Source organism: Eucyclogobius newberryi, unplaced genomic scaffold, assembly GCF_026437365.1.
Source record: "Eucyclogobius newberryi isolate DKJ021-1_F unplaced genomic scaffold, fEucNew1.0.hap1 SCAF_17, whole genome shotgun sequence".
In the NCBI taxonomy this organism is placed as follows: Eukaryota; Metazoa; Chordata; class Actinopteri; order Gobiiformes; family Gobiidae; genus Eucyclogobius; species Eucyclogobius newberryi.
The window spans coordinates 7902089-8044049 of NW_027315801.1; the positions used below are offsets into that span (position 1 = coordinate 7902089).

Below are 141961 nucleotides of genomic sequence, written 5' to 3' on the forward strand. Positions count from 1 at the left end.
ACAAGAAAGTTCCCAGAATAAAGGCTTTGGGGTATGTTGAAACCAGCACCAACCCCCTTGTACAGGTCAGTCAGATGAAAAAAAGGAGGAAAGCTGAACAGAAAGTAGACTTAAATACAGCTGGAGTCCAGACTGCTCAGATTGTACCACAGCTCGTATATACACTCTCAAGCACGCCTCAAAGCTCCTGCTTCAACAAAGTGCCGCCCCCTCTAGGCCAGCCAGGATCAGAGAGGGAAGCTGAGTTAAGTCCCACACAGGCTGACCAAAGAAGAGTATCTGATGAGTACCTTGTGAAGATGGAGAGAAAAATGCTCTTGGGAACAAGGCCTGCCTATAAGGCATACAACTTGAAAGATTACAGACAGTTGAAGCCTGTTGTCACTCTTCAAGGCCATGGACCAGATTACACTGCTGCTGAGAAAGCAGCTGAAAAAATGAAACGACAGAAGCTGTATTCAAATCTGATCCGCGAGCAGAACAAAAAGACAAGTAGGATTCCCTTTCTATCAGCCAAGGATTCAGATACCAACAAAAATAATGATCACAGAATAAGTTCTTTGGATTACGCTAAAACCATTGCCAAACCCCTTGTACAGATCAGTCAGACAAAAAGAGGGAGGAAAACTGAACAGAAAGAAAACTTAAATCCAGCTGGAGTCCAGACTGCTCAGATTGTACCACAGCTCTCAGAAACACCCTCCTACACACCTCAAAGCTCCAGCTCCTACAAATTACTGCCCCTTACAGACAAGCCGGGATCAGAGATGGAAGCTGAGTTAAGTCCCACACAGGCTGACCAAAGAAGAGTATCTGATGAGTACCTTGTGCAGATGAAGAGAAAGACGCTCTTGGGAACAAAGCCTGCCTATAAGGAATACAACTTGAAAGATTACAGACAGTTGAAGCCTGTCATCCTTAAAGGCCTTGGACCAGATTACACTGCTGCTGAGAAAGTAGCTGAGAAAATTGAACGACAGAAGCTGTATTCAAATCTGATCCGCGAGCAGAACAAAAAGAGAAGTAGGATTCCCCGTCTATCAGCCGAGGATTTGGATACAAACAACAAGAATGTTCGCAGAATAAACTCTTTGGAGTATACTAAAACCAGCGCCAACCCCCTTGTACAGGTCAGTCAGATAAAAAAAGGGACAGTAGCTGAGCAAAATGAAGACTTAAATCCATCTGAAGTCCAGACTGCTCAGATTGTACCACAGCTCTTAGATACACCCTCCAGCACACCTCAAAGCACCAGCTCCAACAAAGTGCCACCCCCTATAGGCCAGCTGGGATCACAGAGCGAAGCTGAATTAAGTTCAATACAGGCTGGCCAAAGAACAGTATCTGATGAGTACCTTGTGCAAATGGAGATAAAGACGTCCTTGAGAACAAGGCCTGCCCATGAGACAAATATGATCCGCGAGCAGGACAAAAAGAAAAGTAGGATTCCCTGTCTATCAGCCAAGGATCTGGATACCAGCAACAAGAAAGTTCCCAGAATAAATTATTTGGAGTATACTAAAACCAGCACCAACCCCCTTGTACAGGTCAGTCATATAAAAAAAGGGAGGAAAGCTGAACAGAAAGAAGATTTAAATCCAGCTGGAATCCAGACTGCTCAGATTGTACCACAGCTCTCAGAAACACCCTCCTGCACACCTCAAAGCTCCAAGTCCTTCAAAGTGCTGCCCCCTATAGGCCAGCCAGAATCAGAGCGGGAAGCTGAGTTAAGTCCCACACAGGCTGACCAAGGAAGAGTATCTGATGATTATCTTGTGCAGATGGAGATAAAGACGCTCTTGGGAACAAAGCCTGCCTATAAGGAATACAACTTGAAAGATTACAGACAGTTGAAGCCTGTCATCCTTAAAGGCCTTGGACCAGATTACACTGCTGCTGAGAAAGTAGCTGAGAAAATTGAACGACAGAAGCTGTATTCAAATCTGATCCGCGAGCAGAACAAAAAGACATGTAGGATTCCCCGTCCATCAGGCAAAGATTCAGATACCAACAAAAAGAATGTTCCCAGAATAAAGGCTTTGGAGTACGCTAAAACCATTGCCAAACCCATTGTACCAGTCCAGTCCAAAATGAGAAACAAAGAAGAGGTGAATCAAACTAAAGTTGTTACTAAGCATGCTCCCTGTTTGTTGGGACTGGACCTTTCCCACCGGACCACTCTGCAATTCCTCAGGAAAAGACGAGAAGCAGAAAAACAGACCAATGCAGTGGCAATGATACGCAAAAGTATTGGTTCATCATTCCATTCATCTTCTTCCACTTATCCGGGGCCGAGTTGCGGGGGCAGCAGTCTAAGCAGGGACTCCCAGACTTCCCTCCAGCACCTCCGGGGGGATCCTGAGGCTTTCCCAGGCCAGCCGAGAGACATAGTCTCTCCAGTGTGTCCTGGGTCTTCTCTGGGACCTTTTCCCGGAGGGACATGCCCGGAACACCTCCGCAAAGAGGCGTCCAGACAGCATCTGAAACAGATGCCCAAGCCACCTCAGCAGGCTCCTCTCAACGTGAAGAATCATTGGCTCTTCTTCGAGCTCTAAGGGAGCACCCAGCCACCCTGCGGAGGAAACTCATTTCAACCTTGTCCTTGTTCTCAATCTGGTCCTTTCGGTTATTACCCAAAGCTCATGACCATACGTGCGAGTAGGACATATTGACCGGTAAATTGAGAGCTTTGTCTTTCGACTCCTTCACCACACCAGTCTGATACCACATTACTGCAGATGCTGTACTGATCCACCTGTTAAACTCACGCTACATCCCTCACTTGTGAACAAGACCCCGAGATACTTGAACTCCTTCACTTGGGGAAAGGACACCCCACCCACCTGGAGAGGGCAAGCCACCTTTCCCCGATTGAGAACCATGGCCTCAGATTTGTAGGTGCTGATCCTCTTCCCAGACGCGTCACACTTGGCTGCAAACCGTCCCAGTGCACGTTGCAGGTCCAGGTTTGATGGAGCCATCAGGACAACATCGTCTGCAAACAGCAGAGATGAGATCCTGTGGTCCCCAAACCAGACTGCGCTAGAAATTCTGTCCATAAAAACATTGAGGAGGTCCTCAAAGTATTCCTTCCACTGTCCGAAGACATCCCCAGTCGAGGTCAACAAGTCTCCACCCGCACTATAAATGGTGATGGTGAAGCCCCTCAAATGGTCGAATGGTTCGTCAAATGAATTTCTTTGAGACCGTTTGATAGTCCTTTTTTAAGATTGGTTTCTCCAATGAGCACATCTGGTTTAATTATCAACCAGATTCTTGATTTCTTTGACCTCGCGCCTTGATTCTTCTGACATCAAGTGTACAGCGGGTATAAAACGCCTACGAACCTCTGTTAAAATGCCAGGTTTTGTGATGTAAAAAAATTAGACCAAGATAAAACCCATTTCAGAACTTTTTCCACCTTTAATGTGACCTATAACCTGTTTGATTCAGTCAAAACATTTTTTTTAATCCTTTATGGAGGGGGCGGAATAAAAATAAAAAACGGAACTGTGTGCACACTCTTGCACTCAGTGCTACCACTCCCATTACGCACATAACCCTGATGTGCCGCCATATTGTAGGTTGTATTTTATGTAAATAGGTTCAAGTGTTAAACTTCAGCCTGAACGCTGCTTTCTGTACATGTCCTTTTCCTAATGACTGAAGAAAACAAACAAACAAACAAACATGCAGCGCTCCGAGGGGCACCAACCTGACTAGGTCAGGGTCTTAGTGTTTACCAAGTAAACTATCGTCAAATTGGTCAATTTGCTTGTAATTCTATTGGAAAACTCCTCCCCCAAAATGCTTGCCGTTAACTATGAATTTCATGAATATCCAACTCGTGGCGGTCATCTCATTAGAGCACTTTACTCATAATACAACTCAGTGCCAGTTCAGTGTTCTGGAGGATCTAAAATCTGGAACAACCTTCCCTCCTCCAGCATCAGTTTTCAAAACACTTTCAAATCTACAAATCTACTTTTGGATTGTGCTTTTCCACACCTCATGTCTATTTCAACTTGATGTGCATCTTTGATTATCTTATATTTGATTATCTTGGTTGATGTATTGGTTCATTTCTTTGTGTTGTGCTGGTTTTACAGGAGTTTTTCATGTGAAGGTGACCATTCATCAGTGTAAATTAATAAACCTAACGTAACCAGTTTGGACATATGTCTGTGTCACGGGTTAAACGGACACGGGTTAAACGGACACGGGTTAAACATACACGGGTTAAACGGGTTGAAGGGATACGGGTTAAACGTGTTAAAGAGAGACGGGTTAAACGGACACGGGTTAAACGGGTTAAAGAGTGCACAGTCTATAATGAAAACAAGCTCAAAAAGACAGAAATGTGAGAATATGTTCGTTCATGTTTTGTGCAACATTTAAACATCAACCGAGAGAAATTTTGCACAGCTCGGGCCTCGGTCAGGACACAGAGCGGTCAGCAGCTCGGGCCTCGGTCAGCAGCTCGGGCCTCGGTCAGGACACAGATCGGTCAGCAGCTCGGTCCTCGGTCAGCAGCTCGGGCCTCGGTCAGGGCACGGAGCGGCCAGCAGCTCGGGCCTCGGTCAGCAGCTCGGGCCTCGGTCAGGACACAGATCGGTCAGCAGCTCGGTCCTCGGTCAGCAGCTCGGGCCTCGGTCAGGGCACGGAGCGGCCAGCAGCTCGGGCCTCGGTCAGCAGCTCGGGCCTCGGTCAGGACACAGATCGGTCAGCAGCTCGGTCCTTGGTCAGCAGCTTGGGCCTCGGTCAGGGCACGGAGCGGCCAGCAGCTCGGGCCTCGGTCAGCAGCTCGGGCCTCGGTCAGGGCACGGAGCGGCCAGCAGCTCGGGCCTCGGTCAGGACACGGAGCGGTCAGCAGCTCGGCCTCGGTCAGCAGCTCGGGCCTCGGTCAGGACACGGAGCGGTCAGCAGCTCGGCCTCGGTCAGCAGCTCGGGCCTCGGTCAGAGCCTCGGTCAGGACACGGAGCGGTCAGGTTTGTTTTGGCCCTGGTTCTTGGTGATAAACGAGCGTCAGCGTTTTGCGCCTCGTCCCGGGTCATCCTGCCCCAAACGCTGCGTCCGTGCGGCTCTTTGCGGAGGAACCGGTCAGCAGATTCTCCACGATGTGAAACAGGAAGGACAGTCAGCACAAAGCCACGATGTCCAGAAAGAAACACAAAGGGAAATGACAAGGAGCGAACACGAGTCTGGAGTTCAGCCGACAGCGATATTTGACCAGAGGTTTGTTATGGACGATAAACAAGAACAGCACTGGACACGACGACCATGACCACTTGGACGTAATAACAATCATAACAATCATAATCATCATAATCGTCATAACAACCATCATAATCATCATAACAATCATCATAATCATCATCATAATCATAATAACAACAACAACAACCATAACAATCATCATAACAATCATAATCATCATAACAACCGTCATAATCATCATAAAAATCATCATAATCATCATAACAATCATCAACAATCATCATAAAAACCATAGTAATCATCATAACAACATCATAATCATCATAACAATCATCATAACCATCATAACAACCATCATAATCATCATAAAAATCATCATAACCATCATAACAACCATCATAATCATCATAAAAATCATCATAACCATCATAACAATCATCATAACCATCATAACAACCATCATAAAAAACATCATAATCATCATAAAAAAATCATGATAATCATCATAACAATCATCATAAAAATCATGATAACCATCATAACAATCATCATAATCATCATAATCATCTTATCATAATCATACTACTACTACTAATATAATCATAATTTCAGTAATTTTAGCTTTAAATGTAAAAGATTTCACACGTTTCCAAACATTTCTCACTTTTGTTTTTTAACATGAAGTAAAATAATTTGGCTTGAAATAATAATAATAATAATAATCATGATTTAACGAGTCAAAAACACGTTCCACATGCAGCTCATTAACACCAGGGGCCGTAAGCGCTCTGAAGTTAAACGGGGCGGGGCCTGGTTATGACGAGGAAACTGTAGAAATACACTGTAAAAATAATGACTTTAATGCAGCACATTAATCTCAAATCATCTATAATGAAGAGTTAATGTGCATAAAACATGTCTTTAGTAAGTACAAGAGTAAAAATACTGTTCTAAATAACATAACGGCCAGAAATGTTTATAATAACATGGACAGCACTGTAAAACCATTTTTATCTCTAACCATATTTAAAACACTTTTGAAACAGAAATAGTTTCATTTTACTAATTTGTAACTTTAAGGCTGTTTGAAGTACAAAAACACAAATACACGTTTTGTGAGAATTTGATATTTTGTATTTCTGTGAAATGTGCAAATGATGTGTAAACAAAAGAACCGCAGGGTGTAAAGAAATGAAAGAAAATAATAAGTAAAATAAAATAAGTAAAAATAAAGATACAATAAATAAAATACGTAAAATAAAATAAGTATAAATAAGTGAAATAAATACAATAAAAAATACAATAAATAAAAATAAAATAAGTATAAATAAATGAAAATACAATAAATAAAAATAAAATAAGTAAAATAAAATAAAAATGATAAAATCAGTAAAATAAAGTAAGTATAAATAAGTAAAATAAATACAATAAAAATACAATAAATAAAATAAGAAAGATAAAGTATAAATAAATAAAATAAGTAAAAATAAATACATAAAAAAATACAATAAATGAAAATATGTAAAATAGGTATAAATAAATAAGGGTAAATAAAATAAAATAAGTAAAAATAAATATAAAGTAAAAATAAATACAATACAAAATAGCATAAATAAATAAAATGTAATTATTGACTCAAGCCCAGATTGAAAGTGTCTTTGACTGAAATGATTCTGAAGATGTTACCGTGGGTTCTCTCCGGGTTCTCCGGCTTCCTCCCACCGTCCAAAGACATGCATGTGTTAGGTTAAATTGGTGACTCTAAATTGGCCCTAGTGAATGAATGTGAGTGAATGGCTGTCAGTAATGTGTTGGCCCTGCGACGAGTTGGCCACTGTCCCAAGGCCCGAAGTCACTGGGATAGGCTCCAGTCACCCGCAACCCCGAAAGGGAGCAAGTGGTAGAAAATGGATGGATGGATGGATGGATTCTAAAGATTTAGTTTTTAGTGACTGTCAAAAAAAGGGATTCTAATATCGATACTGAAAGTGTGAAGCGTCTCAAAAATCACCTTTAGAAACACATTTACTGAGAATATATGAAACTAGATAATGATAATGAGTGTCTGCATTCTTGCGTAAAAGTACTACATGTGTGTAGTAAAGACTTTTTTCTTGTTAGGCTCGAGCCATGGAATGGAATGTTCATTCCATGGAATGCTCAGGTCTATTGTTCAAAAGTTAATGTCAAAAGCAATAGCCCTCCTAAGACGGTGCAAGCGATCGTAAAGAGGTATAACTTGTTGAAATCGGTGAAAGTGATAAGGAGCTGAAACGCGTCAAATATCAGGAAAATCCTGATATAATAAAAAAAAATACAAGAACATATAGTCTGCTTTATGACAAAGCAGACACTCAATAAAAACTCAGAGTTCAGTCTACGAGCGACGAGAAACTGCTGCGACGTGGGAATGTCAGAGAAACAAAAGAACAAAAACATAAAAATTAAATAAAATGTCAATGACTCAAGCCCGATATGAAATAAAAACAAACACGGTTCATAGTGTCACTGTAAAATATATTTTGGTCCAAAAGCTTTGCAAAAATACAACATGTGCAATCGTGTTCTAGTTTTACAGTGAATCACATTAGTTTGCCTTGATTTTACAAACAGGAGTGTTTTTTACACCGGAACCTTCTCTTTATGTGGTAAAAATGCACCGTGGAACTAAATGTTCCACAATACGGCATTAGAATCTCATAATTCATGTTTGATGCTCTTTAGTGGAACGTTCCAAAGTTACACAGTGCACCTTTATCTTCTGACTCATCTCTGTTTATCACACGTTTAACATTTATTATCGTGAAATGGACGTCATTTATGATCAAATATAATAAACATATTTAATCCAGACAGATTAGTGCATTTCAACAGTAACAGAACAAGACAAAGGCCTTTATTTACATGAATGATCCTTCATCACAAAGCGGGTCTAAAGCGGGACTAAAACGGGTCTGAACCAGGCCTAATCCAGGGCTAAACCAGGTTTAAACCTGGTCTAGTGAGTGAGTGTTTTTAGGCGCAGCTTTACACCGGATGGCCCTTCTGTTGTCATTTTAACCCTCTTTAAACCAAAGCTCAAACTGGAGTCGGGTTGTTTTGAGTCATGGATAAGAAAATACATGTACGTCAAACTTAAACTTCCTCTGCAACTTCTTCTCACAAAAACGTAAGAAAGAACATGTTTCTCACAACAATATAAACATAAATGCATGTTTAAAACGGCCAAAATAAATGTGACAAATGAAAACAATAAAAGCAAAATAGTTGCGGCCTTGTTTAGTACTAGTTGAGGCCTGGTTTAGTACATTTTTGGCACTGAACACATTCAAACGACCTGCCGCCGTGGTTAAGGGTTGCCGCGGACAACGACACGGAGGCGGGGCGTCGTCGACACACGTTTGCAAAGACTACACTGCAAAAACATCCTTCCTTTTGACGTGAGCGTGGACATTATGCGCTCTTGTGGCTTTAAACATGCTTCAAGTCACTTGTGAGGTATTGTGGGTGTCGGAGCGCCCCCTGCTGTCATGGAACTGAACTATGAAAAGATAAATAAAAGAAGGCCTTGGGCAACTTGACCACAGAAGACGAAGAAATCAATATTACGGTCTATTTTAGTCTAAATTAGCTATTATCTTGCCTGTAGGGGGCAGAAGTCCAGTTACATGCGTTTTCTATGATAGACTCAGTGTCAGAAGCCTGTTTCCATAGAGACAGAAGAGTTTAACGCCATATTGCGGAACATTTCAGGCAAAGCAAGAACATCTCCATGGAGACAACCAGAAGAGGTTACAGAGTATATCTTTAACTAGGCTTAATAAGAACATAAATGACTCTAAAGATGAATATTCTCAGTTTAAATCAGTTTTCTTTCTTGGCAGTGGAAAGACTAATATCTCTATGTTCCTTATTGCGAGTGCTTCGTAGTACAAATATCTAAAATAAATACAGGAAATGCATCAGAAGTTCACACTTAAAGTAGTCTAGGCTCAGGCCACGGCTCATGATGGCTCATTTGTGCAGACGTCGAGAAGATTCTGGCAGCGTCGACCGCTTTTAGGCAAAGATGTTTGAAATGAAGTCTCGGAAGCGCTTGGCGTACTGCTCCGGGTGAACCGTGGAGATCTCCGCCCCGGCCTGAGGGAGGAAAGCACAGCATGAGCAAAGCATGAGCAAAGCATGAGCAAAGCATGATCACAGCATGAGCACAGCATGAGCACAGCATGAGCACAGCATGAGCACAGCATGAGCACAACATGAGCACAACATGAGCACAACATGAGCACAACATGAGCACAACATGAGCAAAGCATGAGCACAACATGAGCAAAGCATGAGCATAACATGAGCACAGCATGAGCACAGCATGAGCACAACATGAGCACAACATGAGCAAAGCATGAGCACAACATGAGCACAACATGAGCACAACATGAGCACAACATGAGCAAAGCATGAGCACAACATGAGCAAAGCATGAGCAAAGCATGATCACAGGAGGGAAACAAAGCATGAGCTTTGACAGTGCCCTTCACAGTTGATTTCTCTGGAGTGAAACTTCAGGGTTCATCATGCTCTCCTCAGGGTTCATCATGCTCTCCTCAGGGTTCATCATGCTCTCCTCAGGGTTCATCATGCTCTCTCATGCTCTCCTCAGGGTTCATCATGCTCTCCTCAGGGTTCATCATGCTCTCATCATAATCTCCTCAAGAGCTTCAGAACTCACCCCGTGTTTGACGGTTTTGGCTGCGTGCGCCGCTTTCTTCTTTGTGTCGTATTGAGTGAGAACGTCGATGAGGCCCATGAAGTAGACCTCCCTCTGAGGGGCCCCTGCAACAACATGTTACTGCGTGACATAAATGCTCATCTAAATACACGGGAGTCATGAGATAATGTGAGTTAAACATGGAGTGAAAATGCTCAAACTGTGTATTATATGTTTTTTTCTGTGGTGCAGATGCTTTTTATGCTGTACAGGACGTGACTTTACTGTTGTTCACTGACCATCAGAGTTATAAAGTGATTTATAAAACAGATTTATAAACGGTGAGGATTTACACCCGCTTAATGTTTTATTTTCGTAAAGAACACTTCAAACTGGATTAATGATTGTGGACTGGGCTTCATTGAATTGGGAGGAAAATACAAGAAGAACTTCGAACGTTGTAGTTTAACAGTAGCTTCATGTGAGGTTTATTTGTCCGGTTTGCTGTTCTCTCCTTCCTCTGTCCCCAACTCTGCTTTAATGGAGGTCGCTCATGTTTTATAGTGACCATATCAAAGTGTGGTTGAGCAGATCGCTTTTTTTGCCCTGCCTCGTTCACCTGCGCAGCTCTTGACTCCGTACACGTCCACGTACGGGTCGTACTCGCCGGGGCCCAGCGGCTTGTACGAGGACATGTACCCGGCGATTCCCTCCGGAGAGTTCCCGTATGAGCCCACCACAGCAGCGGGCGGCGCCACACCGTTCTCTGTCTCCTGCTCCTCCTCGTTCTGCACCTCCTCGCCCTCCTCTTCCTCCCGCTCAGCCCGGCCCACGTCATGGATGCCCAGCAGCAAACTATAGTCCATGATCTTTAACTTCACCAGGAACTGAGAGAACACGAGAAGATAAATTAATAAATAAATACATCTAAAATACACATTAATTTACTGTAGTAAAGATAAATACCAATTAACAATCATTTTATTTACAAGGACAGTGACAGACTGCCTTCAGAAAGACACGTCAGATGTGTATTTCTATTGTATATTAGTCACAACAGGCTTTTATTTTGTAAGCGTCGCAGGAAGTGTGCAGAACTTCCACAAACAGCAGAGGAACTTTCTGGTTCAGATCCACCACGGCCTTCGATTGTTCTTTGTTAATTGTATAAACGAGAGCACTTTTGCCCGTGGCACGTGTGGTGGCGCCGCCCTCGTGTGGTGGAGGCGCGAACCTGCGGGCCTGACACTGCGGGCCTGACACTGCGGGCACACTGCGGGCCTGACACTGCGGGCCTGGCACTGTGGGCGTTACCTCCACGTCTCGGTTGAGTTTCTCCATGAACTTCTCCTTCTCCTCCTCCGTCACATACACCTTCTGCATGTTGTTCCTGAAGTCCATGTCTTTGAACGTGGGCAGCTCCTTCACCTGCATCAGACCACAGGGGATCTCAGCTTAGAGTTGGGCAATAAATTTAAATTTAGAAGTATATACAAAGTTTCAATATCAAGTATAGCGTTCATAGTTTAAAAAAAGCAACAAAAAGAGCAGATTTATAATGAAAAACACATTTGCACTGGTTCATTTCACATCCATCTGATTAGTAAACCTCAACAAACACATTTCAAGACATTTTTGTCAAGATCGAGTAAATAAAGTGCTTTTGTATTGCACTTTGTCCATTTATTGACAAATGTGTTCATACAATCATTAAAAACATATATGTCTAAAGTCTTACCCTTTCTTTGTCACTTGCCTCTCGAGACACCAGAGAGCCCTGAAACATAAATATGACAGCGTTATAACCCTAACCCAAGATCTGTGTGAGGAACAATGACACGCTGAAGATCTGTGTGAGGAACAACGACACACTGAAGATCTGTGTGAGGAACAATGACACGCTGAAGATCTGTGTGAGGAACAACGACACACTGAAGATCTGTGTGAGGAACAATGACACACTGAAGACCTGTGTGAGGAACAATGACACGCTGAAGATCTGTGTGAGGAACAATGACACGCTGAAGATCTGTGTGAGGAACAATGACACGCTGAAGATCTGTGTGAGGAACAACGACACGCTGAAGATCTGTGTGAGGAACAACGACACACTGAAGATCTGTGTGAGGAATAATGACACACTGAAGATCTGTGTGAGGAACAACGACACACTGAAGATCTGTGTGAGGAACAATGACACACTGAAGACCTGTGTGAGGAACAATGACACGCTGAAGATCTGTGTGAGGAACGATGACACGCTGAAGATCTGTGTGAGGAATAATGACACGCTGAAGATCTGTGTGAGGAACAATGACACACTGAAGATCTGTGTGATGAACAATGACACACTGAAGATCTGTGTGAGGAACGATGACACGCTGAAGATCTGTGCGAGGAATAATGACAGTGTAGTGTCCTCATTAGAACGATATCTGGAGTTGCGTTTGTCGTTTCATACCTGGAGGTCGTTTCGTTTCATACCTTGAGGTCGTTCCATACCTGGAGGTCGTTCCATACCTTGAGGTCGTTCCATACCTCGAAGTCGTTCCATACCCTCGAGGTCGTTCCATACCCTCGAGGTCGTTCCATACCTCGAGGTCGTTCCATACCTCGAGGTCGTTTCATACCTAGAGGTCGTTTCATACCTCGAGGTCGTTTCATACCTCGAGGTCGTTTCATACCTCGAGGTCGTTTCATACCTCGAGGTCGTTTCATACCTCGAGGTCGTTTCATACCTAGAGGTCGTTTCATACCTCGAGGTCGTTTCATACCTAGAGGTCGTTTCATACCTCGAGGTCGTTTCATACCTCGAGGTCGTTTCATACCTCGAGGTCGTTTCATACCTCGAGGTCGTTTCATACCTAGAGGTCGTTTCATACCTAGAGGTCGTTTCATACCTCGAGGTCGTTTCATACCTCGAGGTCGTTTCATACCTCGAGGTCGTTTCATACCTTGAGGTCGTACTTGCGGTGCACGATGAGTCTGTGGCTGAACATGTTCCTCATGACGATCAGGTACGTCTCCTCGCTGTCCACGCTCACTCTGTACATACCCAGGAACTGAGGCAGCAGCGTGTTTCCATGGCACTTCACGATGTGCTGCAACAACACACGTTACCTTATTATATGTGATACATTTACAATGCTACATGAGTCCAGTGTGGTTATTATACGTGATACATTTACAGTGCTACACAAGTCCAGTGTAGTTATTATACGAGATACATTTACAGTGCTACATGAGTCCAGTGTAGTTATTATACGTGATACATTTACAGTGCTACACAAGTCCAGTGTAGTTATTATACGAGATACATTTACAGTGCTACATGAGTCCAGTGTAGTTATTATACGTGATACATTTACAGTGCTACATGAGTCCAGTGTAGTTATTATACGTGATACATTTACAGTGCTACACAAGTCCAGTGTAGTTATTATACAAGATACATTTACAGTGCTACATGAGTCCAGTGTAGTTATTATACGTGATACATTTACAGTGCTACATGAGTCCAGTGTAGTTATTATACGTGATACATTTACAGTGCTACACAAGTCCAGTGTAGTTATTATACAAGATACATTTACAGTGCTACATGAGTCCAGTGTAGTTATTATACGCGATACATTTAGAGTGCCGAGCTTACAGGCTCCTTCCCCAACCACTTCATACTCACAGCATAACAATATTACTGATTATTATTGATATGTTAAAAACATGAGGTTCATCAAATAAATAGCAGGATTAAAACTCTATAGGAGTTATATATTCAGCCCTCTCAACACCAAAAACTAACAAAATTCCCAATAGTTCATATAAAAAATTTATTAAAATGATAAGTCGAGCCTAGAAACAAAACAAAGCCTCATTCATGGATGTTTCTTAGAGAAGTTATGAGTTCTCCAAACAAACATTTAACATCCAGCTCAGACCACCAAGTCTCTCATTTACATTTTTTAAATGTATTTGCTCAGAAACGGCCCCTAATCACCAAACACACACATGCTTCTACAGACTCTCACTGTTTTACAACTTTAGTGGAGAATAAAACTGTCCAAACACACATTTCCACCGTCAGACGTGTGGGACCTGGGACACATTTAAAACAGTCTGGACTAAATGGGACACATATTTGGACACATTTATGCCTTAGCCTTTCTTTTCATGTTATGTTTTGTTCTTTTTCTCTGGGCCAGCTTTTATACGTTTTTGTTAATATAGAGTATCAAGTCGTCCAGACACTGATCTCCCCTTGACGAAGTGCACTGGCCTCTCAAGGACACTTCCTCTTTCAAGCGCTCTTTGTTTAATCCGGCCTTCTAAACGGCCCCATCGAGACTTTAGCCTGATTCAGCAGGAGCACATGGAGGAAAGGTGTAACTAAAACTGTTAATGTTTGCACGGTGAACAAACAAAAGAGGAACACCTCGGATACGGTTCCTGTCTGGACACGAGACGGCACAGACTGTGAACAGACCGCCTGAAACGAGCATCTGAAGAGTAAATGTACCTGGTGATACTCTGACAGGATGTTGTGCATGTCGGCCACGTCTTCGCTGGAGATCTGTTTAATGACCAGGGTCTTGTCGTAGGAGTTGAGCAGAAGGCCTTCGCCCTGGGCTTCCACGGTCAGAGGAGGGCTGCGCGTCAGCGACACCTGCGCCAGAGGAAAAGTGTTGACCCACGGCTCTGCCACCGACGGCGAGGGCAAACGTTCAAGACAAACACACACCATCAATGTTTTTTGTCATGTAAATGTATTAAAAGGTGCACTATATATAACTTTTCTAGTGGTGTGAAACAAATGGTGATCTGCGTTTTATTCCATATCATCCAGTCGTATTTCAAAGTGTGAGTGTCAATACTTAGCTCTGATGTGGGCACGAGCAGATAAACGAGAAGTGGCAGAACGGTTCTCGACTCACCTGATAGTCCAGATCCTCGATGCCGAAGCGCTCCCGCAGGTTCCTGAACACCTGTGGACAGTACTCCTTGAACTTGAAATGCCCCGGGAGATTCTCTCTGCGAAAACATGCCACGGAAAAGAAGCTTTTGATCATTTCTGCGCCTCAACACAGGGGTCCCCAACCAGCGGGCCGCGGGCCATCTACTCCCGGTCCCCAGAGGATGTAGAGAATGTATTATCATTATATGGAGCCAGGTAATCTAATAAATGGCAAAGATAAGTAATAAAGGTATTTTAAAAAGGTATATGAACACATTGTACACAGTTGTTGCTGGCCCTGCAGTGGGAGATACAGTTATAGTACATATACATTACATATACAATAGATATTTCAAAAACGCTGCATCAAATCTGTCTAAAAATGTGTACTATGAAGTTTTTGTGCTTCTTCTGTCCATTCGTGTTTTGTGCATCAACGTTTACGGGCAGGATTTTGGCGAGGTTGGTTGGTTTGAGCGCTACACCATTGGCTCTACCAAAACCACGATGCTGCGCCGTGATTGGTCCAGGCTACAGACCGCATTTTACTTATCGAGTGCCGTCGCCTCCTACTTTCTCCTGTTGAGTCTTACTCGTACTACATAGTGCAGGTGAAGTGAGCATACTTGTTAAAAAGATGGTTGTTGACCTTGATCTTGGTGTTTGCCTTGAAGTCGTCTGGCAGCAGCATCACGGGCACCGGCACCTGGCTCAAGTCGTTTATCTGTTCAGATAAATGCACCGTTAGACGTAAAAGAACGCTGAAATAAACTGCTATGTTCAAAAGTGTGCGCGCCCGGAGTGAGCTCGAAATAAGATGCATCAATCATCAGGCGACACATGCAAACGAAGACATTCGGCGAGAGCGGGGACATTCGGCGAGCGAGGGGACATTCGGCGAGCGCTGGGACATTCGGCGAGCGCGGGGACATTCTGCGAGCACAGGCACATTCGGCGAGCACAGGGCTCCTTTCCATACGGTTTTGTGTTAAATTTACATTAAGCCGGACACACGACACTGCAGCCCGTTAGCATTAGCCTCATTGGATTTGTCAGTAAAATGAGCAAAACCAAATGAGCTAAACCAGGACTTCACCATGATACCACCAGAAAGGGCAGAAAACTGACACTTATCATTCTAGATTATTGTTGTTTTCACTTATAAATAGATTATAGTTGTTTAAACACAGAATGTATTAATTATTAACTCAAGTACGTGATGTGTATGGAGTATATTTCCACAAACCAACAGAAATGTTACAGAGTATTGCAATACTATCATCGATCGAAATGATTCTCACCACGATAATTGTGCCGAGTGGGTCTACACCAGAATCAGAAAGGGTTTATTGCCATGCTTTGGTGATTCGATGCAACATAAAACGATGAGCAATAATAAAACAAGATGTATAAAATAAAAAAGGGCATGCATTAAAGAAAAACTATTTAAATGTACTATATCTAAACCAGGACTAAATCAAGACAGAGTGAAAAGCACAAAACCAGGACTATAGAGTGTGTATTGTCCTATTATTTTACGTATTTTAACCTTTTCTTGCATGAAATAAAATGGTCCTTTACTTTACTTTTCTATTACAAAGGATGGAAAAGTATAATTGTGAGACTTTAAGTTGTATTTGAGCTTCGCAGCAAGAATAATTCGTGGTAAAACATGTAATATATCTGTAAGCAAAATTAAAAAAAAACATTGTGGGCTCAAAATGTCTGTGATTATTTGTCCAGTAAAAACTCGATTATCAAAGTCCATTATAATCTCTTTTAAAATACACAAATTATGTATGTATATCACTCAGGAACCACCTTGATTTTTTTCATATTCTGCATTCACTCCAGTCTCCTCATTGAAATAACTTTATGCTCCACGTCACTTTGGCGTCACTTTATTCTTATATAACTTAGCCAAGTATAACTTTAAAAGATGTTACAAACTGGGAATATACATATAAACCAGGTCTAAATCAAGATAACATGATAAAAACGGGTCTAAACCATGAATATAATCAACTACAGGTAAACATCAGAACTACTTTAGGTATAAACAGGACTAAAACAAGGCTTGACAATGAATAAACCATGTGTAAACTCGGACATTGGGGTCTAAACCAGGTCTAAATCAAGATAACATGATAAAAACAGGTATGAACCATGAATATAATCAACTACATGTAAACATCAGAACTACTTTAGGTATAAACAGGACTAAAACAAGGCTTGACAAGGAATAAAGCATGTGTAAACTCGGACATTGGGGTCTAAACCAGGTCTAAATCAAGATAACATGATAAAAACAGATCTGAACCATGAATATAATCAACTACATGTAAACATCAGAACAACTTTAGGTATAAACAGGACTAAAACAAGGCTTGACAAGGAATAAAGCATGTGTAAACTCGGACATTGGGGTCTAAACCAGGTCTAAATCAAGATAACATGATAAAAACAGATCTGAACCATGAATATAATCAACTACATGTAAACATCAGAACAACTTTAGGTATAAACAGGACTAAAACAAGGCTTGACAAGGAATAAAGCATGTGTAAACTCGGACTTTGGGGTCTAAACATGATCTTAACCTTTATCTTCATTGCTTTGGCTCTAATACATTCCCAGTCCTGTAATAACTGTTGTGAAAAACTGTCCCTGTTGAATTTCCATATGTCCAGTTACACCACAGCATTAGCATTAGCATTAGCATTAGCATTAGCCTCCGCGCACTCACCGAATGATTCACGCCCCACATAAACACGCTGATCCCCGGGTCACTGGCGCGGAACACCTTCACTTTCTGCTGCACGAAATGCTTCTTTTTCGTCTTGGTTTTGGGCGCCAGGAGGACCATGGGGCTGCTGGAGCTGGCCCCGGAGGTGCCGAGGGACGCCATGGGCCGCGGAGGTGCGCTGGTCTGCGGCGGAGCACTTCCTGAAGTCCGCGGCGGACGTGGAGGCGGTGGTGGAGGCGGTTAGCACGCGGTTAGCACACGGAGCTAACGCGGACGGGAACTGTCATTGCCCCGTTTGGAACCTTGCCCGATTCGGCACCGTTCCCCTGGACTGCGCATGCCCGGAGGAGTTGCTATAGTAACCATACTTTGGACAAACCTCATTTTTGAGATTCGTTCGCTCAAATTGACTGGGGTATTTTGTTTCATTGACAAAAGCTCAAAGTCCGTAAACGTTTGATATTAAAGGTGAGACTAAAGGCAGACTAACAGCTCTGAGAGAGACAGAACTCTTGATGATTGACAGATGTTCAGATACTTATTTTCCTCACTGTATTTATCTGGGATATAAAATCACTTGTGGCATGATTGTGTAAATATATATTGATACCAAATATCTGCTACAATTTTAATATTGAGCTGATACTGACATCTGAGGATGACGATGTTATTTATATCTAAATGAGGCATTTTATGTGTAATATGGTCAATATTGAAACTATTTGGAATAAATAAACATGAGAAAAAATATGGATCCATGTTTAAACTGAATTTGTTATTAGATAATGACTTTAAAATGTATGTGTTTATTATGAATTAAGTCCTTTTTCATTCGTAATTAAGGCTATTAAAAGTGTCACATATTCATGGAACGGCAGTGGATTCTTATCTCTGAGATCAAGACAAATCCATCCAAGTTTGAGGCAGTTTATAATTCTTTACTAAACCAACACGAGCCTCATTAAATATTGGGAAAAACAGAAGAAATTAATGAAATAGAAATAAAACAAGAACTTAAAAACATCAATAAATATGTAAATTAGAGCACATTTGAAAAGCAAAGTAAGACTATAATAAACAAATCTGATTCTGGGCCTGATACGTTCTTATCAGTATTTTAAGCTGATAAACAGAGACGACTGAAACGTCTCGCTCAAGGACGCCTCGTGATTACTGTCGTGATCACATGCAATGGTATTTATGTATTTATTTATTTATTTGTCTATGGGAGTTTTTATTTATTTATAGGAGATCTTCTACTGAAAGTGTTTTTCAGACTTCCTATAAGTGATCTGTTCTTCTGTATCTACCTGCGTTGCACCAATGAAATTTCCCCATGTGGGACAATAAAGGAATATCTTATCTTATCTTATGACTAAACACATGTTCATGAACTTATTAAACGTGCTGGAATATTCTAATATCATCGTGTAAATGTTTTCACACGGCGTTGGATGAGCAGGTTTAAACTTTTATCATTCTCTTTCAATATTCAGACTTTGCAAATGAAACTCAGAAATATCAATATATGTTTTTATTTATTCTCCATTTTTAAACATTGTAACATCTTTTTGTGCTTCCACGTTGTTCACGGCACACACATTGGTACGACGAGATTGTTCTGAACGTTTTCCAAATCACTTCTTTCAAACACAATTAAATGACTTTGGGAAAGACGCACTACAGCGATAACGATCGAGACGTTCTTTGTGTAAATGAGACTTTATTATGATGAGACTAATACTGCACATCTGCGCTCGATGGGCAGTACTTAGACTTATGTTCTAAACTTTTCTTGAAACACGCGAGCGCCGTGTCACTCTCCTGGAGCAGAGCCCGCCCCCTGCCCGTCTCCATGGAGATCTTACAGCTTTGTCTGGAATGTTGCACAGTGCGGCATTAAACGTACATCTAGAGTTACAAGTCAGATCTGTGGAGAGGAGAGTCACAGTGAGAATGCAGGGTTTCCAGACAGTTACTTTAATGCCATACTGTGGAACATCTCCATGGTGACCAGCGGGTGACGGACCCTCCACCAGAAAAGTGACATAGTGCACCTTTAAGATGAAATAAAATAATCTGTACTTAAATAAGAAACAAACAAAACAAACATATTGACAATATAAAAATACATGGCACTGTATTGTAGCTTTTTAAATAAATCAACATTTCATATATAAAATATTATATATGTGTATAAAAATATGCCTTACAACTTTTTGAAAACAGTAACAGCCGTAAGCTTTTTGATCTGCCTCTTTACAACACGTGAAACGCAGGATTCAAACGTTTGTACAGACAATAACACGTTTAGGTTGAACACAAAATGACATTGTTTGAATTAAACCTGACAAATGAAACATCCCCAGGATAAAACAATTAGAGGAATTAACTATTAGGGCTGAATAAATAAAAGAAAAATGAAATTGCAATTTAGAATATGTCCAGATCTTGAGCCGGAGCTGCAGAGAGGCGTACAGTCGGAGCTGCAGCACAGTCGGAGCTGCAGCGAGGCGCGCAGTCAGAGCGGCAGCACAGTTGGAGCTGCAGCACAGTCGGAGCTGCAGCGCAGTCGGAGCTGCAGCGCAGTCAGAGCTGCAGCACAGTCGGAGCTGCAGCGAGGCGCGCAGTCAGAGCGGCAGCACAGTCGGAGCTGCAGCACAGTCGGAGCTGCAGCGAGGCGCGCAGTCAGAGCGGCAGCACAGTCAGAGCTGCAGCACAGTCGGAGCTGCAGCGAGGCGCGCAGTCAGAGCGGCAGCACAGTTGGAGCTGCAGCACAGTCGGAGCTGCAGCGAGGCGCACAGTCAGAGCTGCAGCACAGTCGGAGCTGCAGCGAGGCGCGCAGTCAGAGCGGCAGCACAGTTGGAGCTGCAGCACAGTCGGAGCTGCAGCGAGGCGCACAGTCAGAGCTGCAGCACAGTCGGAGCTGCAGCGAGGCGCGCAGTCAGAGCGGCAGCACAGTTGGAGCTGCAGCACAGTCAGAGCTGCAGCGAGGCGCACAGTCAGAGCTGCAGCACAGTCGGAGCTGCAGCGAGGCGCACAGTCAGAGCTGCAGCAGAGTCGGAGCTGCAGCGAGGCGCGCAGTCAGAGCGGCAGCACAGTCGGAGCTGCAGCAGAGTCGGAGCTGCAGCGAGGCGCACAGTCAGAGCTGCAGCACAGTCGGAGCTGCAGCGAGGCGCACAGTCAGAGCTGCAGCAGAGTCGGAGCTGCAGCGAGGCGCGCAGTCAGAGCGGCAGCACAGTCGGAGCTGCAGCGAGGCGCGCAGTCAGAGCGGCAGCACAGTTGGAGCTGCAGCACAGTCAGAGCTGCAGCGAGGCGCACAGTCAGAGCTGCAGCACAGTCGGAGCTGCAGCGAGGCGCACAGTCAGAGCTGCAGCAGAGTCGGAGCTGCAGCGAGGCGCGCAGTCAGAGCGGCAGCACAGTCGGAGCTGCAGCACAGTCGGAGCTGCAGCGAGGCGCGCAGTCAGAGCGGCAGCACAGTCAGAGCTGCAGCACAGTCGGAGCTGCAGCGAGGCGCGCAGTCAGAGCGGCAGCACAGTTGGAGCTGCAGCACAGTCGGAGCTGCAGCGAGGCGCACAGTCAGAGCTGCAGCACAGTCGGAGCTGCAGCGAGGCGCGCAGTCAGAGCGGCAGCACAGTTGGAGCTGCAGCACAGTCGGAGCTGCAGCGAGGCGCACAGTCAGAGCTGCAGCACAGTCGGAGCTGCAGCGAGGCGCGCAGTCAGAGCGGCAGCACAGTTGGAGCTGCAGCACAGTCAGAGCTGCAGCGAGGCGCACAGTCAGAGCTGCAGCACAGTCGGAGCTGCAGCGAGGCGCACAGTCAGAGCTGCAGCAGAGTCGGAGCTGCAGCGAGGCGCGCAGTCAGAGCGGCAGCACAGTAGGAGCTGCAGCACAGTCAGAGCTGCAGCGAGGCGCACAGTCAGAGCTGCAGCACAGTAGGAGCTGCAGCACAGTCAGAGCTGCAGCGAGGCGCACAGTCAGAGCTGCAGCACAGTTGGAGCTGCAGCACAGTCGGAGCTGCAGCGAGGCGCACAGTCAGAGCTGCAGCACAGTTGGAGCTGCAGCGAGGCGTACAGTGGGAGCTGCAGCACAGTGGGAGCTGCAGCACAGTGGAAGCTGCAGCACAGTGGGAGCTGCAGCACAGTGGAAGCTGCAGCACAGTGGGAGCTGCAGCAGGTGTACAGTTGGAGCTGCAGCGTATTGTACAGTCAGAGCTGCAACACAGTCAGAGCTGCAGCTCGGCGTACAGTCGGAGCTGCAGAACAGTCGGAGCTGCAGCTCGGCGTACAGTCGGAGCTGCAGCACAGTCGGAGCTGCAGCGTGGTGCACAGTCGGAGCTGCAGCGTGGTGCACAGTCAGAGCTGCAGTGTGGTGCACAGTCAGTGTGGAACCTTTCTGCGTCTGGTCCTTTTCAAACTGCATCTCATTTATTCATTCAGCCCCAATATCTGCACCGTAAATAAATACACAGCAAAGAAAAAGTTGGGTTTTTGTGGAGTCGAGTCAGTGTATCTTTGGAGAGAGGAAGAGAGGAGCAGTGAGGAGGAGCAGAGAGGAGCAGTGAGGAGAAGTGAGGAGCAGTGAGGAGGAGCAGTGAGGAGCAGTGAGGAGCAGTGAAGAGGAGCAGAGAGGAGCAGTGAGGAGGAGTGAGGAGGAGCAGTGAGAAGAAGAGGAGCAGCAGTAGTGAGGAGGAGGAGCAGTGAGGAGCAGGGAGGAGCAGCAGTGAGGGAGGAACAGTGAGGATGAGCAGTGAGCAGCAGTGCGGAGGAGCAGTGAGGGGAGGAGGAGCAGTGAGGAGGAGCACTGAGGAGGAGCAGTGAGGGGGGGAGGAGCAGTGAGGAGCAGTGAGGAGGACACAGAGGGTTAGTGTTCACCTGAATAACAGTATCCAGCCGCTGGGAGGAGCTCAGGCAGTGTCAGCTAAAGAACCAGAGCCAGGGAAATATCACCGAGGCAGTGCAATCATGTGACCAAGCAGCATGTCACCAGGAGGGGGCACTGTTACTGCGACTGTGGGACATTCAGCAGATCTGTGCAACTGTGTAAGAGGACGTAAGGGTGCTTCCAGACAGCAGAGAGCCCTCTCAGGTGGGGCAGGGGACAATATCCACGTGTCAAACATATTCAAAAGTGACTGACCGGTTTTGATATTCTAAGTTTGTTTACGATCAAAACAATATTTCTAAATGATCTTTTAGACAATTCACGGCCCAGCTCTCCTTGTGTCCAGTACTGTGCTACACTGATGACCACACTGGACACACTGGACCGTCCCTGCCCCTCTGAGCTCTGATGATGATGGTGTCTGAAAGTCCTGATGTGGTGGTGGTTCTGGACCCTGGTTCCTCGGTCCAGGCCTCTCCTCTCTCTCTCCTCTGTCTCAGCTCCGGAGCTTGGGGCCCGTTCACGGCTCACTCTGCGTCGCACGGCACAGCGCCCTCTTCAGGAGCACGCGAGGGCAGCGGTGTGCCCAGCTCGTCCACGCACCAGCAGTGCCCGCGCTGCATGCCCTTTGAGGAGCGACACTGAAGCAGAAGATCAGAGAGAGGATGGAGTTAGTTACAGTGAAGGAGTCGAGAGCGGGAGACGAGAGCAGGAGTTGATACCGTCGAGACCGCAGAGAGTCGAGACCGCAGAGAGTCAAGACCGCAGAGAGTCAAGACCGCAGAGAGTCGAGACCGCAGAGAGTCGAGACCGGGAGTCGAGACCGGGAGTCGAGACCGGGAGTCGAGACCGAGTGTCGAGACCAGGAGTCGAGACCGGGAGTCGAGACCGAGTGTCGAGACCGAGTGTCGAGACCGAGTGTCGAGACCGGGAGTCGAGACGAGTGTCGAGACCGGGAGTCGAGACCGAGTGTCGAGACCGGGAGTCGAGACCGGGAGTCGAGACCGAGTGTCGAGAACGAGTGTCGAGACCGAGTGTCGAGACCGAGTGTCGAGACCGGGAGTCGAGACCGGGAGTCGAGACCGAGTGTCGAGAACGAGTGTCGAGACCGAGTGTCGAGACCGAGTGTCGAGACCGGGAGTCGAGACCGGGAGTCGAGAACGAATGTCGAGACCGAGTGTCGAGACCGAGTGTCGAGACCGAGTGTCGGGACCGATAGTCGAGGGTCGAGACGGAGAGTCGAGACGGAGAGTCACACTCTCAAAGTCCGAGGTGTAAGAAACGAAGCCTTTAGAGACAGAGACGTCTGAACTGAACCTATCGTGTTTCTCTCAAACCTTCACCTGTTTTTTCCTGTAGAATCCGCGCGTGTCACAGTTTGGGATGTAGATGTCTCTGTCCGACTGAAAGAGGGTCAGCTCCAGACCCCTGAGGACACTGTTCAGGAGCCTGCGACACGGAGCCTGCAGCAAGAGGCGGACAGACAACACAACGTTAGAACTGTAGAACCTTTAAAAAGTAAGAACGTGGTATATCCTGGAGCAAAGATGAGGTGTCGAGTCGTCTTTGAAGGGCGTGTCTTCCCTGTATGCTAATGAGGGATCCACCCATACCCTTGTGAAGTCACGCCTCCTCCGCCTCACCTGCTGCATCTGATGGCGTTTAGGCTCCTGCACCGCTCACAGGAGGAGGCGTGACTTCAGAGGGGCCCCTGGCACCGGTGGTTACAGCCTTGTAGTTTAGTGCGACATCTAGTGGCGTAAATGTTGTCCTGGTCCAGAACTAAAAATAACATGTATGTCTTTATGAGCTTAAATTATCATGAGACACGTTTAAGAGTATTTAATGTACTTGATGTGTAGCAGAGTGTCCTCGTAATTACAGCGGGGCCCTTTAGTTATGCTCAAGAGCCCAAATGTCAGATTCAACATTTGTGGATTTTATTGGACATATTTCCATTATATGAATATCTTGAATGAATAGTTTTGATCATGCTCAGTTTGACAAGCTTCAGATGCTTGTGTTTATTCTCATGAGACAGATTTATGATCAGAGGATTATTATCTCAGAACCACCAGTGACATCGAGCCAAAGACAGTCTTACCTCCAACACTCGGGCTTATCGTGCATTATTGTGTCTTGTAGCATATGTTTTAGTTTTTATTACTCTTAAAAAGTCTATGTTTGGACACATTCACCCCTAAAGTGCTCTCTCTGTCTCACTCTGTATAAACCCTTCAAACGCTGTAGTTTAGTTCTGAAATACATGGAGTTCTGGCATTAGATGAACAGTACTTTTCTCTCCGCTTGAATGACAATATAATTCCAGTCTTTTTGAGAATTGTGACCAGTGAAATGATGATTCGATGGCGGTTAATCTCGCAGTCCTTTTGTACGACATTATATAACCCAATTGTTACACAATCTTGTGCTTTTCAGGTCAGCGGAGAGTGTGAAGTGACTGTGCGTTTTTAACCGTACGTGATTTTCTTCTGCATTTTGCCCCGTCATTCACGCCGACTCAAACCGTTTCTGAACTGAAAAGTACAAATCCTGTCTCTGCAACGCAAAACTTTCCTGATCCACATCAAGCTCAATTAGTTCTGCCGCATAGCAGCACACAGCCTCCACGGAAGAACATGCAACTGCAGCCACCACGCCGCCAGTGCAGTGGCTCCACGCAGGACCCGTGTCGTTTGTTACATGCAAAAAGCCACTTATATCTAGGTCAATGAAGGAAGAAACTTACTTTGTCCATTTCACCAGCGTGAGAAGGATGAGGGCCTGAGAGAAATGACACAGCAGTAAAAATAATGCATTTGAATCATGACATTCAGGTCCAATCAAGACTCTATGAAGAGACTTTTGAACACAGAGCCAGAACGGCGTGTACTAAATGAGCTTAAGGAGGATTTTATGAGTGGTTTTCGTGAGGAATTTAACTAGAACGCCGCAGTGTCAGAGTTTGAACAGCAGGTGGAGATCACGACAACAAAAAGCTGCAAGTTCAGGATTAGATTCTCCTCCATAAATGTTCTGCTCTGCCTTGTAGGACACACGGCCTGGAGAAGAACCACAGTCACTCCTGTAAAAATACTTAAGTGTGATGTTTCATGCTCTAAGTGAAGCTGATGTTTGTGCAGCTCTGGGCGCCGTGGCTCCAAGCCCCTCTGCAGTGTGGGGGTGTGCGCTGCATGGACACTATGTCGAGCACAGCGTGTAGAGCACAGCGTGTAGAGCACTCGTACAGACTTGTCTTACCTGCGGGGTGGGGTCTGTCGGTGGGCACAGTCCGGCTGCTCATGGCGCAGACCCCTCGTCCCTGGAGCAGAGCCTGCAGGGGGCTGTGGTCCCGGGGGGGAGGCACACAGCGCAGGCCCCGGGCACAGCTCAGAGTGTACACGCCGCACGGCTCTCCGGGGGCCAGCGCCGTGGTGCTGCCCGCAGACTGATGCTCCCGGACGGGCCGCCCGGGGCTCAGGGGGTCCCTGCACGAGGGGCACAGCTTGAACGGCCCCAAACGGCTGGCCCCGGTCCACGCTCCGCAGTGAGCGATCAGCAGCAGAACGGCAGCGGTGATGTGGGAGAGCGGCATCCTGGACCTGGGTCTCCTGTCACTGTCAGAGAGCCTGGTGCTATTTCTGGACCAGAACGTCTCTGTGGCTCCTCTCTGTGGCTCCTCTCTGTGGCTCCTCTCTGTGGCTCCTCTCTGTGGCTCCTCTCTGTGGCTCCTCTCTGTCGCTCCTCAGTCTTCCTCTGCCTCTGCTCCTTTGGTTTAGTGCCCTGCAGGTTCACAGCAGACGACCGGAGATGGAGAGAGACACAGCCAGCGCCGGCTTTTAAAGATGTGAATGAGAGAGGGAGCGAGGGAGACAGGGAGGAGAGAGAGAGAGAGAGAGAGAGAGGGAGAGAGGGAGGAGAGAGAGGGAGAGAGAGAGAGAGAGGGAGGAGAGAGAGCGAGGGAGAGAGAGCGAGGGAGAGAGGGAGCAGAGAGAGGGAGAGAGAGAGAGGGAGAGAGAGCGAGGGAGAGAGGGAGGAGAGAGAGAGCGAGGGAGACAGGGAGGAGAGAGAGGAAGAGAGAGCGAGGGAGAAGAGAGCGAGGAGAGGTGATAGGAGTATGGCAGAGGGAGCGAGAGGGAGGAGAGCTCAGTTCTGACACTTGAGGGGAGGTGGCACAGAGTCTGGAGATCACGTTCAAGCAGATGACACTACATGGAACAGAAGTCTGCAGTCGCTTCAGGATTTTACCATGGAAACCAACGCAAATGACATGAAACATCTCCCACAGCAGCGTTCGTCTGTGATCTGTGTCAGAAACTGTGAGGTCTGAAACACGGCAGAGGAAAAGCTCAAGCTGCAGCGCTAAATATACGGCGACAGCGCTCCAATTGCACTGTAATTAACCGCTCGTGTAAGACGTCGTCACATCACACAGACGAGAGGGTCAGAGGAAGCAGAGGAGAGGGTCAGAGGATGAAGAGAGGGTCAGAGGAAGCAGAGGAGAGGGTCAAAGGAAGCAGAGGGTCAGAGGAAGCAGATGAGAGAGTCAGAGGAAACAGAGGAGAGGGTCGGAGGAGGAATAGAGGGTCAGAGGAGGAATAGAGGGTCAGAGGAAGCAGAGAAAAGGGTCAGAGGAGGAAGAGAGGGTCAGAGGTAGCAGAGGAGAGGGTCAGAGGAGGAAGAGAGGGTCAGAGGAAGCAAGGAGAGGGTCAGAGAAAGCAGAGAGGGTCAGAGGAAGCAGATGAGAGAGTCAGAGGAAACAGAGGAGAGGGTCGGAGGAGGAAGAGAGGGTCAGAGGAAGCAGAGGAGAGGGTCAGAGGAGGAAGAGAGGGTCAAAGGAAGCAGAGGAGAGGATCAGAGGAAGCAGAGAGGGTCAGAGGAAGCAGAGGAGAGGGTCAGAGGAGGAAGAGAGGGTCAGAGGAAGCAGTTCGTCTGTGATCTGTGTCAGAAACTGTGAGGTCTGAAACACGGCAGAGGAAAAGCTCAAGCTGCAGCACTAAATATATGGCGACAGCGCTCCAGTTGCACTGTAATTAACCGCTCGTGTAAGACGTCGTCACATCACACAGACGAGAGGGTCAGAGGCGGAAGAGAGGGTCAGAAGAAGCAGAGGAGAGGGTCAGAGGAAGCAGAGAGGGTCAGAGGAAGCAGATGAGAGAGTCAGAGGAAGCAGAGGAGAGGGTCGGAGGAGGAAAAGAGGGTCAGAGGAAGCAGAGGAGAGGGTCAGAGGAAGCAGATGAGAGGGTCAGAGGAAGCAGAGAGGAAGCAGAGGAGCAGAGGAGAGGGTCGGAGGAAGCAGAGGAGAGGGTCAGAGGAAGCAGAGAGGGTCAGAGGAAGCAGAGAGGGTCAGAGGAAGCAGATAAGAGGGTCAGAGGGAGCAGAGGAGAGGGTCAGAGGAATCAGATAAGAGGGTCAGATCAGAGGAAGCAGTGTCAGAGAAAGCAGAGGAGAGGGTCAGAGGAAGCAGAGGAGAGGGTCAGAGGAGCAGAGAGGGTCAGAGGAGGAAGAGAGGGTCAGAGGAAGCAGAGAGGGTCAGAGGAAGCAGAGGAGAGGGTCAGAGGAAGCAGATAAGAGGGTCAGAGGAAGCAGAGGAGAGGGTCAGAGGAAGCAGATAAGAGGGTCAGATCAGAGGAAGCAGAGAGTGTCAGAGAAAGCAGAGGAGAGGGTCAGAGGAAGCAGAGGAAAGGGTCGGAGGAGCAGAGAGGGTCAGAGGAGGAAGAGAGGATCGGAGGAAGCAGAGGAGAGGGTCAGAGGAAGCAGAGGAGAGAGTCAGAGGAAGCAGAGAGGGTCAGATGAAACAGATAAGAGGGTCAGAGGAAGCAGAGAGGGTCAGAGGAGCAGAGAGGGTCAGAGGAGGAAGAGAGGGTCGGAGGAAGCAGAGGAGAGTCAGAGGAAGCAGAAGAGAGAGTCAGAGGAGCAGAGGAGAGGGTCAGAGGAGCAGAGAGGGTCAGAGGAAGCAGATGAGGTGGTCAGAGGAAGCAGAGGAGAGGGTCGGAGGAGGAAGAGAGGGTCAGAGGAAGCAGAGGAGAGGGTCAGAGGAGGAAGAGAGGGTCCGAGGAAGCAGATGAGAGGGTCAGAGGAAGCAGAGAGGAAGCAGAGGAGCAGAGGAGAGGGTCGGAGGAAGCAGAGGAGAGGGTCAGAGGAAGCAGAGAGGGTCAGAGGAAGCAGATAAGAGGGTCAGAGGAAGCAGAGGAGAGGGTCAGAGGAAGCAGATAAGAGGGTCAGATCAGAGGAAGCAGAGTGTCAGAGAAAGCAGAGGAGAGGGTCAGAGGAAGCAGAGGAGAGGGTCAGAGGAGCAGAGAGGGTCAGAGGAGGAAGAGAGGGTCAGAGGAAGCAGAGAGGGTCAGAGGAAGCAGAGGAGAGCGTCAGAGGAAGCAGAGAGTCAGAGGACTAAACGGTGCAGTTTTCCACATTATAAACTATAAATATAAAATATTGAATCATCACATTTTCTGAAACTGTCACTTTTGCAGCTGATCAATAATGTTTATCGAGTACGTTTATATTAAAAATCATCCAATTATTATTCCTTTCATTTATGTCTCGTTTTTGACAACTCCAGAAATCAGACAATCATCTGATTTTTGGTTTGTCACAAATAAATTAATAAATTACAGAGAATTTCAAGTACTAAACATCAGATATCACAGCTCCAAATATGACATAATTTTGATTAAACCCACATTATTTCAATACTTACATTTGTCAAACTGCTACATGTATGTTGTGTGTATGTTTTTGACGATCGGTTAACACGCTGTCTTGTGTCCACCGTCCCGTGTCCCACGTCCCAAATATCAAATGCATGTTTTATGTATGTTGTATGTATGTTTTTATGTATGTTTTAAAGTCGCATAAACCTTCACATATTTGAGTAATTCGATCATATTTGAGCTAAAATGAGATGATTCTTTTGACGCGCCGCCGCTGATTGGCTACTGTCTTGACACCAGTTCCCGTACTTGGCGCTTATTGGCTGTACACGGGGAAACTCGATGACGTCACTGTAAAGCGCCGAGCATCAGTTTGTGGAGTTTGTAAAGCAGATATGGAGCTAAGCTAATAATCCAAGCACAGGTGGATTTATCTCTCAAGTCCAATCACGCGTGTGGTGAGCGAACCGGCCACATGACGCGCGGGTTTAGAGCTTCCGGTATGACACGGAAGCGTTTGTAAACAGAGAAATGCGATGGTTAGAAGCTAACATGCGAACGCTTTAGCCACAAATATGGCTAGCATCTCTCCTCATGCGGCTGCGTCCCGCACTTTTATGCGTTTGTTTTACATTTATATAACTCCACGTTCTGCAGTTTAACTTATGTTTGTGAGAGAACGATGCGCTGCACGTAAACATGAGTCACGTGGAGCACATGTTTACTCTGATCAACTGATCGAACTGTCGCGTAAACAGAACAATCTGATCATCCAATAATTTGCTCTGATTTCAGCTCTAGATCAATGTGATGATCAGAAACACTGTCATTGGATTTTTAGAGGAACTGTTTTATTTGGAACTCGTCTGTTTTTGTCTTTGTTACTTTATTTTACTTCATTTCAACTTCAACTATAAGTTAACTATAAAACACAATTGTATTTTAATCATCGTAATCATCATCGTCAATCACCGTTGACTTTATTTGGTGTATTTACACCTGCTGTACATAAAGGGACAAAGGTTAAAGTTTATGCAGAATTTACACAAAGAATCAACTTTTTTGACTCTTAACATTAATTCAACAAAGTAAAGTCGCTCTCATATATTTTTATTTGTCAAATAAAAAAACTGTGACATTAGATGAGGTTTGGCCCAGTGTTGCTGGGATTTTTAGCCAATCAAATCACAATCAAAAGTGACTACGTCACTATGGCTTTCTCCATAGGAAAATAGCGACTTTGGGGCGCTCCAGAAAGCGCCCTTTGAACGTAGTAGTTACGCCACGGAGCTACGCTTTTTACGCTAGAGACTGAGGCATGTGCGTGTGCCGCGCGGAAGTGCCATACACGCTGTGTTTTCCGTGTTTACGTCTTAAAACTGCGTCTACAGACGTGTTACAAAAGGTACGTCCAAAACGACTCAGAATGAGCTGCTCAACTGTTTGCTGGCTTAATTCGTGTTGAAAGCGGCTGATTTCGAACCAATCCGAGCCGAGACGTGATCTGTCAAACCCCGTGCTACGTTACCATGACAAGACTAGTTTATTACATGCATGAGGCTGACTAGTTTATTACTTGCATGAGGCTAACGCTAAGCATTAAGTATCGCTTAACTTCTAACTTATCATTAACAAAAGTGGAAATAAAGTGTGTTTACTTAATTAATTCAGTTGTAAATGTGTATTTAAAATATGTATCCATACAGTCAATGTAAAAAAAATATATTTTGGAAATTTAAAAAAAAAAAAAACACGGTCATGTCAGGAAATAGCGCCCCTATAATTTGTACCACCAGCCGCCACTGGTAGGGGGTGAGCGTGGGGGGTCAGCGTGGGGGGTCAGCGTGGGGGGTGAGAGTAGAGGGTGAGTGGGGGGTGAGAGTAGGGGGTGAGAGTAGGGGGTGAGAGTAGGGGGTGAGAGTAGGGGGTGAGCGTGGGGGGTGAGTGTGGGGGTGAGCGTGAGTTCTCAGATCGGCGAAAAATCCTCTATTATTCCTTTAAGTGCACTGTCGTTCAGTGAGTCGCCCGACCTGTAGGAGGCGCTTTCATTTAAATAATAATCCCTTACGTTTACAATGATGCGTTCAAACACACACTTTCACTGTATTTTAGCGTTTAAGTTCACACATCTAAATGGGCTCGTGAATTAAGTGATTAAATACAATTTATTTGTATTAATGATCATTTTGTCCTGGTTTATCTCTTCTTCTCTGTCGTTTATTCAATGACCAGGAAAAAGTCAGCCGTTAAAACGCTCCCACGTTTTCTCTCTTTGTAGGTTTAAAAAACGCGTCTTCGTTCCCCACAGCGTTGCCCTGGGACACAGCTGCCCCCTGCCGTCGCTCCCGTCCCCCCACCTGCCGTTGCTCCCGTCCCCCCACCTGCCGTCGCTCCCGTCCCCCCACCTGCCGTCGCTCCCGTCCCCCCACCTGCCGTCGCTCCTGTCCCCCCACCTGCCGTCGCTCCCGTCCCCCCGCTGGCGTCCCCCCGCAGATGGACGATCTGGACGTCCTGCAGCAGAGGTGTCTCCTGAATCTGAGGCGAAGGATCCGTGAGGTGGAGGCGCGGCCACAGGAGATCTGCACCGGGCTGCTGAAGAATGGAGACACGCTCAGGTCCGGACACTTTCTCCTCATTAATACAGTATTTTCCTCACTATAAGTCGCACCTTTTATCATAGTTTGGCCGGGGTTTGACTTATGCTTATATTTATACTTATATACTTATACTCCGGAGCGACTTATATATGTTTTTTTCTTTTCTATTATGCATTTTTTGGCTGGTGCGACTTATTCTCCGGAAAATACTACTGTTGGTTTAAGCTTTCAGTGGTTTATAGGGACATCTTGACACGCTAAAGGGACGAAGGCTGCAGCGACAGCCTGAGTCAACTATTATCAGTGATAGTACCGTATTTTCTGCACTATAAGGCACACTGTCAATGAATGGTCCATTTTTGATAATTTTTCATGTATAAGGCGCATTAAGCGGAACAAAACGTGTACCGCAAAAAATGGCTTCGAGGTCAGTGAGCACAACCAGATTTAATCCATATATAAGGCGCACTTGGAGTCGTTTTTGGAGAAAATTAAAGGCTTTTAAGTGCGCCTTATAGTGCGGAAAGTATGGTAGTTGTACCTGTACAGACTCTAAAACGCACAGATTTTCAACAATAATGCACTTTATTTGTGAATATTCTCCACCCAGCAGCCTTTAGTTGCCACATTTCAACCTTTAAGTGGTTAATAATGTATTATAAGTGCAGTATAAATGATAGTTTGACTTGTCGACTGCTACAATAATCGTTAGCTCTTTTGTGACATGAAGTAACATTAAATTGGCACATAAAAAAGTTGTGTCGCGTTCCTTTGGCATGTTGAGTTTTATAAATTATGATTTAATTGTTTAAATTTTTTTTTTTTTTTAGTATTTTCTGGTCTTTTTTTATTTTTCTCTGTTGTGTCCGTTGAACAAATATCACATGTTTCTCACCAGTTACCAAGGGAACTCTGAAGAGGTCGGTTGCTATGTGGCTGGCGTCCCATTGTCCAAAGGGAATTGCTATTTTGAGGTGAGAATGTTAATGTTTTGACAGGTTCGTGTAAAGTATGTTTCAGTTTTTCTGTCACATCGAGTCAAATGTCCTGAAACTAAAACTCACTCCGATTGGTCAGTTTAAAATAATTCTTAAAGGTTTGAATTGGGGATCTAAAGGTTTGAATTGAATTGGGGATCTAAAGGTTTGAATTGGGTTTCTAGAGGTTTGAATTGGGTTTCTAAAGGTTTGAATTGGGTTTCTTAAGGTTTGAAGTGGGATCTAAAGGTTTGAATTGGGGATCTCAAGGTTTGAATTGGGGATTTAAAGGTTTGAATTGGGTTTCTAAAGGTTTGAAGTGGGATCTAAAGGTTTGAATTGGGATCTAAAGGTTTGAAGTGGGATCTAAAGGTTTGAATTGGGATCTAAAGGTTTGAATTGGGATCTAACTCCAGCCGTGTCAGGTTTTATGGCTTTAAAGACTGAAATGACACATTTAGTTGATGACATTATTTCCAATTACACTTCTGCGTCAGCTCTGAAAAGCTCCAGAGCAAAAGGATTTACCGTTCAATCATAATGACATGTAAGGGATACTTCATTAATCCCGCCCCTGCATTTGAACCAGAGTTTGACCAGAGCCCAGGTCAAACCTGTCGGGAGCAGAGAGCGTGTCCTGGTACACAGAGAACCTTTAAACCCGCGTTAAACGTTCATGGAAATATGTGTTTGAGTATGTTGAACACAACTGACCCGAAGAACACGACTGACCCGAAGAACGCGACCGACCCAAAGAACACGACCGACCCGAAGAACGCAACCGACCCAAAGAACGCGACTGACCCGCAGAACGCGACTGACCTGAAGAACCCGACTGACGCGAAGAACGCGACTGACCCGAAGAACGCGTCAGACCCGAAGAATGCGACTGACCCGAAGAATGCGACTGACCCGAAGAACGCGTCAGACCCGAAGAATGCGACTGACCCGAAGAACGTGTTTAAGGTCAGAACATGACTGACCTGAAGAACGTCTTTAAGGTCAGAACACGACTGACCCGAAGAACGCGACCGAAGAACCCGACTGACGCGCAGAACGCGACTGACCTGAAGAACGCGTCAGACCCGAAGAATGCGACTGACCCGAAGAATGCGACTGACCCGAAGAATGCGACTGACCCGAAGAACACGACTGACCCGAAGAACGCGACTGACCCGAAGAACGCGACTGACCCGAAGAACACGACTGACCCGAAGAACGCAACCGAAGAACCCGACTGACGCGCAGAACGCGACTGACCTGAAGAACGCGTCAGACCCGAAGAATGCGACTGACCCGAAGAACCCGACTGTCCTACAGATCGTGTTTAAGGTCAGAACACGACGAAGAAGAAACTGGAAAACGTTTAGTTCAATGACGACGATCAAATGCGTCTGATAAAAGTGTGAGTTGTTGAGTTGCTGGTCCTTCGCCTAAACTCACCCCGACGGCGCCGTTTCACATTTGTCTTTTAAAGTCATCCCGATCATTCCGATCTGACATTTTAAAGTGCGCAGCGGCACGATCGGAATCGCAGGTTTATGTTTGGTGATGACGCACGTGCTGTCACCCGCCGACATCGCTCTGAAAGTCTGCAAAGGTCGGGCCTGAGTGCGTCACCGCCGTCCCAAAGCGTCATACAACCGGCAGCTCTCATCCCAAAGCGTCATATAAACGGCAGCTCTCATCCCAAAGCGTCATATAAACGGCAGCTCTCATCCCAAAGCGTCATATAAACGGCAGCTCTCATCCCAAAGCGTCATATAAACGGCAGCTCTCATCCCAAAGCATCATATAAACTGCAGCTCTCATCCCAAAGCGTCATATAAACGGCAGCTCTCATCCCAAAGTGTCATATAAACCGCAAATCTCATTCCAAAATGTCATATAAACAGCAGCTCTCATCCCAAAGTGTCATATAAACGTCGTAACCGTGAGCGTAACCATGAGCGTAACCATGAGCGTAACTGTGAGCGTAACCATGAGCGTAACCATGAGAGTAACTGTGGTTGTGTTGTGGTGGTTCTCAGGTCACCATCGTGGACACAGGAGTGAGAGGAACCATAAGTGTAACTATGAGTGTAACCATGAGCGTAACCATAAGCGTAACCATGAGCGTAACCATGAGCGTAACCATGAGAGTAACCATGAGCTTAACCATGAGCTTAACCATGAGCTTAACCATGGGAGTAACCATGGGAGTAACCATGAGAGTAACCATGAGAGTAACCATGAGCGTAACCATGGGAGTAACCATGAGAGTAACCATGAGTGTAACCATGAGAGTAACTATGGGAGTAACCATGAGAGTAACCATGAGCGTAACCATAAGAGTAACTATGGGAGTAACCATGAGAGTAACCATGAGCGTAACCATGGGAGTAACCATGAGAGTAACTATGGGAGTAACTATGGGAGTAACCATGAGAGTAACCATAAGAGTAACTATGGGAGTAACTATGGGAGTAACCATGAGAGTAACCATGAGCGTAACCATGAGAGTAACCATGAGCGTAACCATGAGCGTAACCATGAGAGTAACTATGGGAGTAACCATGGGAGTAACCATGAGCGTAACCATGAGAGTAACCATGAGTGTTACCATGAGCGTAACCATGAGAGTAACCGTGGTCGTGTTGTGCTGGTTCTCAGGTCACCATCATGGACACAGGAGTGAGAGGAACCATCGCCGTGGGTTTGGTGCCTAAGTTTTACCGTCTGGACCATCAGCCCGGCTGGCTGCCTCACTCTGTGGCTTATCACGCCGACAACGGGAAGTGAGTGCATCCAGAACCCCACAATATCACTTATTATTATGGTTTATATATTTATGAAACGCGTATTATTCTCATTTTACAAGTTCATAATGTCAATGTATATTTATATTTATATGGAGCCTTTAAAATAATCCGAATCTTCACATTTTACGTGACATAAGGTGTAAATACTAATGAAAGTCAGTTACATTGTTTTTCTTTTACAAAGGACGGAAAAATACAAAGTTCTGACGTCAAAATGATAAGATAAGTTAAGATAACCTTTAATATCCACACAAGGGGAAATTTCGTTGTTACAACGCAGTAGAACAGGAGGAAAGGACAGATTATAGGAAGTTTCAAAACACACTCTTAATAGAACTCTTATGAACAAAACAAAAAACTCTTATTAACAAAACTCCTCTCCTATCTTAATAGGAAATGGAGGGGGGGAAATAAAATAAAATAAAATAGATAATAAAAATACAAAATAAAGATAAAAATCAGATAATTATAATAAAATAATGATAATAGAATAAAATAAAAATAAAATAAAGTAAAAATACCTAGCACAGGACTAGGTAATACTATTAGCAGGTAAGTAAACCGTATAAAAAAACAAAATAGAACACTCTTATTTACAGGTATTGCACATGGTTGATTCAGTATTGCACATGAATATGATGGTATTGCACATGGTTACATCAGTATTGCACATGTTCAGGGCTAGCAGTGTTTGTTGTAGAGTCTGACAGCAGCAGAAGGAAAGATCTGCGAAACCTTTCCTTCACACAGCGAGGGTGGATCAGTCTCTCACTGAAGCTGCTCTCCAGAGTGAACAGAGTGTCCTGCAGGGGGTGAAACTCATGGTCCAGCATAGATGTGAATTTAGCCAGTACCCTTCTGTCCCCCACCTTCTGCACCGAGTCCAGAGCACAGCCCAGGACAGAGCTGAGCTTCTTGATGACTTTGTCCAGCTTCCTTCTCTCCGTGATGCTGCTGCTCCAGCAGACCACACCGTACAGGAGGGCTGATGCCACCACAGAGTCGTAGAAGGTCTTCAGGAGTGGCCCTGTCACTCCAAAAGACCTGAGTCTCCTCAGGTGGTAGAGCCGACTCTGGCTCTTCCTGTACAGTGCGTCTGTGTTATGAGTCCAGTCCAGTTTGTGGTTCAGATGAACACCCAGGTACTTGTATGAGTCCACTCTCTCAATGTCCCTTCCCTGGATGTTCACTGGCGAGGGGGCAGTGGGGTGGCGTCTGCGGAAGTCCACCACCATCTCCTTGGTCTTCCCCGCGTTGATGAGGAGGTGGTTCCGCTGACACAAGTCCACAAAGTCCTGCGCCAGTCCTCTGTACACCGCGTCATCATCGTCCGTGATGAGTCCGATGATGGCAGAGTCATCAGAGAACTTCTGCAGGACACAGCTGTCCGTGTTGTGTCTGAGGTCTGCAGTGTAAAGGGTGAAGAGAAAGGGCGCTAGAACAGTGCCCTGGGGCGCCCCCACACTGCAGGTCAGAGTGTCAGACACACAGTCCCGGGCTCTCACAAACTGGGGTCGGTCCATGAGGTAGTCCAGGATCCACTCTGCCAGGTCATACTCCACACCAGCCGTCTCCAGCTTGTCCCTCAGGAGCAGCGGCTGATGGTGTTGAAGGCGCTGGAGAGATCGAAGAACAGAATCCTCACAGAGCTGCCAGGTTTCTCCAGGTGAGAGAGAGAGCGGTGCAGCAGGGAGATGACGGCGTCCTCCACTTCAATGCCAGGCCGGTATGCGAACTGCAACGGGTCCATGGCTGAGCGCACGGTGGAGCGGAGGTGGTCCAGGACCAGCCGCTCCAGTGTCTTCATCAGGTGGGACGTGAGAGCCACTGGCCTGAAGCTGTTGAGGTCTTTGGCGCGTGGTGTCTTGGGCACAGGTACCAGACAGGAGGTCTTCCAGACCTGTGGTACCACCCTCAGCTTCAGGCTCATGTTGAAGACATGCTCCATAACTCCACACAGTTCATCTGCGCAGGACTTAAGGAGCCTGGGGCTGATGCCGTCAGGTCCTGCTGCCTTCCTCTCTTTAATCCTCTTCAGCTCACTTCTCACCTGTGCTGCCGAGACAGTCAGTGGTTGGCAGGGGGACCGTGTGCTGGGGGGATGGGTGAGTCCAGGTGAAGTGGGTAGCTAATGGGCCAGAGCAGAGGTGTGAAGGGGAACGGGTGTGGGCCATTGTCCGGCTGTGGAAGAGAGGGCATGCAGCTGTGCAAGATCTTTGAGCTTCACAAAATGTACCTTGTGTAATATATCTTAAGATGAAATATAAAACTATTGTGAGCTCAACATTTTGCCCTGTAAAACCTAAGAGTTGGGAGTTTCCCTTCATCAAGAGTAAATTAAGTAAAATAGAACGTTAAATGTGTTTGAAGCAGCTCAGTCACATGCGTCCGAGGCTTTTGGCATATTTGGTCATATTCTGAGGTTCATTTACCGTATTTTCTGAACTATAAGGCACACCAGCCAAAAAATGCATAATAGAGAAGAAAAAAACACATACGTATTTTTCAATCACTAAATCCATTGAATTCTTCTTCCTCTGTATCACCTCTAAACAACTCCACAAACTAGAGGAAGTGCAGATTCTTCTTCTGCGTCGCTTAGAGCCTAGAGTGCCCTCTTGTGGTTGCCAGTGTGAAAATAACAAATAATATCACATATAAGTCACTCTCCCAAAACTATGAAAAAGGGTGCGACTTATAGTCCAGAAAATACGGTAAGTGTTTCCATTAAAATGACATTATGTTCCGCTTCAGCTTCTGGACTTCAGATTGTCTTTGTTTGAACATAACCGTGACATAATCGGCTCCGTGTTCACAGGCTGTACAATGGAAACCCCGTCGGGCAGCAGTTTGGCCCCAAATGTTCCCGCGGAGATCGCATCGGCTGCGGGATTCACTTCGACGACACCGAGACCGCCGTCGCCGCCGTCTTCTTCACCAAGAACGGCAAAGAGGTACAGAGCGATCATGGTGACGAGAACCGTGAACCGGTTCAACAAATTTGCGTTCTTACAGATTCACGCCGTTTCTCTGGACTTTTCCCTTCAAATACGTTTCTAATCAGTTTGTTTTAATGCTGCACAAAATAATATGTTGATATACAAGCCCCCTGTAGTTAAGACCTCCACAAACTCTAATAAACATGATTCTTATGTGAGTTTAGCAGCTCAGATCTCAGTCTTCGCTTTGGAATCGTGAACTATGACCTGAAATCTGATTGGAAAACGCTTGTTTGCCTCTCAAATACTTCCTGGATGCCTTGCCAAGTTTATTTTTTATTTTTACTCGTGTTATATATATTTTTTCAATCCAGCACTTAAACCTAAACCAAATCAAACCTAAAGCTAAGCTTAAACCTAAACCAATTTAAACCTAAACTGAAACCAAATCAAACCTAAACTGAAACCTAAACCAAATCAAACCTAAACTGAAACCTAAACCAAATCAAACCTAAAGCTAAGCTGAAACCTAAACCAAATCAAACCTAAACTGAAACCTAAACCAAATTAAACCTAAACTGAAACCTGAACCAAATTAAACCTAAACTGAAACCTAAACCAAATTAAACCTAAACTGAAGCCTAAACCATATCAAACCTAAACTGAAACCTAAACCAAATTAAACCTAAACTGAAACCAAATTAAACCTAAACTGAAACCTAAACTAAATTAAACCTAAACTGAAACCTAAACCATTTCAAACCTAAACTGAAACCTAAACCAAATTAAACCTAAACTGAAGCCTAAACCATATCAAACCTAAACTGAAACCTAAACCAAATTAAACCTAAACTGAAACCTAAACCAAATTAAACCTAAACTGAAGCCTAAACCATATCAAACCTAAACTGAAACCTAAACCAAATTAAACCTAAACTGAAACCAAATTAAACCTAAACTGAAACCTAAACCAAATTAAACCTAAACTGAAACCTAAACCATTTCAAACCTAAACTGAAACCTAAACCAAATTAAACCTAAACTGAAGCCTAAACCATATCAAACCTAAACTGAAACCTAAACCAAATTAAACCTAAACTGAAACCAAATTAAACCTAAACTGAAGCCTAAACCATATCAAACCTAAACTGAAACCTAAACCAAATCAAACCTAAACTGAAACCTAAACCAAATCAAACCTAAACTGAAACCCAAACCAAATCAAACCTAAACTAAAATCTAAACCTAAACTGAAACCTAAACCATATGAAACCTAAACTGAAACCTAAACCAAATCAAACCTAAACCCAAACCAAATCAAACCTAAACTAAAATCTAAACCAAATCAAACCTAAACTGAAACCTAAACCAAATTAAACTGAAACTGAAAACTAAACCAAATCAAACCTAAACTGAAACCTAATAAACCAAATTAAACCTAAACTGAAACCTAAACCAAATCAAACCTAAATCTAAACTGAAACCTAAACCAAATCAAAACTAAAACCTAAACCAAATCAAACCTAAACCTAAATTGAAACCTAAACCAAATCAAACCTAAACTGAAATTTAAACCATATCAAAAACTTAAACTGAAACCTAAACCAAATTAAACCTAAACTGAAACCTAAACCAAATTAAACCTAAACTGAAATTTAAACCATATCAAACCTAAACTGAAACCTAAACCAAATTAAACCTAGACTTAAACCTAAACCAAATTAAACCTAAACTGAAACCTAAACTAAATTAAACCGAAACGGAAACCTAAACCAAATCGAACCTAAACTGAATCCTAAACCAAATTAAACCCAGACTGAAACCTAAACCAAATCGAACCTAAACTGAAACCAAAACCAAATCGAACCTAAACCTAAACTAAAATCTAAACCAAATTAAACCTAAACTGAAACCTAAACCAAATTAAACCTAAACCTAACTGTGAAAGAAAATAGTGCCAAAAATGAACAAAGTACAACAGAGGAAACACTCTGGACACGTTAAATATGAAAATAAAGCTGTTATTTTCAGTCAAATCAGACGTTCTGGGATGAATCCAAAACTATGAATAAAGAAATCGGAAAAGATTCAGCCGATGGTTTTCAACTGTCGACCAAAACCTCTTCAGTTTTCAGAGATGAACTGCCACTGAGAACCACAAAGACTCATCAGAGTTCATAAGTCAAACTGAACCCTGAGAACCACAAAGCCCCGCAAGCTCCGAGGAGGCCCCTCGCGCGCTCTGAGGAGGCCCCGCGCGCGCTCTGAGGAGGCCCCGCGCGCGCTCTGAGGAGGCCCCGCGCGCGCTCTGAGGAGGCCCCGCGCGCGCTCTGAGGAGGCCCCGGCTGACGCGTTTGGCCTTCTCCTCTGCTCGCAGGTCGGGTCGGCGGAGGTGGCGCTGAGCGCCGGGGGCCTGTTCCCCGCCGTCGGGATGCACTCGCTGGGGGAGGAGGTGAGAGTGCACTTGGGGGCGGAGTGGAACCTGGAGGAGGACGACAGCGCCATGATGGTGGACGGCCACGAGGACGAGTGGGGCCGGCTGTATGACGTCAGAGCCGCGGGAACGGTGAGGAAGCGGCGCGGCGCCGCGTACATGAAAGGTCATGAGGGTCCTGAATGAAGAAGGGCGTTTAATTTGTCAAAGCGAAGATGCAATGAATTTGATTTGAATATTTACGTGTTTGTAGATTGTCCTGTCGGTAAAAAACATGTGGTTTGGAACCTCGGCCGACGAGATGAATTCTCGCGATATTTGAGCGTTTGCGCACTCTTGAGAATTCATTCGGCTTCTAATCGCTTTCAGCAAGAGCCTTTCCAGATTGATAAATGTGTGCTCTCCACGTGGCCTTAGAGTCTCGTGTGTGGTGTCTGGAGACATGTGGCGGGATAAAGGTGCTTGTCACAAATACGAATGATCGAGGGAAACATTTGTGGATTTTCCTTTTGGATATTTCTCCTGGAAATATGATATACTGGATCCAGAGCTCTAACTTCTACTGCAGGAGAGAGTGACACCAGGGAGGACTCTAAAGTGTAAAGAGAGGACTCTGAGGACTCTGAGGTGTAAAGAGAGGACTGAGGTGTATAGGAGGACTCTGAGGTGTAAAGGGAGGACTCTGAGGTGTAAAGAGAGGACTCTGAGGTGTAAAGAGAGGACTCTGAGGTGTAAAGAGAGGACTCTGAGGTGTAAAGGGAGGACTCTGAGGTGTAAAGAGAGAACTGAAGTGTAAAGGAGGACTCTTGAGGTGTAAAGAGAGGACTCTGAGGACTCTGAGGTGTAAAGAGAGGACTCTGAGGTGTAAAGAGAGGACTGAGAGGACTCTGAGGTGTAAAGAGAGGACTCTGAGGTGTAAAGGGAGGACTCTAAGGTGTAAAGAGAGGACTCTGAGGACTCTGAGGTGTAAAGGGAGGACTCTGGGGTGTAAAGGGAGGACTCTGAGGTGTAAAGAGAGGACTCTGAGGTGTAAAGAGAGGACTCTGAGGTGTAAAGGAAGGACTCTGAGGTTTAAAGGGAAGATTAGACTATTTTTTGTTGTATTCAGTCGACTGATTTCAATAATATTTAAGACATTTAACTCATAAAATTAGAGCCTGTTTTTAAGGAGTGATTTTCCCGATCCGATACCGATCTTGTAATGTTTGTTATTTGTTATACAGTGATCCCTCGTTTATCGCGGGGGTTACGTTCCAAGAAGAACCCGCGGGAGTCAAAATCCGCGTATTAGAAACCTTTATTTTTTTACAGTTATTATACAATGAAATACTCCATAAAACATTGAAAGCAAGGAACAAAACCTTTTTACAGGCCCAAGCATTTGTTTAACAAATAAAAGTACTGTATAAACGTTTGTACTGTACTCTCACCGCTCTCTCCCGCAGCTCACGCGCGCTGCTCTCACCGGCCTCGCAAACTTCAATTTGGCAAGCGGTTTTACGTACGTGTACATATGAATCCATAACGCTATTGACACACAGGTAGAGAAAACGCGGAGAGACTGTTTAGCCAATCAGAATGCAGAACACGATGCATGATGAAAATCCGCGACGCAGCGAGTCTGCGAAAAGTGAACCGCGATATAGCGAGGGATCACTGTGTACCAATCCATTCGTAACCGATCTTCTATTTTTTTTAATTATTTAGTCAGATCTTGTGCCTTTATAAATAATCATGCCGTGCTGAATTTGGCTCCAGTTGAATTAAATTATTACCAGTATAAAATAGACTTAAAAATAGCTCACTTATTTGTCATAATATTGCAAAAGTAATGGTTCAATCTCCTCCACAGCTTCAGAGCGTCCTCCTGACTGTGTCAGAGACATTATGGGACGTTTTAGACTTTGAGACATGTAAAAAGTGTTTTGATATTCACATAAACACGTGTTAGAACATTCAGTCCTGCTCCAACGCCGACGTGACCAAAGTCTGGATTTCACTCTTAAACCTTTTTGTAAAATTTTTTACCCTAAAATATATACAGTATTTTCTGGAGTATAAGTCGCACCGGCCAAAAAATTCAGAATAAAGAAGAAAAAGATAACTCTAGCACAAAGCACTAAATCCATTGAATTCTTCTTCCTCTGCATCACTTCTAAACGACTCCACAAACTCCGGAGGTAGAGGAAGTGCAGATTCTTCTTCTGCGTCGCTTAGAGCCTAGAGCGCCCTCTTGTGGTTGTCAGTGTGAAAATAACAAATAATATCACATAGTCGCTCTGGAGTATAAGTCGCACCCCGGCCAAAACTATGAAAAAAGGTGCGATTTATAATCTGGAAAATACGGTACTCAATATTCACATTTAACAAATAACTGGCTCCATAGTCCCTCAAATCTGACCCGACGTGAGCATCTAACGCTGGGTCAAATGCAGGGACAATACAGAGCACCTCGACCTAAGCATACGTCTGCGTTTAAAATGAACTCGTACAATACTAAAACGTTACTGAAATACTGCAAATGTGTTTTTTTCCAGCCCCTCCCCTCGCCCGGGTCTACTATATTTAGCGCGTGGTCCGTTCGCCAGGCTCACGGTGGTCTCGCTTAATCTCCGCCTCGGCTTTTGACAGGTGCTTTATTTCATTGTGTTCTTTTCCCCAAACTCGACCTGTCTCCAGTTTTTCCAAGTGGCCAATTTGAATATTTGAGCGTCCAAACTAAACGGGCCGGGGTCTGACTGAATCGGTGGAAACATTACTTTGTACGTGCGACAGATGGTTCCATTGTGAGGCTTTCCACGCGGCATGACTCCACGGGAGGTGAAACGGCCTCGAGTCAGGAGGATTTACTTCTTTTGGAAAGGTTAACGGCACCGTTCTCCTCCTGCTCGTCTGGAGATGTTACACAGTACGGCATTAAACGGAGCTTCTCCTGTATTTGATTCGATTTCCTCTTCTGTTGTTTTGGCATTTGAAAAGCTGTTAAAATATGATAGAAAGTAGATTGATTTGTGTAAAATGTTCATGTGACCAACACGTCAACGCTGCACCTTTTCTCTGCGTGGATTGAAAATGGATTTGTGTAGAATTTATTCACTCTGAACGGTCAGGGTCTGGGTCTGGGTCTGGGTCTGGGTCTGGATCTTGGTCTGCATCTTGGTCTAGGTCTGGGTCTGGGTTGGGTCTTGATCTGGGTCTGGGTCTGGGTCTGGGTCTGGGTCTGGGTCTGGATCTTGATCTGGGTCTGGGTCTGGGTCTGGATCAACCTGTCTGAGATGTGGTGCGTTAGGTCGGTGACACGCCCACAGCCCCCAGAAGAGGGCGCTGTGCGTAAAGCTCTGTGCGCTCCACCGCGTTAAGTTAATAAATACATGAATCATACCATTAAAATACTTTTAAATCATGAGGCCAATCACACAAAAAATATCTTTAGTAATTCCAAGTTAGTGTGTCTGAGGGGCGTGGCTAAAGCTAGCGTAAACGGAAACGGTTTTGCCTCATTTCTTTGACTTCTCTGCAAACCCTCTCTTTATGTCATGGGTTTTGACCGTGTTTGATGCATTCAGCGCTGGAAATATCATATTTTCTGTCTTAACGTGAGTGTCGTGCGTCGATGAACCGCTAACGCGCTTTGCTAGCTCTGTTTTGCTAACTACGTGCGCTCAGCCGTGGGATATTAAGATGACTGAACAGGTTATGGCTGCTCAGACCTGCGTCCAGCCTCAGAGAGTCAAGTGTTTGTGTGAAACTTTATCCTTAATACCTTTTCTCACGATGACGCCGCCTCTGCACCTGGAGCTCTGTTTGTCAGAGAAATGAGAGCATTTTAAAACCCACATGAAAGTCAGAAGCTGCTCATTTGGGTCCATCTTTGTGTCGGTGCTCGGTCGCCACGGCAGCAGCTCAACAAAACACTCCAAACCGCAGTCTGCACTTATCACAGTATCAGTGTAACAGCAGCAGGACTGTCAGAGGCAGAGCGCTGCAGGCAACGTTCTGTTTGTCTCTATACCTCTGCCTCTCTCTATACCTCTGCCTCTCTCTATACCTCTGCCTCTCTCTATACCTCTATTTGTCTCTCTCTATACCTCTGTTTGTCTCTACCTCTGTCTCTCTCTATACCTCTGCCTCTCTATACCTCTATTTGTCTCTCTCTATACCTCTGTTTGTCTCTACCTCTGTCTCTCTCTATACCTCTGTCTCTATACCTCTATACCCCTGTCTCTCTCTCTCTCTCTCTCTATACCTCTATTTGTCTCTCTCTATACCTCTGTCTCCCTATACCTCTGTCTCTCTGCCTCTGTCTCTCTCTATACCTCTGTCTCTCTGCCTCTGTCTCTCTCTATACCTCTGTCTCTCTGCCTCTGTCTTTCTCTATACCTCTGTCTCTCTATACCTCTGTTTGTCTCTCTCTTTCTCTACCTCTCTCTACCTCTGTCTCTCTCTATACCGCTGTTTGTCTCTATACCTCTGTTTGTCTCTCTATACCTCTGTTTGTCTCTCTCTGCTTCTCTTGTTTCTCTTCTCTTTTTTTTGCTTTTCTTCTTTTTTCACTTTCTCTTTCTCTCTCCATCACTCTCCATTTCTTTTCTTTGGGTCTCTCTCCCTCCCTCTCTCTCCCTCACTCCTTCCCTGTGCGTGTGGATCTCGCTCTTACCTCTCTCTCCCTCCCTCCCTCCCTCCCTCCCTCCCTCCCTCCCTCCTCCCTCACCCTCCCTCTCTCTCTCCTCCCTCTCTCCCTCACCCTCTCCCTCCCTCTCTCCCTCTCTCTCCCTCCCTCTCTCTCCCTCTCTCTCACTCTCTCTCTCTCTCTCTCTCTCTCCCTGTGCGTGTGGACCTCTCTCCCTCTCTCTCTCCCTCCCTCCCTCAAACTCTCTCTCTCTCTCTCCCTGTGCGTGTGGACCTCTCTCTCTCCCTCCCTACCTCCCTCCCTCCCGCAAACTCTCGCTCTCCCTGTGTGTGTGGACCTCTCTCTCTCCCTCCCCCTCTCTCTCTCTCTCTCTCTCTCTCTCTCACTCTCTATCTCTCTCTCTCTCCCTGTGCGTGTGGACCTCTCTCTCCCTCCCTCTCTCTCTCCCTCCCTCCCTCCCCTCCTCAAACTCTCTCGCTATCTCTCTCTCCCTGTGCGTGTGGACCTCTCTCTCCCTCAAACTCTCTCTCTCTCTCTCTCCCTCCCTCCCTTAAACTCCCTCTCTCTCTCTATCTCTCTCTCTCCCTCTCTCCCTGTGCGTGTGGACCTCTCTCTCCCTCACTGTCCAGACTTGAACGTGACATAAAACATTTGTGTTTAATTGTATTTGCTGAGTACTTCCATCACAGAGTTCATTTTTTTGCTGGCACACTGATGCATCATGGGAAGGTGTTAAATATTAGTCAAGACGGCTGCTGAAATTAAACGATTTCTGGCCCAAAGGCTTCGCAGCTGTAGCGAACTGTCGAGGAGGAGAATCAAACGCACAATGTCGCGATGGCAGCGTCCAGCACATGTGCAACGCCCCAAACCACTGCACCACCAGCACGCCTCTTTTACAGCGCTGTAATTGGACGAGCTCCAGCTTCTAAAGTCACGCACACGCCCCAAACTCAGACATGTGAGAGTTATGGACGGGCCAAAGGGTTTGAGATCCAGTTACTCATTAATTCACCCTTTGACTCTTTATTAAGGCTTATAAATCAGAACTCACGAGGGGAATAATGACTAAATGATATAAATTAAGTCATAATCTGGACTATGATACTTCTAAATATAAGAAAAATAATGGAAAGAAAAATATAAGAAAAATAAATCGGAAAGAGAATGTTTTTTGTTATGACAGACAAAGAATAGGAAAATATTTGTACATGGAACAAGAGACGAGCCAGTACACTTACTCCAAACGTGTACTGCAGTAGCCTGACATCTATAGTAATATAAAGTATATGTACATCTCAATGAAGGAGCTCAAAATCACTCAAACTGGACTGAGCTCGATCGTCTGACGTGCAGCAGACGTGGGACTCCAGCAATGGAGACGACTGATGGATACTTTAGACCAGGGGTGGGCAATTATTTTAATCCGAGGGCCATATTCTAATCCAGACAAAATTATAATATGAAATAAATATGAATATTATAAAATCTAAAAATATATTTAGAAATATCTGTTGAAGACATATTTTGTTATGGACAACCAAATAAATACATAATTCATTCATTTTTGACATGAACTGAGCCGATCTTTTACTTTTGTTTTGTTTGTACTATTGAACATTAAAACAAGAAAGGCACCCCAGCTTTAAAAAGTAAACTCATAAACAAGACGGACTGTCAATCACTAAAATATATTAATTTATTCCTCTAAAGTCTGAGCTCCAAACCTCAGCTGATGCTTCACTTTAACTCCTGTCGTTAAACCTTCTCGACGTTTGTCCTTCACCCGTTTCATTGACGTTTGTACACTTAAAACAACTTTAATCAGACATCAGGAAATACTGAATAAAAACTGTAAAGCACTAAACAACAAGAAAAAAACACATAACATAACTGACACTTGACTTTGGTGTTTGGTGTAAGTATTTAAATCCAGCTCATTCCTCGTGCTCTTGAACCCTTTGGCACATCGTTCGTGCTCAGCTTTAGAGCGAGGATCTCACTTACGCAAAAGTATTTCACGAGCTTAAGATTCAGACTGTGCACAGCGATCGGATTTAGCCACAAAGATACTCCAGTGTCGGGCTGTGCAATAGTCATTTCTAATTGCTAATAATCAGCTTCGGTCTGTTTAATGGCGTAAAAACATGTTACATAGTTTTGGCTGGGGTGCGACTTATACTCCAGAGCGACTGGAGTATATTATTTGTTATTTTCACACTGATAACCACAAGAGGGCGCTCTAAGCTCTGAGCGATGCAGAAGAAGAATCTGCACTTCCTCTACCTCCGGAGTTTGTGGAGTTGTTTAAAAGTGACACAGAGGAAGAAGAATTCAGTGGATTTAGTGATTTGGGGTAATACTGATGCTTTGGTAAACTTGTTAGCATGTTCTTTATGCTATACTTAGAATGTACACCTATTGTACCTAACACCTAACTGTACACCTATTCACCATTTTCTCTAATCTGTTATTATTTTAAACTGCATTTCAAGATTAAATGTCTGTTCTTGGATTTCATCAAATAAATGTCCCCCAAAAATGCAACTTATACTCCAGTGCGACTTATATATATTTTTTCTTCTCTATTATGCATTTTTTGGCTGGTGCGACTTATACTCCGGTGCGATTTATAGTCCAGAAAATACGGTACCTGAAGTTGGACTTGTTTATGTTCAGCGAATCGATATCGAAGCCTTGTTATTTGCTCGACAGTTCGATATGTGGAAAACGATCCCGGATGGCTTTGTCCCCTGGTTTCTGTCCTGTCATCAGACCCTTTCAAACTCCTTCTATTACGCATACGTTCCCCCCCTGTGCCTCCCGGAACATCTCTTCGCCCGGGGCTTTGCGGTTGCCTAGCTCCCCACCTACTCGCGGCCACGCCCTCCTTCACCTGTCTGCAACCCGGAGTCAAAACACCGGCTAATTATTATCGCTCCGTTGTCGGTACTTGCAGGAAACTCCGTGGGCGTTTATTTTTTTGTAAAAGGGTTTGGAGTGTCAGCCTAAAGGACTCTCGAAAGGTATTTTTGTGGATACACGTCTTTAGCGTCCCGGAAAAAACGACGGCGGGCCCGGGATCCTGTCCGAGCACGACCCGCGCCGTCCGTCACGCTTGGAACAACAACGGGTTCGGTGATGTCGCTGGAAATCGGAAAAGAGCGTTAAGTATTTCAGGGTTGTCAAGCGTATCGAAGGTCACATGACAAGTATGAAAATATAGAGTTGAAAACATATTGATACTCGAAAAAAAATTCGAGTATGAAATGCGGTTGCAAGTCTGAAAATAAAAAATAATATCACATATAAGTCGCTCCGGAGTATAAGTATATAGGTATATAAGTCTAAATATAAGTATAAGTCGGACCCCGGCCAAAACTATGAAAAATAGTCCGGAAAATACAGTATTAAGACCCCAGTGTTTAGTAAAGATGGTGCCATTATTTTGTTTTGAAACTGTCTAAAATATTGACCCAAAAATAGTCATTATTTTAGTTTAGTCTTTGTCACGGACCATGTACAAAGTCTTCAAGAGAACAGATGATCTCCAGATTTAGCACCTGTACGTTCAATCTGCAGTAGGTGAATACATAACAACAGTAATAAAAAGCACACATTTCATTATTCATTATTAAAATACACTTTAAATCTAACCCCGGCTGATGTCGATTATCAGGATGTTCGGAGTGAAGTTCTGAACATCTACAGACAATTGCAGAGTCTGAGAGTTGAAATAGAAAAGGCTGAGGATCTTTTCGGGACGAGCTGGACATATTTTTTCAAGGTGATTTTGAATAGAGTTCTTCGATTTGAAAATGAAATAAAATGGTCAGAACTAAGCATTTTGTATTTGTATAGGTCACGTGTGGGATCGTCATAAACTGTTCCTCATGTGACTTAAAGATGAGAGATTATATTTGACAGTATCTTTGTTCCATTGATGTTAGTTATATCTTTAATTGTGTTTGATTCGGTAAAATACATGACAACTGTCTATCGAGTGTTTGGCACGAGAATTGAAGCTAATTACTGATTTTATCCATAGCAGCAGTTCATTTGATGGCCACGTGATGCAATTACTGAACAGCAATTGCCCCAAAACTGACCCCTGTAGGATCTCCCCGGTTGTGCAGGGCTTCAGACAGGACACTATTATTGGTTGAGTCTATCCAGTGCAGTACTCGAGGAGAGACATTGTAATGACAAAACAGTAGAATACAGCGCCCCCTCTGTCCAGGTACGATTTGACGCTTTCCGTCAGCAGCAGCAAGCGGCTTCGGTGGAACGATCGCTGCGAAAGCCAAATCGGTTGGATAGAGAAAACGACAGTTGTTCAAATGTTCCGTTAGCTGTTCTATGATAGCGTTCTGTAGGATTGCTGATACTACAGGTGATATACTGCAGTTCTGAGGACACTGGGACACACACTTTCATTTATTGATTCATGAACAATCTGTGTTGTAGTTGCTTCTAATACTTGTGTGTCGTCCAGTCCGCAGTAGTCTTTGGCCTTCCAGTTGGATAGAGATCAGATTATTTTACCTTTTTTTGCATGATCAATACATTTTAGACCATTGGAAGATGTTTGTTCCATCGTAGCATCGAAATGTGTATTGAGAATCAAGCGTTTTCCTGTGATATATTGTCAACAACGAGAGAATGCAGGGTCAGTTTAAAGGGAACATGTTGTGTCGAATGGACTTTTAGGAGCTTTTAATGATGATAATAATGATGTTATAAATGCTTGTTGTATTGAAAGTGAACCGCGTTTGAGTCATCTTTGCATTTGAGACACGCCCACTGCTCTGAACTTACTCATCCCAATACTTTTCGCTCAATAACGATGGCCAGACGATATTTTAACAAAGCTTCAGAATGTGTCGCACAAAAGGTGAACGGATCCTAAAAGTGCAGAAATAACACTTTGACTTGACGTTTCTCTCTCTCGGAGCTCATATTAACAGTTTGAATCATAGATGACGCTTTGTTGCCTACTATAAAGGTTGGTCTCTATAAAGGTTATTTTGAAGGTGTGAAAAATGAGAAAAAGACTTCCGCAAATGTCTAAACTCTGCTCCAAACCACACGCTTTTACTGACGGAGCTGGCTTTGAAACGCTGTTAGAATGAGATGATTTTCACCTCCCTAATCGTGTATGTCATAAAATCTGCTGAAAATAAACCTGATATAACGTAAAACTGCAGCGAGCCGAACGCTGGCAACGACGTGTCACCTGAGAATGTAGCCGGGGGCCTTGTTGCTGTGAGGCCGCTCGGGGGGCCTTGTTGCTGTGAGGCCGCTCGTGCTAACCCCGTGTTTCCCCCCTGCGTCGTCAGGTGCTGGAGTACGTGGGCAAAGGAAAGAGCATCATGGACGTGGGTTTGGCTCAAGCTTGCCTCCCTCTGTCCACTTGCTCTCACTACTACGAGGTGGAGATCGTGGACGCGGGGGAGAAATGCTACATTGCGCTGGGGCTGGCGCGACGGGTGAGTTTCCTTTTTCAAATCACCGCGAGACGATACGCCATGGGTAAAATCTGTCACGTATGAGAAGATGATGATATATTTAAAACATTTTTCAAAGGGATGGCCACGTTACTGCAATATCCGCAGTGAGTTCAGTTAAAATCAAAGTGAAAAGTACCGTTAGTTACTCTCCTGCTCTCCTTTTCTCTCTCTTTTCCCTCTGTTTTGTTCTGATGGTTCCAGGTTCATCAACAGTTTCTCTTTTGGAAAGAACTATTAGAATGTGTTGACGCCTCTAATTTGAGTGCGTCGCTTTTTCCAAAGAATTCACATGTGGTTTCCATTTAACTGTGTTTATGCTGCAAAAAGAAAATATCCAGCACTTGAGTGTATTATTCATGTTTGCTTTTATCTACATTTATTTATGTATTTATGTATTCAGTTACAGTTCTTTTCATCGCAAAAGAACCAGAAGAATCAGTCTTGTTGTGCATTCAGACCAAATGTCTTTAGATTGATACCTATGGCTCACGTGTGGCTAAACTGTGGCTAACGTGTGGTTAAACTATGGCTAACGTGTGGCTAAACTGTGGCTAATGTGTGGCTAAACTGTGGCTAACGTGTGGCTAAACTGTGGATAAACTGTGGCTAACGTGTGGCTAATGTGTGGCTAGCGTGTGGCTAACGTGTGGCTAACGTGTGACTAACGTTTCAGAGGCGTTTCTCCAGGCGTGCTGTAGCTGCTGAAGACCAACACATTGAGTCTCATTTCTGTGCAGAACGTGAATGTGGAAAGTATAATCCCAGCTTTAGTCCCACATCACAGAGGGAAACCGAGAAAACGATGGAAGTATTTATTTATATTCTGTGCGGCTGCAGACGGAAGAAAGTCCTGTTTCCGTGCAAAAGAACTCTGTGTGTGAGATCCAGAGCTGAGGCTTTGACCTTATTCCAATTCAGTCGCTTTTTGCTACGGATCAGCACTTCTGTCGTGAGCATTTCTCAATTCAATCACAATTCAATTTATTTTGTAACGCCCAAAATCACAACAGCAGTTTCCTCGGAGGGCGAGAGTGATAAATAGATTAAACAATGTTCTAGGGACTTAGCGATGTCCCTGAGTCATCTGTCCTTAGATCCTCCTTCTCGGCCAGGAAATCTACCAAATCTCTTTGGGAAAAAGTATAAACCTGGAGGAGTTCCAGAGTGAAGGAGAGATCTGACTCTCACAGACGGACGCGAGAGAGACAGTGGAGCTGAAGCCACTCAGGAGGAGAACCAGTTCTTCAGGAGGAGAACCAGTTCTTCAGGAGGAGAACCAGTTCTTCAGGAGGAAAACCAGTTCTTCAGGAGGGAAACCAGTTATTCAGGAGGAGAACCAGTTCTTTCAGGCAGATGAAGAACCGTTCATATGGAGTAGAGACCACTTCTCCAGAAGAGGATCATCTGGATCCACAGGTCCTCAATGTGCCTGTTCCACTCCCCTCGGGGATCGAGAGAAGTGAGAGAAGAAGAAGAAAAGTCAATGAACAGACACAAGTGGAATTAAATATTAAATGTAGTTTGATAATAAGTAGTAGAAAAAGCTTCAGTTGTAGTCATCTGGACTCAGTTTGAAAAAATAGACGTTTCGACTCTCATCCAAGAGTCATTGTCAATAAAAGAATTTAGATCGAGAACTCCGATATTACTCCGATATTAATACTGTTCTGTGGTAAGACCCGCCCATTGGGAGGAGCCTTCCTGAAGTAGAAAGAGTTGTTTGTTTCAACAAAAACAACTATTCAGAATTTTAATGGCCTATTAGAATCCTCTTTGTCTTTGTGAGACCCTGGCTCAACCACCCCGAGTACCTGATTAGCATCTAAATGTCCCGGTCCTGGTCCGCTACCTTTCCAGGGGTTCAGTATTCCATTATAGATACCAGGAAGATTGAATCTGAGCCCTCCATTTCTGTTTAAAGAAGGTCTTTCTTTTTTAACAAAAATAGCTTCCTTGACTCCTCTTTCAAACCATCTTTTCTCCCTGCTTAAAACCTTCTAGAATAAGTAGTGTTTATCAGAGGTGCTTCCCCCATAGTTGCTCCTAGGGCAGCGGAGCTGAAACTGTAGCTTTATATTTCTGTTCCTAACTGGCCTGACCATAAGCCATTTCAAAGAAGAACGTTTTAAGTCTGGTCTTAAATGAAGAGACTTAACATGGACAGGAGGTGTTTCTATAACACAGGAGCTTGGGAGCTAAACGCTCTACCTCCTACTGTGCTTTTAGAGACTCTGTGCTTTTAGAAACTGGTTGTGAGCACTTCTGGTTGAGCGGGAATTTTGTGGAAAACGATTCTGAGCTATTGGCATACGTATGACCTCATAATATATAATATATATAACATTATATAGTAGAAAGAGCTTCAGTTTAAACTCTCGTCCAAGAGTTTTTCTCACTCTGAGGATCGAGTCAGGAGCCAGGAGACGAGCGCCAGGCCAAGTAGAGGTCAGATCTGTGGAGAGGCGGGGTGTTTAGATAGTTGAAGGCCATGCAAGGGAACATTCTAGACAGAGCAATAACATGTCCATGGACACAAGCAGGTGAATAATATATATTTGTACAACACTGAGGTTACGAGTACATTTTAAATCCTTAGTTGACATTTTGGTGCCGTGCTTTCTTAACCCATAGTTCACCCTGTTTTTGTTTTTCAAATTTGTGTGCTTTCCTCAAAAGTGTGTGTGAAATATGGAGGTCTGTGGAGGACGGCCAGGACTCACAGGAGCCGCTCTGCTCTGTTTGAAACCAAAAGAAAGATGAAACTTGTACCTAGCTGCCCCCTGTACACTGTAAAACACACAACGCTGCCCCCTGTACACTGTAAAACACACAACGCTGCCCCCTGTACACTGTAAAACACACAACGCTGCCCCCTGTACACTGTAAAACACACAACGCTGCCCCCTGTACACTGTAAAACACACAACGCTGCCCCCTGTACACTGTAAAACACACAACGCTGCCCCCTGTACACTGTAAAACACACAACGCTGCCCCCTGTACACTGTAAAACACACAACGCTGCCCCCTGTACACTGTAAAACACACAACGCTGCCCCCTGTACACTGTAAAACACACAACGCTGCCCCCTGTACACTGTAAAACACACAACGCTGCCCCCTGTACAGTGTAAAACACACAACGCTGCCCCCTGTACACTGTAAAACACACAACGCTGCCCCCTGTACAGTGTAAAACACACAACGCCCCCGTAGAGGACTTCTGTTTATTTAAAGTTGGATCAGCTACAGTATGTCCTATAAAGCACACATTATGTATGATTATGATATGTTCTATTTTACATTTTTGTTTATTTAAAAGTAGATTATTTGAAGACATTTGGCATTTTTGATGAAGTCAAAATCCTGAGGACAAATACTCACAGACCACATGCTCCTGACCTGTGGGGCGCCCCAAGGGTCAGTCCTGGGACCCCTTCTGTTCAACCTCTACATGCTGCCGTTAGGTCAGCTGATACGCAGTGAAAATGTGTCCAATCACAATGATGCAGACGAGGTCAGATCTATGTTTCACTGTCGGCAGGAGAATATGGACCAGTGGATTCACTCTGTCACTGCATCCAACAGATCAGTGTGTGGACCGGCCTCCTGCTGGTGCCAGAGGGCCTCCTTCTGGTGCAACAGATCAGTGTGTGGATGCAAAACAACTTTCTCCAGCTGAACTCAGACAAGACTGAAATCATGGTCTTTGTCACAGAAACAAAGAGAAAGTGTTAGCGGTCACCTCCAGAGTCTCGCTCTAAATTCTACAAACCAAGTAAAATCTGGAGGTAATAATGGACTCAGACTTGAACTATAACAGCAAATCAAATCAATAACATCAGCAGCTTTTTACCATCTAAAAACATTGCCAAAATCAAAAATATAATGTCTAAACCAGATTTGGAGAGACTTATCCATGCGTTTGTCTCCAAGTCCTTTTAAATATCACTGTGTAGTAAGTCCTTTTAAATATCACTGTGTAGTAAGTCCTTTTAAATATCACCGTGTAGTTGAGACTTTCTGTGGTTTCTGGTCTTGATTAAACAGATTGTGGTCCTGCCCAAAGTAGCACCTTTAGTAATGAGTCTTTAAACGGTTCAGATTCCTCTGGTTCAACAAACACGGCGTCTTTGAAGTAAACGCTCACACCGTGTCCACATTCTTTCTATTTATGGGAGAACATTAGAATATCCAGTACCTTGAGAGACTATGAACCGCAACTGTTGTTTTAAGTAGAATATCAAGTGTTTATTGCTGATACACATTTGCCACGCCCCCCAAACAAACAAACATTGAAACCTGACATCACAGTTCCATTTCGGTTCCTCTCGCGCCCGGGTCGGCGTTTCTCGTGACACCCAAACCGAGCAGAGGATGTTTACGGCTCTGCGTGTGACTCAACCCTTCCACTCGACTTAATCTCATCATCTCGCCAATGCCGCGACGCCCGGAAAGTGTTTCGATGTCACCTTTTATCTGCAGAGCGCGCGGCGTCGAGTACCTGCCCTGACACAACCGGCCCGTGTCGCCCCCGTCTCCCGACCACCTTTTGCCCCAAGGCTACGCAAACAGACCTGCATCAGACCTGCCCCGATAGGCGAGGCCCAGACAAAAGGCCAAACTTTCCCCTGCACCTCCAGCGCCGCCGCACGCCGCTCTAATCCGGGGCTTTGTCGGTTTGTTTTTAAGCCGGTGGCGGTGGTGATGCGGCGGTCGATAGCCACGGCGTCGATGCGTATCTCCCCCCCGGAGTCTCGGGACGCTTTCAGACGTGTTTACTCCCGACGCGGTTGTGAAGACGCAGGCGGGAGCGGTGGCGTCCGGCGGCAAACGTGTCTTCATGTGCCGCGGCGTGTTATGGAAAACGTCAAATACGGTCGGTAATCGGACTCGGATTATCTTATCTTATCTTAATTACAGTGACATCCTGGAACGGTTCAGGGAGACCTCGTTGGGTGAGAGTGACATGGAGTGACAGGGCCACTCCTGAAGACCTTCTATGACTCTGTGGTGGCATCAGCTCCTGTACGGTGTGGCCTGCTGGAGCAGCAGCATCAAAGAGAGGGAGAGCAGGAAGCCGGACAAAGTCATCAAGAAGTCCAGCTCCGTCCTGGGCTGTGCTCTGGACTCTCTGGTGCAGGAGGTGGGGGACAGAAGGGTCCTGGCTAGATTCACATCTATGCTGGACCATGAGTGTCGCCCCCTGCAGGACACTCTGTCCACTCTGGAGAGCAGCTTCAGTGAGAGACTGATCCACCCTCGCTGTATAAAGGAGAGGTTTCGCAGGTCTTTCCTTCCTGCTGCTGTCAGACTTTATAACAAACACTGTTAGTCCTGAACACTCGCAATACTGTCATATTCATGTGCAATTACTGTGCAATTCATGTGCAATTACTGTCGTGATCACATGCAATGGTATTTATTTATTTATTTTATCTTTATTATTTTTCCCCTCCATCCCTTGTTGGGTAATGGGAGGTTTTGTCTATAGGAGTTTTTGTTTATAGGAGATCTTCTATTGAGAGTGTTTTTCAAACTTCCTATAAGTTATCTGTTCTTTTCCTCTGTATCTACCGCTGTATCTACCTGCGTTGCAACAATGACATTTTCCCATGTGGTGACAATAAAGGATTATCTTATCTTATCCCGGGACGTTCAGGGAGACCTTGTTGGGTGAGAGTGACATCCCGGGATGTTGAGGGAGACCTCGTTGGATGAGAGGGTTTCTCCGGTGTCTCGGTGCCAGAGGAATCCTCTGCTCCGGTTCAGACCTGGCACACGAGTCGTTTTGGAGAAGGAGCAGCATTCTTCTGTCAGTCTGTGTTTCACTCTCTCTTCCTTCATGGGTCTCTCTCTTCTCTCTCTCTCTTCATAGGTCTCTCTCTTCTTTCTCTCTTCCTTCATGGGTCTCTCTCTTCTCTCTCTCTTCCTTCATGGGTCTCTCTCTTCTCTCTCTCTTCCTTCATGGGTCTCTCTCTTCTCTCTCTCTTCCTTCATGGGTCTCTCTCTCTCTCTCTTCCTTCATGGGTCTCTCTTCTTTCTCTCTTCCTTCATGGGTCTCTCTCTTCTCTCTCTCTTCCTTCATGGGTCTCTCTCTTCTTTCTCTCTTCCTTCATGGGTCTCTCTCTTCTCTCTCTCTTCCTTCATGGGTCTCTCTCTTCTTTCTCTCTTCCTTCATGGGTCTCTCTCTTCTCTCTCTCTTCCTTCATGGGTCTCTCTCTTCTCTCTCTTCCTTCATGGGTCTCTCTTCTCTCTCTCTTCCTTCATGGGTCTCTCTCTCTCTTCCTTCATGGGTCTCTCTCTTCTTTCTCTCTTCCTTCATGGGTCTCTCTCTTCTCTCTCTCTTACTTCACGGTTCTCTCTTCTCTCCCTCTCTTCCTTCATGGGTCTCTCTCTTCTCTCTCTCTCTTACTTCACGGTTCTCTCTTCTCTCTCTCTTCCTTCATGGGTCTCGCTCTTCTCCCTCTCTCTCTTCCTTCATGGCTCTCTCTCTTCTCTCTCTCTCTCTTCCTTCATGGGTCTTTCTCTTCTCTCTCTTCCTTCATGGGTCTTTCTCTTCTCTCTCTTCCTTCATGGGTCTCTTTCTTCTCTCTCTCTCTTAATTCACGGTTCTCTCTTCTCTCCCTCTCTTCCTTCATGGGTCTCTCCTCTCTCTCTCTCTTACTTCACGGTTCTCTCTTCTCTCCCTCTCTCTTCCTTCATGGGTCTCTCTCTTCTCTCTCTCTTCCTTCATGGGTCTCTCTCTTCTCTCTCTCTCTCTTCCTTCATGGGTCTTTCTCTTCTCTCTCTTCCTTCATGGGTCTCTTTCTTCTCTCTCTCTTAATTCACGGTTCTCTCTTCTCTCCCTCTCTTCCTTCATGGGTCTCTCTCTTCTCTCTCTCTTACTTCACGGTTCTCTCTTCTCTCCCTCTCTTCCGTCATGGGTCTCTCTCTTCTCTCTCGTTGCTCTCCTCTCCTTCTCTCATTACCCTGTTCCTCGGGCCTCTGGGCAGCTTTCCTCATGTTTTCATTCTCTCCGCCGCAGGTGTTTCAATGACTCTAAAAAATATCTGGAGTCGAGGCCGTTTGGTTTGGGACGGGTGTATTTTTGGAGCGTCCCAGAGTCGTGTTTTTCCACGGACTCGAGATTGTGTCACGATCTGAGCACGTGCAGACGCCTCTTGTAATCGTCTGTTTTCGTGGCGCTTACACCTGCGACGAGCTCCTCAACAGCAGAACAACAACAGCAGAACAACAACAACAACAACAACAACAGCAGAACAATAACAGCAGCAGCAGAACCACAACAACAGCAGCAGAACAACAACAGCAGAACAACAACAACAACAACCACATTACAACAGCATAACAACAACAACAACAGCAGAACAACCACATCAGAACAACCACACTAGAACAACAACATTAGAACAACAACAGCAGAACAACAACAACCACAGCAGAACAGCAACAACAGCACAACAACAGCAGAACAGCAACAACAGCCCAACAACAGAACAACAACAGCAGAACAACAACAATAGCAGCACAACGGCAACAGAACAACAACAGCAGAACAACAACCACAGCAGAACAACAACCACAGCAGAACAACAACAACAACAACAGCAGAACGACAAGCACAGCAGAACAACAACAACAGCAGAACGACAAGCACAGAGCCGCTCCCGAGTTCACCAGAAGGCGGGGGCGGGTTCTTTCTGTGCGGAGTTTGCATGTTCTTCCCGTGTGCACGATAGGCTCCTCTCACTCGGCTGAAGATGGAGGAACAGGCTTGTGTTTGGCGTGTTTCCCCTCGAGCAGGAGCCACAGAAAGTTCAGGAGGCCACGGATCATTCCAGAACCTTGACTCACGATGAACACGTCACCTGTTCTGTCCAGACTCTATATTTGTACTTACATTTAGTCCTTTTATTTTGTTGTAATTATAAGAAACTGTTCCCAGCCTCTCTCCCCACAGCTCTGATAGAAACAAATCTGATTCAACTCAAATATTTATTCCAAACGATGCATTTTCACTCATTTGTTCACAAATCCGCATCTAACTTGTGATGTTCCGTTTCCAGGACTATCCCAAGAACAGACACCCGGGCTGGAGCAGAGGTTCGGTGGCCTACCACGCAGGTGAGGAGCAGAGAACGGGTTTACGTGAGCGTTTGTACGTATCGCACACACACACGTTATGTTTGGGGACGCCCACGCAGAAGACACGCCCCTTTGCAAACGACCGAACGAGCAGAGAAGCATCAGGATGAGCAGAACCTGTGGATGATCTCCAAGTTCTGGCACTATAGACACATTTTCCAAAGTATAAGTCACACTGGAGTATAAGTCGCATTGGAGTATAAATCGCACTGGAGTATAAGTCGCATTTTTGGGGGAAATGTATTTGATAAAATCCAACAGACATTTAATCTTGAAATGCAGTTTAAAATTATAACAGATTAGAGACCACGGTGAATAGGTGTACGTATGCTAACGCTAACACCTTCAGCTACATGAGGCACAGACAGAACTGTGGTAAGTGTCTGGTATGTTAACGTAACATATGAACAGTTATTCAGATAACTATAGCATAAAGAACATGCTAACAAGTTTACCAAAGCATCGGTTTTACCCCAAATCACTAAATCCATTGAATTCTTCTTCCTCTGTGTCACTTCTAAACAACTCCACAAACTCCAGAGGTAGAGGAAGTGCAGATTCTTCTTCTGCGTCGCTTAGAGCCTAGAGCGCCCTCTTGTGGTTGTCAGCGTGAAAATATAAGTCGGCCAAAACTATGAAAAAAGGTGCAACTTATAGTCCGGAAAATACGGTAATATGGTTTCTCCTTCCACCAGAGACAAATTGACTGTAGAAAGTGTAAATCTTCAAAATTATTGTCTTTTTTCCGTCGTCTATTGTTTATTAGAAATGCACTTTTGACAGGAGACGTTCACTTCTGCCGTTGCTCCACGTCTGTCAGCGAACGCCTGGAATTACCTCGGCAAATGGGCCAAAAATCGATGCTCTTTCTCCACAAAATGAGCGGCGTGTATTAGTGGTTTGGGTTAGGGTTAGGGTCCTCGCTCGCTCCTCGCTCGGGGTCTTTAACGCGATTGTGGTCTGCAGATTCCCCGTTGATTCCGAGTCAGAGGTTTCACTTCGCACCGTGACATTTTTGCACACGGCGAGCGCTTTTATTTTGATAGTGTCGTTTATCTGACCCCCAAACGAGCTCTGAAAACAGCGTTGGCTCGGTACATTCCAGTCGTGTTTCGGGCCCCGTGTTTATGCTCGCCGATCGCTCACCGTCCAGAACTGCACTGCAAAAATGTACTCACACACCACTTAATTGGACTGGGATTCATAGAAGGATTTAATGAGGATTTAAATATGAGTTTTATCAACATATTTCGGACTTGTGTTTTAATTTGAAGGGTCGCAGTTAACATGGACTGAAATCACAACATTACAACCCAACATACTACTACTACTACTACTACTACTACTACTACTACTACTACTACTACTACTACTACTACTACCACTACCACTACCACTACCACTACCACTATCACTAATACCACTACTACCACCACCACTACCACCACTACTACTACCACCACTACTACTACTACTACTACTACTACTACTACTACTACTACTACTACTACTACTACTACTACTACTACTACTACTACTACTACCACTATCACTAATACCACTACTACCACCACCACCACTACTACTACTACTACTACTACTACTACTACTACTACTACTACTACTACTACTACTACTACTACTACTACTACTACCACCACCACTACCACTATCACTAATACCACTACTACCACTACCACCACTACTACTACCACCACTACTACTACTACTACTACAACACTACAACACTACAACTACAACACTACAACTACTACTACTACTACTACTTCTACTACTACTACTACTACTACTACTACTACCACTACCACTACCACTATCACTAATACCACTACTACCACTACCACCACTACTACCACCACCACTACCACCAGTACTACTACCACCACTACTACTACTACTACTACTACTACTCCTACTACTACTACTACTACTACTACCACTACCACTATCACTACCACTACCACTATCACTAATACCACTACTACCACCAGCACTACTACTACTACTACAACACTACAACTACAACACTACTACTACTACTACTACTACTACTACTACTACTACTACTACTACTACTACTACTACTACTACTACTACTACTACTACTACTACTACCACTACCACTATCACTAATACCACTACTACCACCACCACTACCACCACTACTACTACCACCACTACTACTACCACTACTACTACTACTACAACTACTACTACTACAACACTACAACTACAACACTACAACTACAACTACAACTACAACTACAACTACTACTACTACCACCACTACCACTACTACTAATACCACTACTACTAATACCACTACTACTACCACCACTACTACTACTACTGCTACTACTACTGCTACTACTACTGCTACTACTACTACTACTACTACTACTACTACTACTACTACTACTACTACTACTACTACTACTACTACTACTACTACTACTACTACTACTACTACTACCACTACCACTATCACTAATACCACTACTACCACCACCACTACCACCACTACTACTACCACCACTACTACTACCACTACTACTACTACTACAACTACTACTACTACAACACTACAACTACAACACTACAACTACAACTACAACTACAACTACAACTACTACTACTACCACCACTACCACTACTACTAATACCACTACTACTAATACCACTACTACTACCACCACTACTACTACTACTGCTACTACTACTGCTACTACTACTGCTACTACTACTACTACTACTACTACTACTACTACTACTACTACTACTACTACTACTACTACTACTACCACCACTACCACTACTACTAATACCACTACTACTAATACCACTACCACTACCACTACTACTGCTACTGCTACTGCTACTACTACTACTACTACTACTACTACTACTACTACTACTACTACTACTACTACTACTACTACTACTACTACTGCTACTGCTACTGCTACTGCTACTGCTACTGCTGCTGCTGCTGCTGCTGCTACTACTACTACTACTACCACCACCACACCACTAATACCGCCGCCGCCGCCATCGATACCAATAATAAAGAAAAAAAAAAAAAAAAAAAACTTTCATAAATTCCTAAACTGTTTTAATTATGAAAATGAGCTGCTCGTTTTGATACAGGTCGACACGTTTTTTTTGTGTGTGCCTCTTTTCCCCTTTTATATTCTGCATTTTTATTATTAATTGCGTTGTTATTTCTTCTGTACATACATAAAGTACTCGATCCATCGTGTTGGGAAAACTAACTGTGACTATAATCGCAGTATTCGTGAGAGAAATGCGTCATTGTGATATTTTCAGTCTTTTTCTGACTCATTTTAAAGTTGCATTGGACGATTTTCAAAAGGCACAACAGCTTTTTCTGACTAAAATGGAGAAAAGGCCAAAGTGCAGTCCATCCTAGCGCTGTTCACGGTAGATACATGACGTTTACCACAAAATGTGCTAAAGTACAAGTAAATCCCAGCTTTAGTATGCAGTACAGTACTTATTTTTATGTTGAAGTATTTGTATACAAGTATGGCTGAACTAAACTGGCATAAACGCATTGAAACAAAGCAATCTCAGCCGAGTGAAGACAAAGACACGACCTGGACAAAGCTTTTAGTCGGACACGTTCTGTTTTTGGAGTGTTACGGCATCTGGACGTCCCACCGAAGAATTCACGTTATTTTAAACTCGCAGACCTTCGCTTTCGCAGCGCTCGGATCAATGTTGACGCTCTGGACTCCCCGCGTCCCGAGCGCAGACCTTAGTAATAACAGTGGGTTAGTGCGCCCCCTGCGGAGCGAGAGCGATACTCGAGGCGCTGAGTGATGGACGAGCCCCCCCCCCCCGACCAGAACCGCAGCGTTGGCCCAGGTTTGGCTGGCCCGGACTCGAGGCCGGGACGGGGAGCGCGCTTTGTGGTCACGGAGCGTCCAAGGCGTTATATCACCTTTGGATTGATTAGATTTAAGACCACAAGGCGGATACATAAATAGAATGTTTGCATTTGCATCTTTAAATACAGAGGTTTGATGCCGGGGCTCCTCAACACGTGACCCGCTTTATCAAATTAAACTTAAACGGCAAGATAGAAAAGCACTTTGCATTGAAGTTTACTTTTTGGAGGAAAGGCTGAGCAGAAAGGACTCAATTTTGCTTCTTTCTTTTCCTTTTAATTGAACTAAAAAGGACCTCATTTAGTTCCAAACTTGTCACTTTTCCATAAATTGAATTAAAAAAAGAATGTTTTCTCTTCAAATGTCACGATTATAATTCAAATCTAAATAAAAACCTAAATAATCATTATAAGGTAAATGGGGTGTGGTCTGCACAGGTAAATGGAGCGTCTGCACAGGTAAATGGGGCGTGGTCTGCACAGATAAATGGGGCGTGGTCTGCACAGGTAAATGGGGTGCGGTCTGCACAGATAAATGGGGCGTGGTCTGCACAGGTAAATGGGGTGCGGTCTGCACGGATAAATGGGACGTGGTCTGCACAGGTAAATGGGGTGCGGTCTGCACAGGTAAATGGGGCGTGGTCTGCACAGGTAAAGGGGGCGTAGTCTACACAGGTAAATGGAGTGTCTGCACAGGTAAATGGAGTGTCTGCACAGGTAAATGGGGCCCGGTCTGCACTGGTAAATGAAGCGTATGCACATGTAAACACCTTTGCTCCAGAGGGAAAGGAACCCAGGCGTGTGGAGAAGGGTTCTTATTTCACCGTCAGATCTGCCGTCGAGTCCCTGCCATAACCTGTCAGTTATTTTGATTTGATCCCGAGTTTGCAGATCTTGCGTCATGGCGGTTCTTTGTCTCCCGCATGGCTCCTCGGCTTCCATCTCCTCCAGCTCAGATACGACTGTTTTAAACTATTCCTGCGCTGTAGATGGGTCCCATGACAACTCCACAAATATTTATGAGCGGAGCCGGGGCTACCTGTCTGCAGGCTCTGCCTCCGCCGCCACCTGGCCCGGAGCCCAGCCCTTGTTTTCATGACTCCTTTGGGATTGTTGATCTTTCTTTGAAGGAAAGTGCTGCACAAGTGAAGATGCTTCATGTCAGATTTGAGTGTTGTCACGTTAATAGACTGTATGAAAAAAAAAGCCCAATATTTGCTTTCACTCGCACAGATCGTCCCGTTCACACATAGTTCTCAGTAAATCGGCTGGATGATCTCCTTTTGTACAGGAGGTTCACACTGTTTGGTTTGTCTGTCCCTCGTGTTAATACGTGTATCTTTTTAAAAACGGTCTTTCGATCTCACTGGGTTCTTACCTGGTTAAATAAAGAGTAATAAACAGAACACTCAGCTCTGTTCACACATTCTTAAGTCCCAGAACATTGTCGCGTTTGCTCTGGTCACATTTATTGATAAACAGTGGATTAGTTCGCCCCCTGTGGAGTGAGAGTGGTACTTCACGGTACTTTTTACCGGGTTGGTCGGGTTACGGCAAACAGACATGTTTTTTTGCTCTGCCTTACGTAACCTCACTTGACCGATCATTAGTCGCTGCTGTAGAAAACAATGAGCTGCAGGTCACAAATGCAGGAAAAGCAGTTCTGGCTTTGTTCACACGTCCGGGTTTACGGACCCTTCGTCCGGATTTACAGACCCTTAGTCCGGGTTTACGGACCCTTCGTTTGTCGTGAACCAGTGGATTAAGTGCGGCGCGAGTGAACGTCCTCCCCGCTTGTGTTTCAGACGACGGTAAACTGTTCCACGGCAGCGGTGTCGGAGACGCTTTCGGCCCTCGCTGTTTCAAGGGCGACATCATGGGCTGCGGCATCATGTTCCCGCGAGATTACATCCTCGAGGAGCACGGTGAGACCCGGACGCCACCGTGACCACGTGACCTTTATGAACGCCTTTAGTTCGGAATCTGTCTTATATATTGTGTAGAAGCAAAGCAAAAAAGAACAGCAGAGCACGACAGAGAGCAAACGAAACGAAACAGGAAAGAAACGGTCGGTCCAGAGTTTATCAAATTGGCCCATGTTCGAATTTAGTCTGAATCAAGAGTTTTTTGACGGTGATGAAAGAAGAGAGAAGTCACATGTTCAATCCCAATATCACAAAGCAGTTTTCATATTCAGACGGTAAAATATAAACTATAAACATGGACTAGATTTGTGACTCGACCCTTGACCTTCTGGAAAAAACGTTCAAACGCTCGACTTTCCTGTTTCCACACGATCCTCACGTTCTCAGTCCGTGTCATAAATAATAAAAATACAGATTACGAGGCATTTAAATATCGGAGTCTTAAACGTGTGGCATGTGTTTTACTGTTGGTTTGTCCTCAGCCGACGCCCAAGACCCTGAGCCAGAGACGCTCCAGAACTTTCTCTATCTGAACGAGGAAGATGAGGAGGAGGAAGAGGCGGAGCCAGGGCAGGAAGTCACCAGGGTCACGGTCAGTCAGTCAAAACACAATACAAAGATATCAGAGCGCAGTACTCACATTTACTCCAGTACTTTTAGGTAAAGTCACGTTTATAAAGTAAGTGTTATTTGTACAGCACCTTTCACAAAGTGCTTCACTCAAACACAGACTAACTGTACATAAAGTGTACATAAAGTGTACATAAAGTGTACTAAAAAGTACATAAACTGTATTATAATTATTTTGCTTCTTAAGAGAATATTTAGAGAATAGTTTGAGCTTTTCAGTGTCGTTGTCGTTTGGTGCGGAGGAAATCTTATTCATTGATTTAAACATTCACTAAAAATACAAAATAAGGTCTTGTGAAACTCACATTTTGTATCAGGATTCGACATTTAAACTTTTATTCTGCTAAACTCTCATTTTTAATTGTGTTCTAATAGTTTCAATATTGGAAGCAGTGTCCATCCATCTTCTTCCTCTTCTCCGGGGCCGGGTCGCGGGGGCAGCAGTCCAAGCAGGGACTCCCAGACTTCCCCCTCCCCAGACACTTCTTCCAGCTCCTCCTCCTCCCGAGGTGTTCCCAGCTGAGAGACATAGTCCCTCCAGCGTGTCCTGGGTCTTCCCCGGGGCCTCTGGGACATGCCCAAAACACCTTCCTAGGGAGGAGCCCAGGAGGAGCAGTGCCTCTACTCCGAGTTCCCCCCATGTGACTGAGCTCCTCACCCCATCTCTAAGGGAGCGCCCAGCCACCTGGCGGAGGAAACTCACTTCGACCTCTTGTATCCTTGATCTTGTCCTTTGGGTCATTAAAGCTCATGACCATAGGTGAGGTCAGAACGTAGAGTGACCGGTAAATCGAGAGCTTTGTCTTCGACTCAGCTCCTTCTTCACCACAACGGTCCCAAGCAGCGACTGCATCACTGCAGCTGCTGCACCGATCCAACTGTCAATCTCACCTTTAGGTGATTTGGTGCTGGACTCATAATAAAACAATGGCCCGCCATCCATTTTGACATGGGGGGAATAAACCATCCCTAAAACCCGGTGGCTCCGGCGCCCTCATGAACCCTGGAGCACCCGATGGAGAGTCTAGAGCTGGTCCAGTCTTCCACTCTGCTCCTCCTGAATCCCAGGTTCCACTATCGGTCAGATTCTCCTCTCCAGGACCTGGACTGGACCTGACCGGGCTGAGGAGTGTGATCCCTCTGACTCCGGTCCCCCTATTTAAACAGAGAGACCACCACCCCGGTCTGCCAGTGTGGGGGTCCCGAGTCGATAGTGGGGGTCCCGGTAATTTTCCTTCAGGAGCCGGTTGTTTGTGCCCTGGTTCATATAAGGGCCCTGGTTCATGTAAGGACCCGTGCAGAGGAGCTGCAGCCGTATGCGTTAATCCCTGGATTTGACAGTGTTTGTACAGTTCAACACAAGCTTCAGGGTGACTGCAGGGCGTTCAGGGTGACTGCAGAGCGTTCAGGGTGACTGCAGGGCGTTCAGTGTGACTGCAGGGCGTTCAGGGCGACTCCAGGGCGTTCAGGGCGACTCCAGAGCGTTCAGGGCGACTCCAGGGCTTTCAGGGCGACTCCAGGGCGTTCAGTGTGACTTCAGGGCATTCAGGGCGACTGAGCAGAACTTTATTTTCCCCGACCACTTTTACGGGTAGAGGTTCTGGAGTCGTGAGACTTTTGCCCACTAACCAGGCCGTTTGTGATCTGATCCTCGTCATTTCTATTGTTCATTGAGATTTAATGTATTTTTAGCGTATAAATACTCTGACTATAACAAACAAACTCTATTACAAACTGTTGAAGCTACTATTTGTCATCCGACAGACCAAACCTTAAATAGTGCAAAAAAATCTGGTATTTTTAAACCAAAAAAGAGAAAAAAATCATATCTGAAGCAGCTGTGTTCAAATAATAATAATAATGTCAAAAATGATAACCGTATGACTCTTTGTAGATATTACGGACGATCTTTAACTTGGTGTCGCCCTCGTGTGGCTGTGCAGGTCTTCTTCACCAGGAACGGGAAGCTGATGGGGCGCAGGGACATGGCGATGCCCCCTGGTGGCCTGTACCCGACGGTGGGCATGCTGAGCTGCGGCGAGAAGGTCAAAGTGGACCTGCACCCGCTCAGTGGATGAACCGGCCCGGGCCCTGGCCTCAGAGTGGACCTAGGAGTGGACAGTGGGCTTCAGAGTGGACCTCTGAGTGGACAGTGGACCTCTGAGTGGACAGTGGACCTCGGAGTGGACAGTGGGCTTCAGAGTTGACCTCGGAGTGGACAGTGGACCTCAGAGTGGACCTTAGAGTGGACAGTGGGCCTCATAGTGGGCATCAGAGTGGACAGTGGGCCTCATAGTGGGCATCAGAGTGGACAGTGGGCCTCATAGTGGGCATCAGAGTGGACAGTGGGCCTCATAGTGGGCATCAGAGTGGACAGTGGGCCTCATAGTGGGCATCAGAGTGGACAGTGGACCTCATAGTGGGCATCAGAGTGGACAGTGGACCTCAGTAGCATTCGTCTGAATAAACACAAAGCTCTTATGCAGGTCACACTCGTCTTCCTCCATCATTTCTGCTGTTCTGGTCATCATCTGGTCATCGTCATAAACACACACTTTTCTCTCAGGCGTTCCCTCGTAAGGATTAAATCCTTAGGATTAAAAGGGAATTACCACGGGGAAATAAACAAAAGCTTTTTTGTATAGATTTGAGTCCGAAGAGTTCAAAACAGCTCATGAGATAGAGCAAAGTGAGTTTTTGTGCGGCTCAGAATAGGAGCAGAGAAGAGCTCGTAACCAGGACAACGTGAAAGGTAAACAACAACAAACATGTTTTCACGGGGGAACAACGTTAGAACAAAGCTAAAAGTTGATTTACAAGAAAATCTGGATTTTTCCATCTTCTTTTAGCGTCTCCAGTGGAACGCTCCGGTTGTCCAGGGAGACGCTGCCCTCTAGTGGCCGATCGCTAACACACAGCTGTGGAGCAGTCGTTTCAATAACCCAGATTAGAGCAGAAGCGTAGTATTTTTCTACAGTGTAATGATGCGTTTAAAGATGCACTGAGTCACTTTCAGCACGATGACAGATTAAATTGAGTAAATCCTTTCTTAAATGGATAATATCGACTAAACTCTTCAGTTGTCGGTGTCATAAATGCGTGTTAGGGGTGATTTATTTGACTGCACAGACTTCAAACTCGCCATGTGCCACGAAAAGAGGATTTATGACTCAAAGCAAGAATTATATCAAAAAGACTTAAAAACTGGTACATTTTGCGTTTCTAATGTTAAACTCGACCGAGCGGCTTCGGTTTCGCTTTTTCTGGGTCAAATTTGGGTGATAAAAACTTCTTTCGCCGCGATCCAAACAACCGATCGATCAAGAAACACGGCCTTCAAAAAGTGCTGCATGTGTCAAATACTGAGCTGTGTCCATGGCAATGTCACTGCCTGGAATGACCCGTTGTGCGGCATTAAACCGATAAAAATGCAGGTTTTCCCAGCGATTTTTGAGCAATAAAAACACGACTCGCTCCACGGCTAATGCCACACTGCGGAACGTTCCCCACGCTGTGACATCATCGGGTGGTGATCCAGACGTGCTCCTCTGCGTTGGTAAAGCCCGATTCGTTCTGGTCAAAGTCGGAGCTGACGAAAATCGCCCTCGGAACGTCATTAAAGCGGCTTGTTCTGAGTGGTGGCGCCCTCTGCTGGCGATACATGAACACGACGCCTCATAAGTCGTGAATAATGTTTTAAGAAAAAAAGACGTTTAAGTAGAAATTCTCCAGAACGTTTTGCTGATATTCAGGTTGTGTAAATACTTCATTACGGTTTATTTCACTGTGAAAATCATATGCTGAAAATAAACTAACATTTGTGATGTTTAAATCTTTCACACTTTATTTGATCTTTTTTTAAGTGAAACTGGGTCAAACGAGACGATAAACTGCTGAAAGAAAACACATTTGAACCTGATTTCACGCGTTCAAGTCCAAACCGCCACAAGCTTTATTCATTTAGTCAGTTTATCACCTAAAGAACTGCGCTCCCGCCGGCGTCGTCCGTTTCCATGACCTTTTGTGACATTTTGTGCACGTTCTCTGAGACGTTTCAACCAAAACAGAACTGAATCCAATAGTTTTATTTTGTATAATTCTTGCACTTTTTATGGCTTTGTTCAAATGCATGTGATTCACCAATAAAAATATATACAAACAAACTCTGTCTGTTTTTACTGAAAAAGACGGCACAAAACAGTTATTTTATTCAAGTTATTTATTGTTCGACCCCGATAAAAACACATGTTCAGTTTTAACACATAAAATTAAACATATGAAGCACATTTCAGGATTATAAGACATTTTAAAAGTTTACAAAGTGCGCGATTTTCACTGCAAACAAAACAGTCTCTGCATTTGAAATATGAATATGAATGATGTTTAAAGTAGTTTTGGCTAATTTAGATTTATCTTTATTTGTGTTAAGCTTGAAAAACTTAATTCATCCAGTTGTGGTAAATTAAAGTGCATTTTTCTTGCGACAAATTGACAAAAACATGTCAAGAGTAAATTGTCTTATGTCTGAAATCGAACCACTTTAGGAATATTACGAGTTTTCAGTGTTTTTTTGTGGCGTTTGTTTAAAAATGGCAGAGCAAAAAACAGATTTACAGTTTAGCAAAAAGTCTCGGAAGACGTGACGATTTGGTCCCAACATTATTTAACTGTTTAAAAAGTTTGTCGCAGCAGAAAAGTAGAAATGAGTCAAAAAGTGTAGGAAAAACTTTGAGGCACAAGATCAGCAAAAAACACTTTCACGACTTGAATTCAGCGTTTGAGCAGTTTGGACCAGAATATGTTTACGAAATATGACAGATCTTATTATTTATACGATATTTTCAGGTTGTGGTACGTTAAATTCATGATGTCCCATAATGTGTGTTTTTGTTTGGTTTTATGTATATTCTAATGGTAATTTTGAATCCCCCGTTTATTTCTCTTTATTTAAGTTTCTTTGTGTCTCAGGCCGGTTTCTATCACTATAACTAACACGTTTAATCCGCTCAGACCGAGTCAAAGTCTAAAAAGTCGATTGAGTCGATCTAAACTGGTCAAAAATGCTCAAATACAGCGGAAGATTTAGAATTTAAGTAATTTTCGCTCGTGACGATTCAGCCACAGTTTCGCCTTTAAGTCTGTGTTTTCAGGCAACATTCACCACATCGTTCAGGCGTTCTCCCGTTTGTCGCGTCGTTCAGGCGTTCTCCTCCTTCTCCTCCTCCTCTTCGTAGTATCGGTTTCGTTTGATCAGTTCCTCCACGCTCAGCTCCTCCTTCTCCTCCGCCTCCTCGCTGTCCCAGAATCCCACGTCCTGAGACCGAACAAACCAACGTTTAAGCACAACGAGCTGTCCTGTGTGGCCCCTCCCCCATCTGGCTGCCCCTCCCACACCTGCTTGCTGCCCCTCCCACACCTGCTGCTCCTGACTGCCCCTCCCACACCTGCTGCTCCTGACTGCCCCTCCCACACCTGCTGCTCCTGACTGCCCCTCCCACACCTGCTGCTCCTGACTGCCCCTCCCTCACCTGCTGCTCCTGACTGCCCCTCCCCCGACTGCCCCTCCCCTCACCTGCTGCTCCTGACTGCCCCTCCCACATTTGCTGCTCCTTACTGCCCCTCCCTCACTTGCTGCTCCTGACTGCCCCTCCCTCACTTGCTGCTCCTGACTGCCCCTCCCTCACTTGCTGCTCCTGACTGCCCCTCCCTCACCTGCTGCTCCTGACTGCCCCTCCCCCGACAGCCCCTCCCCTCACCTGCTGCTCCTGACTGCCCCTCCCACACCTGACCGCTCCTCTGCCCCTCCCACACCTGACCGCTCCTCTGCCCCTCCCACACCTGACCGCTCCTCTGCCCCTCCCACACCTGACCGCTCCTCTGCCCCTCCCACACCTGACAGCTCCTCTGCCCCTCCCACACTTGCATAATTTCTTCTAGTTTGTTGGGCGTTTCCACATGAAGGGCGGGGCTCTGTACCTGAGAGGAGCGGCTGGCCTCGCCCTCGGCCTCAGAGGGACACAGGGTTGTGTGGTGAAGAGGCTCCTCCTCCTGCTGCTGCTGCTGCTCCTCCTCCTCCTCCTGCTCCTGCACTGGGCTCATGTCTCTCTCTGGCTCGTCTTCTCCGGAGATGCTCTGGATGTCCACACAGCTGTCCTCTGTGGGGGTGTGGCTCGGGGACGAGTGTCCACTGAGCTCTGGACTCATATGCTCCTCCTCCATCGGACCTGAAGGAGGAAATGAGTCTGAGCAATACAGCCACAGTAGTATTCACATGCACTGCAGTAACAGCAAAGTGACGCAAAGAGGACTACTTACTAGGGCTGGTCTTGTCCACCTCCATCTCCTCTAGTGTGGTTGAGACCTGTTCCTCCTCTTCCTCCTTCTCCTCCGGGGGCCATTTTGCTTTGACTTGTTTACCGCCGCTCTTGCTCCCGGACCCCTCCTCTGGACCCTCTGTGCCGTCGCTCTTCTCCTCGGGTTCGATCCGTGGAGGCCACGAGATCTTCAGGCGGCGCTTCTCGCTTGGCTTGTCGACGCCCTTGTCCGGCGTCTTGTCCGGAGACGCTCCCTGCCCCAGCGCCTCCATCGTGGCGGTCAGGACGGTGACTTTGGCGAGCGGCGAGTCCTCCACACACGGACTGGGCCAGACGAGGGCAGTTACGTCACAATAGAACACATAGGTATCAACTGACGGTATGACTTCCTGGCAGTGACTCGATGTTCCTCACCTGTAGTCGTCCTCGGGCGTGTCCTGGAGCCTGGCGGAGGGAGGGCCCTGTTCCTGCAGCGGGAGACTGGTCGGGGGGCTCTGTGCGGGCCCCTCACCCTCAGCTTTGGGGTCCCACAGCTCCTTGTGAGGCCGGTGCCCGAAGCCCTCGTCGTAGTTCCCCTTCGCCTTGAAGAGTTGGCAGAAGTGAGGTTTGCAGTAGACGTTGTTGTGCAGCGACGCGTAGCTCCCCAAACTGGCAACGCAAAGAGGGTGTTATAGTTTCACCTGCGTGCGCTCGGGTCAGTTATAGTTTCACCTGAGTGCGCTTGTGTCAGTTATAGTTTCACCCGAGTGCGCTTGTGTCAGTTATAGTTTCACCTGCGTGCGCTCGTGTCAGTTATAGTTTCACCTGAGTGCGCTCGTGTCAGTTATAGTTTCACCCGAGTGCGCTTGTGTCAGTTATAGTTTCACCTGCGTGCGCTCGTGTCAGTTATAGTTTCACCTGAGTGCGCTCGTGTCAGTTATAGTTTCACCCGAGTGCGCTTGTGTCAGTTATAGTTTCACCTGCGTGCGCTCGTGTCAGTTATAGTTTCACCTGAGTGCGCTCGTGTCAGTTATAGTTTCACCCGAGTGCGCTTGTGTCAGTTATAGTTTCACCTGCGTGCGCTCGTGTCAGTTATAGTTTCACCTGAGTGCGCTTGTGTCAGTTATAGTTTCACCTGAGTGTGCTTGAGTCAGTTATAGTTTCACCTGAGTGCGCTCGTGTCAGTTATAGTTTCACCCGCGTGCGCTCGCGTCAGTTATAGTTTCACCTGAGTGTGCTCGTGTCAGTTATAGTGTCGTGTCCGTTATAGTTTCACCTGAGTGTGATTGTGCCAGTTAGTTTCACCTGCGTGCGCTCGTGTCAGTTATAGTTACACCCGAGTGCGCTTGTGTCAGTTATAGTTACACCTGAAAGCGCTTGTGTCAGTTATAGTTTCACCTGAGTGCGCTCGTGTCAGTTATAGTTTCACCCACGTGCGCTCGTGTCAGTTATAGTTTCACCCGCGTGCACTCGTGTCAGTTATAGTTTCACCTGAGTGCGCTCGTGTCAGTTAGTTTCACCCACGTGCGCTCGTGTCAGTTATAGTTTCACCTGAGTGTGCTCGTGTCAGTTATAGTTTCACCTGAGTGTGATTGTGCCAGTTATAGTTTCACCTGAGTGCGCTCGTGTCAGTTATAGTTTCACCTGCGTGCGCTGGTGTCAGTTATAGTTTCACCTGAGTGCGCTGGTGTCAGTTATAGTTTCACCTGAGTGCGCTGGTGTCAGTTATAGTTTCACCTGAGTGCGCTCGTGTCAGTTATAGTTTCACCTGAGTGCGCTGGTGTCAGTTATAGTTTCACCTGAGTTGCAGTTATAGTTTCACCTGAGTTTGCTGTTGCAGTGCGCGCAGCGGAAGCACGAGCTGTGGTAAACGCTCTGATTGGCCACAAGCCGCTCCAGAGGATAAACAGTCTTCTGGCACGAGACGCAGGACTCACGAGCCGCCGTGGCACAGAAACCCTGCGAGGGAAAAGGACAACATCAGGGCCCCGCCCACAAAAGAGGACGCAAACTCCGCACTTTACCCTGGGGGTCCGAGGCAGAGGGGAGTCTTTGTGATGGGTAGCGGGTCCTGAAAGACAAGAGCAGTGACACCAGCTGAGCATCAGAGGGAGACACTGGTGTAAAGGGCGAGCGGTTTACGCGTCGGGAGCAGCGAATCCAGAACGATTAAGAGCAGATTCTTCAGAGTCGTGTAACGAGAAAGATAGTTACCGTTTTTCTCTGGAGTGAAGATCTTTCTGTTCATAGAAGTTTCAGACTCTGGACTCTGAAGAAGAAAAGGACGTTTAGGCAATGGTGGAAAAAGTACAAACACAAATAATGCCGAAGATTTGTTGTTTTGTGTTTATCGGCCTTTAAACCTGCTTTAGCTTAGCTTCTCATGTTTTAGAAAAAAAGCCCCCCTTGGGACTAACTGAGCTTTGGCTCCAACTACTGGCTTCAGAGGGAATTACACACAGTTGAATATAAGTTTCCTCCCACTTCCTGGTCTCCCTCGCTTGCACTTCCTGGTCTCCCTCGCTTGCACTTCCTGGTCTCTCTTACTTCCACTTCCTGTCACAGTATTAGAGTTACAGTTGAGCTCGAGTGGTTTTGTCCGCACCGTTTCCAGACTGAACGGAGGCACGTTTTCCTTCTGCTTCCCACAGAACCCATCCAGCGTCTCGCCCTGTAACAAAGACACAGGACTTTAGCTCGCGACCATAACGATGGCGACAACAACGTCAACGACGGCGGCGACGATGATTTTGATGTTAAGATTAAGGGTCAGAGAAATGTGGATCAAGTATCTCGCTTAAAGAGAATGGAAATGACCACAAGAGGGCAGCGTGTGTGTGTGTCCATGTGCGTGTGACTCACAGGAGGCGTGGTCTCTTTGGAAATGGCCGCCTGGTACAGAGCCATTCGGTCTCTGAGGGGCGTGGACTCGGCCAGGCTCCCGTCGGCTGAAACCCAAAACACACGTCAGAAGAAGATAACCCCCGACAAGAACGCAACAGACATGAAGACAATATTAAGGTCTTTTCGTTTACATGTATCCGAGTCTGGGAGCGGCAAGTGGCTCCGTGACACGTGACTAAATACAGGGAAGTGGGCGGGGCAAAGGATTAGGTGAAAACGCTGGGGCCTGGCGTTGCAGGAAATCAATCAAAATGCTTTAAACGCGCTTTAATGATCACGTGACTCTGATGGAACCTTTAGACTCTGACGGAACCTTTAGACTCTGACGGAACCTTTAGACTCTGACGGAACCTTTAGACTCATGTACCTGAGACGTTTGTGTCCATGGTGTTGCTTTTCACCGTCTGCTCCGAGCCCTGAAACAGACCAGAGGTCAGAGGTCAGATCAGCACCAGCCCCTGAAACCACAAAACTAAAGTCCAGGTTGTTGTCATCAGAGTTTCAGGGGCCCTAAAGTGGATCTGGGCCCCTGAGAACAAGACCTGGTGGAATAAAGAATGAGCCGTGTTAAATGAGGTGAAAAACAATAACTTCCAAAACGCAGAAAACAGGAAGTGACACGCGTTTGGTTCCAATGCGTCTTTACTTCTAGTTCTGGGCCGCCAAAAGCCTTGAGCTGGCCCTGGATTTAAGAACGTTCCGGACTAAAAAGGTTTCAGCGTCTTTCCACTCGCACGGACTGTAAAGTTCCGAGCATTTTCCCTCATCATCGTCCACGTTAATTTATGTGTTTTAAAAGTCTCCCTCGGGTTTTCGTGGCTCCCGGACGTGTCGAGACGATTATCACGTTCCAAACTCTTCTGCGAGTTTGTGATTCCTCTGGAGCGAGTCTGAACGGCGTCTGAACGCCTCCAGCTCAGAGATTTGAACTTTCAGGCGTTCATTTTGTGCCTCGAGTCGTGCAACAAGAAGAGACGAGTGTCAGAGCCAGAAAGATATTTTAATTAAAAGAGATATTGTGCTTTTAATAAAGTTATAATCTGCACAAGTAATTTCATAGTTTAGATCAATATTGTGATTTTAAAATGTCCAAACAAAGCTCTGTTGAAGAGCAGAGGATTTGTGTTAGCGCTCCATCTACTGGCAGTAGAGGGAATTACCACGGGGAAATAAAAGCTAACGTTAGCACACAGTTGTAATGAAGGTGATTTGAGTCGGATTAAACGGCTCTGGAGAAAGTCTGTGACGAGGAACAGTTTAAATATATAATATATAGTGAGGAAATGTTCATCGTCTGTGCATTTCCACTGTCAGAGAAGGAATGAAAAAAAAAAACTGGAAATCACATTTTTAGATAGATTTTTGAATAATCCATTTGTTTGTTATTGTATCACGCTTTGAGAGAGGAAATGTCACGCTTAATTTAAGAGATGTTATTTTACAGAAAAATACAAAAACTATTCTCACAAGTGAAAATAAAATGTTCAGATGATGAAAACGAAGCTCCAAAACAAGTCACATTTCTCATTGAGACATTATTGTGGCAGGTTTAATCAAATAAAATCAGAACAAAGTCAAAAACAAGCCTAAAATGTGACTAAACGAGGCAAAAGGACAAAGAGCGTCTCCTCAGGATCTTCTTCTGACAGACACAGGGGGGTTTGGGCCGTATGAGAGGACCGGGGAGAAGGGGGGGGGGGCTCTGCCGGGAAAACCAAAGGGGGGCTCTGGGGGAGGGACCATGGGGGGCTCTGGGGGAGGGACCAGGGGCGGCTCTGGGGGAGGGACCAAACAAAGACCGGCTGCACTCACAGTCCAGGTTTAGTCCCAGGTTTAGTCCCAGGTTTAGTCCCAGGTTTAGTCCCAGGTTTAGTCCCAGGTTTAGTCCCAGGTTTAGTCCCGGTCTGGGCCAGGTTTAGTCCCGGTCTGGGCCAGGTTTAGTCCCGGTCTGGGCCAGGTTTAGTCCAGGTTTGTTATTATTAATTGAGTTTGAAACGTTACTATGGTGATAAAATCTTTCATTCACTTTGTCAACATAAGTCATGATTAAACACACTTGTAGTTAAACTGTTCTGTGTGAATAAACAGGGAACAATTTACTCTCCCGTTTTTACATGTAGCGTGTAGCACAGACTTGAAAGACTTACAACTGCAGCAGGTGGCGCTAAATTCACCTTTCCAGTCTGCTGCACACCGCCATTAAAAGCAACACAAGAATGAGGTAATAATGATAACACGCCGTCTCACCCGATGATGTCATAACGCACAGTTTCACCTGATGATGTCATAACCGGACTTGAACAGCAGCTATTGTTGTCGACCACATTAAAAAGTCTAAAGAATAAAATGTAAAAAACAACTTTGGATTCTGGAGGTTTTTTAGACATTTTCCAAATAAATACACGTAAATTTTAGTAAGAAAATATGAAATACAAAGACTCCGCTGCTCCAAACAAAGATACTGATCAAATGTGCCACGATTAAACGCAGTTATCGATTAAATATCTGTCAATTTAATCATCCAAATGAAAAATTCAGAGCTTTTATGACAAAGACACTTGCGCTTTGTCTGGGTCACATTTAGTACAAGTCACATTCTTCTCATGTGATTATGTGACGACAGAAACAGTAAAACTCAATATCCTGAAATAAACTACACGGACCATGATCCTTTGCTCCGCGTCAGGAAACGGGAGACTTATTAAGCACGTTTACATCTCGAGTCTTTACGATGACTAAAACACTCAAGATTCAGCCAAAGAACAATCAAATAACAGTTTAACAAAAGAAACAGCTCCAGACAAAACCACAAACGACTCAGATAATGATTTTAGCTGCGACACAAAAAGTGAAACGATTGTAATAAAAAGAAAAGTTCAGCTCCGTTTGGACACAAGAAGAAAGCGTTTACCTGAGAGACGCTCGTGATGGAGACAAAAAGACTGAGCTGCAGGAGGAGGACAGAGAGAGAGAGGCGGGGCAAGAGGGGCGGGGGCGGGGTGGGGGCGGGACGGAGGGGCGGGGTCTAACAGACGCTGTGTCACGGGTCAAACGGGAAATGTGGCTCCAGAGTCTCAAGCGAGAAGAGAAAAACGTGAAGCTTCTGCTGTTGTTTCCTCGTCTGGTCCCGGTCCGGTCCAGGTCCGGTCCCGGCCCGTCCCAGTCCAGTCCCAGTCCAGTCCCGGCCCGTCCCAGTCCAGTCCCGGCCCGTCCCAGTCCCAGTCCAGTCTCGGCCCGTCCCAGTCCAGTCCCGTCCCAGTCCCGTCCCGTCCCAGTCCCGTCCCAGTCCCACACATTATGCAGTTCCTGGAGCGTGTTGTGGCCCCTAAATGAATGTGGGGGCGGGGCTTTGTTGGGGCGAGCATCTGGTATATGACAGGAGAGAGAGGGAGAGAGGGAGAAAAAGAGAGGATTATTCTGCCTTCATTTGCTCCTCGTGTTTCCTAAAGTTCTGACTCAAAAACATAGGAGAAAAAAGAAACAAAAGATAAACAGAAAAAGAGATGAGCGTCAGATACAGAGAGTGAAAGTTAGAGCATTACATCATACCAGCAGAGGTCAAAGGTCAAAAGTCAGAGGCTGCAGCTCTACACACTGAAGCCCTTTGTGAAGAGCCGACTGTACACATTTATCTAAACCGCTCAGACTTTTGATTGTGCATTTCTTCCGTCGTTTTTGCTCGACTCGAAAAGGAGCGATAAAAAGTTACCGATTCACTTCACAATTTCTCAACGTTCCGGCTGCATTTTTCAAACTCTTCTGTGACGTTCAACTGTGAATCGCACAAACAAAATACACAATAAACTCCTCCCGTTTTAATCTAATCTTCTGACTCCGATTATCAGAGCTCAGAATCACAAGCGCCACACATTCCTTTGTCTTCTACGCTCGACTGTTTCAATAAAATCGATTCTAAAAAGGCGTTAAGTGGAGCTAAAGTCGAACAGCACTAAAACAAAGACGAGTCGAAGATCTGACACTGGGACGAGGCCATCGCTCCGTTTCCACTGGTTCACTTTAGACAGAATCAGTCAAACCATTTGGGGAAAATATCTGATTTATTATTTGTTATTTATTTTCTTTGTGAATGTTTAAACCTCTAAACGTGAAATACCGTTTGTGAGTTCATAATTAAAAAAACTAATATGAACCACAAGATTTGCAGATTTAGATGTTTTTTTTTAAATTCATTTTACGTTTCAAGATGGGTCGTGGGCCAGATTAGATTGCTCTGAGGGCCTGATTTGGCCCGCAGGCCTTATGTTGCTTTACAGACGCTCTTAACGTGACGAACTGGTCTTAATACGCCGTCTTTTACCGTCTCCTCCCTCTGGACGAACAGAGCGGACCCTGTCGTCACGGTAACACTCGGGCCTCGGGGCAAAAGCATGACCGATGCTTCAGCACAAGCGAGCGAGCAGAAGGTTCAGTGTGAGCTCTCGCCGATCAGGAGAAGTCAGCTGAGACGAGGAGCGGGACATGTGACCAGCTGCAGGACGCCACTGCCGCGGGACGAGATCCACAGTTCAACAGACCATCAGAAATGTGCAAGAACAAGTATGAGCAAAGGACCACCAGAAGTACCACTAAGTATTAGCAAAGCACCACCAGAAGTACCACCAAGTATGAGCAAAGGACCACCAGAAGTACCACCAAATATGAGCAAAAGACCACCAGAGGTCCCACAAAGTATGAGCAAAGGACCACCAGAAGTACCACAAAGTATGAGCAAAGGACCACTAGGAGTACCACAAAGTATGAGCAAAGGACCACTAGGAGTACCACCAAGTATGAGCAAAGGACCACCAGAAGTACCACCAAGTATGAGCAAAGGACCACCAGAAGTACCACCAAGTATGAGCAAAGGACCACCAGAAGTACCACCAAGTATGAGCAAAGGACCACCAGAAGTACCACCAAGTATGAGCAAAGGACCACCAGAAGTACCACCAAGTATGAGCAAAGGACCACCAGAAGTACCACCAAGTATGAGCAAAGGACCACCAGAAGTACCACCAAGTATGAGCAAAGGACCACCAGAAATACCACCAAGTATGAGCAAAAGACCACCAGAAGTACCACCAAGTATGAGCAAAGGACCACCAGAAGTACCACCCTCTGTGATGTCAGTGTGCGACACAGAGACAGTTTAAACCATGGTTGGACTAAATAAAGGCGTTTTATGGGCTTATTGTGCGTCAGATCAGAACTGTGAGTTTGGCTCTTGTTTAGTCTGGTTGCTCGGTAACAGCTGTGGAATTACCTCAACCTGTGTCCAACCAGGAAGTACAACTATAAACTTTACACAAACGGGGCAAATGTTGAGTCAAACCTTAAATATGAATTGTGTTTTAGTGAAATGTGTGGTCTAAGGTCTCAGAGCCTTTAGTTCTGACCTGCTCAAACATCTTCTTGAGGCTGGTGAGTGGGACACTGGGCCGCTCCTCCTCAGGCACCGCCTCGTGTGCTGCTGCTGCCTCAGACGTTCCCTCGGGCTTGTCCATGACTCGGCTGGTCTCCACGCTGGACTCCTCGGGTTCCTCCACGCAGATCCGGGGCGCAGAGTGGCTGAGGAGCGGCCTCTGGAGGACGGCGTTCTCGGGGGTGCAGGGCCGAGGAGGAGGAGCAGCCTGCGTCTGCTGCGGAGGTTCTGCTTCTTCCCAGCGTTTCTTTAAAGCACTCAGATTCCCCGAACTCAGAGTCAGAGGTTTCTCAGTCTGTGGAGGAAGAAAAAGAGCATGAAGTTTGTGCTGGAGACAAAAGACTCGACCGAGACGCGTTCATCTTCAGACTCCAGGATAAACCCAGAAGTGCATGTAAATGTGCATCGCCGTCACTGACAGTTTGACAGGAAGTGGAGTGACTGACGGCGCAGGTCACTGCTCATGGAGAAGGTCAACTGTGAGAAGGTCCATGTTCTAGTGTGAATGTTGTGGAGACCATGGCCCCGCCCCAGGAAGGTTCAAATGGTGAAATATTTTGGAAGGATCAATTGGCTGAATGAAGACAAGTTTATCACGAGATGTGTTTGTGTAGAACAATATCTCATGTAGAACAAGAGATGTTCTTCTGAAATGACTCGTGTCGTTTCCTGCTCAGACAGTTTCACGTCCAAGTGCGACGAGTTTTATTCTTTTAATGACAAAGTTGTGAAAAGTAAAAACGTCACAATTCAAACATCAGCTTCAGACCTCGAGCGCTCTCACTTTTCACCTGACGACACTGAGATCATCAGCAGCTCCATGTGCTCCACCACATTTCTAAAGTCTGTGCTGAGCTAGCGTGTTAGCATACTGAGCTAGCGTGATAGCACCACTCACTCACTTCAGTCTGGAACATTCACAACACGACAAGTCGTTAAAACCGTTTCTGGGAAAAGTCTTTGATAAAGTTGTCCATTTACAGCTTAACCACTTCCTCAAACTGAACCATGTGGTGTTTCAGATCACGTCACAGACTGAGACTGCTGTTGTCATGGTGACGATGACATCCTCCTGAACACTGACAAGGGCAAAGCCTCAGTCTTAATTCTGTTAGATCTGAGTGCTGCTTTTGACACTGTCGATCATGGGACCCTCTTACAGAGACTAGAGGACTGGGTGGTCATCACTGGCCCCGCCCTAAACTGGTTAAGGTTCTATCTGGAAGACAGGAAGTACTTTGTGTCTCAGACCACATGCCCCGGACCTGTGGGTGCCCCAAGGGTCAGTCCTGGGACCCCTTCTGTTCAACCTCTACATGCTGCCGTTAGGTCAGAATCCCTCTGTGACGTCATCAATATGCGACATGTTGCCCTCAGTTTAAACAATCATCTAAATAAAGCTGATATTGGGTATTATCATTAGTCCAAACATAACTAGAGTGTCATTTATACAGATTGTAGTTTAGAACATTCAGCGCATTTTAAGGGGTACTACTACTACTACTACTACTACTACTACTACTACTACTACTACTACTACTACTACTACTACTACTACTACTACTACTACTACTACTACTACTACTACTACTACTACTACTACTACTACTACTACTACTACTACTACTACTACTACTACTACTACTACTACTACTACTACTACTACTACTACTACTACTACTACTACTACTACTACTACTACTACTACTACTACTACTACTACTACTACTACTACTACTACTACTACTACTACTACTACTACTACTACTACTACTACTACTACTACTACTACTACTACTACTACTACTACTACTACTACTACTACTACTACTACTACTACTACTACTACTACTACTACTACTACTACTACTACTACTACTACTACTACTACTACTACTACTACTACTACTACTACTACTACTACTACTACTACTCACTAAAACTCACTAAAACTCACTGAACACAATTATACGTCTGGTTTTACTCAACATTTTGCCCGTTTGTCCCACATTTGTTGTAAAGTTTGTAGTTGTACTTCCTGGTTGGACGTGAGCCACAGACATGACACAGGTAGAGGTCATTCCACAGCTGTTACCTAGCAACCAGACCGTAAACAAGAGCCAAACTCCACATAAATGACACAACAGTTCTAATCTGACACACAATAATACCATAAAATACTTTTAATTAGTCCAACCATGGTTTAAACTGTCTGTGTCGCACACTGATGACATCACAGAGGGACTCGGCTCCACTTCCTGTCATTTTAAAAACTCTTTAACATTTCTTCGCAAACTGACACTTAACGGAAGTAAAACTGATAAATATTTACCACAGGTTCTACACCATCAAACTAAGTCAGAAGTAGAAAAAACAGGAGAATGTCCCATGAGGACTTTAAACATCAGGTTCTTCTCATTTAGTCTCAAATTAAAAGGTAGAAAACGATTGAAACGTGGATGGTTCTGGAAACAGGAAGATGAAGCCCACAAACGACTTCTGCAGCTCTAAACTAGAACAGAGAGCTCTAATCCGAGTCCGCAGCTCTAATCAGAGTCCGCAGCTCTGAACTAGAACAAATGGCTCTAAACTGGAACCGAGAGCTCTAATCTGAGTCCGAAAGATCTGCGTTTGTTCCACGTAAACACTTTGTTCGCGTTTGGATCTGCACAAACACGCTCAGAAATGCTTTTGCCCCTGGACACGTTCAAACGCAGAAGAACACGAGGAAATACTTCACTTTTAAACACATTTTATTGTAATTACTTCACATTTTACTGTTAATACTTCACATTTTACTGTTAATACTTCACATTTTGCTGCGTTCGAGAGCTTGAGTCTGTACTTTATGCTCCACTACATTTAGAAAAAGGACTGAAAAGTGAAAAGAGCTGCTCAAAAGGCAGAGAAGTTTGTCTTTTCAGCACGTTTACCACCAAGTATTCTGCGTAAAAGATGAATATTGTGATTATTTGGATCACAATATGAATCAGAATCGTTAAGTTATTTCCGTTCAGTCTTTGCTCTAAAAAGTAAGAACTGAACATTATGTCTGTCACTGTCACTTTTGAGTCAGATGAAACTGGTCATGGACGACTTTAAATCACGAGGAATGTAAAAATATCAGAGTAATTGTTTAGTATTGTGTGAAGAAGAATCAGATTTAAAGTTAAGATCGCTACTTTAAGTTTTAAGGACGACTTTTGAGCTGCAAAAAATGCTCTAAAAATGTGAAATAATTAGCTTTTTTAGTCTTAAAGTACATTTTTAAACTTTTACTCAAGTAGATTTTACGTGTTTAATGAAGTATTTTTTTGGCTTTTGTTTTTATTTTTTGATATTTTAACTGCACCAAACTGAACATTTATTGATTCAAAATGCACCATTAAAACGCTGAAATCAGTGAAGCTGGTGAAAGGTAAAAGTGTGGCGCTGGTGAAAGGTAAAAGTGTGGCGCTGGTGAAAGGTAAAAGTGTGGCGCTGGTGAAAGGTAAAAGTGTGGCGCTGGTCAAAGGTAAAAGTGTGGCGCTGGTGAAAGGTAAAAGTGTGGCGCTGGTGAAAGGTAAAAGTGTGGCGCTGGTCAAAGGTAAAAGTGTGGCGCTGGTCAAAGGTAAAAGTGTGGCGCTGGTCAAAGGTAAAAGTGTGGCGCTGGTGAAAGGTAAAAGTGTGGCGCTGGTCAAAGGTAAAAGTGTGGCGCTGGTCAAAGGTAAAAGTGTGGCGCTGGTCAAAGGTAAAAGTGTGGCGCTGGTGAAAGGTAAAAGTGTGGCGCTGGTGAAAGGTAAAAGTGTGGCGCTGGTCAAAGGTAAAAGTGTGGCGCTGGTCAAAGGTAAAAGTGTGGCGCTGGTGAAAGGTAAAAGTGTGGCGCTGGTGAAAGGTAAAAGTGTGGCGCTGGTCAAAGGTAAAAGTGTGGCGCTGGTGAAAGGTAAAAGTGTGGCGCTGGTCAAAGGTAAAAGTGTGGCGCTGGTGAAAGGTAAAAGTGTGGCGCTGGTCAAAGGTAAAAGTGTGGCGCTGGTCAAAGGTAAAAGTGTGGCGCTGGTCAAAGGTAAAAGTGTGGCGCTGGTCAAAGGTAAAAGTGTGGCGCTGGTCAAAGGTAAAAGTGTGGCGCTGGTGAAAGGTAAAAGTGTGGCTCTGGTAAAAAGTGTGGCTCTGGTGAAAGGTAAAAAGTGTGGCGCTGCTGAAAGGTAAAAGTGTGGCGCTGCTGAAAGGTAAAAGTGTGGCGCTGCTGAAAGGTAAGTGTGGCGCTGCTGAAAGGTAAAAGTGTGGCGCTGCTGAAAGGTAAAAGTGTGGCGCTGCTGAAAGGTAAAAGTGTGGCTCTGGTGAAAGGTAAAAGTGTGGCTCTGGTGAAAGGTAAAAGTGTGGCTCCGGTGAAAGGTAAAAGTGTGGCTCCGGTGAAAGGTAAAAGTGTGGCTCTGGTGAAAGGTAAAAGTGTGGCTCTGGTGAAAGGTAAAAGTTGCGCAGAGGAAAGAGGAAGCGCAGAGAGGAAGAGGAAGCGCAGCGGGGAAGAGGAAGCGGCGGCAGAGGTGAGAACAGGAAACGAGCAGAAAGTCCAAAACGAAGAGTAAAACAAGAACGTTAAAAAAGACCTGAGAGCGAATCCTCCGAAGAACGAGTCGAGGAGCGAGGCTTTGTGGAGAAGAAGGTCTGAGGAGAAGAGAGGAAGAGAGAGAGAGAGAGAGAACCAGATGTGGACGGAGGGAGGAGCCACCCCGCCCCCGACTACAAGAGGAGGGGGGAGAGAGAGTAATGAGGTGAGAGAGAGAGAGAGAGATGAAAGTGAGAGAGAAGAAAAGAAAAGAATGAATAAGAAAAGAGGGAAGAGAAGAGAAGATGGAAAGAAGTGAGACAGAAGAGAGGGAGAAAGTGAGAAAAGAGAGGGAAGCGAAGAGCGATAATACTTGAGTGAGAGAGAGAAAGTGAAAAAGAAAGAATATAAGAGAAAGAAAGGGGGCGAGAGAGAGGGAGAGAAAGAGGGGGAGAGAAAGAGAGAGAGAGGGGGAGAGAAAGAGGGGGGAGGGAGAGAGAAAGGGGGAGGGGGAGAGAAAGAGGGGGAGAGAGAGAAAGAAAGGGGGAAGGGGAGAGAGAAGAGGAGGGGGAGAGAGAAAGAGAGCGAGGGGGAGGGGGAGAGGGAGAATGTAAGTCCAGGAAATGAGGTGCAGTGGGCGAGTGAGCGCAGGGTCAACAGTCGAGTTTCTCTTCGTCATTTTTGGATTCGACAAACACTTCCACTGAACGTGACATAATCTCCAGTAAAAACACACTTTACATTTTACACTTAGAGAGTTTATTTAACACGTTGAAAAACACAAATACAGCAAAATAAAAGTTTTAAAAGTTTATTATTTGTGTTTGTTGTGTTCAGTTTGTGACTCTTTCAAACTCAGATCCAGTTATTTTCAGGTTTATGTTCCAAGAATCAAACTTTGGTGGAACGAATCTCAGAAATAAGGTTTGTGCAAAGTCTGGTTACTATGGCAACCTCGGCAATGACAAATCGGGTCGTGTCAATCACAAGTCGTACTTCGTTTACAGGATTTAAACGGTTAAAAACTGTTAAAAACGGCTCAAAATGTTGAGTCAGTTCTGGGCTTCTTTTACGCTCGGAGCCGCTCAGTGTCGAGCAGTCAGGGCAATCAGAGCCAGCAGTGATTGGCCGATCGAATCCAACATGACCGTGTGTCACAACTATATTTAAACTGTTCTAAAATATAGCCAGATAAGCCTGTTTCCCCCCCTCTTCTGCTGCTGGAGCCTCTACAGGCCGTTGAGCAGTACTGCAGGAAGCTCGGGTCTTCTGCTGCTGCTCAGTCTGTGAGCGTGTTCAGAGGCCCGATCGTGCTCCGCCCTCTAACTTTGACTGAGCATGTGCAGAGGAGAAGAGAAGCTCTAACTGAGCATGTGCAGAGGAGAAGAGAAGCTCTAACTGAGCATGTGCAGAGGAGAAGAGAAGCTCTAACTGAGCATGTGCAGAGGAGAAGAGAAGCCTTAACTGAGCATGTGCAGAGAAGAAAGGCTCTAACTGAGCATGTGCAGAGAAGAAGAAAGGCTCTAACTGAGCATGTGCAGAGAAGAAGAAACCCTAACTGAGCATGTGCAGAGAAGAAACCCTAACTGAGGATGTGCAGAGGAAAAGCCTTAACTGAGCATGTGCAGAGGAGAAGTGAAGCTCTAACTGAGCATGTGCAGAGGAGAAGTGAAGCTTTAACTGAGCATGTGCAGAGGAGAAGAGAAGCCTTAACTGAGCATGTGCAGAGGAGAAGTGAAGCTCTAACTGAGCATGTGCAGAGGAGAAGAGAAGCTCTAACTGAGCATGTGCAGAGAAGAAGCCCTAACTGAGCATGTGCAGAGGAGAAGAGAAGCTCTAACTGAGCATGTGCAGAGAAGAAGAAAGGCTCTAACTGAGCATGTGCAGAGAAGAAGAAAGGCTCTAACTGAGCATGTGCAGAGAAGAAACCCTAACTGAGGATGTGCAGAGGAAAAGCCTTAACTGAGCATGTGCAGAGGAGAAGTGAAGCTCTAACTGAGCATGTGCAGAGGAGAAGTGAAGCTTTAACTGAGCATGTGCAGAGGAGAAGAGAAGCCTTAACTGAGCATGTGCAGAGGAGAAGAGAAGCCTTAACTGAGCATGTGCAGAGGAGAAGTGAAGCTCTAACTGAGCATGTGCAGAGGAGAAGTGAAGCTTTAACTGAGCATGTGCAGAGGAGAAGAGAAGCCTTAACTGAGCATGTGCAGAGAAGTGAAGCTCTAACTGAGCATGTGCAGAGGAGAAGTGAAGCTCTAACTGAGCATGTGCAGAGGAGAAGTGAAGCTGTAACTGAGCATGTGCAGAGGAGAAGAGAAGCTCTAACTGAGCATGTGCAGAGGAGAAGAGAAGCTCTAACTGAGCATGTGCAGAGGAGAAGAGAAGCTTTAACGGAGCATGTGCAGAGGAGAAGAGAAGCTCTAACGGAGCATGTGCAGAGGAGAAGAGAAGCTCTAACTGAGCATGTGCAGAGGAGAAGAGAAGCTCTAACTGAGCATGTGCAGAGGAGAAGAGAAGCTCTAACTGAGCATGTGCAGAGGAGAAGAGAAGCTCTAACTGAGCATGTGCAGAGGAGAAGAGAAGCCTTAACTGAGCATGTGCAGAGAAGAAGAAAGGCTCTAACTGAGCATGTGCAGAGAAGAAGAAAGGCTCTAACTGAGCATGTGCAGAGAAGAAACCCTAACTGAGCATGTGCAGAGGAGAAGTGAAGCCCTAACTGAGCATGTGCAGAGGAGAAGAGAAGCCTTAACTGAGCATGTGCAGAGGAGAAGAGAAGCCTTAACTGAGCATGTGCAGAGGAGAAGTGAAGCTCTAACTGAGCATGTGCAGAGGAGAAGTGAAGCTTTAACTGAGCATGTGCAGAGGAGAAGAGAAGCCTTAACTGAGCATGTGCAGAGGAGAAGTGAAGCTGTAACTGAGCATGTGCAGAGGAGAAGTGAAGCTTTAACGGAGCATGTGCAGAGGAGAAGAGAAGCTCTAACTGAGCATGTGCAGAGGAGAAGAGAAGCTCTAACTGAGCATGTGCAGAGGAGAAGAGAAGCTCTAACTGAGCATGTGCAGAGGAGAAGAGAAGCTTTAACTGAGCATGTGCAGAGGAGAAGAGAAGCTCTAACTGAGCATGTGCAGAGGAGAAGAGAAGCTCTAACTGAGCATGTGCAGAGGAGAAGAGAAGCTCTAACTGAGCATGTGCAGAGGAGAAGAGAAGCTCTAACTGAGCATGTGCAGAGGAGAAGAGAAGCTCTAACTGAGCATGTGCAGAGGAGAAGAGAAGCTCTAACTGAGCATGTGCAGAGGAGAAGAGAAGCTCTAACTGAGCATGTGCAGAGGAGAAGAGAAGCTCTAACTGAGCATGTGCAGAGGAGAAGAGAAGCTCTAACTGAGCATGTGCAGAGGAGAAGAGAAGCTCTAACTGAGCATGTGCAGAGGAGAAGAGTGGACTGAGAGGGACAGACATCTGGCAAATGGAAGAAATGACTCAGACTTTCATGATCATTTAAATGTGCCACAATTTTGTTTTTGACGTGTGTGTCGCTGGTTTTTTGTCAAGTCAAGTAAAAAGTTTCACATTAAATATCTGCTTTTAAAACTTTTAATGGGTCAAATGCAGTGATCTTATGAAAAGTGTGACTGAATATTTGTACTTATCATTTAGTACTTACAGCCTTCTTCTTTTCTGCATTTCCTTCTTCTGCTGCCATCTGATACCTGAAGCACAGAAGAAACAAAAACACCATCAAATATAATTAAATGGAAATAAATATTCCTTTTCACACAAAGAAATGACCAAAACGATCAAGAACATTCCACAAAATAAAAGGAAAATTCAATTTACAGACTTAATTTGATCAAACGTGCTTTTTATTGAATTAGAACAGAAACTTCTAAAGAGTCGCCCCCAAGTGGACGGAATGAACTACTACAACGAGACAACGCTGCACATTTTATTGATCAGACATAGTGGAAGTAGTGGTAGTAGTGGAAGTAGTGGTAGTAGCAGCAGCAGCAGCAGCGGAAGTAGTAGTAGTGGAAGTAGTAGCGGAGGTAGAAGTGGAAGTAGTAGTAGCAGTAGTGGTGGAAGTAGCGGAAGTAGTAGTGGAAGTAGCGGTAGTAGCAGCAGCAGAATTAGAAGTAGTAGTAGCAGCAGTAGTAGCAGAATTAGAAGTAGTAGTAGTAGCAGCAGTATCAGTAGTAGTAGCAGTAGTAGCAGTAGCAGTAGTAGCAGCTGCAGTAGCAGTAGTAGTAGTAGCAGTAGTAGCAGCAGCAGTAAACTAGACTAAACATCCGTATTCCGTTGAAGACGTGATTTTAAACTCATTTCAGTTTTTTATTTTATTTGAAGAAAGTGATAAATGTAATACACTTTATGTTTTTGCTTTTGAAATTCAAGAAAAAAATGACACAATTGTAAATAAACAGATGCTGAAATATAGATCACAATTTTTTCAACTTTTATTATTGTGTCCATTTTTGTCATTTTTTGTCCTCTATAAAAAAGGGACAAATATTCTGTCTATATCTTTTGAAGTGTTTGGAGGAAAAGGCAGTTACTTGTTGAATCGTTCTGCGATGGAGCTGTTCTTTCCTCGGACGATGGACAGTTCTTTGGCCGTGACGCGAACAGACTGAGACGACCACTGTCTGCGCGAGAACGGAGCCACGGACGCCATCTTGGGAAGGTCTCTGTGTTAGGCAGTCTGTGGGGAAAGACAACAGGGAACTTTGAGTAAATAGTCTGTGGTGAGGTCGGGACATTTGGGTCGAGTTTGGAGACCAACAAACTACTGTGGGCCGGGCCTGGGCCGGGCCTGGGTCGAGCCTGGGCCGGGACAATAATTAAAATTACAACTGAATGTTACAGGACAAATATTATGCATCATTTGTTTTGTTTTCAGCCTTTAAACCTGCTCATCTGTAGCACTGCCGTTTCCCCCAGGACTACCCGAGTTTTGGCTCCATCTACTGGCTGCAGAGGGAATTACACAGTTAAACAACATGAGATCCTCAGAGTCACAGATGGAGAAAAGGTCAGTTATGGAGGAGATTCAGAACAGTGTGTTTCTGAGGCTCGGAGGGGAGAAGACTTTAGTGTGAATGAATCTAAACGTGCTCCAGCCGAGTTTGTGACAAGGAACATTAGAACAGGGTTAAAGAGAGAGAAGGACATTCAGCAGAACATGTGTCCTTTAAACCAGAGAGACTCTTGAGTTCCGTTGGTGTGTTCACGCTTTATAATTTTTTGATCGTGAGCGTTACATCAGAAAGTCATTAAACCCTTCCTTATTCTGCCCCGCCCACTTTTGCCTCTTTTCCACAGATCGGCGCTTCCATTTTCAAGTATGAACTCCGGTCACGTCAGTGGAGAATGAGTCTAAAATATGCTCTAAAGTAGATTTATTTGTGTCCAACGTTCATGTGACCAACAGGTCAACAATCCATCGATCCACTGGACCAGAGATTTTACACCAGAACCAGGTTTCCATAGATCACATTTACGCCGGAGACTTTTACACCAGAGTCTTTAAGAGACTTTTACGCCAGAGACTTTTACACCAGAGTCTTTAAGAGACTTTTACGCTAGAGACTTTTACGCCAGAGACTTTTACACCAGAGACTTTTACGCCAGAGTCTTTAAGAGACTTTTACACCAGAGTCTTTAAGAGACTTTTACGCCAGAGACTTTTACACCAGAGACTTTTACGCCAGAGACTTTTACGCCAGAGACTTTTACACCAGAGACTTTTACGCCAGAGTCTTTAAGAGACTTTTACACCAGAGTCTTTAAGAGACTTTTACGCCAGAGACTTTTACGCCAGAGACTTTAAACCAGAGGGACTAAATAAACTCCACCTGCTGGAAAGGCGAGGAGTGAAGCAGTTCAAATGAGGCAAAAACAACATCTGTATTGTTGGTTGATAAGCCGTGTCTTGATGGTGTGTGCACTGAAATGACCAGAATGAGCCTGGTGAAGGTCTATGGAGTTTAAAAACATGGAGGAGAACTTCCTGGATTACCAAGTGATGATGTCATGCAATTGAACCAAGCGTTTCGAACTCTGGAGAAAACTAAATCTGAAGTATTAGTCACAAGAACGAAACCAAACCACAACAAGGACATAAAATGTACCGTCTCGTTACTTCAGTCGTGCTCAGAATCACTGGGTCCTCACGATTCGGGACACGGCTCACGAGACCTGTAGCTCCTGTAGGCCCTGCTCCTGCAGCTCCTGCAGGTCCTGTAGGCCCTGCTCCTGCAGCTCCTGCAGGTCCTGTAGGCTCTGCTCCTGCAGCTCCTGCAGGTCCTGTAGGCTCTGCTCCTGCAGCTCCTGCAGGTCCTGTAGGCTCTGCTCCTGCAGCTCCTGCAGGTCCTGTAGGCTCTGCTCCTGCAGCTCCTGTAGGTCCTGCTTGTATGTCCTGCACTTGTATGTCCTGCACTTGTATGTCCTGCACTTGTATGTCCTGCACTTGTATGTCCTGCACTTGTATGTCCTGCACTTGTATGTCCTGCACTTGTATGTCCTGCACTTGTATGTCCTGCACTTGTATGTCCTGCACTTGTATGTCCTGCACTTGTATGTCCTGCACTTGTATGTCCTGCACTTGTATGTCCTGCACTTGTATGTCCTGCACTTGTATGTCCTGCACTTGTATGTCCTGCACTTGTATGTCCTGCACTTGTATGTCCTGCACTTGTATGTCCTGCACTTGTATGTCCTGCACTTGTATGTCCTGCACTTGTATGTCCTGCACTTGTATGTCCTGCACTTGTATGTCCTGTACTTGTACGTCCTGCAGGTCCTGCTCCTGTATGTCCTGTAGGTCCTGCAGGTCCTGCTCCTGTAGCTCCTGTAGGTCCTGCTCCTGTAGCTCCTGTAGGTCCTGCTCCTGTAGCTCCTGTAGGTCCTGCTCCTGTAGCTCCTGTAGCTCCTGTAGGTCCTGCTCCTGTAGCTCCTGTAGGTCCTGCTCCTGTAGCTCCTGTAGGTCCTGCTCCTGTAGCTCCTGTAGGTCCTGCTCCTGTAGCTCCTGTAGGTCCTGCTCCTGTAGCTCCTGTAGCTCCTGCTCCTGTAGGTCCTCGCACTCTGACTCGGAGCACAGAGTACATAACCTCTGCTGCTGTTTGCTTTCCTGTCGATGTCCCTGTGCTTTCAGCAGCACAAATCAATAATTCAGGAAAACACATTTGCAGCAGAGCATCAGAACAACAGATCAGTTTCCTCTGGAGCAAACCATGTTCGTGTGCTTTAATTAAGATCTGTCTCACCAGAAGTAAAGGAAAGGTGTAAATAAGATGTAAATAAACCCATAAAAATGCGAGACGTGTTAAAGTTAAAATTGATAATAGGTTGATTTTCCAATCAAAGAAGCAGAATGAAGGGTTTTATGTTTAAAAATGACTCGACTCTCGGGGTCTGAAGTGTCCTCTTTGTTCTCTTGGATCCAGGACATTTGAACAGAGCATGGGACAGATTTTGGACTGTCCAAAGAATTAAAATGACTCGTTTCAAACATCGTCATGAACATTCTTTAGTTCTGATCAATAACCTTGACTTCTCACAATAAAGACATCCTGAGACCAGTAACTTTAGAAGGTCCTGTGTCTGCGAGTCAAAAGAACTCTGCATTGAGCATCTGTTCCCTTTGTGACGATCCAGACTGCCAGGGAGCAGGAGAAGGAGCAAGAGCAAGAGCAAGAGCAGGACAAGGGCCAGGACAAGGACTTTTCCTCTGTACAATACATGACTCAAATGTGTGACGATCAGTAGATTCTTCACAGTGACTCACATGAAACTGATGACTCGATCCTCTGAGCACAAACGACTCAGATTATGTGAATTACACAAACTATCAGACGAAGACACGGGAAAGATATACTAAGGTCTACGAGAACAAACGTCGACGAGAACGAGAACAAACGTCGACGAGAACGAGAACAAACGTCGACGAGAACGAGAACAAACGTCGACGAGAACGAGAACAAACGTCGACGAGAACGAGAACAAACGTCGACGAGAACGAGAACAAACGTCGACGAGAACGAGAACAAACGTCGACGAGAACGAGAACAAACGTCGACGAGAACGAGAACAAACGTCGACGAGAACGAGAACAAACGTGGACGAGAACGAGAACAAACGTCGACGAGAACGAGAACAAACTTCGACGAGAACAAACGTGGACGAGAACGAGAACAAAGAGCAATCTACGAGAGCGCCAGACGTCTACGAGAGCGCCAGACGTCTACGAGAGCGCCAGACGTCTACGAGAGCGCCAGACGTCTACGAGAGCGCCAGACGTCTACGAGAGCGCCAGACGTCTACGAGAGCGCCAGACGTCTACGAGAGCAACAGACGTCTACGAGAGCAACAGACGTCTACGAGAGCAATCTACGAGAACAACAAACATCTACGAGAAACAAACGTCTACGAGAACAACAAACGTCTACGAGAACAACAAACGTCTACGAGAACAACAAACGTCTACAACAATGATTAAATGTACAAATGTTAAATGTCCAACTTAAATTAACACATTTAGATTTAACATCAATTCAAATTCCTTTGTCAAATTAGAGAAAACTATGGAAGCCATGAAACATCAATAACCAAAAAGTACGGCACAAAAACACCAGATTAACTTTAAATATTTAGGTTTAATTTAAATTCAGATTTCTTAGAGGAAAACAAAACAATGCCACAAAACTGCAAAACTACAAGAGCAAAATGAAAGACTGATTTTGAAAAGAAAGCAATAAGAGTCAAACAGAATTTAGAATTAGCTTTAGAAGTCAACGAACTTTCAATATTTAGATATTTCACAATTTAAATTTCAACAAAAACTGCCAAAAATCCAAAGCCGAAACTTAAATCCATCAATAATATAATGAAATAAGAGAACAACATGATCCAAATGTGTTACGTTTCAGGTCAAATAACATAAAATTTAAACATTTAAATTCAGATTTTTCACGAGAAACGAGAAAAGCCGAGAAACTTCAACAGCAAAAGCTCATTTAGGAAAAATACAGTGGTTTAAAGACAAAAAGACAAGTTTAAGTATTAATGTTAAATTTCAGGTAAAATGTGTCAGGAAGAAACCAAAAAAGATAAAACCAAATGCATCCAGCCATAATATAATGACAAAAAAAGACAACAATGAGATACGATTCTGAACATTCAAGGCCAAATTACACTAAAGTTAAACATTTCACTTTTTCACCGTTTGTTTCGAGAAAACTAGAGAAAAACACCAAAATGAGTCAAACAAACTACAATTTATTAGTTTTGAGCCAAAGTGTGTTCAAATTAGAGCTTATTTCATCGTGTACAACTTAAAAAATTAACTCTAGTCAAAACAAAAGTCCCTAAAAGAAGATAAAAAGACTAAAATGAGCAAAAGAACATAAGGTTTCATGAAACTTTGAGCAAACGAACGGCACAAACTCACATGTTCTGCTCCTGCTCAAACTCCTCTGTCACTGCAGCCGCTTCTTCTTCTGCTGCTTTTTGAAAGGAGCAGGAAGTGGGAGGGGCTGGAGGTCAGCTCTCGGCCAATCGCAGTGCAGCACTCACCTCCACCTGGGCACGAAAAGACTTTCCTCCAATCAGGTGTCAGGAGTCATTTTGGACTTTTTTGTGTGTGTTTTTTTTACTGATTAGACCAAAGTTATTTACAATATTTGATTATTTTCTGAAGGAAACTTGTAAAAGGGAATACAATGTATTCTTAAAGGTTGAATTTACGATTTTATTGGCATAAATTTGAGTCTTATTTCCTCATGGCGTGGACTGCCGATTAGTCCTGCCACGTATCAATCACAAAACGCACCTACCGCTCACCTGCAGCCGCGTGCGGATCGTCCCACATTTCCGCGTGTCTAAGTGCATTGATCTATCATAATATAGTTCCCTCAGTGTACGGGGCAAAATGAAGACGGAGAAAGACAGTTCGAGCTGACTCAGAAGTGGACTGAAATCTACGGGAGACGAGCGATGCGATGTGATCCGTTGCGCTAATGAACAAACGCACGTGTGTGTTGTATCAGTACGCAGGCGGAAGTGCGTGCGCATTTCCGCCTGCGTTCTCAAATCGCAGAAAAATCGTCCATTGCGTCTTTAACAGGTTTGTGAAAGCTGCTGAGTCTGAAGTTTAGACTATGGGACGTCAAAAGTATCAAAAATCACATCAAAACTAGAGACAAACAAACCATTTTGACACATAAAATGACAGGAAGCGAGCGACCTTGCGGCTAACGCGAGCGACTTTGCGGCTAACGGTTTATTTAAGAGTGTTCATATTCTTGAGTCAACAGTGCGTTTAAACAGCTCTTTTCCGACTCTCGCAATGCATTGTGGACTCGTATTTTTGGCAATTCAAATATCTGTAATGAAATAAATGCAACGTGGATGAGTTTATTCCATATTGAGGAGGACATAACTTCACTCACAGAGTCAGTTTGTGCTGCTTGGCCCAAGAAGAGGAGATTCCTGGAAGATGACAGGACTGAGCACTGCCCACTCACCACGGGGTCATGGGGTCACAGGAAATGAGTCATTCACAGCGATGGCTCCATCTGATACAAGAGAGAGAGGGGGGGAGGGGGGAAGAGAGGAGAGAGAGGAGGGGAGAGAGGTGAGAGAGAGAGAGGAGGGGAGAGAGGTGAGAGAGAGAGGTGAGAGAGAGAGGGGGGAGAGAGAGAGAGAGAGAGAGGAGGGGAGAGAGGTGAGAGAGAGAGGTGAGAGAGAGAGGGGGGAGAGAGAGAGAGAGAGAGAGGAGGGGAGAGAGGTGAGAGAGAGAGGTGAGAGAGAGAGGGGGGAGAGAGAGAGAGAGAGAGAGGAGGGGAGAGAGGTGAGAGAGAGAGGTGAGAGAGAGAGGGGGGAGAGAGAGAGAGAGAGAGAGGAGGGGAGAGAGGTGAGAGAGAGAGGTGAGAGAGAGAGGGGGGAGAGAGAGAGAGAGAGAGAGAGGGGAGAGAGGCGAGAGAGAGGTGGAGAGAGAAGGGGGAGAGAGAGAGAGAGAGAGGTAAGAGAGGAGAGAGAGGTGGAGAGAGAGAGGTGAGAGAGAGAGGGGGGAGAGAGAGAGAGAGAGATAGGTGAGAGGGAGAGGTGAAGAGAGAGGGGGGAGAGAGAGAGAGAGAGAGAGAGGTGAGAGAGGTGAGAGAGAGAGGTGGAGAGAGAGAGAGAGAGAGAGGAGGGGAGAGAGGTGAGAGAGAGAGGTGAGAGAGAGAGGGGGAGAGAGAGAGAGAGAGAGAGAGAGAGGAGGGGAGAGAGGTGAGAGAAAGAGGTGAGAGAGAGAGGGGGGAGAGAGAGAGAGAGAGAGAGAGAGAGGAGGGGAGAGAGGTGAGAGAGAGAGGTGAGAGAGAGAGGGGGGAGAGAGAGAGAGAGAGAGAGAGAGAGAGGGGAGAGAGGCGAGAGAGAGGTGGAGAGAGAAGGGGGAGAGAGAGAGAGAGAGAGAGAGAGAGGTGAGAGAGGAGAGAGAGGTGGAGAGAGAGAGGTGGAGAGAGAGAGGTGAGAGAGAGAGGGGGGAGAGAGAGAGCGAGAGAGATAAGTGAGAGAGAGAGGTGAAGAGAGAGAGGTGAAAGAGAGAGAGAGGTGAGAGAGAGGTGTGAGAGAGAGAGAGAGGTGAGAGAGAGAGGGGGAGAGAGAGAGCGAGAGAGATAAGTGAGAGAGAGAGGTGAAGAGAGAGAGGTGAAAGAGAGAGAGAGGTGAGAGAGAGGTGTGAGAGAGAGAGAGAGAGAGGTGAGAGAGAGAGAGAGAGGTGAGAGAAGGGAGATCAAATAAATAAATAAACTAAATATTCAAACTGGTTTATGTTCTACAGTTTAAGTTCTTTCACATTCCACACTTTCACAAACAGAAACACTAAAACTTTTCCTTTAAGCATGAGTAACTCAAATGATAAAAAACATCTTATATTATGTTTTCCTCTAAAAAAACAACAACAGCATTTGTTTAATTCTTGCTAACAATTTTTCAGTCAAATGTGAAACGACATCTGACCGTGGTTTTACAGTGTAGACCAGGACTACTCGACGGATTCAGGAACGACACGTCAGGTATTAAATAAATATAAAGAAAGAAAAAAAAATGCCGAAATAAAATAAATGAAAAAAGTCTATCAGTAAAAACATAAATAATTGTTATAAAGTAACTTTTTGAGTTTATTACATTACATTTTGATATATAACACTGGATTAATTCAGAATATTAATCTGAATTTGAGTAACTCTGACTTGGTCTGACTGAATTTGGAATGTGACTGACTTGTTAAATTAAGTCATTTAGATTGAAATTGACTTTTTGCAGTGTTGGTTTAGATTAAACAGAAAAACCTCTATTGTTTTTACAGTGTAGGACTTGAACAAATGTTAATTAACACGTTAATCTAGTCTTTTCTTATCAGCAATAACAAATATATAGTTAACAAATATCTTAAAACAAGTTAAAAACAAATGCAATCAAACTCACCAAATAAACCTGAGATGATTTTTATTATTATTATTATTTACACATTTATCACACTTAAATGTTTCAGATCATCAAATCAAGGACCCCAACACAGATTTGGATTTCATTTAATTTTTTCCCATAAAACATATAAAAAACATAATTTTGAAATAATAAATCAACTTTTTCTTTGCAACTAGATTTTGATTATTTGATCTTCATTCAAGCTAAACAACATCATGTTAGTGAAACGCTCGTGGACTGAAGAGTTTGAACTTGTTGAACGTTGAGTACTGACAGAACAAGCTCCGACACATGACACATTTCCTTTGTACAAAGATTCATCAAATGTCAGAGATTAAAAAACAAACATCTTCCTCGTGTCTTTTACTGAAGCGCTTGTCACGATAATCGCTATAGCAACGCATCGATCAGTAAAAAAAGAGCGGTTTGTTTGAGGAACCTAACTACTTCCTGTGAGGTCCTTCATTTTATATTTTTAATTTCCTGGAGCGTTTAAGGACTCGCTTTCTTGGCATGATTTACCTCCAGCAATTGTGTTTTTTCTTGGAGATCATTTAGCTTTTTCTTGCTTTCTTTTTTTTTTCCTTAAACAGAGGGCCCTTTACACCATGGGCCCTTTACACCATGGGCCCTTTACACCATGGGCCCTTTACACCACGGGCCCTTTACACCACGGGCCCTTCTCACCATGGGCCCTTTACACCACGGGCCCTTCTCACCATGGGCCCTTTACACCACGGGCCCTTCTCACCATGGGCCCTTTACAGGAGGCTGAACACTGGAGGCTGGACACTGAAGGTTGGACACTGGAGGCTGGACACTGAAGGTTGGACACTGGAGGCTGGACACTGAAGGTTGGACACTGGAGGCTGGACACTGGAGGCCGGACACTGGAGGCTGGACACTGGAGGCTGGACACTGGAGGCCTGACGCTGGAGGTTGCACGCTGGAGGTTGGACGCTGGAGGCCTGAAGCTAGAGGTTGGACGCTGGAGGCCTGACGCTGGAGGTTGGACGCTGGAGGTTGGACGCTGGAGGCCTGAAGCTGGAGGTTGGACGCTGGAGGTTGGATACTGGAGGTTGGACACTCGAGGCCGGACACTGGAGGCCTGAAGCTGGAGGTTGGACCCTGGAGGTTGGACACTCGAGGCTGGACACTGGAGGCCTGACGCTGGAGGTTGGACGCTGGAGGTTGGACACTCGAGGCTGGACACTGGAGGCCTGACGCTGGAGGTTGGACGCTGGAGGTTGGACACTCGAGGCCGGACACTGGAGGCCTGACGCTGGAGGTTGGACACTGGAGGTTGGACACTCGAGGCTGGACACTGGAGGCCTGACGCTGGAGGTTGGACGCTGGAGGTTGGACACTCGAGGCCGGACACTGGAGGCCTGACGCTGGAGGCTGGAGGATGGACACTGGAGGCTTGTGTAAACATTATGAGCTGGTGAGTAATCTGCAGCCTGATCCAACACATCTGACTTTTACACAATCAACTGCAGTATTTCCTTGTATCAAGAGATGTATCCAGAAACGTGCAATAAGTTAAATTAGAATATGGAGTTTTGAGTGGTCTAGAGCCTGGTCTGGTGCCTGGTGTCTGGGGCCTGGTGTCTGGAGCCTGGTGTCTGGAGCCCGGTCTAGAGCCTGGTGTCTGGAGCCTAGTCTAGAGCCAGGTCTGGAGCCTGGTGTCTGGAGCCTGGTGTCTGGAGCCCGGTCTAGAGCCAGGTCTGGAGCCTGGTGTCTGGAACCTGGTGTCTGGAGCCTGGTCTGGAGCCTAGTGTCTGGAGCCCGGTCTAGAGCCTGGTGTCAAGAGCCTGGTGTCTGGAGCCTGGTGTCTGGAGCCTGGTCTGGAGCCAGGTCTGGAGCCAGGTCTGGAGCCAGGTCTGGAGCCAGGTCTAGAGCCAGGTCTGGAGCCAGGTCTAGAGCCACGTCTGGAACCTGGTCTTGAGCCAGGTCTGGAGCGTGGTGTCTGGAACCTGGTCTTGAGCCAGGTCTGGAGCCTGGTGTCCAGAGCCTGATGTCTGGAGCCTGGTGTTTCAAGCCTGGTCTAGAGCAATGTCTGGAGCCAGGTCTGGATTCTGGTGTCTCGAGCCTGGTCTTGAGCCTGCTCCAGAGCCAAGTCTGGAGCCTGGTCTTGAGCCTGCCCCAGAGCCAAGTCTGGAGCCAGGTCTGGAACCTGGTCTTGAGCCAGGTCTGGAGCCTGGTCTGGAGCCTGGTGTCTAGAGCCTGATGTCTGGAGCCTGGTGTTTGGAGCCTGGTCTAGAGCAATGTCTGGAGCCAGGTCTGGATTCTGGTGTCTCGAGCCTGGTCTTGAGCCTGCTCCTGAGCCAAGTCTGGAGCCTGGTCTTGAGCCTGCCCCAGAGCCAAGTCTGGAGCCAGGTCTGGACCCAGGTGTAGAGCCAGGTCTGGAGCCTGGTCTTGGCCTGCTCTAGAGCCAGTTCTGGAGCCAGGTCTGCAGCCTGGTCTAGAGCCAAGTCTGGAGCCCTGTCTAGAGCCAGGTCTAGAGCCAAGTCTGGATCCCTGTCTAGAGCCAGGTCTAGATTCTGGAGGCTGGACACTGGAGGCTGGAGGCTGGACGTGCTCAGTGATGACGTAAACACATTTGTACAAACATTATGATCTGGTGAGTAATCTGCAGCCTGAGCCAACATGTCTGACTTTTACACAATCAACTGCAGTATTTCCTTGTTACCAATAATCCAAACATCCACTGATCGTATCTAAAGATGTATCCAGAAATGTGCCAAATCCAAACTGCTGCTTTGGAATTAAGATGAATTAGAATATGGAGTATTGGGTGGTCTGGAGCCTGGTCTGGAGCCTGGTCTAGAGCCTGGTCTAGAGCCTGGTGTCTGGAGCCTGGTCTGGAGCCTGGTCTGGAGCCTGGTCTAGAGCCTGGTGTCTGGAGCCTGGTCTGGAGCCTGGTCTAGAGCCTGGTGTCTGGAGTCCGGTCTAGAGCCTGGTGTGTGGAGCCTGGTCTAGAGCCAGGTCTAGAGCCCGGTCTAGAGCCTGGTCTAAAGCCTGGTCCAGAGCCTGTTCTAGAGCCTGGTGTCTGGAGCCTGGTGTCTAGAGCCTGGTGTCTAGAGCCTGGTCTGGAGCTTGGTGTCTGGAGCCTGGTCTGGAGCCCGGTCTAGAGCCTGGTGTCCTGAGCCTGGTCTAGAACCTGGTCTGGAGTATCAGAAAAGTCAGAGAAAAAAAAACACTTGAACGTTTACTTGGTTTTCATCTCTGGAATGTTCCACAGTGTGGCATTAAACCTAACTGGATGGACCAAGCCTTCAGTACCAGACAAAGTTACAGATCATGTCTGTGGAAGTGTTCAGGCTGGAAGAGTCTTTGAAGTGTTCAGGCTGGAAGAGTCTTTGAAGTGTTCAGGCTGAACACTCGCGCCTCTTGAGTCCATCTTCTGTCTTTAGTCTTTGTTGAACTCCACGTGGTCGAGTCTGTGAACACACCAGCACGATCCGGCCAGCAGAGGGAGCCACGTAAACGTAATGTGTGATACTTTGGCCCCTGAGTTAGGCCCTCGTGGCGACTATTAAAATAAAGAATCGTGTTTTAATCATCGTTATCATTAACTTCAAAAACACACGTCAAAGGGTTTTTATCATAAAAGGAAAACGTCGAAAAAGAATCAATAATTTCTGATGTTCATATATATACACAGTAAATATTCTATTTAGACGCCTTCACATTGAAAATATTCATAAATAGTGTGTAGTGTGTAGTAGTGTATATAGAGTATTATTGATGAAAATTAAACTTAAGTCATCCTGGATCATTGGATTTAATAAAGCTTTTGTCTGTGACAGTGAGTTTGTGTTTAGACCTGACTAAATGTGAGTTTATAAAACAGTCACTAGAGGGAGCTCACAGGCTGGTTTAGTCCTGGTTTAGACCTGGTTTATTCCTGGTTCAGACCTGGTTTATTCCTGGTTTAGTCCCGGTTCAGTCCCGATCTAGTCCCGGTTTAGTCCTGTTTTAATCCTGTTTTAGTCATGGTTTAGTCCTTGTTTAGTCCTGTTTTAGTCCTGTTTTAGTCATGGTTTAGTCCTGGTTTAGTCCTGGTTTAGTCCTGGTTTAGACCTGGTTTAGACCTGGTTTAGTCCTGGTTTAGTCCTGGTTTAGACCTGGTTTAGACCTGGTTTGGACCTGGTTTAGTCCTGGTTTAGTCCTGGTTTAGACCTGGTTTAGTCCTGGTTTAGTCCTGGTTTAGTCCTGGTTCCACTCTGACCTGTGGTCTGGTGACCTGCTCATCTCCATGGAGATGTCTTTCATGCCACTGTGGGTCATCTCCATGAAGATCAAGGCCAGAAAAGGGACGTGTTGCAGCTTTTCAATGGGGAAACTCACAAAATGTGAGGAATGAAAAGTCAAAACGTGTGACTTTTACAATGTTTATTTAAAGTTAAAACCGTGTGTGTGTGTGTGTGTGTGTGTCTCTCTCTCTGTCTGTCTGTCTGTGTGTATGTGTGTGTGTGTGTGTCTGTGTGTGTGAGTGTGTCTGTCTGTCTGTCTTTCTGTCTGTCTGTCTGTCTGTCTGTCTTTCTGTCTGTGTACGTGTGTGTGTGTGTCTGTGTGTGTGAGTCTGTCTGTCTGTGTGTCTTTCTGTCTGTCTGTGTGTGTGTGTGTGCCTGTGTGTCTTTCTGTCTGTCTGTGTGTGTGTGTGTGTCTGTCTGTCTGTCTGTGTGTTTGTGTGTGTGTCTGTGTGTGTGTGTGAGTCTGTCTGTCTGTCTTTCTGTCTGTCTGTGTGTGTGTGTGTGTGTGTGTGTGTGCGCGCGCATCTGTGTGTGTCTGTCTGTCTGTCTGTGTGTTTGTGTGTGTGTGTTTGTGTGTGTGTGTGTGTGTGAGAAACATGAGAGTCGTGACCTTCATGTTCTGATTTCCACACGAGCCCCACAAATCAAGTTCTGGTTTAGACCCTGTTTGCACCCGGTTTAGACCCTGTTTGGACCTGGTTTAGACCCTGTTTGGACCTGGTTTAGACCCTGTTTGGACCTGGTTTAGACCCTATTTTGACCTGGTTTAGACCCTGTTTGAACCTGGTTTAGACCCTGTTTGGAAAGTGTTAGTGTCACTTCGCAGAATCTCAAACTCAAAAGTTACAAATCAAGTTAAAAACTGAACATTTTGTCAGATTTGAGATGAGATTGAAATAGTCAGATCGTGTTTATTTAGTCTATTTTATGTTTAAAATGCTCTCTTTTCAGACCAGACTTGGTCATGTGATGTATGTCGTGTCCTGATCTTCACAGGCTTTAGCGCTGTCTTCATCTACAGAGGCAGGACCACAGCGCCATCTGCTGTCACACTTCTTCAGGACAGTGTCACAGGTGTGTGAGAGTAAAAATGCCCCCTCGTCTCGGTTTATCGTCTTGTGGTTTTCGCAAACAAATCTGATCTGAATAAACTGTTAAATAGTTGAGAAGATATGCAATATTATCATCTTTAATATGGTCTAAGAAAATGGTCAAAATCTGCAGAAATAAGATAATAAAGCAACAATAATCTTCCAAATAAAAGCATAAATTACAATAAAATATTTTGACAATATTCAATCGTTTTGATGTTTGTGTTTGTTTTACTTGGTTTTTATCATTTTTGATCAAACGCAAACATGGAAACTGAACATTTGAACATTGGAAACTAAAAAAGACCTAAGTGATGAAGTAAAAGTGGGCCAAAGTTGACGGCCCATCACCGGGGTAAAAGTGTGTGTTTGTGGGACAAAGGTAAGTGACGCCGCGAGGGTCAAAAAGATAAAAAATAAAGCCAACAATCTGAGTTGAGACAGTTCACAACGCTGACCTGAAGCCTGTGTGTGCAGAACCTTTGTCCCAAAACACCACGAGACCACATGACGCAAAGACATATGTACTCTCCAAATCTACCAACGTATGTGAGTGTCAGAGAGCAAATGTGTGTGTGGACAACGCCGGGGTCAAAGGGCAAATGCTGAGCACGTCACAGTGTTCAAGTCATTAAACAAAGAAATGTACAAACTAATGGTTATTTTGGCAGTGTGTGTGCAGGTGTGTGAGTGCAGGTGTGTGTGTGCAGGTGTGTGTGTGTGCAGGTGTGTGTGTGCAGGTGTGTGTGCAGGTGTGTGTGTGCAAGTGTGTGTGTGCAGGTGTGCCGGTGCAGGTGTGTGTGTGTTCAGGTGTGTGAGTGCAGGTGTGGGTGCAGGTGTGTGTGCAGGTGTGTGTGTGTGCAGGTGTGTGTGTGTGCAGGTGTGAGTGTGTAGTTGTGTGTGTGCAGGTGTGCCGGTGCAGGTGTGTGTGTGTTCAGGTGTGTGAGTGCAAGTGTGGGTGCAGGTGTGGGTGCAGGTGTGTGTGCAGGTGTGAGTGTGCAGGTGTGTGTGTGCAGGTGTGCGAGTGCAGGTGTGTGTGAGTGCAGGTGTGTGAGTGCAGGTGCGCATGTGCAGGTGCGCTTGTGCAGGTGTGTGAGTGCAGGTGTAGGAGTCCAGGTGTGTGAGTACAGGTGTGTGCGTGTGCAGGTGTGCGAGTGCAGGTGTGTGTGAGTGCAGGTGTGTGAGTGCAGGTGCGCTTGTGCAGGTGTGTGAGTGCAGGTGTGTGAGTGCAGGTGTAGGAGTCCAGGTGTGTGTGTGTGCAGGTGTGTGTGTGTGCAGGTGTGTGTGTGTGCAGGTGTGTGAGTGCAGGTGTGTGAGTGCAGGTGTGTGAGTGCAGGTGCGCATGTGCAGGTGCGCTTGTGCAGGTGTGTGAGTGCAGGTGTAGGAGTCCAGGTGTGTGTGTGTGCAGGTGTGTGTGTGCAGGTGTGTGAGTGCAGGTGCGCATGTGCAGGTGTGTGAGTGTAGGTGCGCGAGTGCAGGTGCGCATGAGCAGGTGTGTGAGTGCAGGTGCGCATGTGCAGGTGTGTGAGTGTAGGTGCGTGAGTGCAGGTGCGTGAGTGCAGGTGCGCATGTGCAGGTGTGTGAGTGTAGGTGTGTGAGTGCAGGTGCGCATGAGCAGGTGTATGAGTGCAGGTGCGTGAGTGCAGGTGTAGGAGTCCAGGTGTGTGAGTGCAGGTGTGCAGGTGTGTGAGTGCAGGTGTGTGTGTGTGTGTGTGTGTGCAGGTGTGTGAGTGCAGGTGCAGGAGTGCAGGTGTAGGAGTGCAGGTGTGCGAGTGCAGGTGTCGGTCGAAAGTGTAGAAAGCTAAAGGGCTGCAGCTGACCATCATTTTGCTCATCGATTAGTCTTTCGATGAGTTGTTTAGAACGTGAAACGCCTTGAACCAGACGAAGTGAAGAAGAGGCTGCTCGAGGTCGTCCTGAAGGTCACAGATAAAACTATTTTTTGATCAAAAACACTTCAAGTTCACATGTTTTATGTCATTTTGATGTAATTCCTGCTTTTATACGAGTCATAAAATGTGCCATGTATCAGAATCTGTTTATAGTTCAGATATCTATTATTCGATGACTAAATTAGTTCACAATGTTCACATGTTATTTCAAATTGAAGAAGCTTTCAAAAGAGAGCTGGATTTTACACAGACAGCACAAGAAGCACAGCACAGGAAGAGCAAAGGACGCCAAATCAATAAGTTCAACATTCTTTTGAACAAAAAGAATGCAGGTGAGGTCGAGCTAGACATTAGGACTGAGACAGACAAATTAGCGACCAGCAAAAACAATTGGATTGAGAACCTATCAGATCCTGTTCTGACACAGGCAGAAAAGGAGGTGCTCTCTAAAGGTCTCAACTTTTCTGTCACCTCTAAACACATCCCTACAGAGGACTACATCACAGCCACTGAAACGGCAATTAGAAACAACAAAATGTCTGAATCGGAGGCTGCAGACCTGAGGTTACGTGTCACAGCGACCCTGAAGAGTGCCAAACCACCTCCTTCAAATATCACATCTGAAGAGAGAAAAGCACTTTCAGCACTGGAAAAAGATCATAGCATCAACATCCTCCCAGCAGACAAGGGACGTTGCACTGTGATTCTCAACGCAGCTGATTACGAAGCCAAAGTCCACACCCTCCTCGAGGACACGACCACATACGAACGCTTGAAAAGAGATCCGACCAGTGGCTACAAGAAGAAAGTGATAGACTGTTTACAAAGGCTGGAAAAAGAGGAAGTGATAGACCGGCCTCTGTATTACAGACTGTATCCTGGTGAAGCCATGCCTTGCATTTATGGCCTTCCAAAAATACACAAAAAGGATGTTCCACTCAGACCCATAGTGTGCAGCACAGATTCCATCACTTACAATGTGGCCAAGCATTTAACAACTATATTGGCTCCGCTTGTGGGGAATTCGGAACATCATGTGGAAAACACGCACAACTTTGTGGATAAAGTGAAACATCTCCAACTGGACCCAGATGACCTCATGGTTTCATATGATGTTGTGTCCCTGTTCACCTGCATCCCGACCTCTGATGCAGTAGCAGCAGTGAGGATCAGACTGCAGGAAGACACCACCCTACAGGAAAGGACCAAACTGACACCTCAACACATATGTAAACTGTTGGACATCTGTCTGAACACCACTTACTTTCAATTCTGGGGACAATTTTACAGACAGATTCATGGCTGTGCCATGGGCTCGCCCGTCTCTCCCATAGTGGCCAACCTGTACATGGAGCACTTTGAGAAGAAGGCACTGGCCTCATTCTCAGGCATAGCCCCAAAACTGTGGCTTCGCTATGTCGATGATACGTTTGTAACAATCAAGGAACAAGAGCTGGAAACCTTCTCTGATCACATCAATGCTGTGGACCCACATATCAGGTTTACAAGAGAAGACTCTAAGGAGAATCGCTTGGTCTTGATTGTTCCACGATCAGAGGAGAGGACGGAAAACTCCAAATATAAGGATATAGGAAACCTACACACACGGACCAGTACATGCTCTTTGGCTCCAACCACCCACTACAGCACAAGCTGGGTGTGATCAGAACCTTACAACACAGAGCTCAAGGTGTGCCCACCAGCTCAGAGGGCAAGAAGAAAGAGGAAAAACATGTCCGAAATGCCCTCTCAGCCTGTGGTTACCCCGCTTGGGCTCTCAACAGAGTGAAGAGAACCAAGAAGCAGGACAAAAGTGAAACTGAACAGAGAAGGAAGGGTGTTTCTATCCCTTATGTGTCTGGCCTGTCGGAAAAACTGCAGAGAATTTTTAGACAACACGATGTCCCTGTTTATTTTAAACCAGGAAACACTTTAAGACAAAAACTGGTTCACCCAAAGGACAAGTTGCCGACTCAAAAACAGAGCAACGTAGTTTATTCGATCCAATGCAGTGAAGAAAGCTGTAAAGAACGGTACATAGGTGAGACCAAACAGCCTCTACACAAGAGGCTTCATCAGCACAGAAGAAATACAAGTTCAGGACCTCAGAGTGCCGTGCATCTCCATCTTGAAGCCTCTAATCACTCGTTTGAAGACGGTGATGTGAAGGTTTTAAGCAGGGAGAAAAGATGGTTTGAAAGAGGAGTCAAGGAAGCTATTTTTGTTAAAAAAGAAAGACCTTCTTTAAACAGAAATGGAGGGCTCAGATTCAATCTTCCTGGTATCTATAATGGGATGCTGAACCCCTGGAAAGGTAGAGGACCAGGACCAGGACATTTAGATGCTAATCAGGTACTCAGGGTGGTTGAGCCAGGGTCTCACAAAGACAAAGAGGATTCTAATAGGCCATTAAAATTCTGAATAGGCTCGGTAGATACAAGGGGGGAGTTTCTGTTGAAACAAACAACTCTTTCTACTCCAGGAAGGCTCCGCCCAATGGGCGGGTCTTACCACAGAACAGTATTAATATCGGAGTAATATCGGAGTTCTCGATCTAAATTCTTTTATTGACAATGACTCTTGGATGAGAGTCGAAACGTCTATTTTTTCAAACTGAGTCCAGATGACTACAACTGAAGCTTTTTCTACTTCAAATTGGACTGATTTAAAATAAGAGTCCATCGTAAACAGTGTTATTTTTACATGGATACTTTCACTTTTACTTCCCTGTCGATCATGGGACCCTCTTACAGAGACTAGAGGACTGGGTGGGCATCACTGGCCCCGCCCTAAACTGGTTAAGGTCCTATCTGGAAGACAGGAAGTACTTTGTGTCTCAGACCACATGCCCCTGACTTGTGGGGTGCCCCAATTGTCAGTCCTGGGACCCCTTCTCTTCATGCTCTACATGCTGCCGTTAGGTCAGATGATACGCAGTGAAAATGTGTCCTAAACATGGACTGGCCTCCTGCTGGTGCCAGAGTCAGGACTAAACATGGACCGGCCTCCTGCTGGTGCCAATGTCAGGACTAAACATGGACCGGCCTCCTGCTGGTGCCCAGAGTCAGGACTAAACATGGACCGGCCTCCTGCTGGTGCCCAGAGTCAGGACTAAACATGGACCGGCCTCCTGCTGGTGCTAGAGTCAGGACTAAACATGGACCGGCCTCTTGCTGGTGCCAGAGTCAGGACTAAACATGGACCGGCCTCCTGCTGGTGCCCAGAGTCAGGACTAAACATGGACCGGCCTCCTGCTGGTGCTAGAGTCAGGACTAAACATGGACCGGCCTCTTGCTGGTGCCAGAGTCAGGACTAAACATGGACCGGCCTCCTGCTGGTGCCCAGAGTCAGGACTAAACATGGACCGGCCTCCTGCTGGTGCTAGAGTCAGGACTAAACATGGACCGGCCTCTTGCTGGTGCCAGAGTCAGGACTAAACATGGACCGGCCTCCTGCTGGTTGTGTGAAGCACTTTGAACTGCCCTGTGAGTTGACCAAAGCTTAATATCAAAACCACAACTTTTAACACTTTATCAATCAGTGTGATATACTTTTACTCTCAAAGTACATTACAAAAAGGTCAAAAGTAGATTTTTGTGTCTTTTATTTTGACTTGAGTCTTGTAATGGCAGAAAATGGGTCATGTCATGTCATTCTAATGTTGTTTTAGGCCATGACATGTCACGGAATTAATATCTTTGTTGTTCTCCTGTGTGCAGATGGGATAAGAATATGAGGTCCTGATTATACTGAATATCTACTGTCCGGCGCCTCTTAATCATCAATTAATGCGTCAGGACCGGATTCGGTGTGGAAATGGTCTTTGATTAAACCTCTGAAGAGATGGCTGAAACCGTCACAGACGTGATAGTCTGGTCTATCTCTTTTTGAGCTGATTTGGGTTGTGATTATGTTATGTTTGTTACCACCTATAAAAGGTGTACTTTGTAAATTGTAAAGTTAGGTAGGGACAGAACGAACTTGTCTTAGGGAGAGTGAGGGTGTTTATCCACTGTGCACGTGAATAAACTTCCACCTTTTGAGAGAGACCGAGAGACTCTGTTTCTACTTCAAGTTATTGCCTGGTTACTCTTTACTTGATCATTGTTTACAGGAAACTGCCGTAACAGTCTTTTGTTTCCATGTTTTGGTCTTCTGAGGCTGTTAAAGACGTGTCCCACTTACACTTCACGACTTCAAGGTAAATGTGGATTCTTCGCAACGTACTTTTAGTTGAATATTACTGCAGTGGAACAGTAAAAAGTACTGGCTACTGCGTCCCTGTGAGTGAAGTCACCAAAACTGTGAAATGTTGTGTTGTCGCAGCTGTTTTTGACAAATAACTTCATGTATAAAAATATCATTTAAAAAGGTGTGTTTTTCCAACTGACATTTTAAAGTTTTTTTTGTAAATGTTATACTTTTCATACAAAATGTTAACAATATATAAACATGATGAAACCAAACTCTGAATTAACCACAGGGCCATCTGCTGTCCCACTTCTTCAGGACAGTGTCACAGGTGTGTAAGAGTAAAAAGGCCATCTCGTCAAGGTTTATCGTCTCGTGGTTCTCTCAAAACAAATCTGATCGGGAAAATCTACCTTTTAAAGTACAAATAATTGAATAAACTGAAATCAAAATAGTTGAGAAGATATGCAATATCATCATCTTTGATGTGGTCTAAGAAAATGGTCAAAAATCTGCAGAAATAAGATGAACAAGCAACAATAATCTTCCAAATAAAAGCATAAATTACAATAAAATATTTTGACAATATTCAATCGTTTTGATGTTTGTGTTTGTTTCACTTGGTTTTTTATCATTTTTGATCAAACGCAAACATGGAAACTGAACATTTGAACATTGGAAACTAACAAAGACTGAAGTGATGAAGTAAAAGTGGGCCAAAGTTGACGGCCCATCACCGGGGTAAAAGTGTGTGTTTGTGGGATAAAGGTAAGTGACGCTCGCGAGGGTCAAAAACACCCAAAATAAAGCCATCAATCTGAATTGAGACAGTTCACAGCGCTGACCTGAAGCCTGTGTGTGCAGAACCTCTGTCCCAAAACACCACAAGACCACATGACGCAAAGACATATGTACTCTCCAAATCTACTTCTCATGTGATTTTATTTCTTCTTACAATCTTGATTTTATGTTTTTAACTGAAACATGACGCCCAGGGCATTCGGACGCTAATCAGGTCCTCAGGGAAGAGAGAGAGTGTGAGCCAGAGACAATAGGAGGCCGACAGTCCATTACAGGACTGATAGAAAACAAAGATTTTTAGTTTCTGTTGAAACCAACAACACCTTTTCTTCAGGAGGTCCCGCCCGGTGGGCAGGGCCTACTCAGAGCAGGATAAATATCTGAGTTCCCGGTCTTGATTCTCAGATTGAGAATGACTCTTGGATGAGAGTCGAAATGTTTAGTTTTTGCACACAAAAAAACAGAGTCCAGATGAAACAACTGAATCTTTTTCTACAATTCTCATGATATTTGATTATACTTTTTGACACAATCATTTCAGTGAAAACAAACATGATCACGCCTTAATTTCTTTTTGCCAAACTCTCTCTAAATAAAGACCAAGACTAAACCAAAGCATATTTAGAGTAAATGTGCCGAGTGATTGATGGTGCGTCAGTCTGCCCCGGGGCAACTGTGGCTGAAGAAACTCGCCAAGGCAGGGTTCGGAGTGAAAGAATGTTCTCATGTGAAGTGTCTAAAGCTGGATACGTCAAACGCTTTACCGTTATTACAGTTACAACCTGTAGGGGGCGTTTGTAGAAGTGCAAATGCAGTCGTCGTGTGGACTTTGCTCTCAAATGTTTATGACCTCATGGTTTGTCCGTCTGTCGTAAAGACACAGATGCTTCAACGCGTTTCTTTCTTACACCAGGACTTTAGTCTGTGGCATTTAAACGCTGGGTCAGCAGTGGCTCAGTGGCATCAGGGCGGCTGTGGCTACAGAATCGTACTACCACCGGGCACGGAGTGAATGAATACGACAAGATAGTTTGTTGTTTGTGGAGGAAATGATGGCACTTCAGACATGACACTTTGCCGTTTGGGGTCGTTACTGGAGCGTTTCCCAGTGACTTTAAACAAGTACAATCTTTATGATTTGCTAATTGCGTTGATCACGATGACCTTGACACCTTAAATCAATCACTTTGACTCCGAGTGTTACATTTAAGTCACATTTCAGCACAATTGTCGTCCCTCTCCCTCCTTCCCTCAATGTTTGGCTCCCGTTCGGCCCTTTGACCTCTGGAGCTGCGCCGTGCCCTCGTTGCCGCTGAGTTATTTGTTTTGATCTGCTGGCCTGGACCGCCGCTCCGCAAACACGACTGTGCCCTCTGGTCTTCTGAGGGAACACGTTTGGACAATATGAACTGAGAAGTGTCCCACAGAGAACAGTCGTCACGGGCGGCCAGTGCAAATAAACAAATGTAGAAACGGAGTCAAATGAGAAGACTTAGGATCTTTATTCACAGCGAAGACACATTTGAGAGGATAAAATGCAAATAGCAATAAAATAAACTGCAGGGGATTAAAAACGTGCTTTGGCTTTGGATGTATGTATATATGTATATTTGGATGTAACATTATGTATGTAACATTATGTGTGTAACATTATGTGTGTAACATCATGTATGTAACATCATGTGTGTAACATTATGTGTGTAACATCATGTGTGTAACATCATGTGTGTAACATTATGTGTGTAACATCACGTGTGTAACATTATGTGTGTAACATTATGTGTGTAACATCACGTGTGTAACATTATGTGTGTAACATTATGTGTGTAACATCATGTATGTAACATCATGTGTGTAACATCATGTGTGTAACATCATGTATGTAACATCATGTATGTAACATTATGTGTGTAACATCACGTGTGTAACATTATGTGTGTAACATCATGTATGTAACATTATGTGTGTAACATCATGTATGTAACATCATGTATGTAACATTATGTGTGTAACATCATGTATGTAACATCATGTATGTAACATTATATGTGTAACATCATGTATGTAACATTATGTGTGTAACATTATGTGTGTAACATCATGTATGTAACATTATGTGTGTAACATCATGTATGTAACATCATGTATGTAACATTATGTGTGTAACATCACATGTGTAACATTATGTGTGTAACATTATGTGTGTAACATCATGTATGTAACATCATGTATGTAACATTATGTGTGTAACATCATGTATGTAACATCATGTATGTAACATTATGTGTGTAACATCATGTATGTAACATTATGTGTGTAACATTATGTGTGTAACATCATGTATGTAACATCATGTATGTAACATTATGTGTGTAACATCATGTATGTAACATCATGTATGTAACATTATGTGTGTAACATTATGTGTGTAACATCATTTATGTGACATTATGTGTGTAACATCATGTATGTAACATCATGTATGTAACATTATGTGTGTAACATTATGTGTGTAACATCATTTATGTGACATTATGTGCGTAACATTATGTATGTGACATGTAACGTAATGTTAATAATGTTTTTCTAAATTGTAAATAAAGTATTTTTTTATTTTTACATGTTTCGTTACGTAAACACGTGACCTTTTTTATGACGTGTTTATACTCTTTAGTTTGCCTTTGACACGTTTGCGCGCGCACTCTCCTGCGCACGCGCCTCTGCCCATCACTGATGGCCGCTTCACACGTGCGTCAGATTCCTCCACTCTAGGACCGCAGTGCGCATGCGTAGAGGCAGCAGGGGCGTGTCTTCATCATCATCGTCATCTTCATCACTATCACATCCAGAGGCAGACGCGCGGCGCAGCTCTACCTTTGTGACCGCGGAGGACGCACACGCACGAGGCTTTGGACACAGACACGAGGCCCGCGTTTACGGTGAGTGCCCGGGTCCCCTCCGCGCCGACACCGACACGGAAGGATTCTCCGGGCTTTGAGAGACGTGATGTGACGCCTTCGTTACCGCCGTGGCGTTTACGCGATTCATGCGCGTGATATGTGTCTTTTCAAGAAGCAGTACTAAAGCAGTACTAAAGCAGTACTAAAGCAGTACTAAAGCAGGACTAAAGCAGGACTAAAGCAGGACTAGAACAGGACTAAACCAGGACTAAACCAGGACTGTCCGTTATCTCTGTCTCATTGTTTTGATGCACCTGCATTTTTACGCAGATGATTTGACTTCTTTTCAACTCGAATAATTAACCAAAGACGCGCTTTTAGACCGGGACTAAACCAGGTCTAAACCGGGTCTAGCTCGGGACCGACCCAGGCTCTTCCCCATTGTCCCGTGGCTCTTCCGTACCCCGTGCCCCCCCCCCCCCCTCCCCCGTGACGCGTTCACACCGGGCGTACGTGACTCGCTCGCTTTACATTTGAATCACTGCGTTTAGAGTTTGGCGCGAGTCCAAACAGAGTGAAACTTCATAAGGCTCACATGTCAGAGCTGTGGCCCGCGGGCTACACGTGGCCCACAGACACCCTGTTCTTGGTCCCCAGGCCGGCTCCAAGGTGATTGGTGCTTGTGTTCCAGCGTCGTGACTGGAACACGCCCACCTCGCGCTCTGACTCGACATTCGGCTCATGTTTCCTGCTCGTAATCGATCTTTTTAAACTCTTATCAGTGACGCTCTGACTAAAGGTCGCGCTCTGTTTGACCTTTGCTTAATGCACATATTTGAGTTATTGACCGTATCGACCACCAATCAATGGCCCCCCATCGGCCCGGGTTCATCTGCATTTCAATGTGTGGCTTTCAGAGCAACCGCCGCCCCCAAGAAATGAGGACCAGCAGGTTGCGTGTTTTTAACATGTATTTAACATCAATAAGTACTTCAGTCATTACTGGGCTGTACTTTTTAGCGAAGTAGAAAGTACAGATGATGAGATTTTAAATGAAGTAAAAGTATATAGTATAAATTGTACTGAAACGTTTTCACTTGCGCTGAAAAAATGAAATATCGATTCATCGTGTGACTGTATTTGGCACTGCAGTATCGATATCGCCGGCGGCCGTACCGATAAGATAATATTCCTTTTAATGTCCACACAAGGGGAAATTTCGTTGTTACAACGCAGTAAAAACAGGAGGAAAGGACAGATTATAAGAAGTTTCAAAAACACTCTTAATAGAACTCTTATGAACAAAACAAAAAACTCTTAACAAAAACACCTTATCTTAATAGGGAATGGATGGAGGAAAATAAAATAGATAAATAAAAATAAGAATGATAATAGAATAAAATAAAGTAAAAATAGCTAGCACAAGACTAGGTAATACTATTAGCAGGTAAGTAAACCGAACAAAAACAAAATAGAACACTCAATATATCGTACTTTTTGGTATATTTTGCGACGTTATTTTTTTTGGTTCCGTCCGATATAAACGTTTCTTCGTGTACATTTCTCATACGGAGCGCAGTGTATTAGTGTAAAGTCTATTTATACTCTCGCCGCGCTGGAAGAATGTCCTAATCGCACACGCGTCCCAGGGACAAGGTCGCCCGCCGCCCTCCTCCTGAAGGGGGCGGTGCCACGAGCCAGCAGCGCCATGACGACAGCCAAACAAAAGAAGTCAAAGTGTCAGGTGCAGTGATGTTGATCCGTCGGTGAAGTCGGCGTTTGTAAATGAGACGGTCTTTTGCGTTTAAACTGAAATAAAGTGGATTTAAATGAGAATGAGCGGGTTTTAAATCGGGACCAAACGGCGGGATAAATAAACGATACAATAAAACTACCTTATTGTGTCACTCTTAAGTCTGAGAATACACCATTTTAAAAGTCATTTAGCGTGTACATTAACCTCGTTGAGCTTGAGTTGAGTTGCAGTGGTACTTTTTCTCATGTATGTCATAAAGAAAAGTTTGAGCCTTTTTACGAGTTACGTTTCATGTTTTTTGACCCGGTAATGACTTAAACACGCTGTTTTTGAAAGACTTGTAAATGTAAATTACCGTATTTTCCGGGGTGCGACTTATACTTATATTTATACGCATTTTTTGGCTGGTGCGACTTATACTCCGGAATATACGGTATGTGTTAGGGCGCGTGTTTTCTGTGGCTCCGGGGTGACTTTTCACATTTATATTGTGAGTAAATATAAACGTGAGTGTGAAATTATTTGAACGTTTGCGATTCTTCTTTTTTAGATGTGATTTTAGTCTGAAAAGCAGATCCTGTTCATTTACTCTAGTCCAGACGGTTTTACTTTCCCCAAACGCCGTTCGATTCATCCAGACCTGCACTTTGCATTTCATTGTATATAAAACCGGCTGGATCGTCTCCAGACTCGCGTCGCCCCCTAGAGGTCGGGCTGAATCGTTCACACTTTGATTCAGAGCATGCAATGGCCCTGACCTCGTGTTCAGTGCCAGCGCGTTTAACATTCTGTCCACGCGCTCAGGTCGACGAGGACGCCGCTTAACACCCCGTTTAGAGCCGGTGTTCTTGTGCTTTTAGTGTGAAAAGCCTCTTGTTTTCCTGTAGTTGTTGTTGTTGTTGTACTTTTAGTGTGAAAAGCCTCTTGTTTTCCTGTAGTTGTTCTTGTAATTTTAGTGTGAAAATCCATTAGTTTTTGTAAATATCCTTGTCTGAATTCTAGGGACGTTAACTTTAGAGATTTCGCTAAAACGCCACAAATACAATCTTAGGCAGTTTTTAGCAGTTTGTGGTTGTACTTCCTGTTTTTAAATCGTGACGTCACACTTCAAGAACTGTTACCGAGCAACCATGTTCTTCTAAAGTGTGAGGGACGGCTTTATTTGTTCATGTTTAAAGAGTTTGAAAAATGTGTGAATCATCTTAAAAAACCTGTTCTAACTGAATATTTTTTTTTAGTTTTGCAATAACGATATCCAGAGGATATTATGTAAATCGGACAGATATGTGTTTAAACGTGATGGTCGGGGAGTATTTATAATACCAATGTGAAATGTCTGTACAGTTAACCTGTTACCATCCACCTATTTCGCCCTGTGCACAATGGTTGGACATACCCAAATGGCATTGCTTATTAAAAGAGGATCTTATGTTCCACATACAAGTGTGATGCATCATTAGAAAGCGTAGGCCTTCTAGTTTCTGCAGATGTACATATGACACTGTCAGGGCTTCAGAACTCACACTACAGAAGCCCAAACATAAACAAAACATCCTATTTTGAGTCTCGCCTGAATATTGTCAATTTGTAATGGTCCTGAGCAGGACATACTTCTGTTCACTGTACATGCTGTTTATCTTGTGGTCAACAACTGTGTAAAGTTTCAGAAACTGTGTGTGTGTGACAAAAGGCTTATAAAATCAGAAAATGTCATGCGTAGAATCTAGTTGCCAAATGCAGAAAAATCTAGGCTCCGACAGCCTTACGCACGTGAATATAGAGGATTCTGTGTGAATAAACCCTTAGTCCCGCCCACCATTCTAAAGCTATTCTTATTGGCTAGAATAAAATGTCAAAGTCTGCTACGTTGCTAGCATGCAGCGCTATGTAGATGTCAACAGTGGAACCATGTGCGTCGACGCGGCGCATTTTTTTTGTGGCGGCTGTAGCAAACAAACCCGTGGACAGAAAAAATGGACGGTCTCATTCTGTAGGTAACAGTCTGAAGAAAAGATCGATGCCAAACACCATCTTATAAGTCAAACAGGTCATTTGTTATGGATGGAGAAATGCGCCGGACGAGCCTTAATCCTGACCGTCACAGAAGAAAACTTTGTTTACTTGACTATCTCAAAATCGGATAACTTCAGGAAAAATACAAGTGGATATTGTTGTTCAATGGTTCCTTATGGACAGACTGAGTACAAGGATGTACAGAATTAAAGCCGTTTTGTCCGTCATAAACGGCAAACAGGACATGCGTTTGTAAAAGTTGAGACTTTCTCACTCACTATTGGCAATTGCTTCTTGGGGGCATATTATTCAATGTAAATCAATAACATATTCGTTTTGTTGAGAAAATAAGCTTTAAAATGATGTATAACTTGCTGGTATTGACCACGGAAATAAAAGTGGTGATGTAAGAGAATATTTGAGATATTGAAAATGCGCGCAGGTGGATGGTAACAGGTTAATAACAAAAGTAAATTAAAACTTTACATTCCGTGTTTTGATCACGATTGCCCCGACATTGCATTCTCTTAGACTTGATTCTTTAGGCTAAGACACTTTACCCCAGAGACCCCCGCTAATGCTGATGCTAATGCTAAGACCACGGAACGAGAGGAAATGTTCCATCAAAATTAAAGGGGGAAGAGTAAGTGAAGGCATTAATTGCGCCTCTGCTGGCCAATTGTGAAAATACAGAGCCAAATATCAACTGACCTTTTTTATTTGAACATTTGAAGCATCACTTTTTTTCATTTTAATCATCTTTTTGTAGCATTTTAAATGATAAACTCCATTACAATTGTATATATTCAAAACAGTCACAATATTATGTACATTGTGATATGATCTCATCATTTTAGGTGAAGCTTTAAATGACACAGGGAAATGTAGTTTTGTGTAAAACCTATAAAAAGGCATCAAATCCTTCAATAATCCTGATAAAGTGATTATAAGATCGAACTTTATGATTCTAAGAAGACGATTTGTACGTTTTCCTTTTTATTTTATGCATAAGTTTGAGAAAAGTCTGATTCAAACTCTATTTCAACAGTAAGGAAACTGCAAGCTCAGAGTTTCATACAAAGACTGACTTTTTCAACTCAAAATAATAGTTTCCTTATTAAACATTGTGGTCTTAATCTCAAATGTTCAGGAAAAGTCACATTTATTAGTTGTCATATTTTAGTTCTATTTGATCAGATTTTCAATACGTTTTGTCGTCTAAACTGCGGGATCTTTTACACAGAATAAGACTCATTTAGTTCTTTGCAGAGGAAATCAAACGCAAGCTCGTTCTGAACAATCATCAGATTATCACCCTTCAGTGAACAGACTCAGACACTTCTCGCACCAAAGCGCCGTCCTCGCGGCTCTGAGCGAGAAGGCCTCGCGTTCTTATATAACCGAGGAAACTATGTTAAGCCCGAGGAGACGAGGGAGGGTCCCGCGAGGAGACGAGGGAGGAGGTCCCGCGAGGAGACGAGGGAGGAGGTCCCTCGATGAGACTCTTCTGTGTCGCTTAGAGCCTAGAGCGCCCTCTTGTGGTTGTCAGTGTGATAATAACTAATAATATCACGCAATATAAGTCTCATTCCAGCCAAAACTATGAAAGAAGGTGCCACTTATGGTCCGGAAAATACGGTAAATGTATTTGAGGAAATGTTACGGTGGGATTCATCATTTCAAGCGAGTTTAGTTTGAAGTAAAGGACAATATAGAACGACAAAACGCACAAATTTGTATTTTCAAAGGAGGGACGCAAAAATGAGACCAACTGAGCCGCACGAGAAGAAGAGAGAAACGCACGTCCAAACATTTCTTATGGTCGACGTGAGGCTTTGTCACTCGTAGATTTAAACTGTTTTTCCATCGTGTTCTGTTCGTTTGTCCATAAAAGCGGCCTAACACATGCTTTTCATAACGAGCTCAGGTCATGTGGAAAAGAACGACCCCAGTGTTTGTTTTACGTGGTGGTGGTGGTGGTGGTGGTGGTAGTAGTAGGTAGTATTAGATGGTGGTAGTAGGTATTATTAGATGGTGGTGGTAGTATTAGGTGGTGGTAGTAGGCATTATTAGATGGTGGTGGTAGTAGTAAATAGTAGTAGGTAGCAGCAGCTGCAGCAGCGATTTTAGTTTGAATAAGAACGGACATCAGCTAAATTAGCCTCTTATTTACATTTCTACTTTATAATCAGCAGCAAATGAGCCTGGGAAAAACAGTTTCTCTTTAAAAAAAAAAAAAAACGGGCATTGAGATAAATATATAGTTTATTGAGATATGGAGGATATTGTTTAACTTATCGCCGGTTCGAGCACATGAAGATAACTTTTCTGTGTGATTTTGAAGCCTTTTGTTAAGAGGTGTTTAACTCTCTCGTCTTCCCTCTTTTCGCTGGGTAGAGTTTGGCGTTTCCCCCGTTCTGCAGCGCGTTTCCCATGAATGGACTCGTTGTTGGTTCTTGTTTCGCCGCGACTCGGCCCTGAACGTGACGAGCGTAAAACGGCGAGCTCTGTTTACATTCCTCACAAAACGTCCACCGAACGAAAAGGATTTGAGTCATTTGTCGCACTTTAAACACCAAGCAGCGACGCATCAAGGTTTAACGTGATATTTCTGCTGTTTCTGGTTTTTAATATTTGTATATGACACATTTTAGCACATTCCTGAGTCGTTGATGAAATATTGTTTGAAATGTACTTCTAGAGATGTTGTTAAAACGCATCGAGACTCATTTTTGTGGATATCGAGCTCCACTTTTAGCATTCTCGGTTTAAAGGAGGCGTATTATGCTTTTCTTCAGGTTTTTGGCGTTGAATTATATCATGAGCAGATCAATTTTAAATCATCATAAACCGCAATGTTGATCTAAAACGGCTGATGGAAAAGGAACCATTGACTTCCTGCTCAAAACTACAGAACTGACAAGCCCCGCCTCTTGGTAGTGATTAGCCCCCGCCTCCGAGACACAGACCGGCCTCACGTACGACTACTCTACTTAGTTCTCCTTTTTAAATCCCCAAAAGCTCGCCGCCGTCTTTGCTTCATTTTCAGTTCGTCTTTGCTTCGTCTTTGCTTCGTCCATCCTTTGTCCATCCTTTGTCCATCCTTTGTCCATCCTTTGTCCATCCTTCGTCCATCCTTCGTCCATCCTTCGTCTTTGCTTCGTCTTTGCTTCGTCCATCCTTCGTCCATCCTTCGTCCATCCTTCGTCCATCCTTCGTCTTTGCTTCGTCTTTGCTTCGTCTTTGCTTCGTCTTTGCTTCGTCTTTGCTTCGTCTTTGCTTCGTCTTTGCTTTGTCTTTGCTTTGTCTTTGCTTCGTCTTTGCTTCGTCTTTGCTTCGTCTTCGCTTCGTCTTTGCTTCGTCCATCCTTCGTCCATCCTTCGTCTTTGCTTCGTCCATCCTTCGTCTTTGCTTCGTCTTTGCTTCGTCTTCGCTCCGTCTTCTACAGGCTCATTTTCATATTTCTTTATTCCTCGACACAAAAACACAATCAAGACCAAACCTCTTTTAAAAGCCAAAAGAAAACGTAAGATCACGTCTGCCTCCTCTAAACGGCACACATGGAACTCTGAAGCCGTAACGCCCCGTACATTCCTCTGAGCTGCACCGCCGTTGGGCCCCAGAGCTCGGCCCCTGCACAGTTTTATGAGCATGTGTTTTCACTTCAGGGGCCCGCTCCGTAAAGGGCCATCTTTGGGTCCCTGTGGCTGTAGTGTTCATAACTCGAGTGGCTTTGAACGGGTTCTTCTTTTCACTGTGAACGCTTGCTGAAGTGACTTTACGCTGCGTCTCCATAGCAACACGGCACTAACGGATGCACCGCAGTGAAGCTTTTTTTTTATAAAGATGTGTTTTTCACTGCACTTTTTACACAGTTATGCACGGCATCCTAAATACACACTGCGATCAGTTTAAAAGCACTTTTACGAGTCCAGGGGGAGTTTTGCCGTCCTGGGTAAAGCTAACAAACATTAGCATGCTAACGGTGCACTTCCTGCTTCTCCCAGAATAAAACACTTTACATTCAGATTCAGAGAAAGCGCCACAGGCTCATTTTCCCCGACGAGGTAAATCTGCAGAAACGGAAAACAGATTTTACTTATTACGTGAACATATTCGGGTTTTGGCCTTTTTAAGTTGACCAAAATCTCCAGTATTTACTGACATCTGATCGAAATAATAATAATAAAGAATAAGCAACATGTGTGAATTTCCAAGGTGGAGATGTCAGGCAGTTTGCTTCTATCCTCACATTTTGAATTTGAGCTTGTGTAATTTGTGTTAAGCCTGTAGATAAACTCTAGATAAACACTTCTGTAAGCATCTGTCCAGTACAACTCATAATCTCCCGTTATCTGAACAAATGCAGTAATGTTCCAAGTGTTTACACCAGGCTCCGATGTCTCCGAGTACTTTTACTTTGCCAAAAACATTCTGGGACTAATCTCAGTTTCCAGTGAAATTCCACCATGTTCCACTCGGGAATGATTGTTGTTTACAGACTTTAAAAGGGTCTAAAGCAGCAGATCTAAACCAGGACCACAGTTTATGACCAAGTGTTTCCCACAAATGCTGAGACAAAGTCCAGCCAATTTCTATTTTATACAAATGTCAGATGAATAAATGTCACTTAAAGCCTCTTGTCGATCTTTAAACGGTTCCTTTTTGAACAGTGTAGTCTCTTTTTAAGACGATACAATAAGACAAAAGTCGTATTTGTCGTCCCAGTTGATTGTTTGGTTTGTTTGAGACTTCGGGAGACAAACTTGGACCACTTTTACGGGTGAAACGCTGGTTCTTGTCGTGTTCCTTGGCACGGCGTTGCTTCCTTAGACAAACGTGCTCTGAATCCGCCGTCGGTGTCGTGCTAAATCCAGCGCAGTGTTGATCTTAAAGGAGCCAAGGCCAAGCGCGGCTTGTCAACGATCGGAAAGGTCGGCGTGATGAGTTTCCACGACGGTCCGGCAGCACACTTCAGGCTTTTAGATAGAGACCAGTCTTTCTGTATTTTAAAATGTGGACGCACATTTTCGAGTGCAGGGACGGGGTCATTTATTAATAAATCTTAGAAAAAAAGGGAATATTATCATTAAATCGGGCCGGGAAGTGTTTGACGATAGTCCGCCATTACAGTTTACTGTTTACAAGTGAAAATTTGCATGCTGCGCGCTGATTGGTCAACGCAATTTGTGTGCTTGGCTCTGATTGGCTGCCGAGCCGTGGTCCGGAGAGTGCCGAAGCTACTTGTTTTTTCGCCTAGTCGGCCCCCGTACCATGTTTTCAAATCCTATCTAAAAGCCTGGCGTGCCCGCTTAGCTCGTTTAACGGCGTCAAGATTTAATGTTGCGCGTTTGACCATCGTCGTCGCCGCCCAGACTGTCGGAGCGAGGCCAAAACAATCTGCATTCGATTGTAGTTAATCTTATCAAAAACACTATCACGCTTCATTTCCTGAACGTAAACAATTTTATTCGTCGCCAAAGAAGTCCAAGGTTCATCATAAAACGTGGTTACGTACGAAAATGTTACGTACAGGACTTTCCGCCGCAACCTGTATAAAAATAACTTGTAAATATAGCCGCAAGCGGCAATGATCGGCCCTCGCCACGCCGCAAGAGGAGCGCGCCGCCGTCTCCCGCAGCTCACACGCGCCGCTCTCACCGGCCTCGCAAACTTCAATTTGGCAAGCGGTTTTACGTACTAGAGCTGGGTTTCGATTCAAATTTCAAGAATCAATTCGATTCAGATTTTTACGTTTCAAAATCATTTTTTTTTTTGATTTCTCAAATCCCATCCGATTCGCTCAGATTTCAATCTGATTTCCGATTCGATCAGATTTCGATTCGATCCGGGGGTTAATGTTATTAAAAATGAAAAATGTATTTGAACCGTTTCCTTCACTTCATGACTGTGTAGAGAAGCAACATATTAAAACTAGTATTATATCAATATTAAACAGCAAATCTTACAAGTATTGGTAGTTACTGATGGAAGACTGATGAATCTACCTTCAAGAAAGATAATCCAGGAGTCCTGAATTATCTTTCTTGAAGGTAGATTGAAGTTCACTGAGGGAAATGTAGAAAATTTTAATAAAAAAAAATAAACAAAAAATCAATCTTTGGACGTACGAATCGATAATCGGTCATTCGATTAAAAATCGGAAAATCGTTTTTTTTTTCAACCCAGCTCTACAAATTACTAGTTAAATCTGGATTTTTTTTTTTTTTTTTTGTTTTTTTTTTTGAAGAATTTAGATACAGGGGCGTGGTGGGCCCCCTCCTAATTCAACCGCGGGCCCGCCGGAGATTTGACTGCTTACGGGCCCTGTGCCCCCGTCTATTTCGCGGCCTGTGATTATGATATTGATATTTTGCTTTTTTTTCTTCTGCTTCTGTCGGAGTTTAAACCTGTCGGGGCTGAACACGGTCCGTTTTTAAGGCTGATTTGACTCATAAATAATAGTCTTGTCTTCAGTGTAAGAGCTGCTGAGTCTGTAATTTGGACTGTACGGATGTGTTGTGAAATGCGTGGGATTCTGCGTTGAAAGTGTGTTCCATGTGAGAGCGCCGTTGTCAGCACTCTCTCAGTCTGGAATCAAACTCTGTTTATCGCCGTTTATTTCCGTGGTCGTTTTCCTGTTGAACTTCCTGACACCTTCGCTAACGTTTGCTCAGATTAGACCAAAAACGGGTCGTAAAAATACTACTCGACTTAAAGCACAAGTAAACTGTGTGTTGAAACTTGTCCTTTTGATATCTGCAACCGTAAAGTACTTAGCCCAGGTCTGAAGTACTGCCACGCCCTCCGTCTGTTTGCTGATCTTATAATGGCATCTCGAGCTTGGTCGGTGTCATAACCGCAGTCAGTCAGTCTTTGTGGGTCAAGTTGCAACAACAGACCATAAGAGTGTGATTTAGATCTAGTGTTTGAGGTCAAAGGTCACATTAAACTCATTAACCTTTGAGAGAAAACTGAAATCTGAAACGTTAAACCAGAAACTGTCATGCATTTCAGAACACGTTTGTTGCACTGGAGTATACGTAGCACTGGAGTATGAGTAAGTGCGGCACTGGAGTATGAGTAAGTGCGGCACTGGAGTATGAGTAAGTGCGGCACTGGAGTATGAGTAAGTGCGGCACTGGAGTATGAGTAAGTGCGGCACTGGAGTATAAGTCACATTTCGTATGCTAATGCTAACACCTTCAGCTACATGAGGCACAGACAGAACTGTGGTAAGTGTCTGGTATATTAACGTAACATATGAACAGTTATTCAGATAAATATAGCATAAAGAACATGCTAACAAGTTTACCAAAGCATCAGTTTTACCCCAAATCACTAAATCCATCACTTCTGTGTCACTTCTAAACAACTCCACAAACTCCAGAGGTAGAGGAAGTGCAGATTCTTCTTCTGCATCGCTCAAAGCCTAGAGCGCCCTCTTGTGGTTGTCAGTGTGAAAATAAATCACACCTCTGCCAAAACTATGACCTTTTAGTCTGGAAACTACGGTAGTCGACTGAAACATTATCGTATTTGTATTCTGATCGTTGTTATCTGGACTTTTTCATCAATAATTTACACTTTATTTGTAATTATTCTCTCTTGAAATCTTAACGTACAACAGAAAGAATGGTTTTACTGGTTGAATAACAGAAACATTCATTGCTGACTTATCACTAAAATGACCCGCAGTTATCCTTTTCTGTGGTTTAGATTAAATAACAATTTGTTTCAAAATGGCTTCTTCCGTACATTACGTTTACATTTGGTTTGAATGTTTGACCCAGTTTGAAGCTCGTAATCTCAAACAAAACAAGACGACGAGACAAACCGGCCCAGATCTTTGTCCACGTTTTATAATGATTAGACGTTAGTTCGTTTTAATAACCGAGAGCTCTAATATGTGATGCATTAATCTGTGAAATGAGACTTTTTACTCCTTCAGCACTTTTGACATGCGAGTTTAGCTCGGTTGGAGAGGAAACCTTCCCTGACATGTCTGCTGCTCCTCTGATGCTCCTCCTCCTCTGCTCCTCCTCTGCGCCTCCTCTGATGCTCCTCCTCTTCTGCGCCTCCTCTGCTGCTCCTCCGATGCGCCTCCTCTGCTGCTGCTCATCTGCTGCTGCGCCTCCTCTGATGCTCCTCCTCCTCTGCGCCTCCTCTGATGCTCCTCCTCTTCTGCGCCTCCTCTGCTGCTCCTCCGATGCTCCTCCTCTGCTGCTGCTCTTCTGCTGCTCCTCCTCTGCTGCTCCTCCTCTGCTGCTGCTCCTCTGCTGCTCCTCTGCTGGTGCTACTTAAACAGACTCCTCAATGTTCTTATCAAATGTGTTTTTCATGACTCTGAACGTGAGACTTTAGCCTTCGGTGCAGCGCAGACTTTTACCTCCATAAAAGGAGTTAAGTGTAAACCTGCTCAGACTCCAGAGCCTGAACCTGGACACTCTGGACTCGGACACTCTGGACTCGGACACTCTGGACTCGGACTCTCTGGACACTCTGGACTCTCTGGACTCTGGAGTTGCTCCTCGTGCTGAAGGATCTAGACTTTATTATTAACCGGGTCATAGTGTCCTACCCGGCGTTCTCCTCATGTGCAGGTTATAAATACACATGATGTGATCTCTGAATGCTCTGGCTCAACCCGGCTCCACCAGGAACCAAGGGCACGAGCGCACGCCCAAGGGGGGCGCGTGCCTATGGGCGCGCGCCCCCTTGAGCGTGCCTACGGGTCCGGGGGGGGCGCGCGTGCATACTGAAGGCTTAGCTGCGAGCTAAGGCTTTAGCTCTGTTTATAGTGGTTCCCAAACTGTGGGAACCACTGTTGATTTGACTAGATCTGGCGCCATATCATCGACTGAAACCTTACTGACTTCAATGACACCATAAATATCAGTGCTCTCCCCAGAATCTTTTGAACGGATGGTAAATATGCCTCATACGGTGTCGCGTTTTCCTCCAAGGATGGTTCAACGTAACTTCATAATTTCCAAAGGTACACGCACCATAAACATACTATTACATGGTGTATAGGCCTAAACATACTATTACATGGTGTATAGGCCTAAACATACTATTACATGGTGTATAGGCCTAAACATACTATTACATGGTGTATAAGCCTAAACATAATATTACATGGTGTATAGGCCTAAACATACTATTACATGGTGTATAGGCCTAAACATACTATTACATGGTGTATAGGCCTAAACATACTATTACATGGTGTATAGGCCTAAACATACTATTACATGGTGTATAGGCCTAAACATACTATTACATGGTGTATAGGCCTAAACATACTACTACATGGTGTATAGGCCTATTCAACGTCAAGAAATTTGAATATTGGCTACGCAAAATCTACAGCTGAGCAGGTTCTGCACAGATCTACAGCTGAGCAGGTTCTGCACAGATCTACAGCTCTAGATGGAGCGGGTCAAATGTCAGGTGTAATTTGAGAAATACAGTGGGAGAGTTTGTCACTTAAACGATCGAGAAACTTTGTGGGTTTTAAATTTAGATGTTTCACATCATTTGACTCGTTCTGTTTATTTGCAGGTAAACCCTCTCCTCCTCGCTCCCTCCTCCCCTGCAGACATGCCTCCTGCTCTGGGCGGGCCAGCCGGCTACACGCCCCCCGAGGGCGGCTGGGGCTGGGCCGTGGTGGTCGGGGCCTTCATCTCCATCGGCTTCTCCTACGCCTTCCCCAAGTCCATCACCGTCTTCTTCAAAGACATCGAGGTCATCTTCAACGCCACGCCCAGCCAGGTGTCGTGGATCTCGTCCATCATGCTCGCCGTCATGTACGCCGGAGGTGAGCCACGCCCTCACACTCACCTGTCACACATAAGACCTGTCACACAGAAGACCTGTGTCCGTGCAGCTCACAGACAGGGGGCGCTGAGTACAGTGTACAGAATCATAATGTGAGGTTAAATTACATGTTCTACAATAATATCTGGATTTATTGGGCCCCAGATCACAGGGAATTTGACTTAATTTCTCCTTTAATCCTGTTCATGAATCCTCAAGTTATTGGACAAATGTCGACAAAAGCCTTGACAAAAAGTACTTCGACTTAAAGTACCTTTTTATTTTGTTGAATTGTTGTTTCTTTTGTGTAAATCCTGCAAGTTGTGATCAAATGTGTGGAAACACTTGGAGATCATTAGATGAGGACATTGAGGCGTGACCCGTTTAATGACATAAGTCTGAACACGTTTAAACCGTGGGTGAGGCGGCGGTTTGTCTGTTTGGACTCATGACACGTGTTTAAACGGCTTGAATCATGAATAATGCAGAACATGAGACTCGAACAAACAGAATCGTGTTACAGAAGAATGAGTCACTGAAGCACACGAGGTAAAGGAAGTGAAGAGCTGAGTCTGCATCTGCTGCAACAACAAACTCTGCTGGACAAGGGGGCCGGCGTGCAGGGGGCCGGCGTGCAGGGGGCCGGCGTGCAGGGGGCCGGCGTGCAGGGGGCCGGCGTGCAGGGGGCCGGTGTGCAGGGGGCCGGCGAGCAGAAAAAAAGAAATTGGAGGTTTTTGATAGTCAGCTTCAGTTGCATCTGGACACTGTTTTGGAAGTGTTTGGACTCCAGCCCACCAGGCGGAGCCTCCTGATAATAGCCTGTTTTGGTTTAGATCAGGTGAAACTTGGGGTAATCTTCTTTGTTACCCTAACAGCTCTGTAATAGGCCGTTGAAGTCCTATTGTCGCCTGACTGCAGCTCCTCATCACCAGTGTTCTCGCTGAGGGATACTGCCAGGTATTAAGATAACCTTGCGTTCGCTGCGGGCATTTTAAGGTGCTGCTGCGCTCGCTCGCGCGCTTAGGTGTTCCCACAGGGAAGTGTCGTGTCACCTGTTCTATTTACACATCACACAAACGATTAGAAGAACAAACACGGACGCAATCAGGTGTTAAAGTGTGTAAACGACTCCGTAATCCTCCGTTTATTATAATGAGACGCATTTATTGACTCAAACGCCCCGATTCTGAAGTGTAACGGTTGTTTTTAGTCTGTGGGGTTTGGGTCATTATTCCTTGTTAAGTCATATTTATCGCATTATTGACTTTCTCTGCAGAAGCTCTTTGTCGTCTCGCTTTGCTCAAACTTTTTTTCCCCGTCCCGTTTTGTGGCCTTTTTCAGCCTTTTCCCCGTAAACCAGCCAAAAGACTGTTTTGCTTGTGTTCTTCATTTCCCCTTTCCTTCTACACTGAGCTCTTTGTGGCCCTTTGTGGCTCGTGCACAATGCCTCGTTGTCCCTGTGTGCGATGCCACAGCGCCATCTTCTGGCAGCGCGTGGCAACTGCAGCTCCACATTCCCACGTGTCCTTATGACGATGGCACGAAGGCGCAGGACTAAAGTCAGCCAAAAGGGGGCGTTTAACAGAGGCACAAAGTCATGGAAGACTCTCTTCTCTCTCTCTCTCTTTTTACTCTCCCTTTCTTCTCTCTCTCTCTTCTCTCTCTTCAGGTCTCATCAGCAGTGTTTTTAATCACTCTCTCTTCTTTCTCTTCAGGTCCCATCAGCAGCATCCTGGTGAACCGTTTCGGCAGCCGTCCCATCATGATGGTCGGCGGGTGCCTGGCCGGCTCTGGTCTTGTCGCCGCCTCCTTCTGCAACACCGTGGAGCAGCTCTACTTCTTCATTGGCGTCATCGGAGGTACAGCATTTTGACACGCCTACTTTGGCTCCGCCCCAGAGTCTCACTTCATTTGACCTATCACCGGTCAACGGTCGAGATCTGGAGGTCTGGGTCCATAAATCTCCTTAATTAAAACGGTGCGCTTGCGTTTGCATGTCGGGGCAAGCTAGCTTTTGTTATTTTACCCGTGGTAATTCCATTTGCTGCCAGTAGATGGATGACTAACACCCGTCTCTAACCCTCAGGTCTGGGCCTGGCCTTCAACCTGAACCCGGCGCTGACCATGATCGGCAAATACTTCTACAAGCGCCGGCCGATCGCCAACGGCATCGCCATGGCGGGCAGCCCCGTGTTCCTGTCCACGCTGGCGCCGCTGAACACCTGGCTCTACGACGCCTTCGGCTGGAGGGGCAGCTTCCTCATCCTGGGCGGGCTCCTGCTGAACTGCTGCGTCGCTGGGTCGCTGATGCGCCCCATCGGACCCAAACCGCTGCCGCCCGCCGCCGCCTCCAAAGACGGCGTGGCGGAGAAGAAAGAGAAGAGAAGCGTGCTGCAGACCATCAACTCATTCATTGACCTAACGCTCTTCAAACACAGGGGGTTCTTGCTCTACCTGTGCGGCAACGTCGTCATGTTCTTCGGACTCTTCGCGCCGCTCGTCTTCCTCTCGAACTACGCCAAGAGCAAAGACATCAGCAAAGAGAAGGCGGCGTTCCTGCTGACGGTGCTGGCGGCCGTGGACATGGTCGCCCGGCCGTCCATGGGGCTGCTGGCCAACACCAAGTGGGTGCGTCCGCGGATTCAGTTCTTCTTCGCCGGTGCCGTGCTGTACAACGGCGTGTGCCACGTGCTGGCGCCGCTCTCCGCGGACTACACCGGCTTCGTCATCTACGCCATCTTCTTCGGCTTCGCGTTCGGCTGGCTGAGCGCCGTGCTGTTCGAGACGCTCATGGACCTGGTGGGCACGCAGAGGTTCTCGTCTGCAGTCGGCCTGGTGACCATCGTGGAGTGCGGGCCGGTGCTGCTCGGGCCGCCACTCACGGGTAAGGACGTGTGCTAATGTGGGCGGGTGCTAATGTGGGCGGGTAAGGACGTGTGCTAATGTGGGCCGCTCACCCGTTCTGACTCCTCCTCTCACCTGTCGTTCTGACTCCTCTCCACTCTCACCTGTCGTTCTGACTCCTCTCCACTCTCACCTGTCGTTCTGACTCCTCTCCACTCTCACCTGTCGTTCTGACTCCTCCTATCACCTACTCCTCCCACCCATTCTGACTCCTCCCACCTGTCGTTCTGACTCCTCCCCGCTCCGTTTTCAGGGAGCTTCTACAATTACTACAATCACTACGACTACACGTACGTCTCGTCCGGCATCATCCTCATCATCGCCAGCGTCGTCCTCTTCGTCGGGATGGGCGTGAACTACAAAGTGCTGGACCGCGAGAAGAAGGAGGAGGAGCAACGGGAGCGTGACACGCCCAAGGAGGAGCGCGACCCCATGCTGCCCCCGGCGATCGCCAAAGCCGACGAGGACGAGGAGAAGGCCAAGCCCGCCGCCGTCACGCTCCAGGACGTGGCCAAAATGGACGAGGACACAGTATAAACGCCACGCGGGGGTGCCACATGGGGGCGCTCCAGAGACTCTTTGTGTCGCCGCAGACTCTGTTCGGTTGTACTTTTATTATAAACGTGTACAGAAGCGTTAAAGAAGAAAAGTACATTTCAAAAGTTTGAAGTAATGAAGTAAAAGCTCTGTATTTAAGTCATTTTTATAGTGAATACTGTACTTTTCTACTTTAGTATCTGGAGCGGACAGTAGAAAGTAGAGTTTTTTTTATCACGTTAAATATCCACAATTCACTGGAAAATGAAGCTTGTTGAACTTGCGCAAAATACTACGATGTACTTTATGTACAAAAAAGTAACACGGATACTTCAAAACTTTCACTGAAGTAGGTTTTCACGCGCTGCTTCTACTCGAGCGTTGTGTGTGACCACAACAGCGCCACCTACAGGTCCAGCTTAAACTGAACGACTAGTTAAATAATACACTTTAAAAAATTACAACAATAATTCATGTTTTAATAGTTTTGGACTAAACACTCTAAAAAACAGCTTGTATTACTAACAGAGTCAATATTAAATACAAACGTCGACCTTCATTTGGGAATAAAATGATTAAAATATAAAATAGAAGCGTTCCAACCTATAAAGAATGTAATGGAGCTCAAACGATCAAAACTCAACAAACGAGAGTCAGAGCCACAAACAAACAAAGGTGAGATTTGAGCTTCAGATTTGTTTTCCCGCTTTCAATTTGAGTAAAAAGAGTCCAAACTTTAGTCCAAAGTTTCAGAAACGGTTTGAAATGAGAGGAAATGTTAAACAATGATCTCGACGCTGTTAACGTGGTTTTGACTCGTCGATCGCTGCAGTAACCATAGCAACACTACTTCCAAACGTAGAAACCGGTCGTACGCTCGGAATCTGAGCTGAAAACACTTTGTATTTGTCGTGTTTACGGCTTTTCGCTCCTCTTTTTACAAACGCAAACATTTCAGATCGACTTCTCGCTCAGGAACGACTCGTGCCCCGAACCGTGAAGAAGAACGGGACGATATTAGAGTTTGTAGAGATTTGAACAAAAAACATGCGATAAACGTGACGTCGCCTGTGATTTTATTTTTTTGTTGCTGTTTTTATTGTTTTTTTGCTTTTGTCGTGACATTTTCAGTCTCTGTCAAAGGAACGTGACGCGGAAATGCTTCAAGAATGTTTAGTTGTTTTTTTTTTAAATATTTGTTGTTTGAAGACAATTTCACATTATTATTATTATTCTTAACGGTTCAAATGGAAACACAAATATCGAATTCAAATAACTTTATATTTTTTGCAGTGTATGTTAAATGCCACATGAAATTGATTTACCTTTTTTTTTTATTTTATTTTTTTTTTATTTGTGTTCTGACAAAACGAGAATATCAATTTTTTTTTTTTATTTTATTTGAACTTTTTAAAAATTGTCTTATGGGAATTTTAAACGGGCTCAATTTTAGCTGAAAAATATGAAAAATGTTCCCCCTAATATTGATATTTAACAGTGTTAAAACAGTATTAAACTTTGTATTTTTGAATGAAACTGGAATGTTTGTCACTTTGCTTCAGTTTTGTTGAGTTTTAATCACATGTTTTGAAATGTAATATTTTTGTAACATTTGAGTTTTATATTAAAAAAAAAACATTTTTTTCTTTAAAAAAAAAAATCACTGACCAAACGTTATTCCCAAAACTGTTTTAAAGCACATTTTAAGAATAAAGCTGTGTTTTTAGTTTACGGGAGTTTTATTAATGGTACTTTTCTGTCAAATGTTCCGTCAAATGCTGCAACTCATTTTTAGCTCGATGGAACAAATGTTTTATGTTTATGTATTTTATGTATTTTTATGACTGACCTGAAGTAAATGTTTTTAAACGCTCTTTTTATTTCAAACAAAGATCTGACAATGAAGTTTATTTGAGTTTATTTTAAAGTAAATATTCCAAACACAACTTTCTAAACGAGTTTAATCCAGAAAAATCTGATAAAATAAGAACATTTTAAAGGAATCACAGGTGGTCCTGGTGGAGGTGGTCCTGGGTCAGTAGTTGGAGTTGTGGGAGGTGGTCCTGAGTCAGTAGTTGGAGGTGGTCCAGGGTCAGTAGTTAGAGGTGGTCCCGGGTCAGTAGTTGGAGGTGTGGGAGGTGGTCCTGGGTTAGTAGTTGGAGGTGGTCCAGGGTCAGTAGTTGGAGGTGGTCCAGGGTCAGTAGTTAGGGTTGTGTGAGGTGGTCCTGAGTCAGTAGTTGGAGGTGTGGGAGGTGGTCCTGAGTTAGTAGTTGGAGGTGTGAGAGGTGGTCCTGGGTCAGTAGTTGGAGGTGGTCCAGGGTCAGTAGTTGAAGGTGTGAGAGGTGGTCCTGGTTCAGTAGTTGAAGGTGTGAGAGGTGGTCCTGGGTCAGTAGTTGAAGGTGTGAGAGGTGGTCCTGGGTCAGTAGTGGGAGGTGGTCCGGAGTCAGTAGTTGGAGGTGGTCCCGGGTCAGTAGTTGGAGGTGGTCCCGGGTCAGTAGTTGGAGGTGTGGGAGGTGGTCCTGAGTCAGTAGTTGGAGGTGTGAGAGGTGGTCCCGGGTCAGTAGTGGGAGGTGTGGGCGGTGGTCCTGGGTCAGTAGTTGGAGGTGTGGGAGGTGATCCGGAGTCAGTAGTGGGAGGTGTGGGCGGTGGTCCTGGGTCAGTAGTTGGAGGTGTGGGAGGTGATCCGGAGTCAGTAGTTGGAGGTGGTCCGGGGTCAGTAGTTGGAGGTGTGGGCGGTGGTCCTGGGTCAGTAGTTGGAGGTGTGGGAGGTGGTCCCGGGTCAGTAGTTGGAGGTGGTGGTGTCGCTGGGGAAAGAGCCCCGCCTCCTCTCGCTGGAGCGACAGAGCAGGAGTAGGCGGAGCTGAGGAGAGACGCTGGTGGAGAAGGCGGAGTAGATCCAGGGGTTTGTGCAGGAGTTGAGACTGGCCAGGAGCATGAGCAGCGTGAAGACGGCGTCTGCAACAGGAAGAACAACCAGAACAAGAAGAACAATCAAATCATGCCGGGAAATACTCATGTTATTTACAAAACTACATTTTAACTCTCAACATTATGATCTTAATTAGCTTTGATCATGTCATCAACTTTTTGCTTCATTTAAATTGTGTCACTTTTTCCACTGATGCCAGCAGAGGGCGCACTGCACATGTCCGAGAACAGGGGTTTGGGCACCAGCAGGTGGCGCTCATGTCACAGCAGAACAGGGGTTTGGGACACCAGCAGGAGGCGCATGTCACAGCAGAACAGGGGTTTGGGGGACCAGCAGGAGGCGCTCATGTCACAGCAGAACAGGGGCTTGGGACACCAGCAGGAGGCGCCCATGTCACAGCAGAACAGGGGCTTGGGACACCAGCAGGAGGCGCTCATGTCACAGGGGTTTGGGGCGTATAGTTCAAAGTGTATACCGTTCTGTGGAGGGTCGGGGTCCCACGCGGCCCACAGCTGCACGATGAAGAACGGGGCCCAGCAGAGCGAGTAAACCACCACGATCACCAGGGTCATGCGCACCGTTTTGGTCATGGCAGCGGTCACTTCCCCCGAGCGGGCAGGGGCTTTGTGCAGTGAGGAGAGGCCTGCAGGGGGCGCTGAGAGGCCTGAAGGGGGCGCAGGTGCTTTGTGCAGCGAGGAGAGGCCTACAGGGGGCGCCATCTGAGGATCCACTGTGAGGAACAGGGTTCAGAACAATATTACACTGATTAATTTACACCAGGGGTGACCAAACTGTGGCCCGGGGGCCAAATGTGGCCCTCAGACCAATTTTTGTTAGCCCTGTGGCTTCCTGCTAAATTGGCCCAATAAAATAAAAAAATTCCAATAAAAAGTATTACTTTTTATTCTAACCTAATATTAACGTTCCAAGTCTTATTTTAGGTGGAGGCATCAAAACAATGTCAAATGCAACATTTCACTTCATAGCCGGTTGTCTGTGGTGCAACTGTAAATTTGTACAAATATTAAGCCTATTTTTTAATTCTTATTTTTTATCCCATAGTAGATTTAAATTGTTCCTATTTTGACCTATTAATTGTTCATTATTCTATGTTGCACTGAATCACCAAGACAAGTTCCTCTGTTTTCTGATTCTGGTTCTGAAGTTTCAAAAAACCTTTAGACCTTTTGTACTCCAGACCTTGAGTCTCAGGTCAGTTCTATTTGGTACAAAACCTTTGGTCATAAAGCTTTACCAGTTTAAGATGGTAACATATTTGTTTAGTTTGTATGTTCTGATCAGCTCCTTCCATGTTGTAAGCACAGATTTGACCCAGGGATTCTTCACTTCCTCCGTCAGACTCAAGCGTCTGTCATCTGCCAGTAAGACCTGTACAGGAACCCCCGGCATCACATTACTCTCAGTATAAGGCCTGTACAGGAACCCCCCGGCACAACATTACTCTCACTATAAGGCCTGTACAGGAACCCCCGGCACATTACTCTCACTATGAGGCCTGTACAGGAACCCCCGGCACCACATTACTCTCAGTATAAGACCTGTACAGGAACCCCCCGCACAACATTACTCTCAGTATAAGGCCTGTACAGGAACCCCCGGCACAACATTACTCTCACTATGAGGCCTGTACAGGAACCCCCGGCACAACATTACTCTCACTATGAGGCCTGTACAGGAACCCCCGGCACCGCATTACTCTCACTATGAGGCCTGTACAGGAACCCCCGGCACCACATTACTCTCACTATGAGGCCTGTACAGGAACCCCCGGCACCGCATTACTCTCACTATGAGGCCTGTCCAGGAACCCACGGCACAACATTACTCTCACTATGAGCACCTTTGAGCTTCACATTCTGGATCACACCAGCAACGCTCTGATCTGACCTGAAATAACGTCATTTTCACACAGTAAGGTCAGTAAGAGAATTTCAGTTTTTTGTACATTCAATTTGTGTCCGGACATTGGACCAATTTCAAGAACAACACACTGGGTATGGACAGTTCTGGTTTGGTTAAATAAAGTAAAACATCATCTGCAGCAGACAATTTTATGTTCCGTTTCATAAATTGAAACACCATCAAACTAATAAAACTAATAAACCTAATAAATTGATCCAATGGTTCCAAGAACAAAGTGAACAACAGAGGAGACCAAGCACAGCCCTGCCTCACCCCTCTTTCCAAAGTCAGTGAATCTGTCGAGTGACAATTAAGTTTGATTCTCGATGTTGGACAATTATAGAGAGTGAACTATGTATTTAGGCCTTAAAACTCCTGCCACGGACACAATCAATGGATATTTTTGAAACATACTTCAGGCTTCAGGGAAAAGGCCGTCACAAGGACTGGTTGGACATGAAACTGGACGTGTGAAAAATGAAGGTTTCTGTTTCTTTAGCTCATTTGAATAGTTTTACTTATAGATGTTTCACGCGATTTTCTAATTTGGCCAATCATTGAAATATCATCTCCTTTGAGTAAAAGTTGTGTTACGCTCGTGATTTCCTGTCGTACCGCTTTGCTCGGGGCAGTTTGAGGGGCCGCTGTGGCCCCGGAGCTCCAGGGCCCGGTCCAGGCTGTGGCAGGAGCTGGGGACGAAGAGGGTCACGCTGGGCCTCGCTCTGCCCCCGGCCCCTGGTGCCCTCTGCTGGCTCTCGCGTCTCACTGCGGCGAGCAGCGGCGACTGCAGGTGTCGGCCCGACTTCAAGTTCAGACTGCTGTGGATTTCTTTGAAGATTCGGATCTGAAAGACACAAAGACTTCATTAGCGTACATGTCTGAAAGAAAAAAGGACTTCCACTTTTAATAAAACGTTTGATATTTGGCCTGTAATGTGTGAAAACGCCTCATAATGTTGTGTGAGGATCATGTGACGTGCTCCAAAGAGAAATGGGAGGAGTCACCTGGCAAACGGTGATGATGAGCACAGGCAGAACAAACACCGCCACAGTCATCCACGTGACGTAGGCCTTCAGGCCCCAGGACTCTGCGAAGTGTCCCCAGCACTCAAACTCACCCGGGGCCACCTCCGACCGCGAGAAGATGAACACCTGCGGGCGAGAAGATGAGGACGAGAAGATGAACACCTGCGGGCGAGAAGATGAGGACGAGAAGATGAACACCTGCGGGGCGTGAAGATGAGGACGAGAAGATGAACACCTGCGGGGCGAGAAGATGAGGACGAGAAAATGAACACCTGCGGAGCAGGAAGATGAACACCTGCAGGGCGAGAAGATGAAAACCTGCAGGGCGAGAAGATGAAGATGAGAAGATGGACACCTGCAGGGCGAGAAGATGAAGACGAGAAGATGAACACCTGCAGGATGAGAAGATGAGGACGAGAAGATAAACACCTGCAGGACCAGAGGATGAAGACGAGAAGACGAACACCTGCAAGACCAGAGGTTGAAAACGAAAAGATGAACACCTGCAGGACAATAAGATGAAGACGGGAAGATGAACACCTGCAGAACGAGAAGATGAAGATGAGAAGATGAACACCTGCAAGGCGAGAAGATGAGGATGAGAAGATGAACACCTGCAGGACCAGAGGATGAACAACTGCAAGACGAGAAGATGAAGACGAGAAGATGAAAACCTGCAGGACAAAGAAGATGAAGACGAGGGGGTGAACACCTGCAGGACCAGAGGATGATAACCTGCAGGATGAGAAGATGAAGACAAGAAGATGAACACCTGCAAGACGAGAAGATGAACACCTGCAGGAAAAGAAGATGAACACTTGCAGGAAATCGATTCTGTAGTGGACGATATGTCCTGAGAACATAATCAAACTGAAAGGTCAGTGGGGCTTTGTCTACATTGTCCACATCCTTCCTGAGGAAGGGTCAAACGTTGAGGACACATTTCCCTTCAGGGATCAATAAACAACACTTAAGCTTAATTACATCTTAATTAATTACATCTTAATTAATTACATTAATTACATCTGTAATAATCTAATCCTCCATCACCAGTGCCTTTGGGAAAAGACTACAAACAGAGGCAGCTTTGTACTGATTTATGGTTAATGTCTCTGTGATTACTGGGCAATCCACATGAAACAAACTAGCTCAAAGTTCAGTGTCTTCTCTGTCTCTGACTGAGGGGTTGTTTCCCTATTGTACCTGAGGTGTTGTTTCCCTCTTATACCTGTGGCAGACTGAAGTGTTGTTTCCCTCTTGTACCTGTGGCGGACTGAGGTGTTGCTTCCCTCTTGTACCTGAGGTGTTGTTTCCCTCTTGTACCTGAGGTGTTGTTTCCCTCTTGTACCTGAGGTGTTATTTCCCTCTTGTACCTTAGGTGTTGTTTCCCTCTTGTACAGAGGTGTTGTTTCCCTCTTGTACCTGTGGCAGACTGAAGTGTTGTTTCCCTCTTGTACCTGTGGCGGACTGAGGTGTTGCTTCCCTCTTGTACCTGAGGTGTTGCTTCCCTCTTGTACCTGAGGTGTTGTTTCCCTCTTGTACCTGAGGTGTTGTTTCCCTCTTGTACCTGTGGCAGACTGAAGTGTTGTTTCCCTCTTGTACCTGTGGCGGACTGAGGTGTTGCTTCCCTCTTGTACCTGAGGTGTTGCTTCCCTCTTGTACCTGAGGTGTTGTTTCCCTCTTGTACCTGAGGTGTTGTTTCCCTCTTGTACCTGAGGTGTTGCTTCCCTCTTGTACCTGAGGTGTTGTTTCCCTCTTGTACCTGAGGTGTTGCTTCCCTCTTGTACCTGAGGTGTTGTTTCCCTCTTGTACCTGAGGTGTTGCTTCCCTCTTGTACCTGAGGTGTTGTTTCCCTCTTGTACCTGAGGTGTTGCTTCCCTCTTGCACCTGTTGGCGGACTGAGGTGCTGCTTCCCTCTTGTACCTGAGGTGTTGTTTCCCTCTTGTACCTGAGGTGTTGTTTCCCTCTTGTACCTGTGGTAGACTGAGGTGTTGTTTCCCTCTTGTACCTGAGGTGTTGTTTCCCTCTTGTACAGAGGTGTTGTTTCCCTCTTGTACCTGTGGCAGACTGAGGTGTTGTTTCCCTCTTGTACCTGAGGTGTTGTTTCGCTCTTGTACCTGAGGTGTTGCTTCCCTCTTGTACCTGTGGCGGACTGAGGTGTTGCTTCCCTCTTGTACCTGAGGTGTTGTTTCCCTCTTGTACCTGTGGCAGACAAGAGGTGTTGCTTCCCTCTTGTACCTGAGGTGATGTTTCCCTCTTGTACCTGAGGTGTTGATTCCCTCTTTTACCTGAGGTGTTGCTTCCCTATTGTACCTGAGATGTTGTTTCCCTCTTGTACCTGTGGCAGACCGAGGTGTTGTTTCCCTCTTGTACCTGAGGTGTTGCTTCCATATTGTACCTGAGATGTTGTTTCCCTCTTGTACCTGAGGTGTTGTTTCCCCCTTGTACCTGAGGTGTTGTTTCCCTCTTGTACCTGTGGCAGACTGAGGTGTTGCTTCCCTTTTGTACCTCAGGTGTTGTTTCCCTCTTGTGCCTGAGGTGTTGTTTCCCTCTTGTACCTATGGCAGACTGAGGTGTTGCTTCCCTCTTGTACCTGGGGTGTTGTTTCCCTCTTGTATCTGTGGCAGACTGAGGTGTTGCTTCCTTCTTGTACCTGAGGTGTTGCTTCCCTATTGTACCTGGGGCAGACTCAGCAGCAGAGACAGGGCCCATGCCACCAGGATGAAAGAGTTCCATCGGGTCCTGGCGCCGCTGCGATGCGCCTGTAGGGGGCAGCAGATGGCGTAGTGTCGGTCCAGCGTCATGGCAACGATCATGTAAGAGGAGGCGAACATGCCCAGGACCTGCAGGTACTTCACCAACCTGCAGAGGGCGTCAGGACCAGGGAAACGGCCCCGAGCATCCCACACCAGCTGCGGCAACACCTCACGGAGAGAGAGAAGAAGAGCTCAGAGAGACACCAAACATTTGATATGATATTCATTTATAACAATAAAACTAAAAATAGAACAAACCTAAACTTGTTATTAACTTGTAATAACAATAATAAATTTTACAGTACAATTTTAGGTACTTTTATTCTGGATGTATTTACCTATATGCAGCAGTATAACAAGTACTCCAGTAAAAGTACACTTACTAGTACTGTAGAAAAAGAATCAGAAAAAGAATCAGAAAAAGAATCATCTGGACAAAACGTTTAGACTCTCATCCGAGAGTCATTCTCAATCTGAGAATCAAGAATCAGATATTTATCCTACTCTGAGTTGGCCCCGCCCACCTGGCGGGACCTCCAGATAAAGGGTGTTTTTGGTTTCACCAGAAGCTAACCGTCTTTGTTTCCTATCAGTCCTTTAATGGGCCATCAGCCTCCTATTGTCCCTGGCTCACTCTCCTCTCTGTGTAACATTAGCATCCGAATGCTCTGGGCGTCTAAGATTGCCTCTTTAACTCTTTCTCTTCATCTTTTGTCCTGCTCAGAATCTTCTCCTCACTGTCTTTGATAGAGTGGTTTGTGTCTTTAAGATGAAGATGCACGGCGCTCTGTGGTCCTGAACTCCAGTGTCTGACGTGCTGAAAAAGCCTCTTGTGCAGTTGCTCTTTAGTCTCACTATGTGGCGCTTTCCCTAGTTTAGTCCTGGTTTATCCCTGATTTAGTCCTGGTTTATCCCTGGTCCTGATTTATCCCTGGTTTATCCCTGGTTTAGTCCTGGTTTATCCCTGGTTAATCCCTGGCTTAGCCCTGGTTACACCTGTCACCTGGAAGAGCGCCACCACCAGGTCGGCGAGGCACAGGTTGAGCATGAACTGGTGCAGGGGGCTGTGGTTGTGCCTCTGTCGCAGCAGCACCAGCAGAACAAGGCCGTTTCCCATCAGCGCCAGCACCAACACGCCCGACAGCACCACCACCTCCGCCGCCGCCAGCACAGCGTTTCGCTCCTGCGTCGACATGTTTCCAGAGGGCGGGGTCACGGGCGCCGACGACCAATCAGACCACGGCTGGGTCACCATGGAGACGGACATGAAGGCTGAGGAGGAAGAGTAGGAAAAGTGTTGTTGTACTTGGCATATGCGGTTTTACCAAAGCTCAGCTCCAGAACATTCTGTTGTTCTGCCCTTGGGCAAGACACTTCAGACTACCATTGTAACCACAGCTGGCCTGGGGTGCAGTTTTGGCTCACTCCTGGCTCAGTCTCTGCTCAGTCTTGGCTCTGTTTTGGCTCACTACTGGCTCCCTCTTGGCTCATTCCTGGCTTATTCCTGACTCTCTCTTGGCTCAGTCTTGAGTCTGTTTTGGCTCAATTTTGGTTGTGTTTTGCTTCAGTTTTGGCTCAGTTTTGGCTCACTCTTGGCTCAGTTTTGGATCACTGCTAGCTCACTCTTGGCTCATTCCTGGCTTATTCCTGGCTCACTCTTGGCTCAGTCTTGACTCTGTTTTGGCTCAATTTTGGTTGTGTTTTGTTTCAGTTTTGGCTTAGTTTTGGATCACTCCTGGCTCAGTTTTGGCTCACTCCTGGCTCAGTCCTGGCTCAGTTCTGGCTCAGTCCTGGCTCACTCAAGGCTCAGTTTTGGTTGTGTTTTGGCTCACTCTTGGCTCACTCCTGGCTCAGTTTTGGCTCACTCCTGGCTCAGTCCTGGCTCAGTTTTGGCTCAGTCCTGGCTCACTCAAGGCTCAGTTTTGGTTGTGTTTTGGCTCACTCCTGGCTCACTCCTGGCTCATTCCTGGCTCACTCTTGGGTCACTCTTGGCTCAGATTTGGCTCACTCCTGGCTCACTCAAGGGTCAGTTTTGGTTGTGTTTTGGCTCACTCTTGGCTCACTCCTGACCCAGTCCTGGCTCACTCCTGGCTCAGTCTTGGCTCTGTTTTAGCCCAGTTTTGGTTCTGTTTTGGCTCAGTCCTGGCTCACTCAAGGCTCAGTTTTGGTTGTGTTTTGGCTCAGTCGTGGCTCACTCTTGGCTCAGTTTTGGTTCATTCCTGGCTCACTCATGGCTCCTTCCTGGCTCACTCGTGGCTCACTCTTGGCTCAGTTTTGGCTCACTCCTGACTCAGTCCTGGCTCAGTCAAGGCTCAGTTTTGGTTGTGTTTTGGCTCACTCTTGGCTCAGTCCTGGCTCACTCTTGGCTCAGTTTTGGCTCAATTGTGGCTCACTCATGGCTCCTTTCTGGCTCACTCGTGGCTCACTCTTGGCTCAGTTTTGGCTCACTGTTAGCTCAGTCCTGGCTCATTCCTGGCTCACTCCTGCTTGTGTTTTGGCTCACTCCTGGCTCAATCCTGCTTGTGTTTTGGCTCACTCCTGGCTCACTCCTGGCTCAATCCTGCTTGTGTTTTGGCTCACTCCTGGCTCACTCCTGGCTCACTCCTGCTTGTGTTTTGGCTCCATCCTAGCTCACTCTTGGCTCACTCCTGGCTTTCTCCCGGCTCTCTCCTGGCTCTCTCCTGGCTCACTCCTGGCTCACTCCTGGCTCACTCCTGCTTGTGTTTTGGCTCCGTCCTGGGTTACCCTTGGCTCACTCCTGGCTCACTCCTGGCTCACTCTTGCTTGTGTTTTGGCTCAGTCCTGGCTCAGTCCTGGCTCACTCCTGCTTGTGTTTCGGCTCCGTCCTGGGTTACCCTTGGCTCACTCCTGGCTCACTCCTGCTTGTGTTTTGGCTCAGTCCTGGCTCAGTCCTGGCTCACTCCTGCTTGTGTTTCGGCTCCGTCCTGGCTCACCCTTGGCTCACTTCTGGCTCACTCTTGCTTGTGTTTTGGCTCAGTCCTGGCTCAATCCTGCTTGTGTTTTGGCTCAATCCTGCTTGTGTTTTGGCTCACTCCTGGCTCTCTCCTGGCTCACTCTTGGCTTTCTCCTGGCTCACTCCTGGCTCTCTCCTGGCTCACTCTTGGCTCACTCCTGGCTCACTCCTGGCTTTCTCTTGGCTCTCTCCTGGCTCACTCCTGGCTCTCTCCTGGCTCACTCCTGGCTCACTCCTGCTTGTGTTTTGGCTCCGTCCTGGGTTACCCTTGGCTCTCTTCTGGCTCACTCCTGGCTCACTCCTGGCTCACTCCTGGCTCACTCCTGCTTGTGTTTTGGCTCCATCCTAGCTCACTCTTGGCTCACTCCTGGCTCACTCCTGGCTTTCTCCTGGCTCACTCCTGGCTCTCTCCTGGCTCACTCTTGGCTCACTCCTGGCTCACTCCTGGCTTTCTCCTGGCTCACTCCTGGCTCTCTCCTGGCTCACTCCTGGCTCAGTCCTGGCTCACTCCTGGCTTTCTCCTGGCTCACTCCTGGCTCTCTCCTGGCTCACTCCTGGCTCACTCCTGGCTCACTCCTGGCTCACTCCTGCTTGTGTTTTGGCTCCGTCCTGGGTTACCCTTGGCTCACTCCTGGCTCACTCCTGGCTCACTCTTGCTTGTGTTTTGGCTCAGTCCTGGCTCTCTCCTGGCTCTCTTCTGGCTCACTCCTGGCTCACTCCTGGCTCACTCCTGCTTGTGTTTTGGCTCCATCCTAGCTCACTCTTGGCTCACTCCTGGCTCACTCCTGGCTTTCTCCTGGCTCACTCCTGGCTCTCTCCTGGCTCACTCTTGGCTCACTCCTGGCTCACTCCTGGCTTTCTCCTGGCTCACTCCTGGCTCTCTCCTGGCTCACTCCTGGCTCACTCCTGGC

At 45.6% G+C, this 141961-nt stretch overlaps 6 protein-coding genes across 6 annotated transcripts; 2 read left to right on the top strand and 4 right to left on the bottom strand.

Moving 5' to 3' along the window:
* Positions 1-9227: 9227 nt before the first annotated feature.
* Positions 9228-17873, bottom strand: pip4k2ca (phosphatidylinositol-5-phosphate 4-kinase, type II, gamma a). Its single transcript, XM_072448898.1, has 10 exons — positions 17623-17873; positions 15503-15600; positions 14857-14953; positions 14442-14588; positions 12880-13026; positions 11664-11702; positions 11240-11353; positions 10545-10812; positions 9947-10050; positions 9228-9357 (listed from the first exon to the last, which is right to left on the bottom strand). The coding sequence occupies exons 1-10, from the start codon at positions 17782-17784 to the stop codon at positions 9277-9279; spliced, it is 1257 nt and encodes a 418-aa protein (XP_072304999.1). The 5' UTR covers positions 17785-17873; the 3' UTR covers positions 9228-9276.
* A 5028-nt stretch (positions 17874-22901) lies between these two features.
* On the bottom strand, positions 22902-26194 carry igfbp6b (insulin-like growth factor binding protein 6b). Its single transcript, XM_072448502.1, has 4 exons — positions 25766-26194; positions 25254-25288; positions 23848-23967; positions 22902-23145 (listed from the first exon to the last, which is right to left on the bottom strand). Exons 1-4 carry the CDS (start codon positions 26097-26099, stop codon positions 23032-23034), a joined length of 603 nt encoding a protein of 200 aa, XP_072304603.1. The 5' UTR covers positions 26100-26194; the 3' UTR covers positions 22902-23031.
* Positions 26195-31621: 5427 nt separating this feature from the next.
* On the top strand, positions 31622-68224 carry spryd3 (SPRY domain containing 3). Its single transcript, XM_072448899.1, has 10 exons — positions 31622-31772; positions 32653-32728; positions 35384-35508; positions 38351-38486; positions 40849-41037; positions 50875-51024; positions 59115-59172; positions 64930-65049; positions 65532-65641; positions 67623-68224. Exons 1-10 carry the CDS (start codon positions 31651-31653, stop codon positions 67755-67757), a joined length of 1221 nt encoding a protein of 406 aa, XP_072305000.1. The 5' UTR covers positions 31622-31650; the 3' UTR covers positions 67758-68224.
* Positions 68225-70013: 1789 nt separating this feature from the next.
* On the bottom strand, positions 70014-89518 carry lima1a (LIM domain and actin binding 1a). Its single transcript, XM_072448900.1, has 13 exons — positions 89366-89518; positions 88477-88522; positions 80273-80593; positions 75244-75292; positions 74835-74920; positions 74578-74643; positions 74187-74241; positions 73997-74043; positions 73795-73931; positions 72408-72641; positions 71995-72317; positions 71656-71903; positions 70014-70993 (listed from the first exon to the last, which is right to left on the bottom strand). The coding sequence occupies exons 1-13, from the start codon at positions 89482-89484 to the stop codon at positions 70877-70879; spliced, it is 1848 nt and encodes a 615-aa protein (XP_072305001.1). The 5' UTR covers positions 89485-89518; the 3' UTR covers positions 70014-70876.
* Positions 89519-125747: 36229 nt separating this feature from the next.
* Positions 125748-130022, top strand: LOC140362739 (monocarboxylate transporter 1-like). Its single transcript, XM_072448901.1, has 4 exons — positions 125748-126003; positions 127718-127861; positions 128089-128886; positions 129160-130022. Exons 1-4 carry the CDS (start codon positions 125787-125789, stop codon positions 129441-129443), a joined length of 1443 nt encoding a protein of 480 aa, XP_072305002.1. The 5' UTR covers positions 125748-125786; the 3' UTR covers positions 129444-130022.
* A 2200-nt stretch (positions 130023-132222) lies between these two features.
* LOC140362565 (vasopressin V2 receptor-like) lies at positions 132223-139343 on the bottom strand. Its single transcript, XM_072448647.1, has 6 exons — positions 139080-139343; positions 137999-138244; positions 135300-135446; positions 134890-135139; positions 132848-133036; positions 132223-132398 (listed from the first exon to the last, which is right to left on the bottom strand). Exons 1-6 carry the CDS (start codon positions 139341-139343, stop codon positions 132223-132225), a joined length of 1272 nt encoding a protein of 423 aa, XP_072304748.1.
* Positions 139344-141961: the final 2618 nt, after the last annotated feature.

What these genes read in the sequence shown, in the direction of transcription:
- pip4k2ca (XM_072448898.1), bottom strand. Translation starts at nt 17,784, where the DNA reads ATGGCGTCCCTCGGCACCTCCGGGGCCAGCTCCAGCAGCCCCATGGTC. An exon ending in CGGAGTCAAGAGCTGCGCAG is followed by an intron (nt 10,051 to 10,544) that starts GTGAACGAGGCA and finishes ATGTTGTTGCAG; the next exon opens with GGGCCCCTCAGAGGGAGGTC. An exon ending in CCAAAACCGTCAAACACGGG is followed by an intron (nt 9,358 to 9,946) that starts GTGAGTTCTGAA and finishes TTCCTCCCTCAG; the next exon opens with GCCGGGGCGGAGATCTCCAC.
- igfbp6b (XM_072448502.1), bottom strand. Translation starts at nt 26,099, where the DNA reads ATGCCGCTCTCCCACATCACCGCTGCCGTTCTGCTGCTGATCGCTCAC. An exon ending in CGACAGACCCCACCCCGCAG is followed by an intron (nt 25,289 to 25,765) that starts GTAAGACAAGTC and finishes CATTTCTCTCAG; the next exon opens with GCCCTCATCCTTCTCACGCT. An exon ending in GATTCTACAGGAAAAAACAG is followed by an intron (nt 23,146 to 23,847) that starts GTGAAGGTTTGA and finishes CTTCTGCTTCAG; the next exon opens with TGTCGCTCCTCAAAGGGCAT.
- spryd3 (XM_072448899.1), top strand. Translation starts at nt 31,651, where the DNA reads ATGGACGATCTGGACGTCCTGCAGCAGAGGTGTCTCCTGAATCTGAGG. An exon ending in TATCACGCCGACAACGGGAA is followed by an intron (nt 35,509 to 38,350) that starts GTGAGTGCATCC and finishes CCGTGTTCACAG; the next exon opens with GCTGTACAATGGAAACCCCG. An exon ending in ACGTCAGAGCCGCGGGAACG is followed by an intron (nt 41,038 to 50,874) that starts GTGAGGAAGCGG and finishes CTGCGTCGTCAG; the next exon opens with GTGCTGGAGTACGTGGGCAA.
- lima1a (XM_072448900.1), bottom strand. Translation starts at nt 89,484, where the DNA reads ATGGCGTCCGTGGCTCCGTTCTCGCGCAGACAGTGGTCGTCTCAGTCT. An exon ending in ATCGCAGAACGATTCAACAA is followed by an intron (nt 88,523 to 89,365) that starts GTAACTGCCTTT and finishes TCTGTGCTTCAG; the next exon opens with GTATCAGATGGCAGCAGAAG. An exon ending in AGGCCAGCCGCTCCTCTCAG is followed by an intron (nt 70,994 to 71,655) that starts GTACAGAGCCCC and finishes GTTCGGTCTCAG; the next exon opens with GACGTGGGATTCTGGGACAG.
- LOC140362739 (XM_072448901.1), top strand. Translation starts at nt 125,787, where the DNA reads ATGCCTCCTGCTCTGGGCGGGCCAGCCGGCTACACGCCCCCCGAGGGC. An exon ending in CGCCGTCATGTACGCCGGAG is followed by an intron (nt 126,004 to 127,717) that starts GTGAGCCACGCC and finishes CTTTCTCTTCAG; the next exon opens with GTCCCATCAGCAGCATCCTG. An exon ending in CTTCATTGGCGTCATCGGAG is followed by an intron (nt 127,862 to 128,088) that starts GTACAGCATTTT and finishes TCTAACCCTCAG; the next exon opens with GTCTGGGCCTGGCCTTCAAC.
- LOC140362565 (XM_072448647.1), bottom strand. Translation starts at nt 139,343, where the DNA reads ATGTCCGTCTCCATGGTGACCCAGCCGTGGTCTGATTGGTCGTCGGCG. An exon ending in TGGTGGTGGCGCTCTTCCAG is followed by an intron (nt 138,245 to 139,079) that starts GTGACAGGTGTA and finishes TCTCTCCGTGAG; the next exon opens with GTGTTGCCGCAGCTGGTGTG. An exon ending in CCCCGACCCTCCACAGAACG is followed by an intron (nt 132,399 to 132,847) that starts GTATACACTTTG and finishes TTCCTGTTGCAG; the next exon opens with ACGCCGTCTTCACGCTGCTC.